We start from the raw sequence: 144,179 nt of genomic DNA on the forward strand, positions 1-144,179 counted from the left end.
TCTCCATACCATCTTCAAATGCTGCCAGTTCTCCTTCTCATCAATTGGCTTGACCTATACTTAGGAGCACTGTTAGTTATGGATTTTTCTGGAAGACTACTCTATCCCTTAAGTTGGCTTGAAACTCAACATTAAGTAAGCTAAGATCATGGCATCTGGTCCTATCTCTTCCTGGCATATAGAAGAGGAAGAAATGGAAGTAGTGAAAGACCACCACAGATGGTCACTGCAGCCGAGGATTAAAAGACACTTGCTCCTTGGGAGGAAAGCTGTGGCAAATCTAGACAGCATACTAAAAAGCAAAGACAACACCCTGCCGACAAAAGTGCATATTGTCAAGGCCATGGTTTTCCCAGTTGCAATGTATGGCTGTGAGAGCTGAACCATAAGGAAGGCTGAGTGCCAAAGAATTGATGCATGCGAACTGTGGTGTTGGAGAAGACTCTTGAAAGTCCCCTGGACTGCAAGGAGATCAAATCAATCGACCCCAAAGGAAATCAACCCTGACTGCTCACTGGAAGGTCAGATGCTGAAGCTAAAGCCACCTAATGAGAAGTGAGGGGACACTGGAGAAGACCCTGATGCTGGGAATGAATGAAGGCAAAAGGAGAATGGCAGAGGATGAGGTGGCTGGATGGACTCACTGGTGTAGTGGACATGGGGTTCGGTAGACTCCAGGAGATACTGGAGGACAGAGGAGCCTGGCATGCTGTGGTCCATGGAGTTGCGAAGAGTCAGGTGCGCCTTTGCAACTGTATCCCCTAACCTTTGACCTATGGGGTGCCTTAAGGTTCCATCTTGTTAAAGAGCATAGGAGACATCTACATAAAACTGGGGCCACAGGTCATCCAGAGGCATTAATAACACACTACAATTACGCTGTCCTATTTTTAATTTTCAGTAACTAATCCTAGGGAAGCTGCGGAAACTGGATTTGGGGCAATTTTGGCATAGATGAAGGCAAAAGGAGCTGACATTTAATCCAAACAAAACCTAGGTGGTGCTTGTTAGCAAGTTTTGATTTTGACAGAAGTATTTGGTGTTTTTCTGGGTGAAATGGTAGTCCACCTGAAGATTTAATTATGGGTGTTCTTCCGGAACTGGAGTTATCGCTAGATGTTCAGGTGGTGTTAGTAGCCAGATGTGCTTTTTCCCAGCTGCAAGGCCCAATTGTTTAGCTAAGAAGGATCCAACAGGAAAAGGGGGAACGAGCATGCGTGGAACTCGCGAGTTAACTGCATTCATGTTGATCTGCAATACGTGCAAGGTGGATCTGACTTTAAAATTACTTGGAATTGGCCCACAATGTGACTTTCAGGAAGAAGTTGGTCTGTTCATGTTATACAGATCCTGTCAATGTTTCCAGGCTGAATCCAAACTGCTGTTATTGACATTTAAAGCACTAAAAACCAGATTATATAAAGGACTGTTTCTATCCACAGTCTTAGTTAAGATCAGGCTGGCAGCCAGCAACAGAGCCTTTTCAGTGGTGGTGATGGGTCTCCCTTTCAGACGAAAGTCAACACACTATCTTCAAATTGCATTAAGAACTATCTTCAAATTGCATTTTGTCCAGTAAATACCTTTGCAAGTAAGTCTTGCTTGTATGCTGACTCCTGCATATTGCTTTAAACATTTTCTACTTGTGTATGCCGTGAAAATTTCAGTTATTCCTTATTATCGCTTTTGTCTGTATTGTGAGTTCACTGGCAGTTTTTTGGACTGGAAGGCAGAGAATACTAATCAGTGAAATAATCTTACACTGTCTCCACAGGAAAAGTTGCCCTTGAGTTATCTGAATCCATGCTGCCATTCTCAACCTTTGGGAAAATGTAGCATCTGTGTGCTCATTAGTTATGCCTTTTAATAATACTTTTAGCAAAATAAAAAGCTAAAGAATCTGATCTGAAAAATGAAGACCTGAAATGTTGAAAACTGAGATTTAACACATTTTTTTTCCTCATGCAATGATCTTTACTTGAAATATTTTGGAGTATAAATGCAGTGTGACTGATGTATCATTTTCATTAAATCTGCAATTAAAACAAATAAAAACAGACTTCAAACATGATTACACCAGTCCTTTTAAAAGTCTTTTGCTCATACGAAAAAGTCCAATACATGGCTTCACAATCAATTCATTTTAACCTAAAACATGTTTAAACATTCTGTATTACAAAACAGAAAATATGATATAGATAATGAAAAAGTCAAAATGCTGGCATCACCTTTGTTTCCACATCAATACATAAAAATGGACAACACATTAAATATTTTGTTATTAACAGTTAGAAATATTAACACTAAAAATCATGTATAAATTAGGAAATAATGTACAAACTATTTCCAAAGCGCTCTTTCAAATACAGTATATATACAACATTCAAGAAATTCTTAATGTAAGACATTTCCAACTGATGTGATGTGGCTGTTTTACTTGTTAAAATGCTTGAGGTCTTAAAAAAAGATTTTCAGCAAGGCTAAAAACCACATGAGAAGCAAAATGTCAAAGCTGGTAAGGAGCAATGCTGGGTCATTTTTTCTGGCTCACTGTAATTCTGACACGGAGGTTGTCATCTTTCTTACACTGCCCCAGTGATGTTTAGGAGGGCAGCTCAGGAAAGTTTTCCCACTGCAATGATGTGCACGTTCCCCTGCGCATCAGTACAAGCAGCCGCAGCCTACAGTTAGTTGTGATGTGACACTCACCATGTTTGCAAGATCACAAGGGGAAATGGCTGCATTTTCCTGCTCTCCATGTGCCAGCTGCATGGTTTGCAGAATTTCCTTTGTGCAACGTGGCTTCCCAGGCTGTCTGAACCCAGAGGGGTGTTTGGTGGGGTGGCTTCAAAACTACCCAAGAAGCTATGGCTTATCATAGGATTTTGAGATGGTTTTGAAGCCACCCACCTCCATCATGCACCTCGCCAAGTTCAGACATGGGAAGTCGCCCGATTACCCTCCGAGTGCATGCATCACATGTGCATGACTGACATACGCAGGGAGGGCAGGGAAAAGAAGCCACCAGTAAACTCAGCCACTGACTGGGTTTGAAGCTTACTGTGGCTTATTTAAACCACGGTGGGTTATGACACATCAGCCACACCTTTGAATATTTAAGCCATAGTAGGCAGATGCAGTGGCTTTTGTGTGAAGCTGTTAAGGGTGGATTGGGCAAGAGTTAACCCTAAAACAGTTCGTGGACTGATGATTATGTGAACCAGTCCAGAGTACATAGAGTACATTTACACAACACAACAATGCACGCTCAAGGCCGAGTGTGGGTGGCCTATGGATTGCCACAGACGTTACTGTGCGGCGTGAATCCAGCTACACATTACAGTAGGTTAACTACAAAGGGTAGAACTGACAATCCAACAAATCATGGGTATCCTTTGTGGCTTATTCAGGGCTAGCAAACCATTGTTAGTTGGCATGTCTGAGTTCACGTAACAAAAATACACATTTCTGTAACAGCCCATGCTCAACCCATATCTGTAATTATAAGTGTGGACTGTCATGTTATGAGTCCAGCCACTCCAGTGACTGTTGGCCAAACCTCAGAGCAACGCGGGCTTCTGTTGCATTGACTCTCACCAGATACAATTTCTCACTATTCTGCATCATGGCTTGGGTGTCCTCCCTCTGCAGGTACAACCAAATAGGTACACTGAAGCAGTCAAGAAACATCAGCCCATATGACACACCAGAGTTGGCAATGGAGCCCTAATGAAACGAGGCTTTTAGAAAATGGAAGACAAAAATAACCAGGGAAATAAATTATTGTTTCACTTAATGAGCACCTAGACAAAAGTCCATTGTCTTTCTCTTGGGGTTGTGTTCATTTCGTGTATGCTGGGTGGTTGTCAATAAAGCTAGAATGATTGGAAGGTTTTTATTGCTGCCTTTTAAATTTGCCACTGTTGAATATTTTTATTGTTCATTGTTACAATTTTTGTAACTACTTTCAATTTCTTTTAAGAAGATTAAGATATAAATCCTGAAATATTTTTGCAGAGAAAAATCTGACACAACACCTCAACATCCCTTATATACTTTGAAATTATATCTAAATTGCCCTGCTATTGGAACTTACATATAAATGGATCTAACACTGTGTATTTCTCTAAACATCTAACACTGAGATTTTAAGGCTAATAATTGTATTTTTCTGGAAGGCCAGAGTTTTTGGAGAATGGAATCTTGGCATGAAATCTAAAGCATTTAGAAATTCAAACAAAAACAACTGAAATATTCCATAAGGGCTACAGTAGACTGCATTCTTACATTCCAACAGAATACAGGTTTGTGGTTGGAAGGTCTCTGCATTTTGCCTGCTATATCGGGTACAAAAAGCTTTTCATACAAGGGGCAGATGTATTTGGCAGAGACTATAACAGCCTCATGTATTAAATCACACTCTCTGCCACAGCATACCCTCATCCTGCAATTCTCCAGACTGTATACAAACTCATCTTAGGTTCTTACTTTTTTAATGCACAGTACAACAAACAAGCAACATCTTTCTGTTACAACAGATACCCAAAACAAAGATGGCTAAGTTGGGTGTAAGAAAAATGCCAAAATGCATACAGGTAACACCTTTATTACATTACCTTCTTTTTGAACCCTCTTACCTGATGACAAAATCTGCAGATTTTGAAAGCTTACACACTGATTTTTTTTACCTTATGTATTTCCAACTTTTGTGCTGGGCTTGGTCAAATGGTGTTTTTTTTTGGGGGGGGGGAGCTGCTGCAGAGAATTATCCTGAACAAACTTCCCCTTCTTTTTTCTTACATCTTTAGGGGCAACACTTTTGAGATGCCAGAAGCCCAACATGACCAAGGCAGGACCAGTTTATCACACTGATGCCTGTTAAATGCCACCACTCCTGCACTCCTTTTCTCAGCCTCTCTAGCTCCAGTCTGATAGATATGAAAGGCTGGCCATTTGATCTGAATATCTGATCAAAAGGAACTTACTGTTTTTGAACCATGGTAGAAAGTACTAGAGCTGAAACCGCCCCCCCTCCCGCCAAAAAAAACCTCTTAAGGAGCAGAAGGAAGTTATTGGATTTTGCTAAAATAAAAATCCAGTATTTCATTTTGCCTAGAGACTTCAGACTGCCATTCTCAGAATTCCTGACCGACAAGGCCCTGCTGACTGGGAATTATGAGAACAGATGTCTAACATATTGGGAAACCACCAGGCCGTGGGGAGGCTGGTTCCTGTCTGTATCTCTGATAGAAAATATAAGCCAGCGAAGGAAACAGAAAATGAGCTGCCAACTCTCTGCCAGCTTTTGAATCCTGCACAGTTGTCAGTGTGTGTGTTACAGGGTTTTGTCTGATTCAGCCTTATCATTTGGGGCTGGATAGGAAGCTATTTTGACTTCTGATAGCTTAAATCTTAATGTTTGTTTTATCCATAGCTTGAATAAGCAGATTCAAAGGTCCCATGCGAGCAGTTTATGGCTCTAAAGGTTAAAAGATGCAGATCCTTTTAGATTTAAGGGACAATCCTACAATGAAAAAAAGGCCCACAAAGCCTAGCATGCTGGGAGTTGTGGCCCTTTTTTCTAAATTTTTTTTCTTGTAAGGCTTGCAGCCCTAAGCACCTTCAGCCATCTGACTGATTTCAAGGATATGCTCAGCACTTTCCCAATGAAGTCAATGTTTCCCCTTGGGTGGATTCCATCTTCCTGCAGGTATTATTAATTCCTCCAGTATGTTTCGTTCCACACTAACTAAACACATTATCAAATTTCCAGTACTAACAAAACTTGAGTGTTCCTCAAGTTCAGCCTAGAACTACTTCCAATATTTCTGCAGTTTAATGTTTCTTTGGTATTGGCTTAGGATGGACTATAAGGGCATCTCATCATAAAGGGTAGATTCCCAAGTTAGTCCAGCAATAATTCCCAGTGGTAACTCACCACTAGTAAGCCACTCCTGGAAAGTGATGTACCTTAAGGTAACCCTAATTACTGCTGAACAAAGAAAGGACTGTTCCATACATTCTAGTATGTATGCTCAGAATACAAACCCTTTAAATGTAAAAATGTGCTTATCCTTAATATGGTCCAATTATGATCTTGGGAGTTCAGAATGAAGTTCATACAAGAAAAGTGTTGTATGTATATTGCATCATATTTGGGATGGTGTTTTCTCATTAGAAACCAACTACCCTGCTTGCCTGACCAGAAAATGAGGACAAGCTCAGCTATACACTGGATTTGTTATAGAATATTATGGCCTTGTTTTGAACGGGGAGAGGGTGGGGTCTGGGCACCTGAACAAGTGATCTCTAAAGCTAGTTGAAAACATCCAGTGGGTGCAAACATGGGAGAAATAAGAACCTCTGCATTGTATCAACATACAATACTTACACAGGACCAAAACATATCAAAGCATTGCCTTGTTACCAGTAATGCACTGCTTCATATCCAGCATGAAATGAACACTGTTTCACATACAGATGCTCCTTTTGTGCTAAGGGAGTAACCAACATATTACGATTAATCAAAAGCTGCCCGTACATCTGAGTTCAAAAGACGGACATAAATATTGAAACAAATTTAACACAGGTGGTTGTCCTTTATTTTATTGCTGATAGTTTCCATACTGGCCCTGTTAAGGATGAGATTGGGAAAGGGAAAAAAATAATGTCATTACAGAGAATCAACAGGATGGTTTTTATAGTACAGTTTTAATTGTCCTACTTTTCTGCAAGGAATCCAGGGAGTTGTAAAATGAAGACAGACATTTCAAGGCTACAATCCTGTGCAAGCATACATGGCAGAAAATTCACTGAACCGAGTGGAGTGACTTCCAAGAATGCCATGTAGGACCATGCTCTCAGTGTGGGAAAAGTGGTTTGAGATGTGCTGCAGGTACGGTGGAAGGAATTTGTTTTCAAGGCACATTCTCGGCCCTGAAAGCAAATATACTGGGATGCAATTAATTTGCTTTCATTTATCAACCTCTTCCACTTTAGAATGTTCCCATCTATTGTCAACCACAATTTAACAAAATGTGGAGAATCCTCTCCAGGACACTTTTCAGCATTCTCGCTGAACTACAATTCCCAGTATTCCATACTGGTTCAAGCCTGTTCGAGTGTACTGTACCATGTGGCCACTGGAGCAGGCTCAGCATCCAGTAAATAAGCAAGGGCACCGAAAATGTGTAGCAGCGGCACGGATCATGTGATCTTCCAGATGTTGCTGGACTGTACCTCCCATCAGCCACAGCAGCATAGCCAATTGTAAGGAATGACGGGCATTTCCACGGAACCATGTTTGGAAGTCCACAGGTTCCCAAACTGATGCATACCTAAAAGGACGGTCTGCAAGGGCTTCAAAACGCAGCAAGGCCCTAAGCCCTTGTGAAACTTTAGATTCTGGGGCAAACTCTCCAGCTCCTACCCGTCCTCTTTTGCTTCCCCAAGCTGACTGTTTCGTCACCATGTAAGAGGAAGAGTCTCCCCATTTGTCTCTCAATGCAGTGCCAAGACTGTCAAACCGAGACATCCAAAACTTCACATTCATTCTAAGGGGACCCTAGGGCTTTACACTTCAGGGTTGCTTTGTTTTCTAAACTCATTTAACTTATTTAAATATACCCATGAATGGAAGCCTGCTGTCACATGAGCAGACAGTCCTGGCCAGTATAGTCCATACTGTCTGAAACCAAAGAAGAGTAGCAGACAGAAGCAGAATTATATATAGTGGTACCTTGGCTCCCAAACTTAATCCGTTCCAGGACTCTGGTCGTGACCCAAACTGGTCGTGAGCCAAGTCAAATTTCCCCATAAGGGTCAATGTAAGGTTAATCTGTTCTACAATTATTATTTTTTTACTCACAAAACTTTGAAGCAAAGTGACAAAGAACAACAAAGATCGCAGCCACCTCCCCCACCCCCAGCGATCATGCATTGGGGGGGGGGGAGACGGGCACGATTGCAGGTGTGCGGAGGGGAGGCGGGTGCAGGCGCGCTCAGGCAGGGAACACGGGCGCAATCGCGGCCACCTCCCCCCCCAGCACGACCATGATCGAGCCCTTGCAGGGAAGGCGACCGACCCGAAGCAGAGTTCGCGACCTGTGGCAAAATCTTTATGAAATTTCTGTCCGCGACCGGATTTGAGGGTGAACTGAGGGGCTCCTGAGCCGAGGTCCCTCTGCACCTCCCCCTTCCTTGTGCTGTGGAAGGAAGCAGGGCGCCCACCTGAGGGGGAGGAGCTCCTCCCCAGTTTACCTGTTCGTAGCCATAAGGCCTCTGTTGCTGTGCCCCTGGCCCTGTCTGCGAAGCTCTGTAACTTCCGTACTGCTGCCCCTGGCCCGGTGGGTAACTGGAATACTGTGACGAGGCTCCTTGGGCTGGCCCTGGGGAGAAGGGAAGAAAGAGCAGAGCGTCTCACAAGGGTCCGAGAGATGGAGGGAGCATATTCTCGGCCGCCTGCCTGGATTATGGCGGATGGGCTTTCCCTCATGAAGAACTAATAGTTCGTGAGGGATTAATGAGAAGGGCTTGATGACCCAGAAACTCTCCCCAGGTGATGAAATGTCACAGGCATCAGGGCTGAGTAGACAGCAAGCCACTGGAGGAGAGGAGAGAAGCAATGTGCATCAGGACTGACCCAGAGAGCATGAAAGGAAGGGCTTTTCATCTCTCCCTCTGTTGCAGGATGATGGAATAGTTGCTGGTATTTGACAGAAGACAGACTTCCACGTATGGTGGAATGGGTTTCGTCTCCTCAGGTTTCAGAGCATCACCCAACACCCTGAAGCAGTTTTAGGTTGTACATGGAGGGCCTTCAAAGTGAGGAGAAGGCGGAGAAGTCCTATATATTTGCTCTCTCATGAGGATCAACCATGTGGACAACCTCATTTAAGAACTATTCTTTATGATCAAAATGGATGCCTTGGAATCCAAAATCAGCTCAAATGATTCAATGAAACAAACCAAAGCCTGCATAAAGCTAAAAGAAGTAAAACCCCAGCACACAAACAAAATCTTTTGAGAATGTGGACTGGAAAAGTTTTCAAAGTCCATTTAAAATATCAGAAAGGAGGGACATACATATATCCTCTGGAATGGAATTCCAAATGTACAGGGCCACCACTCAAAAGACCCTGTCCCTACTTGTTGCCAGCCAAACAGAAATTGAAGCTGGCTTTTCTCCTCCTATATTTTTATTTACTTATTTTATACAGATAATTTTAATTTTATATTTGTAACTCAGTGTATTTTTTGTATTTTTGTATTTAATGGTAATTTATTATGTTCTATTGTATTTCAATGTATTTTATTGTGTTGTAAGCCGCCCCGAGGTTTCGGCAAGGGGCAGCATAGAAATGTAATAATAATAGTAATAGTAATAGTAATAGTAATAGTAATAATAATAATAATAATAATAATAATAATAGAACTCTGAGGCAGATTTTAAGACTGGGGCAAGTTGCTTTAGGTATAAAAGACTTTTTGTAGCCGCTCATCTTCCAAGCTCACTGCTATGCTGTTCTTTCTCCGTGTAACCACCCCGCAGGAGCATTGTGAAGATAAAAGGGGTTGGGCTGACACAGGCGGCCCTCAGAACTCTTTGAAGAAAAAATTAAAAGAATAGGCACTGTTTGGCATAGTCAGGGTTCAAGGACAGCAAAGCATGCCAGCAGATTCTCTTACCATATCCTTGCTGTTGTCCTGGATAACTTTGCTGATTTGGGTATTGCTGCTGTGAATATGTTTGCTGTTGTGCAGCTCCTTGCTGGTATCCTGCCTGCTGCTGGCTATACTGGGAATTCCCTAGAAAGAGAAAAGCAGCTGACAAGGGCTCCAGACTCGCATTAGACCAGCACACGTGCGCCAGATCCTCCCTGCTCCTGGCAGTGCAGTCGCCCTCCTGGACGTCACGGTCTCCATGCGGACTGCATGGCACGGAGCAGCACGTGACGAGTCCCGTTTGGGCAGAGGTCTCACAGCAGAGCTGCTGGGATCAGAGATTAAATAAGCAGCCTATGTAAATGCTGGTCCTTTTTATAATTTTAAAAAAGAAGTTTTCTTGGATTTTGGTGACAACAGTACCAGGACACAATGGCTGACGGCCATGGAGCTCCAGTGACAATATTGATGTAACCATATTCTTTGGATGCAGGAGAGGACCTTTTCTGTTGGCGCTAGTTTAGCCTAAAGGCTGAAAATTGATGGGTTCTGGGTTCTAAACACTTCCCATGTATGAGGTAGAAACTAAAGAGGCATCTGATTGGCCATGCAGGGCTGGAGGAGCAGTGGAGGCCATTTTGGCCTACCCGACCTCCTGCCCTGCAGATCTTGCTAGACATGTGGCAAGGCTACTTTGGAGGGCAGAGAAGAATAACTCATCTCTGGGCCTCTTCCATCTCCTCCTGTTCCCACCTGGGAGAATGCACCCTTCCTGTCTCACCTGCAGATGGCATCTGTATGGTGGTGTCCATCTCCCCAGAGAAACTCGGCAAAATTATCAGCTTACTACGGCAAGCAAGTATAAATCAGAACATGTCTGTGCACATATCCCACACACAGTACCTTCCACAAGGCACATGCCTCTAACCGTCTGCTTACCTCCTTCATAGTAATGCTGGGTGGAATCCTCAAATGATCTATCGTAGCTTTGCTCAGAATAACTTGACTGCTGGTATGCATAATCACCGTGACCTGTACTCAGATAGCAAAACAAAGCAACAGGAAAAAGGTTCATCAGAAAAAGAGATAATTACTCACACATTTGAAAATGCACAACAGGGAATTTAAAACTGAAAGGGTACGTGTGTGCTCCAAACTTACACTGCTTTTTAGAATGGCTTCTCCTAAAGAAGCCTAGAAATTGTAGTATAATGAGAGGCTAAATACACTGTAGGAAATCCATAGCCTCCCCATGCCTTCGCAATTACAATTCCCCCTAGGACAGCCTTCCTCAACTTTTGGTACCTTCCAGCTGTGTTGGACTACAACTCCCATCATTCCCCAGACAGCCTGGAGGGCACCAGATTGGGGAAGGCTGCTACAGGAGGGGAGGGAAAGACCACTCAGGCTGCAATCCTATGCAGACTTACATGGGAGGAAGTCCTATTTAATACAAAAGGGCTCACTCCAGAATAGACAAGTACAGACACTTTCAACAACTCAAAATCTGTCATGTGAACATGACCAGCATGCAGCTCATGCCTAAATTAAACAGGCAGGCAGGCAGGCAAAAAAGATTCTGCAATTAAAGGTGCCAAGGTTCAAATTCTGATTTTACTTTTCTGGATTTTGCAGTGATAAAGTCATCTATTCCCTGTTTCTTTACATATTTTACAGCTGTTGGATGACCCCTAGTCACCTTGTCCAATTCCATCCTCCCAGCACCAATGAAAGCATCTATTGTGCTGATACAACACTGTGGGCTGTGGGGCTATAGCGGAGTTAGGACAATAGATTTTAAGGAAAACTCCTTAAGGAGCTGCTTTCCTGTCCAGCCTACCTGACTGAATACGTGCGGCTGCCACTGAAAACAGTGACACCGCCCTGCCTCTTTCCTCAATTACGTCTAGATGCATAGCAAGATTGCCGAGAGCCGCTTCATGCCGCTGGCTGCCTATTCACTGCCTGGCCGGTTTACAGATTCAGAACCTGGTGCATAAAGGTCCCAAGCAACCTGGGGCCAGTGTCCTTGAAAAAGCGCCTTCTCCCTTACCTGCCTGCTTCATCACTTGAGGTCATCAGAGAACCTCCTCTTGGTGGTTCCGAATGGACCCATGGCCTGACTGGGCCCCCTAGCAGAAGAGCCTCCAATGTGGTGGCCCCATTTCTATGGAACTCCCTGCCTGAAAAGACTAAGCAGGCACCAGTACTGGGTTGTTTCAAGCGCCACCCCCCCCAAAACATCTCGATACCAGAAAGCTTTCCTTGCCTGCCCAGCCATGACTGTTATCAATGCTCTGTTTTTAAACATATTGTTTAATTCATTTCCCCCAATTTTCTTTTTATTGTTCATGCCATTGTTAGTTGCTATGTCATCTATGACCTGGTTTGGCTTCCTGGCAGCATTGATCCTGAGCTTCCAACTCCCTCGAAAAATAGTAAAATCAACAGGTCTGATTGTTTGGAAAGGAACTGAGAGGGGGTGGATCAGCTGCCAATTTTTAAATTCCATCCTTGGATCGTCAGAAGCCTCCTGCAGTTCAAAGCATGAAGAAATGGAGCTATTGAACAGGGAGCAAAATTACCGTCAGGATAATATTGCTGGTTCATGGGCTCCGAGGAACCTTGTCCGTGACTGTATTGTTCACTGTAGTATTCTTCTTGGCCCATGTACTGCTGAGAGGAGCCTATAAAGCAGAGCAAAAAGTCTTACTCACTCCTCTGTGACTGCAAAGAGAGACGAAATAACCTTTTCAAAGGACTGTTTTTGCCCTGACACCCAGTGTATTGGACTGCCCCCTACCAAGAAGGTTCTGGGGTGGCCGAGCGAGTAAGAATGAGTCTTCTTCAAATCTCACTTCTGCTGTGAAATTTCAATATAGGAGCTGGAGTGGTACAGGGGTTACAGCAGCCTCCTGGAGAGCCGAGGAAGCCAAAAGCCCTGTTCCCATTCAGCGAAAGGCAGATTCAAGGGACGACAGGCTCCCAGCTTTTCCCGCAAGAGGCAGGTGGGATTCAATTTCCTTTCTGATGAAAGTTCACTGGAGACAGACTGCCTTAAAGCTGTGCAGAAAAGCAGCCAGCCAGCCAGCCAGATAGATGGTGCTGGACCACAGAGTGGAGGTGGACAGGATGGGGACCTCAGCTTTTCAATTTGTTTTTTTATAAATAAAACTAAATAAAATAAAAATAAATGGCAGCTGGAACTTCTCAAGTATCAGAAGAATCAAAATTAGCTGGCAAACAAGCTAATTTTGACCCTTTGGCCTTTATGGAGCAACTACAACAGATCTTTACATTTCCTTGAATTATTTTCCCTGTTTTCAGAAGCCATGGGAGTGGGATAGAAAGAGAGACTAGCTCACCCATTTTTTTCTTTAGGAAAAACTGTTTCCCAGCAGCTGACAGCCCCTCCCGTGTGATATTTAGGCACTTTGGAGGGACCGTCAGTGGCTGTCCAAACAGGGAGTGTGAAAGCTAGCTGTTAAAGCAGCTTTCATGATCTCCCGGGTTGGACTGAAAAGGACAACAAGCCTACAGTGAACTGGGAATGGCTCAGCATTGGGATGGAGAGGGGGAGACAAGCTGGCCCTGCCATGAAGGTCCATCCCCTAGAAATATCTACAGGAGGACTGAGGGAGGAGGGGGGAGAGGACAACCCATGAAGAGCCCCATCGCCTGTCAGGCACACTATGGGCTGTTTGCAGAATGACCCTCTGTGGCTTATTGCCAGGGTGGGTGGTCATGATGTGGAACAGAGCCGCTGAGTCATCAAGCCAAACAGCTTATGTCCAGACCATCACACTCCTCCTTAGAGCACTTAAGGATTTTACTGCATTCAGTGGCATGAAAGTATTATTGAATAAATAACTTCGGTGGATGGAAAGCAGCGAAGGGACAGCTCATTATGGGCATGGTGCTGTCTTTTATGCCATTGGGAAAGTGCTGGCTTAGACTGACACCTTGCATTAAATTAGCCAATGAACATCAAGGCACAGGGGGGGAGGATGCAACTCAGGTGGAGAGATGTCTTGGAAGGGGGAATGAGGAGTAATATCAAAGTGGGGAGGTGAGACGTGGCAGGACTGTGCCTGGTCCTTGCCGGCCAGAAACCACGTGCATCTATAGGATGCAGGTTGGGGGAGTGGCAAAGCAAGTCTGTTTCCAGCCATCCCATGGAAAGCTAAAACGTCACCTGGGTCAGGATTTAGGGCATTGTGGCACTGCCTTCAGGCCCCTCGGCAACCGGCATGGAAAAGAACATTTTTGCTTGGCTGTGTACAGGGATGAGAAAACAGGATAGCTGGCTAGTGACCTCCCACTCCCTGATCTCTGGAGCCAGAAGGAAAATGACTCAGGACTGAAGCTGCTGGGGCAGGATCACAGGAAAGTTTCATTGCCAGAACTTGAGGAGTTTGGTCATGAGTGCAGCTCACCTCACAAGTTCAGGATCACCATCGCTTACTGGTCTAGCAACCGTCGTGCGGGGAAGGACAAGGATTGCAGCTCTGCACCCAGGTAAGTGGGTGGTGTTTAAGGATGCAGTCCTATACACCCAGGATGGGCAACTTGCAGGCCAAAACATCTGGAGTCCCACCAGTTCTAGCCAGCATAGCCAGTGGTGCGAGATCATGGGTATTGCAGGCCAAAACATCTGCATTGCTCATTTTGGCATTCACGCTTAATAAGGAGAAAGCCCTATGAAACCTTTCTCTTATTTTTTTTTCAAAGCAGTGGCAGCGGATGGAGGCTGGCATGGAATGGAACCCTGCAGTGGGGTGTGGGGTACTTCAATCCACCCCTGTTTTGTTCGTTCTGGATAATTTTTTTAAATTTTTTATTTTATTGTGATTTATATCCTGCCTTTTTCCTACAAAGGGCTCAAGGCAGCTTACATCATCTCTCCTCCTCCATCTTATCCCCACAACAACAACCCTGTGAGGTAGGGTGGGCTGAGAGTCTGTGACTGGCCCAAAGTCACCCACTTGGCTGCATGGCTGAGCGGGGACTTGAACCCAGATCCTCTGAGTCCCTGTCCCATGCTCTTAGCCGCTACACCACACTGGATAATCCATCCTCCTGTTCCCTGAAAGCTGCTATTTGCTCTACAGCTATGAAAATAGCACAGGAGGGGGAAATATTAAATCCATCTCTGTAGCTCCAACTGGAAATAAGTTCCCTTCCACAGTGGCAATCATTAGACTCCCTGCCCCCACAGGACAATCAGCCACTGTCCCTGAGTTTTGCTCAGTTGCACCTTTAAGGGAGCATCCATGTGGCCCTCAAATAGTATTTAAAGGACCGCAGGATTTTCTGTGGTTGGAGACAGTGTCCCCACCACCCCATCAGATTGGAAAGAACTGGGTCAAATGGATCTCCAAGGTCAAAATGCAACCTTGCTGAGCAGGAACAAGGGGTGTTCCGGTGGATGGGCAGGGAGGAGATGGGAGAAGCCAGGATGAGAGCTGTTCTGAAGTCTTCCCGGCTCCCTACTCCCGCAAAGGATGCCATTGAGATGGGCATATAAGCTCAGCTGGAGAAAATACAAGGCAAGAGGATACTGAGGTGGAACTTGCTTCCATTGCTCCTCGCATCCTGCGTAGGATGAACATACGCCTCCGATTGGAAGGCTTCCAGGCCCCGCTGCAGGATCCTACCCAAAAGCTACACGGCCTTGCAGAGGTTCACAGGATTCAGGCTTTACCTTGCTGTGAAGGTCGGTAAGGACCCATCGGCCGCTGGCCCATCATGCTGTTCCCTTGGTTGCTCTGACTCATCATGGCAATGGAAGACTGGCCTTGGTAGTGCTGAGTCCCCGCTTGCGCAGAGTTGTAATGCGACGTCGCTGCTTGCTGGTGCATCATGGAGACTGCAACACACACACGCATGCGCACAATCTCACGCTACGCAGTTCTCTAACCCCTGCCTGGGGAGGCCACATGGGCTGGGGATGCTCCAAGGGTCAAAAAGGGCTGCAAGATTGTTTTTCGACGGTAAGCCTTATGGGGCAGAGACCCGACCTCTCACATGCATACATGGATAAATGAAAACCAAAGTATGCAAGCTTTCGACTTACACAAGAATGCTGCAGCATTCTCTGGATCCAAATTCCACCCCACTTCCCCCAGCCCAACTAGCCCTGGCATCTTCCACAAGGACATCTCTGCCTACCGTCAGCAAAATGGGTAAGCCCAGCCTACCGGGATTAGACTGCATGTTGATATTTGTTCGCGAGACATAGTTGCCTATCGAGCCCTGGCCTTGCATGGGTACATTCTGAGACGCAGGCACCGTGTGGCTGTAGCCAGTTCCAGTTCCGTGGCTACTGACAGTCATGCTGAGGGAAGTTGTGGGCATCGTGCTCTGGCCTGACTGTTGCATAGACACATGACTGGGACCTAGATGAAAAGCAAAGAAGAAAACACGGGGGGGAGAGTGCGGATGAATCCCCCCTTATATTCTGCGATTCGAGATTCCTGTACTTAAAACTGCGCAGCCAGAAAGCCCGCAAATCACAGCCAGGGCAGAACACCGACAGCATTTTTAGCCTTCCTTTATTTATTTTAGACGAAGAATGCAAAGCTGTGGGCTTGGAAGGCTATAGACTATTCCCCACTACTCTAAATAATGTAGAGTTATTGCTGATAACCAGTGAGAAACAGCCAGGGAGCCAGTGATATATAGGACAGAAGAAAACAGTAAATATTTGGGATCGGGAGACCAAAGGAGGAAAGGGAAGACATGCAGCCTGAATAAATAATATGCTCTGGCACTAGATGCACCGCGGGGCCTGCTCTTGCATTCTGCTCCTTTACTTGACTGCTTCCAATGCGCAACATATTCCATGATCATGAGGACTAAAAGTGTGCTCTTCTTTTTAAGAAGGGAAGCTAGAATTAGGATCCTGCAGAAGCCGGGGAAGTAATTCGGCAGCTTCTCTACTCTGCAGCACAAGCTGCTCCCGTATCAACTCCTTGCATGCTGAGGCTGCCCCTTGTCTCTCTCCGTCATAGGATCATAGAGTTGGAAGGGGCTGAGGACCATCGGGTCCAACCCCTGCTCGGTGCAGGGCTCCAAGTCAAGCCATCCCTCTCAGATGGCTGCGCAGCTGCATCCCAAATTCCAGGGTGGGAAAGCCCACAGCCTCCCTAGGTCATGGGTCCCATTGTCGTTCTGCTCTAACAGTCAGGAAGTATTTCTTGATATGCAGCCAGAATCTGGTCTCCTGTAACTTCAGCCCATTATCCCCTGCCCCTGAACTCTGGGATGATCAAGAAGAGACCCGTCCTTCCCTTTTCTGACAGCCTTTCAAGCACTTCTGATGTGCTATCCTGCCTCCCCTCAATCTTCTCTTCTCAAGGCTAAACATGCATGCCCAGTTCTTTCCATCTCTCCTCACAGGGCTTTGTTCCCAGTCCTTGGATCACCCTTGCAGCCCTCCTCTGAACCCTTTGCAGCTTGCCTGCATCTTTCTTCAAGTGTGGAGGACTCCAGATGAGGCCTAACCAGTGCTGAGGGAATGGGAACTAGTACTTCATGGGATCTGGAAGTGCATGCTATTAATGCAGCCTAAAATAGCATCTGCCCTTTTTGTGGCTATGGAGTCTTCCTTCTTGCGCAGGGGGCTGACAGGGCAGGGAGAGATCCCTGTTAACAGAGGCTGGAACTAATACTTGCAGAAAGCTTTTGAAATTACGCCAAAGGACTTAGGGTACACAACCGTGTAAAAGGTAAAAGCCAAGATCTTAAGGACGATGTACATTTTAATACCTCTAGATGAATTGGCTTTGCCTTGACTTCAGAATGGATGGTTAGCATTACCGATTTCATTTCTATACCTCCCAACAGCCAAAGTTCTCTGGGCAGTTCACAACAATCCTTAGCAGTGTAAACCACACATTACAAAATACTACATAAAAATTCAATATGGGAAATTCAAACAGCCAAAACATTGTTTCAATAAGCATCCTAGGCATGCTTAAAAGGCTGTTGACACAAATTGCCCATCAGATCCCAATAAATACCATTACATGCCTGGGAGTAGAGGGCCATCTTGACCTGATGCCGAAGGGACGGCTGAACTGATGCAAGGTGGAGTGATCGTTCCATGAATGAAGGCGCTTGTTTCATATTACAGCCTTTGTTCCGAAAGATCTGGCAGTGATCTCCCATTTACCTTCTTGAACTTTGAGGTATAGTGTTTATTCTAATCTCTTGTGGAAAATGCTTTTTAATGCCTTTTATGCTTTTATTTGTATGTGTATGTTATAACAACAACAAGAAAACCTTTTTACGCATATTTTGGGCACATCATGAGAAGGCAAGATCCATGGGAGAAGACCACCATGCTAGGGAAAGTTGAAGGCAGCGGAAGAAGGGGAAGATCAAGTAAGAGAAGGAAGGACTCCATCAAGGGAGCCACTGCCTGGAATTTACAAGTGCTGAGCAGGGCTGCCAGGGCTTTAAGGTGCAATCCGATGCATGTTTAGGCAGAAAAATGCTTTGCACAACTGGCGGGGAAGTTCTGCAAGTTGTTAGGCTTTTTTCTGTTTGAACCACATGGAATTGCAGCCTTAGGATGCTTAGTTGGAATTAAGACCGAATCTGCACAGCTGCACTTTACTTCCAGGTAAACATGTACAGGATTCGGTTGCCGGAGCCAGTTAAATCAATGGCTCTTTCCGGCTCTCTCAGTCTTTTTTCCCCTCTGCACCACATGCAGCCTCTCATGGAGTTTCTCCACTCTTGAAAATGCTTGAAACCAAATCAGTGCAAGGAATTGGTGTTGTCCTCTGCTGCTTTCATGCAACTCTTCAACCCCGGAGTCAACATCTAAACGCTCGACAATTTAAGCAGCATCAGCCCCAGATTAGACGTATCGATTCCTCCTGTCAAAACCCACTGCTGTGACAGAAAAGCAGCAACGGCACAACGGCAACCGATCTGTGCATATTCAAAGACTACACTCAGTTTCTCCCTACATGCTCGAGAGGCTAGTTAACCAGCCATAAAAGCCCACTTCTGAAGCACGTTCTGCATCCGTGGATGCGGTTGCCAAGCAACCCTGGAAAGCTCACCATTGCTGATCTGACTCTGCATGAGGGAGGACGGAGGAAGGCCTGTCCCGATTGCATCACTGAGGTTGCTCTGTGAATGAAGAGACTGGTTGGATGCGCTCTGATTCATTCCTCCCGGGCCCAGGGTCATGTTTTGCGTCGGCGGCTGCAGATGGCAAGAAGAAGCAGTGAAATTCAGTGTGTGTATGTGTGGGGGGGGGGGGTCATTATGGGGTAGGCCATCCTTTAAAACCAAACCAAAATTCATCCAGCAGAATTCCTGCTATTGTTATTATGCATGAGTTGTAATAAGCCACCTCATGAGTAAGGGTTTCAATCCTGAACCAACCAACACATAGGATTGCCTCTTTCATCTGAGGAGCCCAGAAGAAACCCAAGCTTCCGAGACACTTAAATGTTAGGGGGATAATTAGTTTCTGGACACCCCCCTGCTATTTTGTAATCCATTTTAATTAGTAGTGAATTAGAGAACAGAGAGAGAGAGAGAGAGAGAGAGAGAGAGAGAGAGAGAGGGAGGGAGGGAGGGAGGGAGGGGAGCACTGCTAGAACACCACAAAACTTAGCCAAACTTCTTGACTATTTAGAAATATTCCAGTTTTAATTACATAAAAAGGAAAAGGTATCTCTGATAAATAAAGCTCTAGCTTTGGCTTCCCAGCACAGGGAAAATAGCATCCTGCTCTGTTGTCAGAGGAAGAGAACCAGCGTTTCCACCTTTGCCAGGCGCTGTTTCAAAACATGCATGGATATGTTCTGTAAGGAAGATGGCAGATGGGCTGGAAAGTTCACTCTCCCTCGACAAAGCTAAATTATCACAGTGCTCTTCAATCACCTGCAAAGAATATATTGCTGGCATAGCATTTAATTAGGTCATTCACCAAATATTAAGGAAACTAGGTAGTTTGCCTGCCACAACAATCCACTTTTTAAAAAACTGCTGGTCCTCGTGAACAAGGCATGGTTCTCATCACTCCCACTGCGAGAGGGAATGGCTAAAGGCTAAAGGACACGGGGGTGCCATCCCATGGCTGCCTGGGCTAGATCTCACGGCCAACGGTCAGTCTGAGACTTGGGGTGATCCAGGTTCTAGTTCCAGCCCAGCCACGAAGCTCCCTGGATGACTTTGGGCCAGCCATTCACTCTAAGCCTAACCTACCTCACAGGGTTGTTGTTGCAGGGATAAAATGGAGAGGAGGAAAGGGAGGACCAAAAGGATTTGTTTGAAAGAGGCAGGACGTAAATGCAATCATAAATGAAATTAGACCTCTGGCTTTTCTCTTCCCCAAGAAGTCAGTGAAAGGACAAGTGGTTTATTCTAGGGTAGTTTCCTTGGCTCTTTGGAGGTGTGACAAGCCAGAGATCTGCGTTTGAGCATGAACAAACACTGGGATGGGGCACTGCTGGGTAGTCCACTGCACCACTTGCAGCGGGAAGAGGCTATCTCTGGCTACCGGCCGTGCTGGCGAGGTGCTGTCTTTGTCATCAGAGGCGGCAGGCCTACATACGCGAAGTGCTGAGAAGCTTGGGCGGCTGAAGGTCTGGTACCTATCCTGCTTGAGGGATCCTGGGGGCAGGACGAACAGAGTGCTGGTCTGTTTGGTCTGATCCAGCAGGGCTTTTCTTACGTTCTTATGTGGTAAGAGTAATTGGGCATCCCCTAGTTTACACCAGCACGGTGCACAGCCCGCCTCCCCCTGTTCCAAAAAACCCCCATGGCAGACTGCACTTAAGAAAAGATAAGGAGGATGTACATTTCAGACATTTCATATAAAATAGTCAGACATTTCATATAAAATAGCTAGTATTCCCTATTAATCCTTTCTTTACTTCCATCTAGCCTGAAGTGCCTGGTCCTGCCTAAACCTGGAAGCAAAGCAGGGTCAGGCCTGCTTGATATTTGAGTGGCTGACTTAATGTTGTGAACTGCCCAGAGAGCTTTGGCTATGGGCAGTACCGAAACAATTAGACTAATTTACATTTTTGCTTCACTGCATTCATTTTGACAGTGGCAATATAAACTAAGTCCTGGAAGATACACCCCCAGCTTTACTAGATAGCAAACGCTTCCCAACTGTGCAGGTAGGTATCCTTAGTTAAATGACACATGGATCTATTAATGACTTTTGTGTTCAATAAAGGATGGGATCGCACAACCCATTCATCATCTAGCCTAAGGCTGCCAACCTCTGACTGGACCCCCCAGGCTAGGGGATATTCTGTGGGAGCAATTTCTCCTACCATCCAGGGGATCTTGCTAGCTACTCACACTTCCCTCTCCCCTGGTACAGACCACTGCAAGAGTAGGCAGGAGAGAAGGATGAATATCTTCAGACAGCGGCAGGACTAAGCCAGGTTGTGCTGCATTTCTGAAACATTCCCTTCTCCCCAGAACTCTTAAAAAGAACAGAATCCACCACTTCCTGGCACGGAAATGTCCAGTGTCTTTAATAAGTATTGGATCTCAGGCCTGCCTGGAAGTAGTCTATTTGATTTTTATTTATTTTATTTCTGTACTTCCTAATAGTGGAAGCTCTCTGAGCCATTTACAACAGCCCATAAAATACAAATAAAATGCACTAAGAATGCAAATGATACGAACATCATAAAACATTCATTATAACATTTAAAAGCCAAATTTAAAACTGCAGAAGCTCAGACAAATTTAAAACGAGGCCTGTTAAACAGCTGACATAATGCCTCAATGAACTATCTAGAGCTGATTAAGAACCCTGTCCTAGAACAGTGGTGGCAAACCTCTGGCACACGTGCTGCGGGGGCACCCAGAGCCCTCTCTGTCCGCACGCGAGTCAGCATCGCCCCAGCAGCCAAGCATCAGACAACAGCACACACAGGGGCCATGCGCATGCTCAGAAAGGAGTAGCGGCACCAGGTGGTGACATCACGAGCTGCGACTCATTAGCCGCGACTCGTCCAAGCTTTTGCATGGCTGGTCAGTGCACTGCCAAGGATAGAGATACATATTTGCTTGGACTGGCTGGGAGTTGTTTTTTCGAAACTAAAACCTCAGTATTCAGGTTTTATTGCTGTGTTGGCACTTTATGATACATAAGTGGGTTTTGGGTTGCAGTTTGGGCACGTGGTCTCTAAAGGGTTCGCCACCACTGTCCTAGGGAATAGTCTTAACCTGGTACCAAAAGGACAGCAGATTCGGCACCAGGTGGACCTCAATGGGGAACCTGTTCCATAACCGAGGGGCTGCCACTGAGAAGGCCCTGCTCTTGTTGCCACCAACTGAGCCTCCCTGGGAGGCAGGGCCCTAGTTGGCTTTGGAAGTCATTCCCTTTCCTGTTCCCACAATTTGGGCCAACTTGCAGGGAGCTGTTCTTTTTGTTCTTCTATGCTATGGGAACAATTCAAAAAATTAATCTCCTGCTGACATCCAAAATGGCACAGTCTCCCAGCAGATTCCTAGTTCATCCTGCAGCATTTGCAGGCTGAGCCCCATGTAAGAAAGAATTGTCTGTAATAAATATGCAGCAAAATAATCAGCTTCAGGATAGCCCGTAAGTGGGGCTGGCTTGTTTGTTCTCAGAATTATTTACTTTCCTGTCTAAATTATCCATCATTAATTTCCTACATTTATATCCAACCATTCCTCCAAGGAGCTGAAGGTGACCTACAGTTTCTCCCTTCCCAGTATTATTTTGTCTGCACAACAACCCTGCAAAGCAGGTTAGGCTCACAGATAGTAAACACCTCAAGATCACCCAGCAAGGTTCATGGGAGAGTGGGGATTTGAACCTGAGTCTCCCTGGTCCTAGTCTGACAACCTAATAACTCCACACCGGCTCAACAACTATGACATGGTTTAGCTCACAGTAACAGACTTATTTAAGTTTCCCTGGTCCACATTCCAGGATCTGGATCTGGAATTCATGCAGATACTTACAGCAGGAAGCAGGGATTGCATATTCTGGTTTGAGTCTGCTATTGTTGCCAAATAAACCAGGTTTCTGTGCAAGATTTGTTGATATCTATAGCAAAAGAAAAAGAACTTAGAACTGAGAAAAATAAAACATGTTGAAAAGCAAAATGTAATTCTTTGCAAATTTGGCAAGGTATAGACATTTTGCCTAAGAAGTGGGCTCATCTTCATAAAACATGTTTGAATACTCAATTTTGCCCTGATTATTTTATTTACTAACTTAACATAAAACTTTTACACACTGCTCTTTCGATAAGCTCTCAGATTAGAATCACAAGAGGCAGAGCATAGGCAAGTAGACCTCGTGCTCCGTGGTTGCCCTCTGAGGCTTTGGGTGGTCTAGAACCCTGGACAATCAGGTTTTCAAAACGTGCAGGGGCCAGGACATGAGCAGGACAAGTTCCCATGGAAGGAAGACACACTCCAGCTCAGGGAGGCAATGGGGGGCAAGAGAGAGGATGTGCTCACTCCCCAATTTAATCCTGTGTGGGCCACGTTCCAGCCCCGTCAGCTGGAATCTACAGCATGGTCCCATGAGCACCAAGGCACACATGAGCCATTTCCTTGGCCCCTGCCTGACTCCCTGCCTGGCCTGATTTTTAAAATTATTTTTCAAGCAGGACAGCAGCAAGCTGTAACTCTGCACACAGAATCACCCTCATCTGGGTCGAGAAAGTACTTTCGTGGGTTGGAGCTGGCACTTCACCTCTGCCTGTGTTTACCTAGCCCAGGGGTCAGTAACCCACGGCTCCGGAGCCACATGTGGCTCTTTCATCCCTCTGCTGCAGCTCCCTAACGCTCAAATTATGCATCACAACCGCCAACGTGCGACACCCGCCAGCACGCAATTTACTGAGCTTTTCGACCCCCGGTAGGCCAACCATGGATAAATCCAAATAAAGAAAAGTTTCAGAAGGAAAAAGAACGGTACGTGGGCAGATTCATTTGCTTTCACTGCTGACGAGACTGGTTTACCAGTATGCTTAATATGTGGTGAGAAATTGGCAAACAACAAAAAGTCAAATGTTGCAAGACATTTCCAGAATAAACACACAGCCTTTGCTGAAAAATATCCGGATGGAGATGAGAGAAAAAAAGCCATTTCGGAACTGATGCGGAAGGTTGATCTGAGCAAAAATCATTTCAAGAAGTGGGTTAAGTCTGCAAATTCAACTACATATGCCAGTTTTGTGGCCACTCAGGAAATAGTCAGGCACGGGAAGCCATTCACAGATGGAGATTATATAAAAGAATCATTCATTGATTTCATAAATGCAACACTATAGTTTTTTTATACATAGCATAAAGGTAAAAAACGATATATGCAGTGTTATCTTCATTTTAGATGTCAAAGGGGTTTTGTGGCTCCCGGTGTTTTCTTTTCTGTGGGAAACGGGTCCAAATGGCTCTTTGAGTGTTTAAGGTTGCCGGCCCCTGGCCTAGCCTTAGGGAGATTTTCAATACACAATCATTCAACTGCTGATAACCTGCAAAGAAACAACAAACCATGATGCATGTAGAAATCATACTCACTGAGTACATTCTGCTGTTTTGCCCTTGCTTTGATAGTCCATAATACATTGTATTAGATGGTGATTTTCATCCAACATCTGAATGAAAGGAGAGAAACAGATCAAGAATATGTGGCTGAGTGTCATAACCTGACTTCTCAGAGCTAAGGAAGAACACTCAATAAAACTTTTATTGCAGTAATTCCAATAATTAGCTATAAGGCTTTATGGACCCGATAACGACTCACAGTTAAGAGATTACAACAGAGTTTCTTGACAAGAGTCAGTTTATAAGCATCAGGACAAAAGACCCAACCATCCTTGGGTTCAGCATGCAGAATAGGTCCCAAAGAGTTCACCGTTTCAGAGAAAGCACAAACCCATTTAGGTTACCAATCTGAAATGCTCATTTCAAGGATGGGATGGGTCGCCAAATTCACAGAACAGGATACATCAGCAAAACTAAGTGCCTTTTTCACACAACAAGCATTTCCGCTCATGTCCAAGGATTCCTGTGTGGGATTCCACTAGCACAACAGTAGGAACACAAGAGCAGTCTAGGATATTGTCTCTTTAGTTATCACTGTAATACAAACATAAAATACAGTGGTACCTCGGCTCACGAACGCCTTGGTTCACGACCAAATCAGGTTACGAACAAAAATTTCATGAAAATTTTGACGTGGGCCGCAAACTCTTGGTCGCATTGGGTGGCGACCAAGATTGCAGCCATCTCCCCACCTGAGTGGGGAGATGGCCACGATTGCAGTCGCGTTCGTGCAGGGAAGGCGTGCGTGATCACGGACGCGCTCCTGCAGGAAAGATGGGTGCAATCTCGGCCACCCCCACAACCAGCACAATTGCGGCCATCTCTCCACCCCCCTTCCCAAGTGGGGAGATGGCCGTGATCATGCTGGGGGCGGGGGGGGAGAGATGGCTGAGATCACACTAATTTCTCCCTCCCCCAGCACGCCATTTGCGTCTGTCTCTTCGTCCCCCAGTGCCCCCACAATCACGCCCGTCTCTCCCCCCCACCCCCCAGCGCACCAGGATGACATGCGCGATCTCAGTCGTGCTGGGTGGCGGTGGGGAGATGGCTGCGCTTGTGCTTGGGGTGCGGGGTGGGAGATGGTCGCAATCTTTGTTGTCACTTTGCTTCACATTTTTCTGATTTAAAAAAAGGTTACAGAACGGATTAACCTTATTTACATTGAACCTTATGGGGAAATTTATCTTGGCTCACAACCAATTTGGGTCATGACCAGAGTCCTGGAATGGATTAAGTTCATGAGGCAAGGTACCACTGTACCAATATACAAGGATGCATCCCCAGCAAACTAAAACCAAGGGATGCAATCTTAAAGATTTATACGTTAAAAGGGCCACTGCAGGTATTAAAGAAAGCATGTAAGAAATGTTCTTTAACTTCTTTCAACAACATTGATCCTTCCCAAATGATCTATGTAGAAGCAGTAATTGCTTAACTGGTTTATTTCGTTTCACAAAAATGAAACAAGGCTAACAGAGCGGTCCTATCGTCCCCAAGGCAGAGTCCAGAGGATCCCTGGATCATTTAGATTCCCTGCTCAGAAAACAGCTCCAACCTTGGCCTTGAAGACCCCTTTGGGACTCCGTCTTCTGGTCTGGCAGCTGGAGCAGAAAAAAAAAATCTAACACTGACCCTCAGAGAAGGGGCTTGGGGGCCTCTGAGGAGTGAAAAAGGGAAGAAACCAGCATCCTCATGATACCCGAGCCCTGATGGAGTCGCAGCCTCTATTTCCCCCCCACTGGCCATCTAACTGATAGGCAGGGTGGAAAAAATGCAGGCAACCTGTGCATCTCTGCTTCTTCCACTTGGCTTAGGTTGCCCATAATTCTTTAAGCTTGGAGGGTCACCGGCAGTCTCACTGGAACACACCCTAATTCCTTCATCCACTGAATTCCCCATGAGGGTTCTTCTATTGATACCAAGGTCCGGAAACCAGCGCTCCATTGGCACATTGCTGGTTGGTCTTTCAGAAGAATACAATTATTCCATTCCAGTCCAAGAAGACAATACAGTTTTATCTCTTTTGCCTGATATTTTATTTTATGCTGTGTAGCCATGCTTACTACCTTTATTGTTGACTGGAATCTTATATGATTTGTCATGTTTTAAATTGCAAAACATATACAAGTTTGTTTTATGAGACATCTAATAAATTAAAAGCACAATCTTATGCAAGTTTCAATAGGAAAAAAAGGCCTACAACTCCAGGCATTGCTCTAGAAATAGGGAATCAAATGTTGCTTGTTATTTTGCTATGAGAGTGATTTCTTTCTGTAAAAGGTCTCTTGGAATTAGTCACTACTGTATATTTGACTGCTGCATAAGGCTCCCTGGTTCTTCTCCAAGAAAGAGATGAACTAGTTTTACAAATCTAATGTAGTTTAATGGGGTCAAGTACCACCTGTGAATTATTCCCAATATAGTTACTCTTACTAAAGTGGAGAGAGATTTCAAAGATCTTTTGACTAGGGATGCCTGAAAAATTCAATTCAGAATTTATTTTAACCCAACATGTATCCCTTTCACACTTTCTGTGCATTGCCAAATTTGTGGTGTGAGTTGCATAACAACAATGCACTCCAAATATGGATACTTGTGGAAAATGCACACAAACATGTTTTAGTTAGTGGAAGAAAATGCATACTTTTAAAAATGCACAGAATAGGTTCAAAAACTTGGAGAAACACTGATGAAAGTGTGCACACATTTCCATGCAAAACATTATAGCAATGGTTATGACCCAACTTAAACAAAAAGTAAAATTATCTCTGAGAAGGAATTTAGAGAACCCTGAACTTCAGTTTTGCTGACTTTAACTTCTATTCTTCTGATCCAAGAGCCTTTAGATATCTCCCTTCCTATTCTACCTCTCACCCCCACACACCATTTTTTATGTCCTCTGACAGGTATTAGATTTTTAGGAGAACAGCAGTGGTTACTTCTTACTGAAATGGTAAATCTATGTCTGATCTGTGCCATGCAATTATGGGTAGAGGTTCCTGTATGTCTCCATATAAAATCTTCCCTTGCACACAGAAAGTTAGTACGCTAAAGTCCTCTTCCTCTTGATAACCACTTTTCTAGGTGGAAGAATCTCTCTTATTTTGGGGAAAAGGTCGCAAGGCAAGTGCTCATCTGTCATCCAATGTGATAAAGCCCAAACACAGGCTGACCACCTCAGTGAGAACTAAATCTAGAATGCGATTCTTAGTGCCGCAAGATCTAAGGCAGAATGAGCTTTTAGATAAACCCAAATGTGCGTCTTTAAAATTAGGGACCCACCTGCATGGCCATTTGTGCTCTGCACTGATGAAGCCACTTATTCTGCAAAGGGCCCTGCGTGAGTTTTATTGCGCCTACTCCACAGTAACCTGTCTCATAATGACAGCTTGAACAGCAGGAATGCAAAATTCAGGTTGACCTTTCCTTCACTGGCTAGACTGAAGCATTTTCCTTCCAAGAGGGAGATTTTGTATGGTCATGCACCAACAAAATGGTGCTGAAGAGCAACCCCAAAGCAATAATGGATTGATTGATTGATGCCTTGGGCGAAATTTTCAAATGAACATTCTGTTTTCAGGGAGCACTGGCGGGACGCATGCAAGGGAAACCAAAGGAAACGGTGCAAGAATTTTTTTTAAAAAGTCACGAGAGATGGCTGAAGTCCTGAATAAAGTTCTTGCTGATGGGGAACGGGTTTAACAATGGTTTGGGTATAATAATAGCTATAGAAACCTCATTTTGTGTTCCTTTCCTTGGATTGGGACTTTGACCTATGTGCCAGCCCCAGTCAAAGGAATGGGAACCAGAATGGTGGTAAAGTGTATAGTCGTTTGTTTCGGAAGCTTTTGCAAATGGGGCGGCATACAAATGTTCCAAATAAATAAATAAATAAATAAATAAATACACGTTCCCCAAAATTCCATGGACAAAGAAGATAGCAGCCAATCTGGGATACAACTGCATGCGGGGTCAAGCGCTCTCTTGCCCCGCTCAGCTGCAGAAGAGGGGCAATGTCACCAAATCTGGGAATACATTCGTACCTTTCTCAATGTCCCCCTGACAAAGGTAGCTAGAACCATTTAGCTCATTCAAGTCCAGGGTTGCCATTCATTTTTGTGGGGAGCAGGAGACGGATGCGTCTGGAAATGCCATTGCGCTCCAGGTATTCCATAGCCCTGGTCTCTCAACTTCGGTTCCGACTGGGGTGTGGACAGGATGAATGCACCCCTGCGGTGCCGATTCAAGCACTATCCTGTGTGTACCTGGTCAAGGAATTCCCATTGAGTTCAATGGCACCCATTCCCATGTAACCATATACACGATTGCGGTGACCCTGGTTGTGTACATGGTTGCTCTGGCACACCTTTTATTTTTACTATTACATTTTTAGCTCACTTTTCCCTCGTGAACAAACCCACGCATCTCATCCCCATTTTATCGTTGCAACATCCCTGTGGGGAAGGTTAAGTTGAGAATCTGAGGCTGGTTCCAAGTTGCCCAGAAAGCCAAGTGGGGGCTCGAACCTGGAAATCTAACATCCCAGTTCAATAGTCTACTCATAAAATAACCACTATACCACACTGGCGTTTCAGATTATCAGATTATCCCAGAAAGTTTTTTCTAACAGAAACCTTTAGAACCACACTGAGAGACTCGCTCAGAGACTGGCATTGCTGGAGAAGGAAAAACTGTGCTGCTAAAGCAAAAATAAACAAGGACAAGGATGGGCAGTGGCAGAGAAAGGGAAATAAACAGGGCAGCATTTTTAAAAAGGAGAAAAAACAAGAGGGAGGGGGAGAGAGAGAGAGAGAGAGAGAGAGAGCGAGCGAGCGAGCACTGTAGGCAAGGAAAGAGAATGGGAGAAATGTACCAATGAGTTGGGAAGAGAAACAACATGGCAGGCAAAGAGAAAAGGGGACACAATGTGGCATGTGAACAGGAGTGAAGACAGAAAAAGAAAAGGGGGAGGCATTTTCTGGAAAAAACAGGAATACATTGGAGTACATTCCAATGGAGAATGCTGGTTCTGATTATACTAGGGTAACAAATCTCAAACCCAATTCAGTGACTCTTAAAAATGCAAACAGAAGTGGAAACAGAAGATGAAAAGTGAGGAGAGGGCAGCTTTACCAATCTGGAGTCCTTCCAATGTGTCAGAAGGACTGAAGGGCTCCCGTAATTCCCTAGCCAGCACAGCTGTGATTCAAGGCAGGGTGCAACACCAAAAGCGACCGAGACAAGCCATAGTTCTGGATTTACACATCCCATTATGCCATGGTTTAAACATGCCATATTTCATAAGCCAACAACAAACCATGGCTTCTATTTGTGGCTTGCAGCAGGTTAACAAATTCTGCTTTCAGCAGTGATGATCTAGATATTAACAAACCACACCCACTGCTATACAAAAGATCAGCACTCTGGGATGCTATGGCGACCCAGGGAGAAGGTAATCCTGGGGCCCAAGCTAGTTTGATAGACAAAATTATATAGATGGTGGGTCTGCTAGTGACAGAACATTGGGACTTCCCTATATAGTAACAGTCTACCCATAAAAAAGTCTACCCATTACATGACCTGTCTGGACTTAAACTCACAATTATCCAGTGAATTCCAAATTAAAATTAAATCCCAGCTGCAATCATTTTACCTTCTCTTTCACTTAAATGGATTGCTGAGCAATATGCAATCCAATGACTAAAACTGTTTCCGTGGGTGTTATAAACTGTTTGCAATGCAACCAAAAGGACACACTTTTACATAAGGCACTTCTTTTTGTGGAAGGAAAGCTGGCATTCATACACCCTTCACAGATATCACTAAAATACTAATGGCAAACATGTTTTAGAACTTTACATGCTTCAGGTTTTCCTCAAATTGTGAGATTTGAACCAGCTCTGGGCCAGCCTGCTAAGAAGCAATTTAGGGCCAGCAAAATCCAGCAAGTAACCTGTAAGACAAACACCACAGCTGAGAATTAAGTAAGGCTTGTCCTTCCGAACAGCGCAAAATGCCATGTGCATTGATGGTACTATATTAACACAACCTCCATACAAGTCAACATGACCTTTTTTTACACAGACTTGCCTTCCTGCTAAAGCTATTTACTTCCTAGAGTTTGCACTGGACTTAATTTTGGCCATGTTGCCCACATACATATCTTAACAGGGAAGTAATAACAACAGAAGTGTAAATGCACCCAAATCTAAGCTGGTTTGATTTTTTACAATTTAGACTCCTTGTATATGGCACTGTGGGAGAAAAAGTTGACCAAGTGCCACAGATCTGTGGTTAAAGTTTTAGACTGGAACTAACCCGTGCTCAGCTGTGGAGCTTGCTGGGAGACTCTGGACGAGTGATTTCTAACCTACCTTGCAGGGCCACTTTGATAAAAGGTAGAGGAGGGGCATTATGAAGGCCACTTTGGGCTCTTTGGAGGGAAGGTGGCATATAACTGGAACAAATAAATACATAATTGACAAACGAGCCTTCGGACCTTTTCTCCCAAGACCAACAGACCACTGGGAGCGAATCTAGTGTCCTCTAAATATGTCAACTACAACTCCCACAATCCCTGTCCCCTGATCACATTGGCTGGGGCTGATGGGAGCTGCAGTTCAAAGCAACTGGCAGGCACTAGGTTGCCCTAGACTTAAACTGAGCCCTTAACAATTGCTATGACAAAGCTTGGTGCATGTCACCACCAGGGAAGCGGGAGCCTGATGAGCAGAGGAAGCAACGCGTTACCTGACCAGTTGCTCATTACTAGAATCTCTGCTCCTCTCCATTATTCACAGCTCCTACCTGCGAAAAGGAGGCAGGGGGAGAATTTGGATGGAGCATTCCCTTGTCTCTCCACCCCAAAGATCGCTACCTCCTACCTTCTCCTCTTCAGAAAGCTGGGTTACAAACTTGCCCGCAGAAGAACACCCGCCCTGCTTTCCTTATGAAGGTTATAGAGTCCCATTTTTTAAAAAAATGTCCAATAATACCCTCACCAAGCATCGAGAGATTTCCTTTTGAATCGGCTTTTCTCTTTCTTCTTGTAGAACCTTACAGCACCATCCCATCCCATGCCAAACACTGAACACCCATACATGCATTTGCTTTCATAATAATGATAACCATGCAGAACGCCAGAGACAAGCAGCGACACCACTTTATGTGTGTCCCCTTTAAAAATGCGACAAGCCTTTCTCCCGTTTGCAAAATGAACAGGAGCACACAAAAAGATAAAAGGCGCACAGCCCCTGGCTGAGAGGCTTTCTTTCTCTTCCCAAACACAAATGCGTTGTCAAAAGCATGCAACCTCTCGTTCGCAGTTTGGTTATTTTCTGCAATGCACCCAAGCACTAGAAGCATTTCCTTGCAAGAGGGAATTAACGTGCAAACCTAACGTATACATTTCATTTTTGCACAGCCTGCTTCAGCTGCCTTTGATACCCTCAGTCTTTCTCTTTGCCATCATCTGAACACCTGTGCTTTGTTCCACCTCCTCCTTCTCCTCCTTCTCTTTGCAAATGCACTACTTACCAGGAGTATCTGATAGAATTAAGCATCTTCCCTCCCACCCCCCACCCCAGCGGGAAGGAAGACTGTCTCAGTACAAATACACGCGCATATACACACATGCATAAGCATAAACCGCTTGTCTATATTAAAACATGCGCTTATTTTTCTCTGTTTTTTTCGGTTACCTTCTGGATAGTTTGCTGGGTAACCTCCCCTTTGCCTCTTGGGCGAGCAGAAGCAAAGGCAACCGACATGGTGGGATGGTCTTTTTTTCTTTTTTTAGATCAGATGTGTCACTAAGATAGTGGTTCCCAAGCTGTAATAATATTGTTATTATCTAGCTCCTATTGCTGTGCAAAGGCACAGTATTCGCCGCAGTGCATGAGGAGGGGCGCCTGAGCAGATGGTACAATCTGCGCTTTGCAATGAGCCTGGGGCATTGCACTGAGAACCTTCGTGCACCCCCTTTACCTGGACGCTTCTACTCCTAGTGCAAGGCGGAGAGCCAGCTGCTGAGGTTTGGTGATGGAGGGAGCAGCAAAGCCACCTGAGCTGCTTTGCTTCCCCCCTCCTTCTCCTCCAAATCCTCCTTCCCCTCCTCCCCTTCGCGCGGCACATGGTGCATCCCTGCTGCTGGGTTTCCTGTCGCAAGCGAATAGCATCTCTGCCTTTGCCAGTAACAGCACCTCGGTACGCCAAGTGCGTAGGGAGAGGAAACTGTGGTACGCCAACTGCGTGGGAGCGGCAGGTGGAGCGAGAGAAACGACTACGTCACATGAGTAACGTCAAGTAGCTTTTCGGCCGTTCACCCGGTTACCTCACCTGCGCTATTGGCGTACCAAGAAGCTCAATTCGTTTGAGGTTATAAAGGGCGGATAAGAAAGGCGTGTGTGGGGGGGGAATTCCTCGCGTCCTAAGTGACCAATCCCGTCAGCCGCTGCGGGGCGCCGAGCGCGTGCCGAAGCTGATAGGCCGAGCGGAATGCGGCGGCAAGTGCGTTCTTGACGTACAGAATCGCCTCCTCTCTCTGCGTGCGCTTCAACGTCTAGCTCTATGGACGAGCGCCGGAATCTGCGCAAGGAAGGTGCGTGAATAGCCGCTCGCGCCTGCGCGGGGGTTGCCGGGAAGTGCCTGCGCGCTGAGGGAAGGTGACGGTGCTGTTTCGAGGGGACTGGGCACTGCGGCTGCCGCCTGTCGTCCTTTCATTTTCGGGTCCGGACTCCGCACACGCTCCGCCGGCCGCTGCCATGAGCTACGACCGGGCGATTACCGTCTTCTCTCCTGACGGACACCTTTTCCAAGTCGAGTACGCCCAAGAAGCAGTGAAAAAAGGCTCCACCGCGGTAAGGAAAGAAAGCCTGTGGGGCGGGAGGGAAGCCGGATCGAAAGTGAAGGACTGAAGGTTTCCCACGGCCGTGTGTGTGTGTGTGTGTGTGTGTGTGTGTGTGTTAGACTCCATTTTCTTAGGCAGAGACCGAGGCGAAGCAGGCCTCTTTCTGGACGGGACTCCAGCAATAGCGCTGGAGGGAGGAGCGGCTTTATTTACTTATTTATCTGATTTGTACCTCGCCTTCTTTCTTTTAGAGAACTCAAAAATCTTCTCCTGTCCTCAGTCTTATCCTTGTAACAACAACCCTTTGAGGTAGGTTTGTCTGAGAGTCTGAGGCTACCCGAAAGTCACCCAGTTGGCTCCATGGCTGAGCGGGGACTAGAACCCAGATGCCTCTTAGCCACTACATCACACTGGCCTTTCAAGGTGATTGAAGACCTCTAAAAAGGGTCTAAAAGTGCTTTGTCTTCCTTTTAAAAAATTAGTATGTCAGGGTAGGAAAGACTTGAACCCAGACCTATTGTTGATGTCTTAGGCCTGGTTTGATTAGATAGATATCAGACTTGCTCTGCTGTAGCAAGTCACTTAAATGTCTTCTACATTTGAAAAAAACAAATGCACACTTATAAATTGAAGGTATCAGCTCATAATGGCTTTGTATATCTTTTTCTTAAACTACTTCCTGCTGACCAATTATTAGTAGAAATTTACACACTTTCGTTTGGAAGAATACTCTAGTGCAACATGGGGTGTATATGTTTAAATCACAGCGTTTGTTTATGGGTTGGTTCTGTCCTTTTCTTCCCCTGCAAAATATGTAGGTGTCTTCAGAGTTTCAATATTGTCTCTTCCATCACATTTAGAGATTGCAGTCAAGGAAATGCTTATTTGATGGTTCTGAATGTGTAGGGAATGTAACATGCACATATGTGGTGATGAAGGTTAGGGAAGAATTGGTGTCAGAGTTTATCATGTCTCACCCCAGCTGAATTTGAGATAACATTGTCCTGTCCTGCAGAAATTTGCCTGTCTGTATCATTATTTTCTACCTTTTCTTCAAATACTGTTTGTTTTATTTCTATACCATCCAATAACTAAAGCTTTCTGGATGGCTCACAACAATTCAGTAATCTCAGAGCAGCATATGTACCTCATTTTACCCTCCAAACAATCCTGTGAGGTAGGCAAGTTAGTGAGAGATGGTGACTGACTAAATTAGGATCAGGGTACCTAATGAGCTACAGGTGAAGTTCTTTTATTAACCAATGTGCTTTAAAGATGGTTCTTTTTAAGCTGCCTTTTGTTGTTTTAAATTTATTGTATAAATGAGAACTGAAATCATGATTATTATTTTTTTATGATAAGCCATGCTGGAGTTTTACAGCAGGTTGAAGAGTAGGATAGAAATCTTATAAATTGTTTATTTACTTGAGTCCAAGTGTTCCCAGTAAGAAATGCAGTTGTGGATACTGTGGATGGAGTAGGCTGAATGGGCAGTACAAAGATTGGCAATGTCACTTGATTGAAGGAGACTGAAAAAGAGCTTGCAGAGTCAGAAGATTGCTATTTCATTCACCTGAAGAACAATTATACCTGTGGAGTAGTGGTTGCATGAGGGATTTTCAGGGGTGCAGAACTGGGAGAGTGGGTTTAATATGGAGAATGTGAGGGTGCAACTAGAAAGCTTGGAAACTGAGTGAAAGCCCTCCTAAGAAGAGTTCTATATTTTAAAGTTTCATGAATCTGCATAAATTGGGTGTTTGGAAGAAAAGCTGAATTGAAGGTGAGCTGAAAGGCTGATGGGAATGAAAGAAGTGAAGCCACAGTAGAGGGTGGAGGAAGAGTCATTAGAGTTCAGGACAGAAGTAGCTTAATTGGTGTTGGGGGCAAACATGAAATAGGTTAATAGGTTAATGTTGGAGAAAATGGAATAGGTTTAACCTATGGCAAAAATTAAGCTGGTACAAGGGGGAGTAGATTGATTGTGTTGTGACATAGAAAAGACAGAACTCTGGAGAGGCCTAGAGAATTCCTGTGCACATAGCTTTCCTGAATAGCTTTGGATATATGGAGGAAATGTTAGTGGCTTGTCTTGCTGCTTTGTTAGGATGAAGAATAAGTAGTAAAACTGAGTTTAGCTGTTGAAATACTAGGATAATTCAGAAGAAGAATGTTAAAGGAATGGGCAAGAACAGTGCACTAAATCTTGCATAGTTGCTTTCTGTGCTAAAGTTACACAGAGCATAGCTTTGTAAAACAAGTGTGAAGAAGTTCACAGGCAGGTAACGGGCTTACGTACTCCCTGCTCTGTCTCAGTGGGCAAGTTCTTGCCATGTGTATAAAGAACTTACTGTACATGGTTTTATCCTTGGTAGGTGGTACTAGTCCATATTCCTAATTGAATATATTTGACATTGAAACTTGTTGGTATATGACTTAGAGACAAATGATAGATGCTGTCAAGCAGGATCTTGAAATGTAAGATTGGGAGCAAATGCATCAGGGTAATTAAGTAGGCTTTATATTCATCTTAAAGAGAATCACAATAAATTGATATACTTACTAGAGAAAATACTAATTAAATACTAATTAACAAAATTGTTTCCAATTTTAGAGGCTATAGAATATGGAAAATCTGTGTTTTATAGGAAGACAAGTGAAAGTTTGAGTATAGTGTGGTTTGGAATGTGGGATGAAGCTTTTTGTATCTATTTTAAACCATTTAAGATAGTACATTTTTAGTTTTCTTCAACTTATTGACATATTTACACAAGCCACAAAACATGAGAATTTAATATTCAAATCTACAAATAGTATTGCATGTTAAAATCTCACATTTCTTAGTGCAAACTAAGTGCAACCAACACCCAGGTAAGTTTAGTGGCTGAAGTTTTTTGTTGACTTCTGTGAACTTGAGCTGTGCCCAAATATTTTTTTACTTTTGACAGGTAAGTTTTTTAAGGTTACAGTACTTGATATAGTGACTGCAAAGTTGGTTTCTAATAAATTAATGCAATTTTAAATATAGGTTGGAGTACGAGGAAAAGATATTGTTGTTCTTGGTGTGGAGAAGAAATCTGTGGCAAAACTTCAAGATGAAAGAACTGTTCGAAAGATCTGTGCCCTTGATGACAATGTCTGCATGGCTTTTGCAGGTACTATTTTCCCTTAAATAACAAGAGCATGCCTTGGAATTAACTTGTGCTACATGTTAAAATACTGTTGCAACAAGCAAGCAAGAATTTTTGTTAATTGTTTCCACTTCCCTTGATTAAAACAATATAGTTTTAAAGCAATATTATATTGGTAGCCATCATATTCACTGGGAGGGACAACAGGATCTTTTTATTCCATTTATCCTTCACTAAGAGCCTGAGAAATGATATGGAATTCCAATTATTTTAGCCAAAAAGAGAACATGGCAATCTTGAATGAAGGAAGGGTTGCTGGGGAGGCTACTTAACTCTTTCCTTCCTGTTTTCATCTTGGAATTATATTGGAGAAACTGAATAACCTATGAAGCACCAGTATATTGCAGGCTACACACTGGTTTCTTGCTCTAGAAGTTTTCCATTTCTTGTAAACACAAAGAGAATTAAAGCTGAAGTAACTGAACACGTGCCTTAAAATGCACACATGTGCACACAAATTAACCCCAGCAGTATGTGTCAGTTGCCATTAATACTTGCCCTTTCCCCTTGACTCCTGTAGTAAATTTTTGGAACCAGACTTTTACATGTCTGCTATGTTTAATGAACATTTTGCTGTTTGTTACATTTTCAGGGCTTACGGCAGATGCCAGGATAGTTATAAACAGAGCTCGGGTGGAGTGTCAAAGCCATAGGCTTACAGTGGAGGATCCTGTCACTGTAGAGTATATAACGCGTTATATAGCTAGCCTGAAGCAGGTATGTACAAATATAAGTAACTTTGTCTTGGATGAAGGGAGAGACCAAAAGTATGAAGGAAGCCCTATTTATGTATAGTTTCCAAAAGAGTATGTAACACAAATCCGTTTCAGCAAATGAAAATTTAATTCTCTTGTCCGAACTTTTTTCTGCCACTGAAAGAGTAAATAGTGAGTAAAGATCAGCAATGGTCCTATCATAAGTACAGAAATGAGTGAGTATATGTTCTGTCCCCAAATGTGAAATTTCCAGTAAATTTGGAGCATAGCCATAATTTCATAGGAAGGAAGCCTCTTAGTGCAATCTGATAAGTGCCATAGAATTAAATGAGGCTTAGTGTCACCTCCTCAGTCTTTCACTTAGTAAAAATATCCTGACTTGGTTGACTGTCTGGTTCAAACCTGGAGATCTCTCTTCAATGGCTATAGAAAGTTGCTTTTCAGAGCACTTTCTAATAACTGACACATTTTCTTTAGTAGTGAACAAGTTCAGAAAAACATGTTGTCCAAGTTCCCTTCTATGGAAGTATTCATGAGGAATCCCTACCTCAAGCATACAGTTCTGCTAAACATAATTTTTTTCTCTTCCTCCTCAGCGGTACACCCAAAGCAATGGCCGCAGACCATTTGGTATTTCTGCCCTTATTGTAGGATTTGACTTTGATGGAACTCCAAGGCTCTATCAGACTGATCCTTCTGGCACGTACCATGCTTGGAAGGTGAGTTTGTTTAGTTATTTAACTGAGATAATAGGGATTAGAAGGTCTCTGCTCAACATGTAGATCCTGCCTACAGTTCAGTTACCTTCTCATATCCTATACAAGATCAGGAAGTACCATGCACAGTCTTTCCCTCATCCTTTTTTACTCAACTACCTCTATGCCTTGCCTCCCAGTCTGAATCTCTTCCATTTCCTCTGGGGAAAAAAACCGGTTGTGTATAACATTGTAAAAAAAAAAAAAAAGAACTCACAATCATCTACCTGTTCAATTATATGAAGAAAACATACCAAATTCTGCTCTCATTAATTGGTCACAACCACAGGTTTTCACTGTTTTGACTGAAACACTGCGAAACCTTTGCTAAATGTTTCTTGCTACCACCTTATGCTGCAGTAGACTTTGCTTTAGAATGCTTGAGGGAAAAGAGAAAGACAGCAATTCTATTTCCCAGGATTGGTTCACTTTATTTGAAAAGCATAGTCCCAGCTACCAAACATTTCTCTCTCTGAGCTGAGTGGGAGGGGGAAGAAGTCTTTTCTCCATACCCTTAAAGTGTGAAGGTGCAGCCCTTCCCTCTCACTTCTTTCACTCTTGGTGATTGGAATATGCAATTAGAGTTTAGCCTAAAAGGACTTTTTCACAGTCCTGGAAGAAGGAACTGTTGCTGACTTGGTTGGAATGTTGCATTTTTGATTTTAAAATACTTCTAATCACTTAGAATTGATTTTGTTCTCCTTTTATTTTGGCTACTCCTGTTTTAGATGTTATCTTTTCTGCTAAGAAGATAATATAGACAGGAAATCTAAATGTCCAAATGACATGAGTTATATTTTTACTGGCTCAGAAACACTTTTACGCAAATGTCTTTCTAATCCTAGGCTAATGCAATTGGCAGAGGAGCAAAGTCAGTGCGAGAATTTTTGGAAAAAAACTACACTGATGAAGCCATTGAAACAGATGATTTGACGATTAAGCTTGTTATCAAAGCTCTTCTTGAAGTAAGTTTGTACATCTGAAGTCCCACTCAGACAGACAGACAGACAGACAGACAGACAGACACACACACACACACACACACACACACACACACATTGCAGTACTCAGTATCCCCCAGCTGGCATGGCTGGGCTTGACCTTTTTCCGTCTCTAGATTCATGAGATTGTATGCTAAGTCTCGATGCTTCTGTGAGCTAGCACACTGGGTGGCTTTGATGATTGCTGCAAGTTGGGAGTACTGACTCTAGAATGGCTTTTGTCACACCAGATCTAACGCCTTGATACTTCAGTACTTTTCAGTTTCATTCAGTAAGAGAGGGAATTGAAATCCCTTGGGTTCAATCTAGTGCCATACTAGTGGAAGTCCGCTAGTGTGATGGAACCGTCTGCCTCTCTGACCTGCGTTGCAGCTGTCTGTGCTGGCTGAAAATCCTCCGGAGCGAATTTTAGAGGGGTGCATGTGTGTCTGTGTGTGGCAAGAGAGGAGAGAGAGCCAGCGCTGCTCCTGGCAGTGCTGATAGGACATCTGCTTGTATATGGTTGGATACAAGCCCTTATGCAGTTCTAACAGAGGTTCAAAAAGGTAATGGTGGTGTGCAAGTGCTAGAATGAAGAAGCCTCTTGCACACCCACTTGACATACAGCTCCGTTTGCACTACAGCTTCCTTCATAGGGAAAAGACAGTACTCAGTTTGTGTTAAATCCTCCTCCTAACATGTTTTCCTTCCTGGATTTAAGGTTGTACAGTCGGGTGGGAAGAACATTGAGCTGGCTGTTATGAGGAGAAATCAGCCTCTCAAGGTAAGCTGCCTTCAGTAATTGTGCTTTTTGGGTTATATCTTGTGCAGGCCCGTAGTCTGTAGTTCACTTTCACCATCTGGTGATGAAATTTAATTTCATATTTGTTTATTCCTATATTTGTTTATTCCTAAGATCTGAAGTGCTCTTGGTGGTTCATAACGGCTTATTTAAAAACAATAGAAAGTATAACTATTAAAACATTGTAAGAGTTAACAATACAAAAATTAAAACCAAATAAAGAGTGGCTTTCTAATATCCTAACTAGTATAAATAAACAGCCTGTATATGTGACACTCACAAAGGCAGGTAAGCAGCCAAACTAACTTTGGAAGGGCTTAATTTCTCATAGACCTGCTTACCATTTCATTTCCTTTCCATTAAATCCACAAAAGTAACTCAAGAAGCAGTTTCTCTCCAGCTTGAAGCAACTGCAACTACAGTTAGGGAATAGGGACTTCAATCTTTAGGATGCCCAGAAGATGATGGGCATCAAGTGAGCTTCCTTGGTGAAGAAACTTGGGAAACCCAGATGTGAAAGCCACCTTTTGTTGTCATCTGCTTAGATTTTGATGGTAGTGGCACTCTAAGAAAGCCTCAGAAGACCTTCATGTCTAGGTTGGCCAGTAAAAGTCAAAGCCAGCATCCAGAACTGGGTATAGAAGCAAACCAGGAACCACTGCGGATATCTTAAACTGGTGAGGTAGGATGCCAATGAGCTCTCCTGGTCAAATCCTGGCTGCTGCTTTTCGAACTAACTGCAGCTCCAAAGGTAGCCCCACATACAGCAGGTTACAGTAGTCTATGCAGGTTGTTACCAGTGTGGGCCGCTGTTACTGTCAATGCTAGATCTAAGACCATCTGACTGCTCAGGTGGGTATCTGTTGGGCAACAGGGTGGGTGGTAATCAGCTGAATCCTCGGTTGGTTGCTAAAGTCCAGCGTTTGATACATGTGCTTGATTCTGCATTGTTGCTTGACCGGTGTCCTGATGAAGCAATTCATGTAGACCGCAGCAGCTCCTCTCAGCCCCAGCCCCCAAACCTGTCTTGGTGACATGCTGGCAATGGCAATCCAGGCAGATGTATCTGAGAGAGCCTCACTCTGCAGCCCAGATCTTCATGATGCAAGCAACATCAGTGCTCTCTTTCAGATCGAAGACATGCCATTGAACAACTGTATCCATGGCCTGTTGGCAGGATTACTTGGGTTACCAAGAGAACTGCAGAGGGAGGCAGATCTTGCTACTTCTGCCTTTCCTTTCCTTGCCTTTCCTTTCCTTGCCTTTCCAATCTCCCTCTGCCTGTTACTACTGGAATAAAAATATTCCTCTCAATGATGCTTGGGAATAGTTTCCAGGTGAGCTTCTGCAGGAAGGAGGGGCGTTCTTAGAAGGCTACCCCCTTTGTAATCTTATCACCTGTCTTACAGATCTTGAGCCCTGATGAAATTGAAAAGTATGTTGCTGAAATTGAAAAAGAGAAGGAAGAAAACGAGAAGAAGAAGCAGAAGAAAACAACATGATGAATGAAATTGTCTAGTTTCAGTTTTTAAAATCATGAGTTCTGTATAGACATGTAGGCATTCCATTTTCCTGTTCTTTGCCCCTTTTTAAGAGGCCTACAATAAACCATCTGTTTTATAAGCTTGTTACTATAAGAGGCTCCATTCTTCAATGTATACTGCAATACTATCAGAATACTGCAGCTTCTTTATAATAGATGAAAATCTATTTTCATGACTTAACCTTCACTTTGATATTGAAAATTACTCAGTCCTGTTTATGGCTTGCCTTGATAATTTGTATGTTCTATTGCAGCTCTTCCATATTGCCATAATTATTCATATCAAAGCCCTATATTTGCCATTTTTTCCCCTGAAAGATGGTTCAGAACACAGAGCTGCACTTGGGGTATGAAAGTTAAAATTTAAACTTGTAATCAGTTGGAAGTTTTGATGGATGATTTATATGTAAACTGGCTATATAACAGCATGGTAGAAATAGTTTTTCTAAATTCAATAAAATACTCATTTCACGGTACACTACTCTAAATTCTAGGCTTAGGCTGGGAAAAATGACTTTTTAGTTGTGCCTTTCCCTTTGCTATTTCAGCCTAAAATTTGAAATATGTTTTGTTTTGATTGTTCCTTCCCCCAAAGTTTCTTTTCTACTTCAAATGCAGGCAAAACACCTTGTGGTAGCAAATCAAAGCCTGTCTTCTGTGAACTAGACCTTAAAGGGGAAATTGCAAATTGTATATGAAAAAGATGGATACAAGTAATGTTACACATGGCTGCGGCAGCAGTGAGACAAACCCTGGTTGTAGCAGTGCCTCTCAGGAAGAACAACTGCAGAATACCGTATGTGTTCCTGCCAAAGTTCTCAGTGAGGAAGGTTGAAGTATATTCTAAAATTCACTGTGACAGACGAAAAGTAGGAGGCAGCAATGGGTAATTTTGTATTTACCAGTCTAAGCAATGCTCTGAAGCATCTAGCTATCTGTCAAATGCAGGCCCATACTCTTTAGTCTGCTGAAGCCAGTACAGTAACTTTGGTATATGTATGTTAAAGAAAAGTGTCCATGGATGTTTTTCAACGGAGGCCTAGCAATGAAAGCCTAAACCAGCGAGACATTAAAGCAGTGGTTACTTTGCAATGCACTGTGAATGTTGCATCTGTGGGATTTCGTGACCTGAAGTGCTGTGAAACTCCCAATCCATTGCAGCAGCTGGAACAGAAACCCATCACATTCTGCAGGGTTTGGGCTTTCCTCTGCGGAGGCCTGACACCAAACTGAGAGGGAAATACGCAAATGTACAGAATGTGCATCAGTGCAATACCAACTTAGTTTATAACTTGATTTCTAGAGGGAAAGCCACTTGAAGCACAAGTTCTAACATGCTAGTCAGGTTCTGGGATGAAATAGAGGCTAGCAGGTTAAGCACAGTTTAGAGTGTAGCATCAAGCTTAAATGGTAGAATAAGGGTGGGTCTCAGGGATGGGCATCATGGGACTTCTCTACATGTGGCAATTTAAGAGAGAACTGAAACCATGGCAAGTGATAGTTATATTCTAGGCAATGTCATGGAATATATTTTGCATAGATGAAACAGCTATTTTGCTTAATTGGTCTAACAATGCAAACTATTTTGAAACATGAGTTATTGCAACATTGAAGGTGTTTCTTGCAACATGTGGGCGCTCCTTTAACTAATTCTGAGTTGCAGAGGGAGTGCTGAGAGCTCTACTGGGTAGCACTATGAATGCATCAGCTCTTTAAAAGTGTGCCTGCAAGAAATCCTGGCTCTTGAAAACTCTAAGTTTGCTAAGTTGTGCTTCATTTGCCAAGGTAAGGAAGTCTACTTGTCTCCAAATCACAAAAGGCTAGTACCCATGAACCAAACCACACCTGTGAGAAGCCAGTCTAGATTTGATCATTGCTAAAAATAGTATTTTTCTCTTAAGTCTTTCAGCAAAGCAGGTTCACATGGTCATAAACCTGAGGGTTTTTTCCAGGAAAGCACATCAGACTTCCAATCCAGATGATTTTTGTGGGGAGATTTGCATCCTGATTTTCTGCATGCTTATTCAGAAATAAATTCTGAGCCGGGGAAAGCAGCTTAAACTGCCCACCTGAGTCCATTCCTCTAATACAGCTATCATTTCAGCCCTATCCTATGTATTTTGTCTGTTTCTCATGCAGTCTTTTAGCATTGCCCTCACAGGCATTAACTCTAAGGTAGTTCTCTCCTTACTCAGTCCTGCATAGCATTGGCAACAGATTCTTTTGCTAAGATTTAGCAGCAGCTCTCATGGCAGGAGACAATGGGCGCTATCCAGTTGCACCATTCTGGACCCTGCAAATTACCCAATGGTATTTGTAGATTTGTATTCCTTATGCATTCTACTTTTGCAACCACACACTCATTTGTACAAAGATGATGGGGAAACGCTCAAGAAAAAGCAGAATATCACTAGCTATTTGTTTGCAGACCACTACCACTGTATACCTCAAGTTCAGCTTGCACACACGAGTTGACAAAAACACAAAACATTTCAATGAAGAGTTGTTGGAAAATGAAATAAGACAAAGTGTCTGCCATCCGGTTCTGGTTTTCTTGCAAACAATGTACTCACTGCTTAAGTCTCCATAGGGTGTGTAGTAGAAAAGGCAACTGCTGAGTGTTGAGAAAACATTCATCATATACTCAGAGACAGTCTTTCATTGTTTTTGCTACCAATGGTGAAATGTAGATAAATTCTAGTCTCTCTAAATTTTCATGCATGTTTCTACATGTAAATTTAGATAATGGGCATGTGCCCCAGATAGTCTCTCACAACATCCCTGGCAGGAGTTACTTTTGTTCTAGGGCTAGTTCTAGTTACACATGTTTCTAAAGTATTCCCACTGGAAAACTGGAGAGGGGCTTCTTATTCTACACCACTGAATGGCGAACATTCCACTCCTCCCTGCTCCTTTAACAAGTGTTTACAGAGAGGTGAACAGTCTATTAGATTTGGGAGAATTCAGAGAAATTATCGCAGAAACATTGTTCTAGAACTCTGCATGGTAAGAACACAGGTGAGCTGACTGGCATACTTTTGTACTTCACAGTTCTGTTGTCAAGAGCACCTAATTTTTCCTGCAATTTGCAGTAGTATGTACTGATTTTTTAGGGTACTCAGCTGAATCCATTACTATGCATGATGCCAAGCAGAAAACTTTTCAGTGCTTAATTCTTCCATGGATAATTTTCTATGTCTAAGTTCCTTAGTAACATTGAATGGATGCCAACTGCAGACCTAGTGTTCACCAAACATGAACATTCAAGTTGCATTTAATATTTTTCAGGCCATTATCCCAGAAAATATTGAGATGACACCCCTCCCCACCACCCAAAGGAAGAGCATAAATTCCTCTGTGAAACAGAACTGAAGGGAACTAAACTCAGTTGAAGGCCATTTAGTCAAAACATGTAGATCTGGGTTGCTAAATTTAATTAATGTTCTAATTTTCAATACTTTTTAACTTAAACAATGCAAGGGAAATACATGCAATTGTAATCTTTAAAAAATAGTCCAATAAAAATGTCTACAGAATAAACTACAATAAGTGAACTTTATTTTCCCCTTCAAAGTGCTTTTCAACATCTTTATTAATGATTTAGATGAGGAAGTACAAGGAAAGATAATCAAGTTTGCAGATGATACAAAACTCGGTAGAATAGCAAACACCCGAAAAGACAGAATGAAGATCCAGGGTGCTTTTGATGAATGCTGGACTGAAAGCAACAGAATGAGATTTAATAAGAACAAATGCCAAATCCTCCACCTAGGAAAAAGAAACCAAATCCATCAATACAGGATGGGGAATATGTGGCTCAACAAAACTGAAAAAGATCTCGGAGTAATTGTGGACAATAGGCTAAATATAAGCCAACAATGCGATGCAGCTAACAAAACAGCAAATGCTGTTTTGGGATGCATTAGCAGAAGTGTTATTTCCAATCACAAATAGTAGTACTTCCCTACTACTACTACAATAGTCGAAACCCATCTGGAATACAGTGTCCAGTTCTGGGCACCATGATTTAAGAAAGATGCAGAAAAATTACAGTCCAGAGGAGGGCAACAAAAATGATCCATGGTTTGGAAGCACTGCCCTGTGAGGAGAGACTGAGGGACCAGGGCATGTTCAGCCTTGAGAAGACATGATAGCCCTCTAAGTACCTCAAAGACTGTCACGAAGAGAAAGGTCAAGATCTCAGGAATACCAGAGTGTAGGACATGGAATAATTAAGCCAAGTTGTGACAACACAGATTCAGGCTATGTATCAGGAACAACTTCCTCACTGTCAGAGCAGTACAACAGTGGAACCAGCTGCCTAGAGGCGGTGGACTCTTTCACACTAGAGGCATTCACGAAGACACTGGACAGCCATCTGAGTGGGTTGGGGTAAACTGGTTTCCTGCACCAATAGGGGGTTGGAGCTGATAGCCTTCATGGCCCCTTCCAACTCTACTGTTCTATGATTTCTATGAAATGCTTGTGGGGTATTGGGACAAAACATTTAAGTACTTTTTAGATTTTCCAATTCAATCCCGTAATTCAAGTGTCAATCCCTTAATTTTCCCAAAATTTTCCTGAGGCAAATCATTCTATTTCTGAAATTTTTTCCAATTCAAATTTTTCTACAAAATCCTAACTAATTGAGAGCTATAGCTGTGAGCAAGGGCCTGAATGCTATCCAGGGTCTCATAGGCTTTCAGAAGAGTTCCAGCGACATTTTTCCCTCAAGCACTAAACTTTGGTGCCAGCTATCTGTATGTTTATTATAAAGATATTATAACTCATTATTCCTCAAGGAGGTTAAAAGAGGTTACCATTAAATGGAACTGCATCCAGAATGGAATGATTTTGACAGGTTACAATGAAATACAACAAAATCCTTAAAGGCACAGTCTTATACAAGTTTAGATAGGAAAAAAGGCCTATAGCTGTGTTGCTTGGGTATGCTGTGAGCTGTAGGTCTTTCTTCTGCTTTAACTTGCATAGGATTGCACTCTAAATTGCTCTGACTGTTCTACCTCATATTAGAACAAAGCCAGGCATGAAAATCAACCTATCCTCCAATGCTTAGCAGGTTTTGGCAACATTTTCAGTCACTTTGTTTTCCTTTATTCCAACCTAGCAAGATTACTTGCAGAGAACTGCTGACCAACAGAACAAGTTCAGAGGGTTAAACATTTTCATGTTTATTTATAATTACAATTTACATGACTCCATAAAGCAGCCTCACCACCATGTATAATCCTTTGTGATGAAGGCCTACGAAACAAACTAAAGCTTTTACAACAACTTAAATCAATGGTCGACTTAGGGGAGGAACCCAAACTGCTAGTCATGAAAGGACCAAATGGGCAGGAGAAAAATGACATAGGCTTACAGAGGCCTTTCAACAAAAACATTCCTATAGCTAACAAAAGGGACACATGCCTATTACTAAAGGCTTAACCCACTTCCATGCAAAAATTATAATCACTGCACACCCATTGTTCATCTCCTCCAATCATTTTAAAAACGGGAGGGGGGGAAGACTGAACTATTTATAGAGCTTGGGGAGGTAGGATTAAGAGGAGGACTGAACACGCTGGTGCCCCAAGCTTCATTTGGGCTCTCCTTCCCCATTTTGAGGATTCAGTATCTTACTTCAACTCCGAGAGCAGCACACACTGCTCCTTCTCCACAAAAAGAAGGACCTGAAGCCAGAAACTTAGACTTTCCCCTTTACATGAGAGAAGTAAAACCAGTTTCCCTTAAGAACCACTGAAAAGAGCATCCCATAATCTTTAGTCCTCCCCCTATACAGAAAGCTCTATTGCAGTGCTGGAAAAGGGACTCCTTTCATTAGGAAGCTGGAAGATGGCACATCATTGGCCAGTTTAGATGCATAGTGTTCCTTCAGAGGGGTGACCAGCACTCCAAGTGACTCTGCTGTACAGGTCCCCAGGAAAACAAACAAACTTCTGAAATGGTGAACCCAGAATTACAGATACATGATCAGCAACAATTCCCATCACCACGTCACACACAACTTTTTGCACTAGAACTTCTTCCCTAGACATCAAAACTATCTGCTTGAACCAAAGGTGGGATTGAGAAGACATAACAGGAAGGCAGAACAGAAGGAGACCAGAAGAATCTTGGCTTCTCAGATTAAGAAAGATTGCTGGTTTCAAATGACCTTTGGTTCATTTCAAAGAATTTAGAATTGTGTCATCTCCTTCAGGAAACAGAACCAGTGTTCCATGTGTTCAGCTACAGCAGTCTTTGGAACCTAGAAGCAGCACAAGGTCCTTGCACTACTTTAAATATAAACTAAAAACTCCTTGAAGAGGTGGCTTTCCAGCACATTTCTTTTCAAGTTACTCCAGTGCTCTGATCCTGCTCTGAGACACACGCAAGAGTGCCACTGGAGTTTGCACTTGTGAATATAATGCTCCGTTCACCCAAGTTTAAGTGCAGCAGTTTTGATTGTTCCCTCCTTCCTATGTACATGTATCCATAGCAATGTGCTTGAGAACCTTGACAGGGAGAGAGAAAAAAAGCATGTAAAGTTAATGTCTGTAGGCTAGCCAGTTACTTGGTAAATTACTGAGATATTTAAAATAGATACACTGAAAGCTTTCATGTTCAGATTGTAGAGCAGGGATAGGCAATCTCGGGCAGGGGCGGCAAATCTGACCCTTCCCCCCATTTCCCAGATGGCCACATCTCTTCCCTGACCTCACCCTTCATTCTACGATGCCAAGATGCCAGTAAGAGCTTTCAGGTACAACAAAAGGCTTTCTTTAAAAAAATGGTGCACCTCCTTCCCCACTACTGGAATGTATCCCACCCGCCACAGGTACTCCCAAACTAAATTTTGGCCCTTGGGCTGAAAGATTCCTCATCTCTGCTGTAGACGTTAAGGCCTTGGAGATACACAGGCATGCCCATAAGGACAGTGGCAGACAGGCTAATGATGGGGAAAGGCTTAGCTTCACAGTTGGCTCACCATCAAGGCATGAGCTACACACTGGGGCACATGGAGGTATAACCTGCCAGATACATTTAATTAGCTGAACTGCCCAAGGAACTTAGTAAGCTGGTTTGGAGGATAAACTCATTTTGGAATGGATACTTTGGTTTCCTTAGCATACCCAACACAACTGCTCAAGGACAGGGAAATGACAGTATTTTATTTTGATAGCTTGCCTGCAATGTTCACACTCTGCCAGTGCCCACTCGGGGAGTAGCCTGACTTCTCCTGACAGCTCCAGACCCTCTTCCACCACGAAATCCCCCACGAAAACTACGGCCACGGAGAAATCGGCCAGATACGCCAAAGGTCTCTGTGTTGAGCTTCCGTTCTTCAGCCCACGTTGTACGCCTTGAACTAAGGAACACGTTATGAGTTTTCTTGCTGAAAACAAGTTTAGTTTCAAGTTCACATTGCGAATCACGTTTCTCAGGATACAGCACCATTTTCTTTAAGAGAGTTGCATGAGCAACAGAAAGGGCCCACTGTACAGAAGTGAGGCAGAGCCCACATAGTGCTGGAAGCTATGACTGGTACTGTTTAATTCTTAAAACCCATTGGTGTGCCTCATGGAATTTTCATTTTAAAACTTTTCCCCCAGATACTTATTTTAGCCAATACATTAACCATCAAAATATGCCACTGAATTCAGAAACATGTGCAATGCAACATTATGCCCATGTCTTACCACTGAAACATAACTGAAGCCAGATACTTGTGGAACCTTATGAGCAGAGGTATGAAGGTATACTGCATCTCGAAAAAGGCTGCAATTCAATGGAGGGTGTTGAAAGGGCTATAGGATGTTTCAGATCTCCTTCTCTTCTGGTATGCCTGCACAACCCCCTCTCAGCTGTTGTGGAAAGCTTTGCAGGCAAAAGGGACCAATTCTTTGGATGTGTCAGGAACAGATTGGGAAAAGGCTTCAATCCAGAGAATTCTTAGCCTTCCTATTCCTGGCACTCCCTTGGAGGAAATGTGTGCCTGCCCTGGAACCAACATACATAATTTCCCTCCCGATATAACTGGGAGCAAAATTATAAAGGGAAGAGATCGGAAAAAGAAAAATATCAGTTCTTACAGGGCTTTGTGTATAGCAGTCCCAGGTCCTCCACTTCAAATCCCTCTCCCCTGCTCCCAGCGGGCTTGCTCAACCTCCAGTTTAAGCCACAGACATTAGGGAGAACAAAGCAGTGTGACTGGGCTTCAGAGGTCCACTTTGACAATGTTCACCTACATGTTCTAAAGGGCTACAGCACCTGTCCAGTACAGCTGTAATGAAGGCTTAATGAATTTCGAACAGCAACCACAAGCAGTCTGTCAAGTTAGACTATTGTAATCAGGAAGGGATATAGATAAAACCCAACCCGTGGTGCAGCAGTATTCAGCCATCAGCCGCATACCCCACTGACTGCTCTCTGTTTAAAGACTCACACGACTACAAATTCATCAGCCATGGAAAACTGAGGATATGAGTGTCATGTGTAACTGAGAGAGAACAAGTTTTAGGTTTCACTCAAAAGATGTCAACGATTAAGCCTTCACAAATTCAGAATGTTCAATTCACACACACATCGCCTGGCAACACTTACCGCAAACCCTGTGAAGGAATACCAGGTATCATCCCCATTTGGAATTGGGAAGCTAAGACCACTTGACTTGGTTAAGGCCACCCCACTTTGTGGCTGAGGTTGAACTTGAGGCATCCTATACATTTAGACACAGGCTGCCCCCCCCCCATGCTTTTAGATAAGCACACTCAAGTCTGCTGGACTTGTAGCTCTCTTGGCCACCCCCTGCTCCTAATTACAGGCAATAGAACATAGATGGCTCATCTATTTTCTTATCAATGGAAGCCATTTATCAATACAATTAGCATTTTCACTAGCTCCATATTTACAATGTGTATAAAGTATTTAATTGACAAATAATCACAGCTCCTCACTTTCATTAACAGCATAGGTAAGTACATGTAATATATCTGGAAGCACACACTGGAAGAATTTTGGGAGAAGAGATGATTCAGTGATAGAGCAATTACATCTAAAAAACAGCTAGACTGGGAAAGGCATGTTTAAAGACATTCATGAATCAAACTGGGGATTTCTGTGACAAAGTTGTAAAGCCAACAAAACTGAAAGGATCCTAAGTTACCTGGACTTCAGTTCTGACGAGATGTTGTCGAAGAAGGACTTCGTTTTGTCATAGTAGCAGTTGGGTCCTAGGAGGTCTTCATCTGCATTGCCATCACAGTTCTCAGCAGTCACTGCAGGCTCCCCCTTTTCTTCACCTGTCTCAACCTTATCATCTGGAAAAGGGGGGAAATTTACCCTTTATATCTACATTTGCCCACCCACAAGCCTACCAGCTACTTTATCTTAGTTCTCAACATTTCAGGAGAGACTAGCAACCATGACAGCAAAGTTACGCACCTTTAAAGTTAAGTTTCTTTTTGAATTCTTTATCCAGCTCCTCTCGATTGAACTGTGCATTGGCACTTTCAAAATCAAAATCCCCTTCAAACTTTATTGTATTCTCTTTTACAGCAGTTGGCCGATTTTGCCCTCTGGACCGATTCCGAGTTCTCCTGTTTCCTGAAAAGAGAAAGAGTTGAATTCTTTAACTTGAGTATATAAAACTCTGGACAAGCCAGGAATGAACTCACAAGTTTCTTGCTTATGGCAACAGAGTGATGCCGTTTCTCTCACATCATCAGCTGAATTCCACTGTAAAAGTAATTCCAGCAAGCTTCCAGCTCTGGTAGTTTTTACATTAATGTCTATGAACCTGGTAATGGTGTATTACACCAGAAATCTCTGTATTCAAACTTATATATTCATGAACCCAACATTTGATGAGGGTGCGGTCTTCAATTAAAGTTATAACCCTTAACATTTTTTTTCTGTTTAATCTGCAATATTACAACATGGCCAGCAGCTGTCCCATGTCCTTCACTAGAAGTCTTTATAGTTCTCAAGGGTGCAGTGTTCTGCATGCTAAAAGAAGAAAAAACATCTTACAACTGGCTGGGGAACGTTGAGAGTTACAATTCTTTCTGGAGGACGTGTATTTGTGTCTAAACATCCACAGAACTGCACTCTAATTCACAGTTACTTTAGCTACTTTACCAGGTTTCCATGCGCTTGAACACTACTGAAGGCAGCTCAAGCACTCTTAAGTCATTTCAACTTCAAGTTTTCCCAATGGGCCAACACACCTTCCTAAGATTTGTGTCACTTAAGTTATAAAGACTTCAGGGCCTTATAGATCACACAGATGTGGTTTTTGTTGTCTTGACAGTTTTGTTTCTAAATACATGAAGTTATCAGATGCCATTTTGCTCTAGTCCTCAACTTAATGAGAAACTAATCCACGTCCTCCTGTCCAATCTTATACTATAGAAATAACGCACAGGAAGGTAGTTCAATTAGTTTGGAGAATTTACAGTCAGGTAACATACCTGATCTCCTCCTTTGGGGCCTTCTATTCTCATCATTCACCTGCCCTTGAGTTTGTACAGGTACTGGCTCAACTGTATCTAAGGCAAAATAGGAAAGTCTGTTCACTCAATATAATCAACATGCTAAACGATATAATTGCAGATTCAAGCGGACTTCTGAACTGATATATTTTTATATTATGTATATATATATAGAGAGAGATAGAATTTTGGCATATTTCTAAAGGGAAAGATTTCAATACCACTTGTCTTGTTATTTTGTTGAATCTGACGTGTATTGCGCTGGACCACTGGAGTAGGTTTGATTGGAGGAGTTTTTTTGGGATTCAAGTTGTTGTCAATGGGACCCGTCTGAACAGCTTGTTCTACCATAGGACTTTTCCGTACTGAATGAACGGATGGAAAAGCAGCACCTGAGGAAAAATGAACCAGCTGTCAGTAACCATTCTGTTGGTCCAAAGTCCTTGTGCTCCCCACATTCTGCCCCAAGAGTTAGGAACAGAGGTTCTGAAAAGATCTTAATCTAGAAAATATTTTCTTTGCATTTGAGACAACTGTTTAAAATGAGCAAATCTGTTTTATCTGCAGGTCATAGAATAAAGTTAGACATTTTCAAATCACTATTCAAAGATCTTAGCTGATGCAGTATCAGGTTGAACAAATCAACACACATACAATCTTACACATTTGTTTGCTAAAGCACCTGACAGAAAACGTTGGCATAGGCCACCATTATTGTATTCATGTTAGCACTCTGGTTTAGATTTCACCTGCATCTCTTCACAACTTTGGGAATTGTACTTAGGTACAGTGGCTAAAGGCCATCTGGGAAATCAAAAAGGAGTTCCCAGGATTTAAGTGGGACAACGAACAAGGGGTAAGGTGGTCTGAATTACACATCAATGTACCCATCTATCATAGCTATTAGAAAGAGTGCTTGATATTTGGTGGATTTCGATCCTTCACTTCCAAGCCATGCCACACATAACAACATCACATGCCACACACTCCAAGTTTCCTGGTAGTGGTCCAGTGCTAATATTCATCTGCCTTGTGTCATGATACTGTTGTTAAAAATGAGCTTGATCAGACAATAAACAGATTTATTCCAGAAAATGCAAAAAGCAATAAACCCACAAATGTCATAATTTGGTTTGGGTGCAGAATTTAGCTTTTCAGACCGTAAGACAGACAAACCCTAACTCATTTGACTATTTCAGGAGATCCTTCAGCATTCTACTAGCTTCCTATCTGAGAAATTAGGTCCAATGTCCAACAGTATGACATAATTTGAAAGCCAGCTGACTGATATATGCAAGCCTGGAATCTTTGTAGGTACATGTGTTAAGAAAGGGAACTGCTAATGGATAGTATGCCATTACACAGCCTTGGGTCAACTGAAAGGTTCTAAGCCCTGTGCCCATCTTTTCTTTTTATCACACAAATCAGAATCCAACAGAAAGATATCGGGGACCAACATTCTTGCCAGAAACACAACATTCTTTTATAAATATTCACTCTGGAAGTAGAACTAGGTAAAAAGCACAAGCCTACTGACTTAATAGTTTGTGGGCAGAATTTGCTTTGTTGCACATATACCTGTCATTCTACGGTAGGACTTAAATTATCCCCCTCTTGCCTTCCGGAAGGAAAACACTGTGGCACTGTGTCATGTAACTCTAAGTTATCATGTTTAGCAAACTGCATTACAATGGCATTTTGGGGCTAGTTCAGACTGTAAACAAGTGTAAAGAGCAGACCGTATGTATTGCGCACCATGATAGCAAGATGTAACCCAGGCACTTCATCATGAAGTTCATTCTGTCTCACTGCAACGTTGACTGATTACTATTGAGAATATAGATCTGAACTGGGAACTAAGTTGCTGCAGCTGCACTGTGGACTTGCATACCTAATCATTATCTCTTCCCACAGAGGCTAATACACATACCGTATTTTAAGTCAGGATCTTTAAAATGTAAAGCAGTACTGGAGGAAAGAATCTGCTTGGGCTAACTACAACTTACCTCTTGCATGTGAAAATATTACAGCCAACCTCAGAACTGACTACCCTCCTCTCCAGAAAATATCCTGAAAGATGTTCCAATAGCTTTCTCATGTTAGTCTCAGTCCACCTATACAGCTTCCACAGAGTCCATAATTTATAAGCCTGCATTTGGCTAGATTTGCAGCCTTGACAACATTTACTTGGATCTCTGCACTGGAAAACCAGCTATTCAAAGGGACACGCCAAGGAAATGCAACCCGTCTAGAAAGTATTAACAACATTCTTGAGCTGAAGAGAGACAATACATGACTGCATTTAGACAAAACTGAGAGATAATACTGGCACAAAAAGTAGTATGCTTCACAGCCCACAGAACCAAATGCTAAGCTTCTTAGCAATACTGCACTAAAATTTCTATTTAACTTCTCCCCTCATAGCATGCACTTTCAGCTGTTACTGTGGAAATTTGGCCTCAAATAACAGCTTAGAAGCAGCACACTCTTCAGCTACAGTTTTGATTGCAAAGGTACACAGGAAGCATTGGATTTTATGAGGACACAAAAATACATAACAGGGTATTCCTTAACACTGTGGCTTCATTTCATGCATGTTCTATTTGCTCTTGGTATCACAGTACTACAAGATCAGGAATTGGTCCCTTAAGTTTCATTTCAGTTATAGTTTTTCAACTCATAACTGTGTAGCCAGACTTCTGGAAGCTCCAATTACAAGGCTCTGAACCCGTAACTGCTCGCTTTCCATTTTCCATGCCTTCTAGCTGCCACATTTCTATGTCTGTCCTATTCTGCAACTTCCTTCCCTTTAGCTAGTTTTGCCTCAACACTTTAAGATCACTGTCCGGAATTCAGTCTCCTGTTCATCCACCAATCCAATACCTGGAGCAGAAGCAAATGCACCAAAGTTTTCAGAAACAGACTACTGCAGTAATCCTTGCAGATGTTACTCTGTTCAGGAGCAAGAAGGGGGGTTAAAAGACAAAATGCTTTTGCAAACACCATGCAGTTCTTCCAAATACTTGGAATCCTCAAGCTGCTGTTACCCTTAGAAGACAGCAGATGTGGCTCTGATGACAAGTCAGGCTCTGAAACTGGCTGAGGAGATGAAGAAGTACTAGGGCTGGAAGCAGCTGCAGATGCTGGAGGGCTTACCAGTTTTTCTAGAAAGACAGGAGGGAAGAAGACAAAGGAAAGAGGGACACCAATAAGACACAAGGCAGTAGAGACATCCAAGTGACTTGGGAAAGACAGGTGGTTCAAGATCTGTGTTTTTACAGCTTTGAGACTGGAAAGAAATTGACCAGAAACAAGACAGATCTTGGTCGAGCCATTTGCTACATAAGGTCAGTCAGCACTGGGCATCAACTTTATGCCAATACATGTTAATAGTTAATAATTGAACTTAAAATTACATCATAATGCAGGCATACCTGTCTGGTTGCCTCCCCTCTCCCCATTTTTCTTTTTATGTGCTTTTTCCAAAAAAATCTCTTGAGCATTCTCAATACAAGAAAACAAATCTCTGCACAATTCTCACTTAATCAGATCACACAACTCCTCTCATTTTACAGCTTACAAACCAAGGCTGATAGTAATCACAATTTTATGCCTTAACTGGGATTAGCATCAAGCTTTCAGCTTCGATCCGAGCCCCATCCTTTGCACCACATCTTGAATAGCCTGCCTAAAGGTGGATTACCCATACAAGTTTTAGTTCATAAGGCTTGTTTATATCCAGTCTTCAGCTAAAGCAAAGAGATCAAGTTTAATTCTGTTAAGACATTGGCTGCTGCAATGCCAAGACTTTAACACTCAAGGAACGCCCAAGTTCTATCTATCTTTCGCCTCATTTTCACTGCAAATGGCAAACTTGTCTATGCGGTCTACTTCAGACTCCAGGCAGAGGCTCACATGATGGAATGCTTCCAAACAGGAAAAAAAAGTAACATATTCATAGCCTCTCTTCCCAGTACAAAAAGCTTCCATCCATTCAAAACATCCCCTGTGACCCACTCCTGAAGTCTGAAGTGGTACAGTTCAAACAAAGATTTATCACCTCAAGGTGAACAAAGACTTTGTTACTCACCTAAACCAAGGGAAGCAGCATACTGCTGACCAATTAAAGAGCTGGCGGCAAGCTGACTGTAGGGCGGCATACCTCTGAAGGGACTGTAAGGCACATGAGGCTGAAAGGAAGATGCTGAAGCAGAGCTCAGGGAAGACTGCAAAAGAAAGTATTAAATTTATGCTTTTAAAAGCAAAACTTTTAGTCCATTGTTTGACATTTCCATTGAGAAAGATTAGTATTTTGACTAGTTAACTATTACACTTGTTTCAGCAATAAGGAATAGTGCTTGCTACAAGGAATAACCACACAAAAGTCTATGACCTGACTCACACTTAACAGGGACAAATAACCAACCCAGTACTTCTGGGTTGCATGCTGTTCATGTGTTGCATTCAACAGGCTATCTCTGATCAACCCAACCGTAGATTAATTTGAATTCAGGTAGTGTATGTCATTCTTGAACTGAACAGCCCAAAGAATGATTAATGTAATACTGAATTCTACATTGAAAGCAACCTACAAATCATTTAAAATGTGAACATTTATATGTAAAAATCATTTAAAATATGTGTCTCAATATGTAATGTGACAAGGGGCAAAGAGTTTACAGATAACTCTATTTAATTTGGGGAAAGATAAGGCTCACCCAGCTGTGCATTTAGGATTATCTCTGCACAGTTAGTCATGAAAATTCAGCATTCTAACAAGAGACCACAAATTTATGGCTTGGCTTAATAATCAGTTAACATTTGCTGTGAGCACCAACTCCTACCCATCGGAATGGTTTCGCTCCTTTGTGTTAAGGTTTTGTACAAGGGATTTTCCACCACCTTCTTTAAAGACCCACTGAGAGGTTGGTGCTAGATGTTTAAGACTCTGCTATTTGTTGGATAGGTACTTGTGGTGAGCAACTCAATTTAGAAACCTCTGATTATAACTATGGATATACAGTAGCAACAGCTATTATTTTATTTTGAATAACCAAGTAATAATGAACTTAACTTTGTTCTCATTAGGTTAGAACTAATAAACCCACCTGAATTTTTATCCCTATTAAAAGTCATTTTGATTTTAACTAGAAATTCTCAGAGGCAAACAAAGTGATCAAAGCTTACATTAATGGATAAAACCAACACTGACATTTTAGAGGGAATAACTTACTTGGACAATAGCAGGATCCTGGGGCAGATTATGCTGTGCTTTTGGAGGCTCACATACAGTAATATCTTTAATGTCACTCCCTCGAAAGATGATATATTCGTAGACCTCTTCCCTTGGAGGAGCAGGACGGTCTGTGGGGCGGTCTTCAGTTCCAAAGGAGCGCACTTTCAGTGTTAGAAGAAAAGCTAAATGTTAGTACCTGAACTCAACAGACCATTTTATATTGCCTTACAGAAAGTGGCCTTCCTATCTATTTAATCAACTCCCTCAATTCTCAAAACATAAGGTGTTTTGTTTTTTTTAAAGAAGCTGCGACTTCTAACCTCTTGCCTACTGCCAAGCAAACTACTTTCAGTAAATTCACGAGGCAACTTGCACTTCCTGATGTTGGCTGCTCTGTCTCCTGATTCCCCCTCTACCACATCACACTGTACCCTTGACCTAGAAATGGATCCAGGATACATATAAATGCACCAATTGGCAACATCTAAACTTCAGAAGAGAGTAAGGGAGGGCTAACAGATGTTGGCACTGTGATGGCGACAGACACACACTCTTCTTTCAAAGATCCTTCTCCCAGTATTCAAGCTGAGGCAGGAGGTGGCTAGATGATAGGACATTCTTCATTTGGCGCTATGATGAGAAATTCTTTCCCCAGGTTAGCTTGCCCACCCCTTATGTTAGTACCAAGCAGCTTATTTTTTCCAGGCCCTTAAATGTTGGTGTTTCACAATGCTGGCTGTTACTCTACTGCATTGATTGTTATTTCATTATATAACCCTTGTTAATCTGCACTCCCTGGAAATATGGAGGGTGGTATACAAATATATTAAATATCGATAAACATTTTTTCTAGCATAAGGGCACCATTTGTGCAATTCAATCTGTTTGAGCAATTGTGGAACCTCAGGTTTTGGCCAACCTTCTCAGATAAACAGCAGGTGTACTATTTAGGACTATCAGAGGATTTGTGTCTCCATCAACTCGAGCCTCAGACAGCAGTGAAGCAAAAACAGTTAAGATGAATGCAGTTGAGAGTTAGGGGAAAGTAGAAGTTAGGAGATACAAGCTACAGTGTAGCTGAAGCATGAATTCTGGAACAGGTGCAGAAAATATATCCCTTTTGCTCAAGCTGAGGATATGCAAGAAAATGACCTGGGTAAGAACCTTCCTCTTAGTGGACAGCTACTGCATAGAGGCTGACGTACTGGACAGGAGAGAACTGGATTTGACTCTTTTCAACCATGACGCTCATTGCTTTTTGAATGTAACAGAAGAATTATCTGCACCATTCTGAGCTTGCTGGGGAAAGGGCAAAATATACCACATGTTGATTCAAAGGAATGTAACATGAATTGTCTTAATTGTAAAAAATTAAAATATAACAATTCATGAAAACATGTTTTGTTATATTGGATTTATATTCTGCCTGCTTCCTCTTGAAAGGAACCCAAGGCAGCTTAGAAAATTCTCCTTCTAATTCTGCTCTCACAACAACCTGTGAGGTAGGTTAGGCTGAGAGTCTGAGTGGCCTGAAGTCACCCAGGGAGTTTCATGACAAAGTGGCGACTAGAATCCAGATCTCCTGAGTCCCAGTCCAGCATTCTTAACCACTACACCACAATGGCTCTGGGTTTTGGTATGAAATTGCTCTGCTAGCAATTTATTTAGTTCAGGAAATCTGTACTTGTGGAGGTCTGAGGGGAAATGTATTAGCACACAATTCTATTCATGCACAAATAAAAATAGGTCCTACAAGTCCCAGCATTCCCCAACCAGAATGACTGGTACATGTTGAGAGCTGTCTAAACAGACATAGGATTGCATACTTAAAGGCAATAGGTTAATGGCAATGATTCACAATACTTTTGTCAGCTCTCCACTGGCAAGTACATTCTTTACTCTTAGGAGAACCTGGATCATAAGAGAATCCTCACTCATTTTCCATACCTAGAGAATTGCAAGGGCTCTCCCCTGATGTCTGCTCACTTCAAAGCAGAGGCTCTCCCAGATAATGCACTGAACCTCAATTAGTTGGAAAGCCCTAAGATATCTACCTTTCCCCCAGAGTCTAAAGCTTGGTAACAAGCTCCCATCCCTTTCCTCAGCTATCGAGAACAGACTCTGAAGCTCAGTGTAATGTCCCCTTCTTCCAGAGGAGGGCAGAGTCAAGGTGAGAATACATGTGGGCTGGCAACAAGGACCACGGAGGATTTATTGGTGGTATCTCTAAATTATTCATTATGGAGGAGGCCTTACTAGGAACAAGAGGGATCACCATGAGTCCAACATGAGCATCTTTCCTCAACTTGTTATTCTCCAGATGATTTGGACTAAAACATTTATCATCCCTGACCACTGACCAGATTTGCTTCAGTTGATGGGGATTTTTGTCCAAAGCATCTGAAGGGCACCAGGCTGGATGAATAATGATCTATAGCCAAGGGCTAATTTCATATCCTCCCGGTTCTATAAAAGCAATCTTGTCTTCACAAAAGAGTTTGAGTGTGCCTGCCCAAAGAGCAACATAGGAAAGAGTCAGAGCAAAAAGTCACAGAAAACTTCTAGGAGGTTGCATATTAGTCAGGACAGTATTGTCTACTCAGGCAGTGTGCCTCAGACACTCATCTTCCCTATCAGCTGCTAACTAATCTTATTACTAGAGATGGAACCCAGAACTGTCTGCATGGACAGCAATTATTCTGCTACTAAACTATGGTCCCTTACCTAGGAAACCCCACCCACCCTATAGGAAGCTTTGTGCAGATTAAGGAGACAAATGATGAATAAGCAATGAGACTAAAACGACTCTATTTTTCTTCCAGGACTTCAATCTTTTTCTGAGGACAGTAGACAAACAGAAAACCAAGTTCCTCAGTCACAGCACAATGTTAATTGCAACGGAGGCTTTGACCAAGTTTCATCCTTAATCACGTCAGCTGCTCATTTAACATTTGCCTAGGCTTATGTAGGTGAGTGGAAGGTAAATCCTGATCCTTAAGCCAAAGACTTTATCGATGTTCCTGCTACAAGGGAGAAATTAAAGAGCTCTTTGACAATCTCTCTTCTTGTGCAGAATTACATTCAGGTGCAGCCAACCTGCTGGCCCTTCATTACATATACACCATTCAAAATCTCTCCCTAAAGAGATGAATTGTTGATATGCAGCTATAGAGATCAAGGTTTATCTACAGGCATAATCACTAAAAACTTTTTTTAAAAAAGCAGAGATGTACTATGTATTCTGAACAGCAATTTCAAGCTTATAATTTATTGCTCTTGGACAGCATCTAAACAGAGAATTGAAGATTTATTATTTTAAAAACATGGCTATTTTGGTAACCAAATGAGAGATATTAGGACTCTACTTCAGCTAAATACTAGTAAAGATGGCCATCAGAATCTAAGTTTTTATTTGAAAGTGGGAAAGGAAATGTTAAGCAGCCTGATCCTGAAATTGTAGCTAACAGAGGAAGGCAGCAGATCATATTTCAATGCACTTCAAATCTAAAAAGAAAGCCAGACTCAATCCACAATTATACTTTATTTAAGGAGCCGCCAAGATGCAAGATCAGTGTACAATGACAGGATAGAAAATCTTTAAAGAAAACATACAAGAAAAAGGATTGGGATTGCATTTCAACCACCCATAAGGTAAAGAAAGCGGAAGGAATCTAAACTTGTGGATTCCTTTGGCCAAGGAAGCACCGGCTGACCTGCTACACTCACCATCTCTATTCTGAACCAGGCAGTACAAAATTAGATACCAGGCATTCTGCACCAATTTCTTTTTCCTCCCTCCCCATCGTATGGCTTGGCTGCTGAGCTTCTTGGAGTTATTTTTAAAGGAAATGCAAAGGTTTTAAAATTTTCTTAACCTTTTACAGAAATCATATAACATAACATCTGCTCTACCGTCTTTTTTTTAATTAGGAGGTTTTATTACTGCTAGAAGTTGGTGGAAAAAAGGAAAAAACAGCACACCGCTACATTTCACCTCAACTAGATAGCTAACTAGCAAGAAACACTAACCATTCCAACGCTTCCCAACTAGATTTTGCCCAGTTTCTACTTATAGCACCATAGCTATGTTTTACTGAATTTTTATCCTACTTTAGAAAATTATTGCCCTATGAAGTGACTCTTATCAATTTTTTTTAAACAGAGACACATCTTGCTCTCAGGTTTACCTACTACAATGAAATGACATATAAGAGAAAAGGAGTAGAAGGTATCAGAGCTCCCCAGAGCAGCAAGTCATAGCTGAACACCACACTGCTTTTTCCTATTGCCTGCTTTCTTTTCTAATTTCAAAGACCACAGCAGTTTAAGTTAGGGTGCATATAAACTGCTCCCCAAAGTCAGGGCTGGGCAACTTGTGAGCCAAAACATCTGAAGGACCACAAACTGGCCACCACTTACTGCTGCATTATACTGTTCTGGCACAAGATCATGAAACCTGTGGCCAAGAAAGCACTTGCCCCATTGATTCTTCAAGCCAAAATAACCAGACAAGCCCATCTCCACTGCAGAAGCTGGGGTGGGTTAATGAAAAAATAGGAATGAAACTGCTATGTAAAACACAAGTAATGAGCAGCCAGGGTAAGCCTTTGACCAAAGGGGAGTTTTTCAGAGGCCTTGCTATACAAGGAACAGTCTTCAACTTCTAGGAACACAGACCAACTTTAAGTCCCACCCTGCAGTATGGAATTTAGTCAAGTACAAGCAGCAGGGCTGCCTGTTTATCCCTTTAGAACATGAACTGAATACAAATAAATAAATAGAGTTCTAATGAAACTCCTGAAGCATGACCCAGCAGCTCATAGCCAATGCCACTGAGAGTGCAGAGTAGCTGCAAAACCTACAAAAGATTTTTTTTAAATCTATTGCCTCCAAAAGCTGGGAAAGTTAAGAACAGAACACAGAGCTTTACAGAAGGGAAAAAGTAGCTCCTGAAGTCATACATCAGCTGAAGAAATGTAGACCACTCTTACAGAGATCAAGGTTGAAAGTCTCTAGAAAGGTTAGTCTTCTACACCTATGCCATTTGGCTTCCAAGGGGGATTCAGGAATAAACAGCCCTTATCCCTCTTTTCCATTGCACTGAAGGGAAAAATATGGAGACATTTTCTTGGCTCTCAAAATGGTAAGGTAAAAATTATTTACCACCACAGCACTTTACAGGGTCAGATACAAGATACCTAGGAACTTCCATTACTGTCCTCAGACACAGAAGCATAGAATCAAAGTGAGTCAGAAGGGGCCTCCCAGGTCCTCTCATCTGATACCTGGCCCCAGCTCATGTAATCCCCAACAACTTTGTCGCCCAATCTTTCCTTGAAGACCCTCATTGATCAGACCTCAACCACCTCCCTTGGAAGCCCACTCCATATCCTAGGGGTCCTAACTGTCAGGAAGTACTTCCTGACATTCAACCTGAAGCCTGGTTCCTTGGGCTTTGCCCCATTGGAACATGTCCTGCCCCCCACTGCAAGGAAGAACAGATCACAGCACTCCTCCACATGACATCCCCTCACAAACCTATAAGTCGCTAAAAGATCCCCTCAGAGACCATATGCTGGAGCAAGACTAGAAGGCTGACAAACTGAAAAACTGGGTAAGACAAAGCTGCAAGGGCCATCATGTCCTAAGCTCACCTTCCGACAGAGAAATTTCTGTGGAAAAAGCCTACAGCATCTGGACAGAAGCTAAGAATGGTTGCAGAAGTAGCCTCTATATTAACGTAGCTCCAGAAAGTGTTGAATCTCTTTTCTTAATTCCCTGAAACAAGTGGAATTGGATCTAGCATGTCTGTATTACATACACTTTTGGTTTTAAATACCACCCTGCCCCACCCCCATTTTCAAGTAGCTTGACCATGCAAAAATTTGTATTTTATACTCATCAGTTCTTAGATATAGTGACAGTTTATACAACTTTGAACTGCCCAGAAGATATGGTATTTACACCAACTTGTATCCCTTGTTAATCTTAGCAAGCAATGCATTTTTAGAAATAGAAACTTCCCCCAGTAAAACAGCACTGAAAATTTTTCAATCGCACAACTGCTTTGCATAAAGCAAACAAATACTGCAAAGATTCAGCACACACACACACAAAGCTCAAGATTGGCAATGGCCAGAGATCTGTTCACAGGATGCAACGCAGGGATCTCTCTATAGCTATCTTTCCATTCTAAAGCCTGCAGCCAGTGCAGATTAGAGAAAGAAAGAAGCCAAGTGAATGCAGAAGGCTAACCCATTCTTTTCACTCACAATTGCAAGGGGCTAGCAGGTGGGCTGTAAGAAACTGCAGCATCTCTGCAACATCTTAATAGCTATCTACAAAGGCAATTAAAAATAACTGGAAGCAGCAGGTTGCCTCAGATATATTTCTTCCTAAAGTACCATGAAGAATAGAAATGCTTTCTAGCCACCTATCTGGGCACAGCCTGGGAAAGGCACACATTTTCCTTCCAACAAAGCTGCAACGCCTACTGAAACAAGACTCCCCCCGCCCGTCGCTTCAGACCTCCATCTGTGATGTCTGGTTTTTAATTTATCACCTTCTCTGCAAAAAAAAAAGAAAGAAAGAAAGAAAGAAAGAAAGAAAGAAAGAAAGAAAGAAAGAACCCCTAAGTGACCAGTTTACATTTTTTCCCCTCCTTCAGCACCATGGGGTTTCAAAAAGCACCAGTTCTAAAAGCAATCCCTTTGCAGGAAGGCTGGGGAAGGTAGGTAGGTAGGTAGGTGGGTGGGTGGGTGGGTGGGTGTGTGTGTGTGTAAGTCTGCGTGGGTTAGTGGTGCTGGGGAGGCTGTACCACTGATCGCTCCCCTCTACGTTCACCTCCTGGTCCCTGCCTAGATTATCACCAAACCCCCTACCTCGTTTTAAAGGGGAAGGGGGGGGGGAGAACCATCTATAGAAAGCTGTGTTTTTGGTCGGTTTTCATTCCTGGGTAAAATTGCAGCAGAAATAAATGAGCCCATTCAGTAATCCACGCCCCCCGTAAAAGCCCAGCTGCTCTCTTCCCCTCCCCCACCAACCCCCTCCCCCAAAACTCAACACCATCAAGCTGCACTCACGCCCCTCGACGCCTATTGCTCCCCCAAGGCAAGAAAGCAAACGCAGAGAGAGAAAGGAATTCGAGATGCTGCGACTTCTTCTCTGTGGGCCCACCTCCCGCGCCCCCCCACTAGCCAAAGCTGAGCACCCCCCCCCCCCCGCAACGTTCCTCCCGGCTCACCCACTTACCCGGCCACCCTCTTGTCTGTGTTTCTGGGCGGCGGACAGGGGGAGGCAGGCCGAGGAGAAAGAAGAAAGATGGCCTGACTCGGAGCGAACCCCCCCCGCCCTCTCTTTCTCTCCCGCCACCCCCCGCTTAGGCCGTACCCTTGGCGAGCGCAACGGTGGAGTTGTCGGTGTCGATGGTGTAGAGGATGCCCTCGTAGCGGATCTGCGCCTTGGAGATGAGGCTGATTTTGCTCCCGATATACGGCGTCCCTGAGCTCATGGCGTCGACGGGGGAGGCTGCTGTGAGGACGGAAAGGGCTCGCAGAGCGGCCCCGAGGGAACGCGAGCGACTCTGGGCGGCGGCGGCCCAGTCGAGCCCCCGTCAGGGGTGCTGCTGCCGCCGCGGCAGCCGCCGCTCGCTCGCTCGCCCGCCGAGGGACGGCGGGGCAGGCTGGCCGCTCAAGGCCCGAAGCCCAGAATGGAGTTCGCCTCCGCCTGTGTCGTCGTCGTCGTCCGCAGTTCCCTCCCGAGGCGGCTCCAGCCACTGGGCTCTACTGCAGACTGAGAAAGAAGCCCCCCGCCGGCCGCTCCTTTTATAGGCCCAAGGCAGACGGCGCGGGAGGGGGAGGCGTGGGGAGAGAGCGGGAGGAGGAGAGAGGAACGGAGGGAGAAAAGCGCGGCGGAGGGGCGCGGGGAGGCGGAGCCGCGCAGGCGCGCGGCGCCGGGAGCCGGGCGGGGGAGGTCAGGCGGAGGGGCGGGGCTGGCGGCGGCGGCGGGCGTCCTGGAGCGCCTCGACGCGCCGCTCCGCTGCTATTATTAATTCCCGACGTCGCCGGCCTCCCCTTGGAATAAATGGACCTCAGGAACAGACAGCCGCCCGGTCAGGCGCGGTGTTGCAAAACAAGGCTTCGCAGCGAGGGAGGGGCTCCAGTGAGCCTCACCTCAGAGGAGAGGAAAGGAAAGGGCCCGTCAGGTGAGGGGGCTGCTCAAGGCGCCGTCCTGTTCACGCTCAACGGAGAAAGGCCCGGCCGAATCCAGTTTCCTTGGCGTTTCCCTGTCTGAAAGGCAAGGGCTAGCGCTCGCTGAAGCAGGGATCCCGCCTCTTCCTGGGAGTCTCGCCAAGCGTGCCCGCCCCGCTCTCCGGCTGTCTCATTTTGTCGCAAGACACGCTTTTTTGACACGAAAGGGGCACTCCTAATTAAACGTAGCATGTGGCGTGGGTGAAAAATGGTGCCCCTTGGTGATGTGACAGTCAACGAAAGACTCTCGGAAGGCAGTACTGGCGCAGGGAGAGCCTATCGCCAGAAAATGCTTTTAAAGTTTTATTTTGGGATCTCTGGCACGGCAATAACTCTTGAAGCGCTTTTAAGAGCCGCATTCTTCAGTAGGAGTGCGAGATTGACGCACGTGCTTGTGACATTCTAATTTGAATTTGATTCCCGGTGGTTTATGCTTGCTGAATACGCAGCGGTGTTGAATTTGGCAGTTAATGGCTAGCAATCTAACACGCAAGCGTATTGGCGGTGCATTCGAGTACAAATGCAACTAGGAGTTTTGACACCTTAAGTGTTAACACGCTTATGGCAGCAAACGTTTTCCTGGACTGCAGCCCCTTTCATCAAATGCATGGCTATCCTGAATTCGGGGTGTGTGTGAGAATGTATATACATACAGGTTTGCTAGGTGGAGGGGTGAAGAGAGATAACTCTTAAATTCTGTGGTGGAAAAAAATGAAATGCAGAAAATGCAGTGTAATGACTGTGTATACAGTTGCCATTCACCAAACGGTTTTGTGGAATTAAAACACACATCCCAGCATTGGTTGATCTTAAGCCACAGAGTTGAACTTCTTGATTAACTGTACTGCAGCTGTTTTGCATTGTCCTTCATTCACCAAGGTTAGTGACTGAGTGTCCTGGGAGGTTGTTCTGGAAGCATTTTTTACTAATGCCATTTCTAATGTCCAATCTGGATTCATTTATTTGTTTGTACAGAAATAGACATTTTTGTCCAATGCACAATAAAGTATGGCATGGGTGACAATGGCATATGCCATGTTGGAAGATGATCATTGTATAAACCCCTGATGTTAATCATTATTTCATTTCTTACTGCCCGATAGGCAAAGCTTTCTGGATTGTTTTCAACAATGCATAAAAACAAGACAATAAAATAGAAATATCATAAAAAGCAGCATTAAAATAAATTTATAATAGCTAAAATATACAGAAAAAAATGACATGTCAGAGGAAAATAAATCACCATCACTAATCCCCTCAAACTCCTGGATAGCTGAGTACATCTGAGTATGCTCTGGCATAAGGGCTGTCTTAACTTTATGTTGAAAATTGAAAAAATTGACATCAGGCAGGCTTCAGTGGGAAGGTTGTTGCAAAGATGAGGGGCTACCACAGAGAAAGCCCTCCTTGTAGTTGCCATGCTCCAAGCTTCACTCAGAGGGAGGTTCCAGAGACTGAGTATAGTATTTGAGTAGATTGTGGTAGGGAGAGATGCTTTGACAGGTATTATGGTCCCAAGCCATACTGCTTTATAGGTTAAAAAGCAGCACCTGTTGTGGGTAAAATTATTATTAATAGTGTTGCCAGAGTAGATGTAGGGACTAAATTGGCATCAGGATCTGTCACAGAATTTTGTTCCTTTGTAAATCAGTTATGTGGTCTGTTGCTAGTGACTAGCTGCACTAGGCCGTCTGCAAGTAAGCATCTCACTCAGGCATGTGAGGGGACATGCCATTGTTGGAGATGGGCTGTAGATCACTCATAATACATCTGAGTAGTTTTAGCTAGAAGCTAGGTGATGACCCATGCCAGCTCCAGGTTTTAGAGAGCCCATGGCCAAGACACCTTCAGCAGGCCCCTTTAATCAGTCTAGCCTCTCCATGTCATTGCCATCATCTGATTCTCTTTCTCATCATTGCTACTACCTGCTTGTTGGACAGGTAGAGAGACAGTCAGTGAGCAAGCAGGCAGTGGCATCTACTGCTCCTCTTTATCACCACTACTTTTGTCTGGATTAAAGCTGTTGTTCAGAAACTGCAGCTTATGCAAAATGCAGCAGCCAGACTAATAACAGAGACAGTCTGAGCATATAAATACCAATTCTAGCCTGCTTGCACTGGCTACCTATATGCTTCTGAGCCCAATTCAAGGTGCTGGTTCTAATCTATAAATCCCTGCTCAGCTTGGCACTACAATACCTGACGGAACACCCTTCCTGACCACCATCTCCTCAGTATAATTAAGCTTTGGGGCCTGCCTCTGCCTACAATCTCCAAGGGAGGCTTGGTTAGTGGCAAAAATGGCCTCTTCAATGGTAGCTCCTCAGTTATGGAATGAGCTTCCCACTAAGGCCTGCCTGGTGCCAACCTTGCTATCTTTTCAATGCCAGTTTAAGAATGCCTTCTACCACAGGGGATTTAGTTTACTGGGTCTTTCTTAGAAGTTTAATGAGGTTCCAAGATTTATCTTGTTTAAGTTATTGGAATTTTATGTGTTTCAAATTTGGTTTAAAATTTTTGTATGCCAACGTTTTAAAATTATATTTTATAATGTGGTGCATTTTGGATTGTGTTTTTAATGGATTGTTAGCTGATGGAGCTTGCTGGTCTTTTAAAAAGAGACAATGCCACAAAGTTTTATGTCTGATACAAGTCAGTTGTTACTCATAGTCCAGTTATCTTTCCCTTAGTTCTGCTATCTTAGATTCCATGTAAATCCAAGGAAACCGCAATTATATTGTGGAGGAAGAAGACACTTGCTGCTACCATATCAGCTGACTAAGTAAAATTTCTATTCTGCCATTCATTCTCCAGGTCAACAAGGTCATTTTCAGCTAGTTCTGAAGCAGGTTTGTTTCCAAGAGGAGACAACCAACTTGTTGAACCAAATCAGTGGGAGCGTAGGAAGAAAGGAATCTGAAATCTCAGAAGATAACCGGCCTCAGGCATTTTTGATACCCCCAGTAACAAGAGTACTTGTTCCTTGGTTAATGCCAATGCTCATACTTATTGTGCTGTCATCTGAGAAAGAAATTAGATCAACTTTAAATAGGATTTATGTTGGGGTTTGTTAATGCATTTCTTTGGACATGCAGGGTCTCTGGCAATCTGAAAACAGTGGGTGATTGCTCTTCTCTCAAATAATACATCATTGACACAGGCAGCTAACAATCTTCCATTTGGGAATAAGGCAGTCATTTCATAGTTCAGAGATTCTTAGACAGCATCAATTTCCAACTTGGCAGAAATAGGCACAAGGCAGAAAGTTAGAATGGCATCCCCATGGTCATACAATACTGGATAATAAGCTAAATAACTGACAGTGTATTGGCCCTGAATCATACCCTCAAATTTTCTACCTTAAGTGGGTGGCCTCACCACACCTACTGGTAGGGCTAGCCGAGTTTCATGGATCTGTACTACTCCACTAAAGACATCCTCTGTGGCTATAGCAGATGGTCTACATTTGGAGATGGACAAATAACTATCCTACTGGACTGGTCAGGGTCTTTGATATTTGTGAACATCAACTGTAGGCATGTAACAAGTAAGTGTGACAGATAGGATTTGCAGAAATGGTTGTAGAATTCTGCTTTCCCAAACCAAACCAAACCAAACCAAACCAAACCATAGCCAGAAATGAGAAGAGGTGTCAAAGTGTCACTAAAGAGATGAACACACTTTCTGTTCCCTCCTGTTTGGGATTGCCATCACCGACATATAATGAGTAGAGTGCAATTCAAATTCATCCTATTTATTTGAATTGTTTCCTTCCTTTCTACCAATAAAAATGGAACTTAGGGGGAATTACGGTCATAGATAAAACACAAATAATGATAAAGCAATGCAATAAAAAGTAATAACACAGGAATAACACAGTAATAAAACCAGCAACCAACCCAACAGAACCACTCTTACAGCAAAGGAGCTTCCTACCAGTGGAAGGACAGCACAGAGGGAGCAGACTGCATGGAAGCAGTTCCCTAGAATGTCATGTGATCATTAAATGCACTTTCGAAAACTGCTATTGAGAGAAGTGCCTCTCCCAAACTTTTTAAGACCTGGACATTTGTGTATGAGAGAAGACAGTCTTTCAAGTTCCCAAGCCGTTTTATAACTCGCAACTAGTACTTTGAACTGGTCCTAAAAACCAACAAGTAGCCAGAGAAGCTGTTGTAACAAGGGAGTCAAAGGCTTCCTGTAATTGGCCCCGGTCAACAGTTTGGCTCCAGCATTCTGGACCAGCCAAAGTTTCTGACGAGTTTCCAAAGGCAGGCCCATGTACTGTGCTTCACAGCAGCCTGCATAGGATGCACGTAAATAAGGCATGTGTGACCATGGCCAGACCAGACATTTAGACATTATTATTATACAGTGTTATTACTGCATTGTGATAATATCCTACTCTTTTCCTATTGTGAGAGTCCCAAGGTAGCTTACATAGCTGTGTTTTATCCTCACAACAACAACCCTGTGCAGTAAAAGTTGGGCTGACAGTGAGTGACTGACCCAAACTCACCCAGTGAGCTTCATGACCAAGTGGGGGCTAGAATACAGATGTCCTGGGTCCCCAGTCCAATGCTCTAACTACCACTCCACACTGGCTTTCAGTATCCTTCAGGGTAGGCACAGTTGACATGCTACCATCAAGACCTGGGCATCCCAGTTCAGGGCTAAGTCCAGAGGTACCCCTAAACTGCAAGCCAGAATTTTCAGTGACTCAGCCTAGCACAGGATGAATCCCTGTTCCTGATCCTCATTTTCATTAACCAGGGGCACCTCTGCCTAGACTAAGCATCAGATTGTTTGCCTTCATCTTGTTTTATGTGCTCCTATTCTCTTACATATATTGCCTGCTGTGTTAGTCTTCGTGCAACACACTGGGTTGCATCAGGGGATGTAAGAGGTGTTCACGTTGCTGTGGAGACCTACGTCTGTGTCATTGGATGTTGTTGTTATTTTCCATCCCTGTTCCCGTGGATAGTGATGTGTATGTGCTATATCAACATATATCTGTTGTGAGTGCTGACTCTAATTCAGTCAGGGGAATTTGCAAATTAAATCATACTGATAATGAAGGGAAGAGGGCTCTTTCTAATAGGTGAGATATTTCTTTTCTTCTGCTCTTATTTGAATAGCATGGAAAGGGTATGCTGTGACCTGTGTTATGATGTTCACATTTCACCACTGATGATATAAACTATGAACATTATGATACTTCCAAATAATGTTTTGAAGTCCAGATTTGGCATTACCTTTAAAAATAGCCTTGGATTTTTCAATGCACCTGTCATTGTATTTCCAATCCAACTACTTTCATAAGGATTTTTTCTCTGCTAAGTGAAAGCTGAATTTCCCATATGCTTATTTGACTTATGGGGCTTATGGTATTGTTGTAATAATTGTAATCAAAATATACCTTGTAGCAAACCCTAAGAAGCAGAAAGAGAGACCAAGGTATATTGTGATAAATATTTTGCACAGCAAAGCATATTAGTATGAGACAATTCTTTACTCTTTAAATAGTGCATTTTAAATAAACAAAAACAATTTTTTATTTACAGAGAACTCAGTTCAGCAGTGTTATGCTCTGCATATCTAATCACGGACTTTATAAAAAGGAGATGAGATTCTATATACACAGTTCATTGAAAAACATGTTTGTTCAATCCCACCTTTCCTCCAAGCAGACCAAGGCAGCTTATGTATTCCTCCTCTTCTCTAGTTCATCCTCAAAAAGACACAATGAGGTAAGTTAGGCTGAGAGTCAGTGACTGACCCAAATTCACCCACTGAGCTTCACAGTCTAGTGGTCTTCTAAATCCCAGTACAACACTCTGATCACTGGAGGTGAGCTGATGACATTTCTAGCAAATGTAATTAATTAATAAATTATACTTCTACTACACTAACTTGACAATCAAGCTAAAAATATAATTTTGTCTACTGTGTATCTCTGATATTTTGGCTTGATTACTGAAAGCAAAGGAGAAATAGTTTCTTTTTCTCTGTAGGACACTCTGCACTTTCTAAGCAATTTGCTTTCTTTTAGAGAGAGGGAGAGAGAACACAGGCCGAGGTGCTCTGAAGAATAACCAAGTTAACTGTAAGAACTAAAAGTAAAACCTAGAGTACTCAACATGAATAAAATACTCTTCATAGTAAAGCACCCATAATGCGGAAGCTCAGATCTGGGTCTGCAAAGTAAGTGGCACACCAGCATTCAAGTATGGTACCATTCATGTTAGTGGTCTCTGGGGCCAGCGATTATGGCTCCACTCACCTGACAGTGAGGAAGATCATCAGGGTTTAGGTACAGGTGTAGTGCATCTGGATGACCACGATCATGTCTTGGCCTCCAGGGCCAGGTGCCATGGCTGTCCTGTAAATAATGGGGAAAGCAATGCTGGAAGCTGCAAAGAATTAAAGGAGGGAAAGAAAAATCAGGAAAGACAAAGCTGGCCACCTGTCCTAGAACCAGAAGCTGGGAGAAGACAGAACAGCATCTACACTGGCCCATCATAGATTGCTGAAAAGAGGACAAAAGTGGAGACCATTTTAAAACAACATGTACACCTTTAGAAATAATGCAATTGAAATAGAAATACAATGTATTTCTAGCAGGGTGGAGAGCTTTGATGGGGTGCCCTGTGTGCCAGGTGGCCCCTCAGGACCACCCTCTCCCAATGTCTCAGGGTCCTTTACCTGTGAATCAGACCTGGACCAAATGACTTCAAAAGGTGGTGGTGGAGGGGTGTTGTCTTTTGTAAAATAGGCCATATGGCCACTGTGGTAGAACCTTGTAGGGGGAAGTGAGAAGAGCCACACTCACTCCATCCCACCCTCTCTGTTCTTCTTACCTTGTCTTAAGGGGGAAAGTTTCCTCAGCTGCTGTTGGAACAGAGAACACCGATAAGGAACTTTTGTGCAGTTGTGGTCTCAAGAACAAACCAGGATCAGGTTGCTAACTGCCAGTGGTAGAGGTGGATGGAGAACAGGTTGTGCTACTCGGAATCAAGGCCTCGAGCCTTAGGTCAGCCAGGCAGCTTAGTTGGGTCAGTCCTGTTCCTTCTTCCGGCTGCTGACACTGGAGAAAGAGTTCTCTGTGGATGAATGTTTGTCTTTGTCTGTGGTTCAGAAAGAGATCCTCTGTATGTTTCTACGTACTGTATCCTCAAAAAGGGCTTGTGCTAAAAAATGGCTGCTTTTGACACAAATTTACTGTTTGGGATAGAGCCTTTATGGTCCCCTTTCTTATTCTCCATGGTGTGTAAATGAGTAACTTCTCTACATTCTTAATAAGTAGATCATATGTGTGATTTTTCCTATGGGTCTGTATTGCTTGGCTCACTTCCCATTATCACATCCTTCTCCTCCATTAATAGCTGAAGCACTCTAGACAGTTTGCAACAGTTCATGAAACAGTGCAATAAAATACTTTTTTTTCACAAAATGCAAATATTTAAAAACAAATTAAAAACAGTTAATGCAACATATGATAGAGTAACTAAGTGGGTGACTTTGAGCCGAACACAGATACTCAGCCCAGCTTGGGATTGGTATGAACACCTGGGATGGGTAGTTCCATCAAACCCTTGCATGTCTATAGATGTCTTAAATAATTTTCCATAAAGTACCACCTTAACCTGATGCCAGAAAGATGAGAAGTTGGTGCCAAGCAGGCCTCAGTGGGGAGAACATTTGTAGTTGGCAGGGGAAACACTAAGCATAACCCCCTTGTTTCTTTTTAAAAGCTGTTCTGTAAGCTGGCTTGGACATCTGCTGGATGGAAACTTGAAATATGAATCCTGTAATGACTAAAGAAATGTACTGTATATAAATATACATTATTCAGCATGTGATAAAAAGCTGGTTTTTATCTGGTTTTATTAAACTTTGATGTGTATGAGCTCATTAATTTCAGTTAACTATTCCTTCTGAGATTGCTGCAATCTACTTCATCTAGAAAGATCTATCTGGCATTCCATTCATGGATTCTGGGGTTGTTATTGCCGACTACTTAAAATTAAAATTAACATATTTTGTATGTTAATAATTTTATGTTGTTTAATGTTGTATTGATATATATTTGTAAATCACCCTGAGAGTTTTAGTCTTTTCCAGTGTGGAAGTGCAATGGGGGTGTATGTTCTGAGCAAATACTAGCATGTGTGAATTTCAGTCCAACAGAGAACCAGTTTACATGTTCCAAATGTTGCTTCATCACATTTTTTAGATACCTTTCTCAAATGAGACTCGGGCAACATACAAAATAAACATGCAAAACATTGTAAAAAGCTAAAACCATTATCCACTAAAGTGCAACCACCTCATAAAATAACCCTCCATGATAACCATAAGCAATTGGATTGATGTTTTAAATGGCCCATCACACATCTTCAAATACTTGACATCTCCTGCTTCATGCAGACACTTAAATGTGAATTCAGCATTTTGTGCGGTTCAGTTTCTATTTTACTCCCATGAATATCTGAGAACAGCATGAAGCTGCCACTATGGGGAGACCATTTCAAGTGACTTTCATGTAGCATTAGTGGCATATGACCCTACTCTTATTAAAGATGCCAGCGTGCCGTAAAGTGTTAAGTTTGCATAGGTAAAAAGATGGCACAAACTAGTGAAAAGGTTTAGATGTTCATTTTACCTGTTATCAGTTTATTTCCTAGTGATAAAGAATGAATATGTAAAGGGTCATTTTTCTTGTGGTACCCACTTCTGAAACTTTCCCCAGTGAGTCTTGCCTGATACCTGCATTAATATTTTTGGCACATTGTTTTCCTGAACTTGTATTAACTGTGGTGTTTTATTATCCAGTTTTATCACTTTACTGCTTTTTTAATGTTATTTTTATTCAGGCATTTCTCTGAATGTTGGCCTAGAAATATTTTAAATAGGTAATACTGAAGCATTATTATTTTATTTTACCATTAATGCCCTGGCAATCTTTATATTGAAAGACCTGCACAGAAAATTAATCAATGAATTAAAGAGAGCAAACGCTCCATCAGGGCTCCCTGAAACAAACTCACATTGTATTTTCTTTTATTAGCCAAATCAGACAGGATTGCATGTTGCTTTGATTTAAAGAGATTTTTTAAAATGTGCAAATAGCACCAGTTTGATGTGGGGAGGGGGACTGATAATTATAAACATTTGCAGCTACAAAAGTATAGTTAGCCCTTTCCTCCCTTGCATGGACCTGAAGATATCCCTGCTGTAAAGCTAATATTTGTATTTGGGGGGAAATTGCCTCATGGCACACACTGGTGCAAATATGCCTTTAACTACTCATTTAGTTTGGCACAAATTCCCAGTCTTGCACTCAGGCTGTCCTGCATGAGCAAAGTATTCCTAGAACTAGGACCTCTGCCAGTAAATCCCTCAATTTGGACAGGAATGATATGGTATCTCTTGGCAATTGCCTGATCTCTTCCTTTATTGATGCTTTAAAACCGTGTCTTTACATTTTAAATACATATTAGGGCCTTAGCAGTGGCCAGGAGCAGAAAAATTACAAAACTTGACAGGTTTTCAAGATCTCTTAATTAGGTATGATTAAAAACCAAAAGCCAGGTGTGAGGGCTAGAGGAGAAAAAGACTGACCATGTTGAAGCCAAGTTATTGTCAGAATCTTAAAATGTAATGTGGGATCCTTTGCAGTTGTTCAAATTATGCTTTCTTTGGTAATGTAGGTTTCGGATTCTACCCTTGTATTGCTGGGATGAAGGAACAAATATGGCTTTGAGGTGAATGTTCACAGTACAGCCAGTCTTCTAATCACCTCCCTAATTTCTTTGCCTACTTATTTTTAGCAAAACCTACAGCTGGCTCCCTTACAATCCCAAAATCACCAGGAACTCTCCCCATAGCAACTTTGGGGCACCTCATATCTAATCTGACGTATGTATGAGACACAGGTGTAACTGTGTAGCAGTGTTTTGATGGGCAGGGATAAATATCCAAGCCTGAAATTCCATGGGGAGGAAGCATGTGTGAATGGGAGTTTCAGTGCAAAAATCTGGACTGAATTAACAACGGTGATAAAAAAATACAGTACATTAGATGCAACAACAAAGCTGTTTCTATAGTATCAGAGAAAATTCTCTTTCTGGTCTTACAGAAAGCTATAGTCTATCTGGATTCTATTTCAGAATTTGTAACAAGTATGCATTACTTAGAAAAAGATTAATTTAGCAGGGGAAAGCAAACACGAGTGAAAGTGCGTGATTGGGTTGGAGTGCCTAGGTACATGTGGGGCATTAACCATCCTTTCTTTGTAAGTACACTGGATTGCAATACTGTGCAATTACAATTAGTTTTAAAAGGGCAGATGTGAATGACAGACATTTTAAGCACGAGAGTTACTGTGTCAGGCTTCCCAGTGAAGCAGTGTGTTTGAAGAGCAGCTTCTCAATGTCCAGAGAAACCTGTATCATGGTTTCATCCATGCTAAACACATGCATAGCTGAAGACATTGGAACAGAAAAGAGAATCATTAGCATCGTGGTGACTGTGAAGACGGTGGTGCTTCCTCACTCTGCTGCCGTCATTTGTCTCTGAGCAGCTGTCTGGTGGAGCTTTCTCAGGTGGTAAAAGAGGTTGTTAAAATCAGATCCCGATGGGGATGTCGGGGAGGGAGGTCCAACTTTGTGTACCGTGAAGGCTTCGTGAGGACTTTGACATGAAGTGCTCTTGCTCTGGAGCCAACAGACTCTCTCTAGCAGGCCCCACCTGCTCCTCCTGATGAGTGAGAAGGTGCTCCACTGGAGCAGCTCAGGACAAGCTGGGGTAAGCTCTTGTGAGGCCACCAGCCTGACACACTCTATCTATCTATCTATCTATCTATCTATCTATTTATTTATTAACACATTTTTATGCCGCCCCATTTGCCGAAGCCTCGGGGCGGCTTACATCACTAAGTTAAAATAATTATAATATAAATTAAAAATATAAATATTAAATTAAAAATACAACAATACAGTATAAAATAAGCCGCCCTGGCCAGATACAATCCAATACTATTAACAGTTAAAATGCCACTTGAATAAAAAGGTCTTCGCCTGGCACTGAAAAACAAATAACGACGGCGCCAGGCGGACCTCTCTGGGGAGCGCATTCCATAACTTAGGCGCCACTGCAAAGAAAGCCCTCCTCCGAGTACCCACCCTCCTAATTTCTTCCACGGAGGGTTCCCGGAGAAGGGCCTCCCCCGCCGATCTCAAGGGGCGGCTGGGCATATATGGATGCAAGCGCTCCTTCAGGTAACCAGGACGCAAGCTGTTTAGGGCTTTATAGGTCATCACCAACACCTTGAATTGGGCCCGGACTTCAATGGGAAGCCAGTGAAGCTGACGGAGAACTGAAGTCATGTGAACACAATGCCCAGTCCCCGTCAGCAGCCTGGCAGCTCTGTTTTGAACCAATTGAAGTATCCGGACCATCTTCAAGGGTAGCCCCATGTAGAGCGCATTACAGAAGTCGAGACGGGAAGTCACCAATGCATGTGTCACTGTCGCGAGGCAGTCGTACTCCAGATAGGGGCGCAGCTGGTGGATCAGCCGAAGCTGGAGGAAAGCGCTCCTTGCCACTGCTGTCACCTGAGCTTCTAGTGAAAGCTCCGGGTCGAGGAGCACTCCCAAGCTGCGAGCCTTGTCCCTAAGAGTGCAACCCCATTCAGAACAAGGTTCAGTTCACCATCTCCGAAGCCCGAACCACCAACCAACAGGACCTCCGTCTTGTCTGGATTGAGCTTCAGTTTATTGGCCCTCATCCAGCCCATTACCTTGGCCAGGCACCGGTTCAGTACAGCCACTGCCTCACCTGGATTGGTGGAAAGCGAGAGGTAGAGCTGGGTATCATCAGCGTACTGATGGTTCCGCAGCTCACACCTCCTGATGACCTCTCCCAGTGGTTTCATGTAAATGTTGAACAGCAACGGGGACAAAATGGACCCCTGCGGTACTCCATGGCATAACTGCCATGGCGCAGAGCCATAGTCCCCCAGCACCACCTTCTGGAACCGGCCATTGAGATAGGAGCGGAACCACTGCAAAGCAGTGCCTCCGACCCCCAATCCCACAAGCCTGTCCAGAAGGATACCATGGTCGATGGTATCGAAAGCCGCCGAGAGGTCCAGGAGAAGCAACAGGGACACACTCCCCATGTCCTTCTCCCTGCACAGGTCATCGTACAGGGCGACCAAGGCAGATTCAGTACCGTACCCGGGTCTGAAGCCGGACTGAAATGGGTCCAGATAATCAGTTTCATCCAAGAGTGCTTGGAGTTGTCCCGCCACCACTCGCTCTAACACCTTGCCCAGAAACGGGATGTTGGCCACTGGTCTATAATTAGTGGCCATCTCTGGATCCAGTGACACCTTGTTCAGGACCGGTCGGACTACCGCCTCCTTTAAAGGGGCAGGCACTCTCTTGTTGAGCAGCAGTGGCAGGAGAACTCAGGAGAGAGGTCTCCGTGGCTTTTGATACCCTCAATCACGGTATATGGCTGGAATTGCTCAGTGAAACAGGAGTACAGTCAGGATGCTGGTGTTGCTCTACTGTGCTTCTCTATGTCTGCTACATTAGGTGAGACTCTGCAGGTGCTGGACCAGTGCCTGAAGTTGATAAAGGGCTGGATGATGGACCATGAACAGAAGCTGTCAAGGAGGGGGTGCTCTGGGTAGGTGTTCCTCTGTCTGAGAATTAGGGGTAGAATCTGTTCTTGATGATATTGCGCCTACCTTGAAAGAGCAGGTATGTGGCTTTAGGATATTGCTATCATTTGAAACTCAGGTGGCCTTAGTGGCATGGAGTGCCTTTTATCAGCCTCAACTGGTTCAACAGCTACAATTCCTGGGCAAGGATAGTAGTAGCTTCCCAGTAGGATAGCTGTAACATGTTGCATGTGGGGCTATTCTTGAAGGTGACCCAGAAACTTCAAGTAATGCAGAATATGGCTGCCAGAATTCTAACACCTGTCTTTAAAGAGCTACATTACCCACTATTCACTTTTGAGCCCAGTTTAAGGGTCAGATGCTTACCCTTAAATCCATACAGAGCTTCGGACCCAAAGAAGCACCCTTCCCTATACCACCTTGTAAATTTCCTAACATCTTCAGCAGAAGCTTTTATTCAAATTCCTCTGCTAGTGGAAATGTGTGGGTGGGAACAATGGAGATTATTTTCTCACATGTGATGTCCCTTCTTTGGAATACCCTCCCCCAGGAGCTTGAGCTCACTGCCGTTTCGGCAGCAGGTTAAAAGGTATTTATTTGCCAAAGTATTTTAAAGTTTTAAGACTGGAATATGCTTTAATGTGTTCCTCTAATTTATGCCTCTAATTTGTTTTTGGTTTTTTCTTATAATAATTTTTCTTTTTTATTGAAAAACAGTGCAATACCAGTACCATCCAAAAGCTTTTCTTTTGCAGTGGGCTTTTGGGTGCTATTATTTCATGGCAAAACTTTTATGTTTCATTTTTAAATTGTATTTGCTGCTTGATTGTTATGACCCACCTTGAGATCACATGTGATAAATGAGATATAAATTTTACAAGTATAATAAAAAATAAATAATAATGGCATGTTTTTCATTTTTTTTCTATGCCCCTTTTATATGGGTATCCTTTAGAATGAAGGCTGGCTTAAAATTACTTCAAATAAATGAAATAAACAGTAATGAACCAAATAAATAAAATAAATGAACCTAAATGATTTTCGTTTATTACATTTCAAGCTTTCAAAGAGCCACTTTCAGACTTTCGCCAGACTTGTAGGAGGTGAACTGGGATTGCATCTGCCGTCCCCTGACCCTGAGCTGTGCGCACTCATCCAAAGGTTGCATTGCACTCCATACATATGTGCTTGCGCCAGGATCCCAGTAACTTGGAGAAAGCCTATGGACATGCTGTTTAGACCTTCGGATGACTGCATAGAGCTTGGATCAAGGAAAGCAGACTCAGACCAAATGCTACCACCACGCATTTATTGTCTCAGATTTTAGACCATCTTCCCTGGCCTAGCATTATACTCACTGTCAAAAAAGATGCTCATGTCGCTCATAGGACAATATCCAATGTGATACTACTGATAACATAAATTCTGTGCGGGGTGTACTCTGCCTCTGCAATAGGGTATAGTATGTGCTGCCATAATGTGCGCTCTGCAAAACCTATTGTGCCAGCAAGCAGAACTCATGCTAGCACAACATGATTTATATTATCAGCTCAGCACATTGGATGCTGCCCATAATTATACTCCTCAAATACCTAGAATTTTCTAAGCACTGTGCAGATATTACAGGTTGAACAGTTCTTATTCACATGCTTAGAATATAATAGGCTCATTACGAAAGGGGAAGGGAAATCTGGATTGCTTGGAAATTCTTAGAGAAGCTCTGGATAAGGCAGCACATCAGAACACACGATGAGCCCTGCTGGCTGGATCAGCCAAAAGGTGAATCTAGGGAAGCATTCTGTTTTCAATGTGGCCGGCCAGCTGCCCACAGAATCCACAAGCAGGACATGAGTGCAACAGCATCTTCCCACACGTGTTGCCCTGCGTATATAGGAGTACTCTGAATGAAGTGGTAGAATACAGCAATCGGGACTAGTAGCCATTGCTAGCCTTCTCCTCCGTGAATTTGGCCAATCTCTTTTCAGAGCCCTCCAAATTGGTACTTGCCATGACATCATGTAGAAGTGACTTCCACAGTTTATACGCTGGGTGAAAGACTTAAAGGACTCACAGAATAGCCGGTATGGGAAGGGGCCTATAAGGCCATCAGGTTTAACTCCTTGTGCAACAAAGGACTCCAGTTTAAGGCCTCCCAGACAGATCCTGTTTAAATGCCTCTTGAATGGCTCCAGTGTGGGAGAGCCCATGACCTCCCTAGGCCATTGGTTCCATTGTCACACTGATCTAACAGTCAGGAATTTTCTTCCTGATAGCTGGCTGGAATCTGGCTTCCTGTAATGCGAGTCCATTGTTCCGTTTCCTACCCTCTGGGATGATCAAGAAGAGATCCTGGCCTTCCTTTTTGTGACAACCCTTCAAGCACTTGTAAAGGGCTATCACACCTCCCCTAGTCTTCTCCAGGCTGAACACGCCCAGTTCTTTCAGCCTCTGCTCATGGGGCTTTATTTTCAGACCCCTAATCATTCTTGTCACTCTCCCCTAAACCCCTTTCAGCTTGTCTACATCCCTCTTGAAGCGTGGTGCCCGGAACTGGGTGCAATATGCACGACAGGGCCTAACTAGTGCCGAATAGAGGGAAACCATTACTTTGCGTGACTTGGAAGCTATACTTCTATTAATGCAGCCAAAATTTTGTTTGCTTTTTTGCAGCCACATTGTATTATTGGCTCGTATTCAGCTTGTGATCTTCAACAATTCCAAGAAGCTTCTTGCTTGTAATATTGATGAGCCAAGTATCTCCCATCTTGTAACTGTGCATTTAGTTTCCTTTTGATAGGTGTACAACTTGATCTTCGTTCCTACTGCATTTCATTCTGTCGCTTTCAGCCCAGCACTCCAGCCTGTCAGGATCACTTTGACTTGGATCACTGTCTCTCCCTGAATCTGAATTGCTAACAAAGTTTTGGATGGCTTCAGATTCAGATTTGTTCTCTTCAGAGGAGTCCACTTCAATTTGAACCTTTTCCTAACCTTTCTGAACCAGCCTTGGACTGAAACTGAAGCACAGCTCTTACTCTTGACAGACATCTTTAAAACCTTTGCTCCTCTTTCTTATGCCTTTGTATCCTTAAATCAAACATTAGGACTCTGATAGACGTGCAGAGGATGACTTCAAATCTAAATTCCAGGATGCCTTTAAGCTTAGAATCCTCTCAAACTGAGGACTGCCCTCCAAAAGCCCTTCAAATAGAAGAGACTATTTGGGACACATGGTTGATCAGAGGAAGCTACCCTGAGCTTTTTTACCTGAAGCAATTATTGTGTGCTCAACATTCTGTACTCATGGTTGTTTACGGGGTCTGTAAACAATGCCACAAACCTCCAGTTTTTCTTGTTTTCATCCCTCATGTTGAGTTAACTGGCATCCATCTGGTTTGCATTGTGTTCTGTAATTTACCCATAAATGCACTTACAGTTTATTCCATCTAGGACATTGTCAAAATCTGCCTAGTAAAAAATCCCCCTTAATTTTAGCATCCTGCCTTTTACAGTCCTTATATTTCTATCCCAGCTATTCCAAGTGATAGGGACTCAAGGCAGCTTTTCTGTGTATAAACCAAAACATGCCTGAGGTAACAAAATGTCTTAAAAATTGGATAAGAAGAATGACTTCTTCACTTGTATAATTGCACTATCTTGCTACATCACTGTCCCACCTCAAGTAGAAAAACAGGGAAAGAAATGTTCATGTAGTGCTCTAATTTTGGTTGTGCGACAAGCTGAAAGTAGGTCCTTGTATTTTGTTGTTGTTGTAAGTCGCGAAGTCCTGTCCGACCCATCGCGACCCCATGGACAACATTCCTCCAGACTTTCCTGTCCTCTACCATCCCCCGGAGTCCACTCAAGGTCACACCAACTGCTTCAGTGACTCCATCCAGCCACCTCATTCTCTGCCGTTCCCTTCTGCTTATGCCAAATATTGTTCCCAGCATTAGACTCTTCTCCAGGGAGTCCTTCCTTCTCATTAGGTAGCCAAAGTATTTGAGTTTCATCTTCAGTATCTGGCCTTCTAAAGAGCAGTCAGGGTTGATCTCCTCTAGGACTGACCAGTTTGATCGCCTTGCAGTCCAAGGGACTCGCAGGAGTCTCCTCCAGCACCACAATTCAAAGGCCTCTATCCTTTGGCGCTCAGCCTTTCTTATGGTCCAGCTTTCACAGCCATACATTGCAACTGGAAAAACCATAGCCTTGACAAAACACACTTTTGTTGGCAGGGTGATGTCTCTGCTTTTTAGTATGCTGTCCAGATTTGCCATAGCTTTCCTCCCCAGGAGCAAGCGTCTTTTAATTTCTTGGCTGCAGTCCCCATCTGAGGTGATGTTGGAGCCCAGGAAAATAAAATCTGTCACTACCTCCATTTCTTCCCCATCTATTTGCCAGGAAGTGGGAGGACCGGATGCCATGATCTTAGTTTTCTTAATGTTGAGTTTCAAGCCAACTTTTGCACTCTCCTCCTTCACCCGCATGAAGAAGCTCTTTAGTTCCTCTTCACTTTCTGCCATGAGAGTGGTATCATCTGCATATCTGTGGTTGTTGGTATTTCTCCCAGCAATCTTAATTCCAACTGGTGATTCATCTAGCCCTGCCTTTCTCATGATGAGCTCTGCATGTAAGTTAAATAGGCAGGGTGACAGTATACAGCCTTGCCGAACTCCTTTCTCAATTTTGAACCAATCAGTGGTTCCCTGTCCAGTTCTCACTGTTGCTTCTTGACCCGCATATAAGTTTCTCAAGAGACAAATAAGATGGTCTGGTACTCCCATCTCTTTAAGAACTTGCCACAATTTGTTGTGATCCACACAATCAAAGGCTTTAGCATAGTCAATGAAGCAGAAGTAGATGTTTTTCTGGAACTCCCTAGCTTTCTCCATGATCCAGCGTATGTTGGCAATTTGATCTCTAGGTCCTTGTATAGAAGTACATTAACAGCCTTTGGTAAAAAACCCACTCTTTGAAGTGGCCTGTCCCCAAATGTTGGATTGCTGCTTAAATTCCTGATATTTATGCATAGCATAGCAGCGGACACGGGCTATAAAACAATCCTAGAAATATGCATTTATTTTACTTCCATAAGAAGACCCATTGTAATCTATAAGGAGACTCAAAATGATATTTTAAGAGTCAATGTTTGAAGGATTATGGCTGGGTGGTGTTAGACCCAAACGATTTTTCCAAGGCAGACTTAAGGATCCACAACCAAATTGGTTAAAAAGTGCCTCTCTCACCCAAGTCTTTGTTTACAGACAGTTCTTCAAGGCATGGTGACCAATATAAATGCATTTATTATTGCATTTATATTTTGCCTTTTTTCCTCTTGTGAGAAACCCAAGGCAGTTTACACGGACCTCCTCTACTTCATTTTATGCTCAGATCAACCCTGTGAGGTAGGTTAGGCTGAGAGGGAATGACTGGCCCAAAACTCTCCCAGTGAGCTTCATAGCTGAGTGGGGACTAGTTACTCATTCTTCCACAGTTCTGTAATGATTGTTCTACTTTAGTACCACAAGGGATGGTTTTATAAACTTCATACATGTTCTTTTACATTTTGAATTCCAACTGATTAGATTTCCTGAGAATAAATCTCTTTTTAGCAATCACATGCTAAGCACGTCTCAGTTTGATCCTTTCACTCCTATTGAGGTACTTAAATGCTCCATTGTGTTACTGGTAGACAGATACCAGCTTTAGATTTTCAAAGAAATTGAACAATTTTGAGGAAAACATGACAGAGTAAAAACTGAAGCAAATGAAATGTGATCACTGGTGGATGAGAAGACCACTACACTATACTGAAATTGCTTCCATCATCTTGCGGCCCTGCCTTGCAATAACTCTTCAGGGTACAGGATTGCCAGAAATCTCTGAAAGCTTCTGTCTAGCAAGCAGAAATCCAATAGGATTTTACCCTGTTCATCAGGGGTTTTTTTTCTAAAGTTATTAACACTTCCTCTGATCTATGTTTAGCTTGTTCTCTTTTACTTTTTTAATATAATGAATATTTCTCTCTCTCTGCTGTATTGTGAAAAACTAGAACAGGTACAGGTAACCTTTTGGGGTTCATGGACATGTTTGGCAATGTGAGAACCTGCTCTGAGCACCACCGTGAAATTGATACCATGGGAAGTGTGGTTAGTCACTATGGAGAGGTAACCTGCTTCCAAAACATGAGCATAAGGCAAAGGTGGGATCTAGACATCAACACGTTCAACAACTCCTTTGTATCCATGGTTTAAGCATCAACAGAAACCCGTTTCACAGAAGACATACTCTTTCCCTCTCCTCTTCTCTCCACCTCTGCCAGCTAAATCATTCCCTCCATTTCTTTCTTTCCAATTTTCCTTGAAGCAATTCCAGCTGCCAGTAAGAAATTACGTTAACTGAAGCTGCTTCAGCAAACAGTTTCAATTCTCATGGCCAAAAGCAGCTCTTATCTAAGGAATATATTTGAGAATAATATACTTGAGAGCCAGTGAGGCCTAATGGTTAGAGTGTGGGACTGGGACTCAGATTTGGGTTCTAGTCCCCACTCAGCCAGGGAGTTCAGCCAGGGAATACCCCAAACTCAAACTAACGTTCCTCACAGGGTTGGTGTTGTGAGGATAAGATTGAGATGAAGAGGAGAATGATCTGAGCCACTTTGAGTTGCTTGAAAGGAAAAAGGCAGGATATAAATATAATGAATACATTCAAGGCAGTCATTTCTGGTGAGCTGGCTAACAAGCTGAAGGCCTTGGCTTGGCTTCAAGAAACTATCCTTTTGGACACTGGAAAGGTTCACTACACTGCCTGTTGAACCTTAATAACCTCCTTTCCATTCTTCTGGTGGAACCCATCCAATGCACTGATCCTGTTTCTCCCTCTCCCCTAGTTACAAGTACTGTATTATTGTTAAGCGCCATTAAGTCATCTCTGACTTATGCTGACCCTATTAATGAATAGCTCTTGTGAATTCATGGTGATGGCTTCCTTTATAGAGTTAATCTATCTGTTATTTAGTCTTCCTCCTCCTCCCTCCTCCTCCTCCTTGGACTTTCCTTAGCATTCTTGTGTTCTCCAAAGAGTTCTGCCTTCTCATAATGAGCCCAAGGTATGACAGCTTCCGTTTTGTCATTTTTGCTTCCAAGGCAAGTTCTGGCTTGATTTAATTTAGAACCCACTTGTTTGTCTTTCTGTCCATTCAGGATATTTGCAAAGGTTTCCTGGAGCACCATATTTTGAATGCATCCATTTTCTTCAGTGTCCAGCTTTCAAACAAACACGCACACACACACACACGTGTGTGTGTATGTATATAATATTTGTTGTTGTTAGTTGCGAAGTCGTGTCCGACCCATCGCGACCCCATGGACAACATTCCTCCAGGCCTTCCTGTCCTCCACCATCCCTGGAGTCCACCCAAGCTCACACCCACTGCCCCAGTGACTCCATCCAGCCACCTCATCCTCTGCCGTCCCCTTCTTCTGTTGCCATCTGTTGTTCCCAGCATTAGGCTCTTCTCCAGTGAGTCCTTCCTTCTCATTAGGTGGCCAAAGTATTTGAGTTTCATCTTCAGTATCTGGCCTTCTAAAGAGCAGTCAGGGTTGATCTCCTCTAGGACTGACCAGTTTGATCGCCTTGCTATCCAAGGGACTCACAGGAGTTTTCTCCAGCACCACAATTCAAAGGCCTCAATCCTTCGGTGCTCAGCCTTCCTTATAGTCCAGCTTTCACAGCCATACATTGCAACTGGAAAAACCATAGCCTTGACTATATGCACTTTTGTTGGCAGGGTGATGTCTCTGCTTTTTAGTATGCTGTCTAGATTTGCCATAGCTTTCCTCCCCAGGAGCAAGCGTCTTTTAATTTCTTGGCTGCAGTCCCCATCTGAGGTGATCTTGGAGCCCAGGAAAATAAAATCTGTCACTACCTCCATTTCTTCCCCATCTATTTGCCAGGAAGTGAGAGGACCGGATGCCATGATCTTAGTTTTCTTAATGTTGAGTTTCAAGCCAACTTTTGCACTCTCCTCCTTCACCCTCATGAAGAAGCTCTTTAGTTCCTCTTCACTTTCTGCCATTAGAGTGGTATCATCTGCATATCTGAGGTTGTTGATATTTCTCCCAGCAATCTTAATTCCAACTGGTGATTCATCTAGCCCCACCTTTCTCATGATGAGCTCTGCATATAAGTTGAATAGGCAGGGCGACAGTATACAGCCTTGCCGAACTCCTTTCTCGATTTTGAACCAATCAGTGGTTCCCTGTCCAGTGTTGCTTCTTGACCCGCATATAGGTTTCTCAAGAGACAAATAAGATGGTCTGGTACTCCCATCTCTTTAAGAACTTGCCACAATTTGTTGTGATCCACACAATCAAAGGCTTTAGCATAGTCAGTGAAGCAGAAGTAGATGTTTTTCTGGAAGTCCCTAGCTTTCTCCATGATCCAGCATATGTTGGCAGTTTGATCTCTAGTTCCTCTCCCTCTTCGAAATCCTGCCTGTACTTCTGGTAGTTCTCGGTCCACATACTGCTGGAGCCTATCTTGTAGGATCTTGAGCATAACTTTGCTAGCATGTGAAATGAGGGCAATGATGCAGTAGTTTGAACATTCTTTGGCATTGCCCTTCTTTGGGATCGGAATGTAAACTGACCTTTTCCAGTTCTGTGGCCACTGTTGAGTTTTCCAAATTTGCTGGCATATTGAGTGAAGCACTTTTACTGCTTCGTCTTTTAAGATTTTGAATGGCTCAGCTAGAATACTGTCTCCTCCACTAGCTTTGTTGTTGCTCAGACTTCCTAAAGCCCATTTGACTTCACATTCCAGGATGTCTGGCTTGAGGTCAGTGACCACCCCATCATGGTTATCAGGGACGTTAAGCTCTTTCTTGTATAGTTCTTCTGTGTAATCTTGCCACCTCTTCTTAATCTCTTCTGCCTCTGTTAGGTCCCTGCCATTTTGGTCCTTTATCATGCCCATCTTTGCATGAAACGTTCCCTTCATATCTCCAATTTTCTTGAAGAGTTTTCTGGTCCTCCCTAGTCTATTGTTTTCTTCTATTTCTTTGCACTGTTCATTTAAGAAGGCATTCTTATCTCTGATAGCTATTCGCTGGAATTCTGCATTCACTTGGGTGTATCTTTCCTTTTCTCCCTTGTCTTTCGCTTCCCTTCTTTCCTCAGCTATTTGTAAAGCTTCCTCAGACAGCCATTTTGCTTTCTTGCATTTCTTTTTCTTTGGGATGGTTTTAGTTGCTACCTCTTGTACAATGTTGCGAACCTCCGTCCATAGTTCTTCAGGCACTCTGTCTATCAGATCTAATTCCTTAAATCTATTTGTCACCTCTACTGTATATTCATCAGGGATATGATTTAGGTCATACCTGAGAGGCCTAGTGCTTTTCCCTACATTCTTCAATTTAAGCCTAAATTTTGCAACAAGAAGCTCATGATCTGAGCCACAGTCAGCTCCTGGTCTAGTTTTTACTGACTGGATAGAGCTTCTTCATCTTTGGCTGCAGAGCACATAGTCAATCTGATTTCTGTGTTGACCATCTGGTGATGTCCATGTGTAGAGTCATCTCTTGGGTTGTTGGAAAAGAGTGTTTGCTATGACCATTCTTTTGACAAAATTCTACCAGCCTGTGCCCTGCTTCATTTTGTACTCCAAGGCCAAACTTGCCTGTTATTCCGGTTATCTTTTGGCTTCCTACTTTAGCATTCCAATCCCCCATGATGATAAGGACATCATCTTTTGGAGTTAATTCTAGAAGGTGTTGTAGGCCTAAATAGAACCGGTCAACTTCAGCCTCTTCAGCACCAGTGGTTGAGGCATAGACTTGGACTACTGTGTTTTTAATTGGTGCATCTCGTGCTTTATTATGATGTTGCCTGGGGAGCGCGGGGCTGCCACCATCGGGGTGGTGATGGGCAATGGGCGTTATGGCGTTGGGGGGTCTAACAGGTCAGCATAGAAGAAGGAGGGACAGATGGTTAACACCTGTCCTTCTTTCTGGTTATTCCCCCAGCCGGCGGGTTCCAGGTAGACTTGTCAACTGCCCTCCGAGCCTGTCGGTTGGTCCAAAATAAGGCAACACTCATCCATGATTTGATCATGATTTGATCATGGATGAGAAGGCCGACCTGGCGTGCATCACGGAGACCTGGGCAGGTGAGGGGGGGATGTTTCCCTCTCACAATTGTGCCCGCCCGGATACCTGGTCCAGCACCGACCACGCCTGGAGGGGATGGGAGGGGGGGGTCGCTCTGGTTTATCGAGCTTATATTTCCCTTGTGGGACTTCCTGTCCTCTCGAGGCTGGGGCTGGAGTGCCTCCACTTGGTGTTGGCCAACCGAGACCGATTGAGGATTTTGTTGGTGTACCGTGCACCCTTCTGCCCAACAGACTTCCTGCCTGAGCTGACGGAGATCGTCTTGGACCTGGTGTTGAGGACTCCCAGGATGTTGGTCCTGGGGGACTTCAATCTCCATGCTGAGACGGTTCTAACCGGGGCAGCTCAGGACTTCATGGCCTCCATGGCGGCCATGGGGCTGTCTCAGCACGTCATTGGCCCAACCCATGAACGTGGACACACTCTGGACCTGGTTTTCTTGACGGGGCAGGAAGAGGGTGATCTGAGGGTGAGGAATTTAAGCTTGATGCCCTTGTCATGGTCAGATCACTTCCTCATAAGGTTTGAGCTCGAGAGCGACCTTTCCCTTTGCAAGGGTGGTCCACCCCTGGAGGTGGATGGATCCTGGTGGATTCCTGGAAGCTCTGGGGGATTTTCCAGTTGACAAGGCTGGTTATCCTGTCGATGCCCTGGTTGAACTGTGGAATGAGGAGATGACCAGGGCCATTGACACGATCACTCCCTAGCATCCTCTCCCACCTGGCAGAGCCCGTTCATCTCCTTGGTATACACCTGAATTACGGGCGATGAAGCAGGTTGGGAGACATCTAAAGCGTAGGTGGAGGAGATCATGGGGTGATTCCGAACAAACACACTTAAGAGCCCATTATTGGGCCAATGCTGTGGCAGTGAGGATGGCGAAGAAGAAATTCTTCTCTGTTTCCACTGCCTCCTCACAATGCCGTCTGGCGGAGCTTTTTCGGGTGGTACAGGGGCTGATACATCCGGGCCCGAAGAAAGATCTTGTGCCACCCTCGAAGGCCCTCTGCGATGACTTTGCCAAGCATTTCAGGGAGAAAATTGCTCAGATTCGCCACGAGCTTGACTCTGCTATTGAATCAGATTCTACTGGGGAGACGCCATCGACGCCGTTGAGTCCACAATTAATGGATGAATTTCAGTTGTTGCGGCCTGATGATGTGGACAAGGTGCTTGGACAAGTACGTCCTACCACTTGCTTGCTAGACCCATGCCCATCTTGGCTACTTAAGAAAGCCAAGGATGGGATTCGGACCTGGATCCTGGAGGTGGTCAACGCCTCTTTAAGAGATGGCCAGGTACCTGCCTCTTTAAAGGAGGCGGTAGTCCGGCCAGTCCTAAAGAAGGCATCCCTGGATCCAGAGATGGCCGCCAATTATAGACCGGTGGCCAACATCCCGTTCCTGGGCAAGGTGCTAGAGCGGGTGGTGGCGGGACAACTCCAAGCACTCTTGGATGAAACTGATTATCTAGACCCATTTCAGTCCGGCTTCAGACCCGGGTACGGTACTGAATCTGCCTTGGTCGCTCTGTATGATGACCTGTGCAGGGAGACAGGGGGAGTGCGTCCCTCTTAGTTCTCCTGGACCTCTTAGCAGCTTTCGATACCATCGACCATGGTATCCTTCTGAATAGGCTAGCGGGATTGGGAGTTGGAGGCACCGCGTGGCGGTGGTTCCTCTCCTATCTCAATGGCCGATTTGAGAAGGTGGTGCTGGGGAACTATGGCTCTGCGCCATGGCAGTTATGCCATGGAGTTCCGCAGGGGTCCATTTTGTCCCCTTTGCTATTTAACATCTACATGAAACTGCTGGGCGAGGTCATCAGGAGGTGTGGGCTGCGGAATCATCAGTACGCTGATGATACCCAGCTCTACCTCTCGTTTTCCAGCAATCCAGGTGAGGCAGTGGCTGTGCTGAACCGGTGCCTGACCGAGGTAATGGGCTGGATGAGGGCCAATAAACTGAAGCTCAATCCAGACAAGATGGAGGTCCTGTTGGTGGGTGGCTCAGGCCTCGGGATGGGGGACTTAGGCCTTGTCCTAAATGGGGTTGCACTCCCTCTGAGCGACAGGGTTCGCAGCTTAGGAGTGCTCCTTGACCCTGAGCTGTCTCTAGAAGCTCAGGAGACGGCGATGGCGAGGAGCACCTTCCTTCAGCTTCGGCTGATACATCAGCTGCATCCCTTCCTGGAGAATGACTGCCTGGCGACAGTGACACACATGCTGGTAATTTCCCAATTAGATTTCTGTAACGTGCTCTACGTGGGGCTACCCTTGAAGACGGTCCGGATACTTCAGTTGGTGCAAAATAGAGCTGCCAGGTTGCTGATGGGGACTGGGCATTGTACTCATATAACCCCAGTTCTCTGTCAGCTCCACTGGCTCCCGATTGAAGTCCAGGCCCAATTCAAGGTGTTGGTTATGACCTATAAAGCCCTAAATGGCTTGGGACCTGGATATCTAAAGGAACGCTTGCGCCCATATATGCCCTCCCGCCCCTTGGGATCAGCAACAGATGCCCTTCTCCAGGAACCCTCTGTGAATGATATTAGGAGGGTGAGTACCCGGAGGAGGGCTTTCTCTGCGGTGGCGCCCCATCTATGGAATGCGCTCCCCAGAGAGGTCCGCCTGGCGCCGTCGTTATTTGTTTTTCGGCGCCAGACTAAGACCTTTTTATTTAAAACTTATTTTAATTGCTAAATTATTGTATTAATTAGGATTTTAAAATTTTTAGCCGAGAATGCATTGGGGGTTTTTAAATGTTTTTTTCCTTTTAAATTGTTATATTATTATTATTTATGTATGTTTTTATGTATTCTTTGTGAGCCACCCCGAGGCTTTGTTGCGATGGGGGCAGCATAGAAATGTTTTAAATGAATGAATGAATGAATGAATGAATGTTGAATGGTTTGCCTTGGATTTGAACTGAGGTCATTCTGTCATTCTGGAGATTGTATCCCAGTACTGCTTTTCCTACTCTTTTATTGACTATGAAGGCTACTCCATTTCTTCTGAGGGATTCTTGCCTGCAGTAGTATACCTGATGGTCATCTGAATTAAATTCACCCATTCCTGTCCATTTTAGTTCACTGATTCCTAAGATGTCGATGTTCAGTCTTGTCATCTCTTGTTTGACCACATCCAGCTTGCCTTGATTCATGGATCTTACATTCCAGGTTCCTATGGAGTATAGATCTTTGCAGCATCGGACTCTCCTTTCACCACCAGATACATCTGCAACTGAGTGTCCTTTCGGCTTTGACCGAGTCGCTTCATTCTTTCTGGTGCTACTAGTACTAGCCCTCTGCTCTTCCCCAGTAGCATATTGGACACCTTTTGACCTGAGGGACTCATCTTCTGGCATCATATCTTTTTGACTTTTGGTACTGTCCATGGAGTTTTCATGGCAAAGATACTGGAGTGGGTTGCCATTTCCTTCTCCAGTGGATCACATTTTGTCAGAGCTCTCTGCTATGACCTGTCCATCTTGGGTGGCCCTGCATGGCATAGCTCATAGCTTCATTGAGCTACGCAAGCCCCTTCACCACGACAAGGCAGCAATCCATGAAGGAGATATATATAATATAAAGATATATAGATAGATATATAGAGAGGGAGAGACCAGGAATACGGTAATGTGGATGATCTTCGCCTTGGTCTCCAGTCCTTACATTTGATGATATTTTCTACTTCCTTTATTGGTGCCCTTGCAAGGGCAAGCAATTCTTCAAATGTCTTGGATGCAGTCTCCTTTTGAATTATGATTGAGCCAAAGTATGCAAAATCACTGTATTCAGTGGGGTTGACAGTGGGGTTGCGAAGAACCTCCAAGGAAATGGTCCAATGTGTGGGCTTTCTCTCATGCTTGGCACTATCTTAGCAAGTGAGCCAGGCTGAGAAGTTCACAAATGCTCGTGGTACCCTGGCCAAGCAACCGCCAACCATCTTCTGCATCATGCGCAGCACAAATGAAAGTTGTCATGATGTGCACAGAAGAACTGCTTGGGCAGCAGTCATGTGGGGCTTGTTTCCTGGTGAGTGCTGCATTGATGCTTGGTGCGCTCACCAGCAAGTCAGAGCTGCAGCTGGAGGAAAGCGGGTCAGAGTCCAAGAAGACAAGCCCAGGGAATCTAATGGATTCTTACCCCCAATCAAATTCCTAATGCATAATGAAAATAAAGTTATGAAATTCTTCTGTAGTCGTGATTGTTATTTTCTCAATATTCAGCCACCTAATTGTGCTATTTGTATTAATTAAGGTTTTTTTTATTAGAGGTCTTGAGGTTTTCCACCTTACAAAACTAAACTCTTCTTCTCTTTTCAAAACGAAGGAAGTCCTTTTCACTCAAAGAATCTCATTATCCAAATGTAGAGTAGTGTAAGTGCTCTAAACGTAACTGGACATTTAGCATCTTATCTGTAGATTACTTCCAAATGAGCTGTAGGCCTATAGTATGTGTCAGGGATTAGCCTCCTTACTTTCAACATGGAACCAAGGGAATGGTGGCAGAGCTGGGTTTACTAATATGTGAAATGGCTCTTAAGGAAGACAGGGAAATGTGAAAATTTGACTGCTTTCAGAAACCAAGGCCACTCCTGTGATCAGGATGAACTTCTGTGTTCTGTACAGCTCTCTGGAGTCGACATCTTTTCAGGTCTCCGAGGTTCCTGCAAACCATTTTTCCTTGCATTCAAAACAATGCTATGAAAGCATATTGGGAAATGTAGACACTGGCAAACGTATCTTTTTAAATACTTGACGGAGATTCATTGTGATAATCAAATTGTCTTTCCAATTAGAAGTGCTTACTTCTCATGCCTAAAACATGTACGTCTTCCCTTCAAAGATGAATATCAAACACTGTCACAGCTCATGCTGCAGTTGACACTTGCGGCAAAATCCAAGTTTTAAACATTCACAGACTATAGCACAGCAACTCTAACAACCTGGAATCCATGAGATCATAAAAACATTGGTAGCATAAAATTTATATCAATTCTATACTAATAGGATGGGAATCTCACCTGCAGATAAATACACCAGAGTTATTATAATTATGAGCACAGTGCTTTTACAATGCCTTAAATTAGAATTGTGTCACAGGGCACTCTGTATTTCCACAACAGTTTAGAAATGTAGAAACATAAAAACAGAGTGAGTCAGAAGGGGCCTCCGGGGTCATCTAGTCTAACCCCCTGCTCCAGCCGGCTCCGCTTACTACATGCCTACCATGAGCATGTCCAGCCTATCCTTGAACACCCTCACCGATGGGGCCTCAACAACCTCCCGTGGAAGCCCATTCCACACCCTTGGGGTCCTACTGTCAGGAAGTTGTCATACTAGAAACCAGTTGTTCTAGATACCAGTATATACAACTGCATACCAGAAGCAAGATGAAAATAATCTAATTTCAGTTTTATTTTCTCTATCAGAAGTATATTCCATGTCTTTTTATCCCTACTACCATTGCACAAATCAAATTTGACATGAATGTGAACTCTTACCAAACTTCCAACATGCAATAGCTGCTGTTTGTATTGCAATCCAATACTCTTTTCCCTAACTCTAAGTCAAATTTTGTCACCACACATGTGCACACAAGTACAGTCCTGCACGTAATACTACAAATACAGAAAATGCACTCACAATTCAAAATTCAAATCTGGAGTAAAATTTAGATGACCACATACATATCAGAATAAATTGCCTCAAAACTCCTTTCACAATATCTATTAATGCTTTAAAAATGTCATTTATCCTTGCCCTTACTCAAGTTTTTCCTCCAGAAGTAATCAAATGTAAACTTTTTAATGGCCTTCAAGGACACTAGTTGCAAGTGAAATCACTTAATCCAGAGTAGGCAACCTGGCTCTCTCCAGATGTTTTGGTCTACAACTCCTGTCAGAGCAGTCATCAAGATTACTTATCCCTGACTTAAGTAGTCCAGTATTATTTATTTCCCCTAATGGATCTTTGCTTACCCCAATATAAAGTTTGAATATGTTGTTAAAAAATCTCATTCATTTATTACTTGTGCTTCCTCTGACTAGCTCTGAGCAGTTTACAGATGTGTCCTAGGCAGTTTAGAGAGCCAAACCTGTTTATTCTAAAGCAGGGGTCTCAAACTCAACTGACCTGGGGGCCGCTGGAAGTAGAGTCTGGGTGAGGCTGGGCCACATCAAGGATTCCACCCCCGCAGTGGTGGTGGGCCGCTCATCCCACGGCTGGCCCGGGTGCCGCTGGCGCTTTGAAGGCCGCAGGGCCCCTCCCCCGTGCCCCGTCCGTCCTGGCAATTGGCCCGCGGGCCGTGAGTTTGAGACCCCTGCTCTAAAGGGAGGAAGAAAACTTTAACAACATTTTAAATCAACAGCCTGCTCAAGCTTTTTGGAGGTGGCCATGGTAGCTTATGCTGATAAGTTTTTCTCAACCCAGCCTTCTCCATCCGGTTGCCTTCCAGGTGTGTTGAATAGCAACCCCAAGAATTTGCACCCTGGTTTCAGAGAGCTGCAGTTCAACGCACCTGGTGGGCACCAGGTTGGAAAAGGCTGCCTTAACTAACATTCAATCCAGTCATGTCTAAATGTCATCATATTTTCTGTGGTGTGTTTCTGTGTCTGCAGGATAGGGCTTTCTTCTCTCTCTCTCTTTTTAAAAGATAAAATAACTTTCAGGCAACAGTACGAAAAGTGGGCTGATGATGAAAAATATGCAAGGTAAATTTAACCCAAATAAGATGGTTTAGTGTATCTGACATGGCTTTAATGTAAGCAGTTCAGTTGCAGAACACAGATACTAGTCCTCCAAAGCCAGCTTTTTCAGAGCTGGCTAAATGACACAATGAAGGAACATATACTCATGCTTCTGATTAGTACTGAGCTAACAGAGGAAAGATGACAAGAACATTAATTAAAAAGCAATGGAAAATCTTGTGGCTACCTGAAGACTATCACTGATTATGGCACCAACTTTTGTGGACTGTAGCAGACTTCATCAGATGCATTAAGTCTCATCCTCAAATGGTAGATACCTGACAACTGAGGATAACATTTCAAGCTTTTGTGAAGGCCTCTCCACCCACTAGTCCACAAACGCTTATGTCATGACAATGCTGTTTGTTTTTAAAATGCTACAAATGGTCTCTTTCAACTACTTCAGCAGAATAACATGACTGTAGTGCATTTGATAGGTACATATAACTGCCTCAAGGGGCCATTTTTCTTGTAGAAATGCTGGGTAAAAATCAAATAAATAAGGGAACTTAGTGCTAAGGTGAACCACTTCTGCTGAATAGTGCTATGTTAGCGATATAAGCTCTGTCCAAGTCATTGGATGTGTGATGGCTGTGAATAATCCCATGTGAATAATCACTTAATATTGTAGTCACCAAGTAGTGAAAAATGCATAGAGCAACTCTCCTTTAGGCAAAAGGCATTTATAACCATGCATCATTTAAGCGTGGGACTGCAGGTGGCACAGTGGTTTAAACCGCTGTGTTGCTGGACTGGTTGATTGAAAGGTCGCCAGTTCGAATCTGCACAATGGAGTGAGTTCCCGTTGCTCCGTCCTGCCAACCTTGCAGTTCAAAAGCATGCAAATGCAAGTAGATAAAAAGGTACCACTTCGGTGGGCAGGTAACAGCATTCCGTGCACTTCGGTGTTTAGTCATGCCGGGCATATGACCACAGAGATGGTCTGCGGACAAGCGCTGGCTCCCTCAGCTAGGAAACGGAGATGAGCACCGCCCCCTAGAGTCAGGCATGACTGGACATAATGTCAAGGGGAAACCTTTACCTTTATCATTTAAGCAATTTTAAATCTTATGGTAAAGACAGCTGAATTCTAAGAATAAGAATTGGGAGATGTTATAGACATCAATGAAATGAATTATGGACATGTGAAATCAGACTGCAGTTTCACAGAAGTCCTATTTAGTTCTGATTTATCTATTCTAAGCTGCAGTGGCTCTCCAAGATGTCAGCTGCAGATATTTTGCAGCCCTGCTACATGAGAGCCATTTAGGGAGAGAGATCAGTGACTATACTGAGGATCTTGCACATGCAAAGTGGGTGCCCCACAATGTCCTGATTTGCAAACTAGCCCAAAGAGATCTGGATGGAAAACCTATCAAGTGGATCCACAGTAGGCTACAGGATTGGACTCAAAGAGCGCTTTTCTATGACACCTCCCCAAACTGAGGAGAACTAACAAGTGGGGTACTGCAGGGTTCAGTCCTAGGCATGGTACTCTTTAACATTTTTATTATCCATTTGGATGAGGAGGCACTTATCGGATTTGCAGATGACACAGAACTGGGTGGGATCACAAATCCGCTGGAAGAGAGAACAACAAATTGTAAGTCATCCCAATAGGCTTAAACACCGGGGTAAGAAGAATGGAATTAAATTTTATAGGGACAAATGCAAAGTTCTGCACCTAAGAAAAAGAATCCAAATAAATCATTACAAAACGGGGGATATTTGGCTCAACAACATTGCAACTGAGAAGGATCTGGGAATCGTCGTAGATCACAGGCTGAATATGAGTCAACAATGTGATGCAGCTGCAAGTGCTATTTGATGCTGCAACAACAGAAGTATCACTTCCAAATCATGTGAAGTACTAGTTTCCTTCTACTCAGCACTGGTTAGGCTTCACCTTGAGCACTATCTCCAGTTCTGGGCATCGCAGATTAAGTAAGATACAAATGAACTGGAAAAGGTTCAGAGAAGGGCAACAAAGAAGATCAAGGGACTGGAAACCCAGCCCTATTGGCATGTTTAGGAAGAAAAACTTCTCGACTAGAAGTTAGAGGAATATGACACTGGAACCAATGACCTAGGCAGGTCATGGGCTTTCCAGTACTGGAGGCATTTGGGATGTACCTGGGCAGGCAGCCGTAAGGGATGCTTTAACCTGGAGTCTTGCACTGAGCAGAGGTTGCACCCCATGACCTTATATTTGCCACTTCCAACTCTACTATTCTATGAGTCTATAAATGCTGTTGTTGCTGATCTAATAAGGCATTCTCCGTACTATTTCCTTTATCATTTTTATTGACTGAGACTGCCACAGCCACCCCATTAGGCTTTTGCATCTGGACCCTATTGTCTCTCTTTTATGGTGTTGCCTCTCTCTCAGGCTTCATGTCTGAAAATCCGAAAAGCAGCACCTAACAACCTCATCCAATTCAATCCACCTCATCCTTGGGCAAGGGTCTGGAAAGGTCCGACAAGGGGTTGCTTATCAAATTAAAGACGAAGAACTCAAATCTACCCCCTCGTTTACCATGCAATGTTAAAATTACCTAACCCAGACTGAAGGTTTTCATAAAGAAGAAAGCTCCTGCATGAAAGTGTTTTCTAAGATTTACATATTGGTTTCAGTCATTTTCTTCATGCATGACTGCAAAGTTTCTGTGATAGGTGCATCTTACTGCATCAGCTACGAGCAAAAGATGCCTGAAATTCATGTGCTCCTAAGGAACACATCCCGCTTCTTACGCAAAATGCTCCATTGTAAGATGCCGCCCCAAGCAAACAATGCTTCAGTCCAGCTCAGTTAAGCATGTTTAACTCCATTCATTTTGACAGAAGTGAGCATGCTGAACTCTGTTGGGCTGTGGCCAGCATGGGCCTTTGAAGTTTTCCCAGTTAATATGAGTAAAAACAGATCTGGAGAATGATCTATTTAATTATATGAATGCATGAATTAGGTTCAATCCCACTTTCACTGAGAAGCAGCCATGGGCCTGAAAAAATGATGTCCAGTTTTAATTTTCCTCCTTGAAAAATACTGCTATATTTTTTAATTTTAAAATTTCAACAAAATAAACTAAAAGAGGAAAAAAAAGTTACTACATAGATTTGAAAATATAATTTTCAATATATGCATATGACCTACACACACATGAATAAAATATACCTTTCTAAGAGTTATATATACACTTCAACAAATGTAATCTAAATATACTTATATGTATCCATTTTGTTCAAATGTTACAATCATTGTTAGGTCCTCAATCTATTGCATTATAGGTGGTGAGTGTTTATCCTTCAAATGTGGTAGTTATCAGTATTTTTGCAGAAAATCCATTTGGAGCATTTACTTCCAGGAAGGAGATAGATACGAGGACTTGTACATCAGTAAATGAGAAGCAGTTTTCCAATACAAAGTTTTTCCATATAATAACCTTTTCCTAGAAAGAGGCAATGTTGGGGCATTGCCAAAACATATGATTAAAACAAACATTAGCTTTGTTGCATTGGCAGCAATTAACCAATTTAGAAAACTTTAAAAGACATTGTAGGGTCCAACAGACATGGAGCCAGAGTTTTGCTGAACCCAGTGCAGCATGTGATCCATATGACACTTCAGATACAGATGCTAACATGGTAATCCATTAATTAGGCAAAATGAAACAGTTCTATTCCCTATTCCATCTGTGGTAAGACCCTGCATATCATAAGTATTAACCAGTAATAAGTACTTATAAACATGGACTATTTATCCACAGTTTTTGGCCAGGACTGCTCCCCTGGTTCATCCACTACTCCCAAAGGCTCTATCTAATCCATGGTTGTGAGCCGCCCCGAGGCTTTGGCGAATGGGGCGGCATAGAAGTCCCATAAATAAATAAATAAATAAATAAATAAATAAATAAATAAATAAATAAATAATCAATCAATCAATCAATCAATCACCATCAGTAAGTGTTTGCTTTGTCTGAGTGTCTGAAGGAAAGGAAGGAAACTCTGAAGCTGTAATACTTTATAGGGCCAAACCTATACCTAATGTTGCAGCTCAAAGTACTGTCATTCAGCTGCAGCAGGCAAATAGTATTTGGCAAACCAAGCAAAGAATCACATGCATTCATTATCAGCCGCCATTAATTGATCCAAGGTAAAAACCAAGTTCTCTAAGTTTGCCACTAAAACTACCCCCTCCCTCAGTATTTAAATCTGGATCCCCCATAGAATCAAGTCGGGATAAGAAAATGGATCAACATTTTATAATTGATATGACATTGTACATGAGATGTACATCCCTATACCTGTACTCATTAACTATCCAAAACTACGGAAAAGCATTTTCTCTTACTTGTTTTAAAGTGCTACCCTCAGCACTATTAAAAGGACGATTTAACAAGACTGCAGCCAATGAATGGGTATGATCTTGTGGTGTTGGAACAGTAGAAACTGTGAAACACATTCTCCTATTACAGTTTTTATAGGGAATGCAGAGAGAAATTGATTAAGCCATTAATAACAGATATCTATGGGAATAATTCTTCCACTCTGGTATCTATATGTCTAAGTGATGTATCCTCTTATGTTACTGGAACTGTTGCCATTTTTTTATGACTGCAATGCAGAATGTGGTCACCCACTTGAGTGAAAATATTGTATAAATTGTACTTGTTTTAACTATGTTTTAATTTTTATACTGTTATTTTATCCGTTTATTAGTCTTCTTGGTCTGTGATAATAAAATAAAAACTAACTCACTAGAGTTAAAAATAAACAATCAGATAACAAAATAATGATCAGCATAAAGAATAATTCTAAATTCTAAACAATCACATGCAAAATCATGATTATCTTTTTCGTCTAATTGTACATGCTAGGGATTCCAAACATAAATAAAATATCGGTGGAAAAACTGGATATCCATTCTGGTATGCTCTTACTAAAACCAGAGACTCATCAGTGATAAACAGATTGGTATACTGAATATAAAATTTTGACCCATTTCAAAAATTCTACAGTAAAGCCAAAATTACTCAATGTGGCAAAAATGAATTTCCAAGTAATTTTGTCAAAAGGCCTTCTCAGCATCCAAAGAAAGTGTGGCAGCCTGGGCTTAGGAGTAAGTAGTGAAGAGGCCAAGTTTGCTGATGACACTAAACTATTTAGGGTGATTAAAACCAAAAGGGATTGCGAGGAGGAGCTCTAAAGGGAACTGCTCAAACTGGGAAAATGGTTATATGAATGACTAACACAGTTCAGTGTAAGCAAGTGTAAAGCGATGCATATTGGAGCAAGGATTCCCAGCTTTATGTATACGCTGATGATATCTGACCTAGCAGTGACTGATCAAGAAAGGGATCTTCACCGCTTCACTGGCTTCCCATCGAAGTCTGGGCTCAATTCAAGGTGCTGGTCATCACCTACAAAGCCCTTAACGGCTTGGGACCTGGATACTTGAAGGAACGCCTGCTTCCATATTTGCCCTCCCGCCCCTTGAGATCGGCAGCAGAGACCCTCCTCCGGGAGCCCTCCGGGAGAGACATCAGGAGGAAAGGACCTGGAGGAGGGGTTTCTCTGCGGTGGCACCCCACCTCTGGAATGCGCTCCCCAGAGAGGTCTGCCTGGAGCCATCGTTATTTGTTTTTCGGCGCCAGACTAAGACCTTTTTATTTAAACAATATTTAAACAATGTTTAATATTAACTATAGGTTTTAATTTGCAGCCGGAATGAATCAGGTTATTAATTTGTATAATTTGTATGTTATGTACCATGTTTATTTATGTAAGCCGTCCCGAGGCGTTAAGTGATGGGACGGCATACAAAAACTCTAAATAAATAAATAAATCTTGGCATCGAGGTGGACAGCTCAATAAAAATGTTGTGCCAGTGCACAACTGTGCAAAAATGGAAGACTCCATGTTGGACACAATTAATAAAGGAACTGAATATAGAACGGCCAAGACTGATTTGCCCTTTCACAAATCTGTTGTATGACCACACTAAGGATAGGGTGTGCAGTTCTGTTCATCTTACCGGAACAAGGACATAACTAAGTTAGAGAACATGCAGAAAAGGGCAACTAAAATAAACAAAAGGCTGGAGCAACTGGGGTTGTTTAACTTAGGAAAAAAAGCAAGTAAAGAGAGTCTTGGTAGAGGTGCCTAAAATTATGTATGGAGTGGAGAAAGTGGAGAGGGAGGAATGTTCCTTCCTTTCCTATAATGTTAGAACTTGAGGTCAACCTCTGAAGCAGATTCGTGGGAGATTTATTTATTTATTTGAAATATATGTATGTCACCCAATTGTCCCACAGCACCTCTGGGCGGCTCACAATTACAAGATAAAAGCACAATAAAAACCAATAACACATTAAAAATAAAATAATAAAATAGAAGCAGATAGGACAGATAAAAGGAAGTTCTTCACACAACATAGTTAAAGTATGGCATTCACTTCCACAGGAAGTACTGCTGGCCACTAATCTTGGTGGTTTTAACAGTGGATTGGCCAAACTCATGGAGGAGGAGGCAGCTCTCAATGGCTGCTATCCCTGCTTCTATGCGGTACCTCCATTATCAGAGGCTGCATGTCTGTATATACCAGTGATGAATAGCTCGGACAGGTGGAACTCTTGTACCAAATCCTGCTTGAAGATCCTGTGGGTCGCTGGTTTGCCACAGTTTGATGGAATGCTGGACTGGTTAGACCATTGGTCTGATCCATTATGGCTTTCCTTACATTATTATATCTTTTATCAGTATTTAAAGCTATCAATTCAACAAGTGATCTTAATAGCCCCCCCCCTCCCATTTATGTTTAATACATCCTGACTGACCTACTTAAACCAGGGTGTAATAACTGGTTGCAGAATTGCAGTCAATATTTTAATGACTATGTTAATGAAGAAAATAGGTCAATAGTTAGTGTTAGGCTTAGGAACCACTGTAATACAAGCATCATTTCAGGATGAATGAAGTGTAGCTAAATCAAAAATATGAATATAAAACCTATAATGCTTTGGAACTAACACTTTGGAAAATATTTTATAACACCCAACTTATTTTATATTGGTATTTTTGCATTTTAATTTAATGTTTGTATTTTTTAATTTAACATTATAATTATTTTTTAACTTAACGTTGTAAGCCGCCCCGAGGCTTCGGTGATTGGGGTGGCATAACAATGTTTTAATAAATAAATAAACTAAAAAACCTGTCCAGACTCATATTAATATTTGTAATATGTCAAGGAGGTGTGAGAAGCTGCTCTTGTGAGGAATCTAACATGAGAAAAAAGTGTCCATGTCCAGATTTGAAGTTTCACCACCTGTACCATATAAATAAGACTAAAACTTTCAAATGGTGAGTTTTTACCCTACAGGAAACGTGTGTACAGTGCTTGGCAGACTTTTGACTTTTCCAGACTTGGTTGTGTTACAACTTGAAATTGAAATGGATTTAATTGGCATTGTTACCCCTTGATGTATAGAAGATGCTCAACATTGTGAAAGTGCAAAATACTTTATCTTGCAGTGCAAACGTTAAGTAAAGAAAAGCAAACTGGCGCTTGTTGGTTGCATAACCATTTATCCCCCGTGACGTGCTTAAATAAGCACTGGTGTAACTGCTTTACCTTTGTGCAATTCCAGTGCCACATAATCTCAGTTCAATTACAAATTGGAAACAATATGGCTCTACCGTAGCTACTACCAGAGAAGGTGGTCCACCTGAATTCAGTGACTGGGTAAGAAGGAGGTTGGTCAGAGAAACAACTAAGAGGCCAATGGTAACTTTTAAAAAACTGGAGAGATCCACAGTTGAGATGGGAGAAACTACTGATGGGATGACTATTACCCAAATGCGTCACCAAACCTGGCTTTATGGACGAATAGTGAGAAGAAAGCCATTGCTGAAACAAATCCATATCAACACCAATCTGGAGTTGGCAAAAATGCATGTGAAGACACAGCAAACATGTGGGAAAAAATGAGTTCAAAACTGAACTTTTTGGCCTTGCCAAAAACCATTGTGTGCAAAGCTGAACTTAGCCAAGAAGAGGCACAGCTGCCATTGCAGCCAAAGATGCTTCTACCAAGTATTTTGGGGAGTTAATACTTACGCAACCAACAAGCGCAAATTGTTTTTCTTTACTTACCTTTTGTGCCCCAAGAAAAATATTTTGCAGCTTAACAGTGTTGAGTATCTTTTGTACATCAAGTGGTAGCGATACCAATTAAATGATTAAAGCCATTTCAGTTCTATGTTATAACACTACAAAAGGTGGAAAAGTAAAAAAAGTGTATGTGATTACTTCTGCAAGGTACTTTGTCGTCTCACTCTTATCTGTAAGAGCTGATATTACATTTCAATGTTTTTGCTGTTTAAGATGATGCATCAGAGTCTTACTGCTATGTTCACCACTTTTTCCGTATGCCTGTCATAAACAAGTAAAGGCAAATTCCACCTGCTTTAAAAGAATACTCAACTCATATTTAACATTCTGCAGCTGCTGATGAAGTTGTGCAGTTTGGCATGTGGTAAACTAGGTTATAAGAGATTTCAGTTTTTTATTTAGAGATTTTGTTGTTGTTGCTATATGAACTTAAATCCAAGAGAAGTGAAACAGAACCTGAAAATAGAGATTAGCCAGCTCTTAAGTCTGGACCAGTTTTATTTTCATTTTTTTAATCACCCCCCCCCCCGCGCAGGTGAACTTGGGGCTGTATCATTTCAGGTCAAGTACATTTTCTTCACTATTCCACATAAAATGTTCCTTGAATCTCAGGGAGCGACGTTTAGCTTGCTCCACAATTAGCGACTTGCAGGAGCAACCTTATGTGGGAAAGCATTTGGGGGAAAAAAGCCTATGACACCCCACCCAGAAATATAGAGAGTCTATAATTCTATTGCTTCATTTTACATAGCGTAGCTCTGTATGTGATTTGAAGCGGAATTAAAACAAATTTATTTCATTCTACTTCTATGTTGCCCCACATCCTGAGGGTTCTCTGGGAGGCTTATAAATGCTAAACAAGCATATAAAAATAGTCAATAAAATAGATAACAGCAATACAATTAATAAAATGTTAATGTATCCAACATGATACAAGATAATACAGAATCATATACAAGACATAAAACAGACCAACAGTTAAGTAAATAATCAGCAGCAAGGTACAATTTTAAATTAACCAAATACTTGTTGAAACAAAAAAGTTTTTACCTGCTGCCTGAAAGAAAGCAAGGTCAATGCCAGTTGTATGTCCGTAGAGAGCAAATTCCAAAGTCTGGGCACCACTACAGAGAATGCCCTCCTCCTAGCCCTTTCTCCCTTAATCTCACTGGGGTGGGGGGGTACTCAGAGGAGGACTTCAGAAGATCTGTGGGTGAGTAGGCATATATGGAGAGAGGTGTTCCTTTTGGTATCCTGGTTCTAAGCCATTTAGGGCTTTATATGTCAAAGCCAACACTTTGAATTGGGCCCAGACTGGAAGAGGAAGCCAATGCAGCTGACAGAGACCAGTGTAATATTTTCTCAACAGATGGTCCTCTTAAGCAGCCATGCTGCCCTGTTTTGTATTAGTTGTAGTGTCTGGACTTTCTTTAGAGGTAGCCCATGCAGAGCACATTACAGTAATCCAGGCAAGAGGTTACCAGAGTGTGGATAACTGTGAAAAGTAGGAATGTAGCTGAGAAATCAGCTGAAGCTGAAGAAAGGTGCTCCTGGCCACCAAGCCCACCTGGAATACAGGGGGGGGGGGGGGGGGGGGGGGGGGGGGGGGAGAGGGAGAGGGAGAGAGAGAGAGAGAGAGAGAGAGAGAGAGAGAGAGAGAACTGCTGGGAAAATCTGGATAAATCCTGTCAGAAAAACATGGCTTCTGTGTGCTTTTGCATTGTGGAATCAATCCTGTACTCCTTCTCAAATCGAGCTAAGTCACTGTTTAAAATGGCATTCCTCCCCCGCTCCTTTCTCTCACCTTTAGCTGTACGCTTCAGTAGTCAGGCCATTTAGTCCAAATATACATTATATACCTTCACAGTGATTAAATAATCCTGGTTGGAATTCACACTTTACCAGGAAGTATCTTTTGCTAGCCCAGAGGGCTCCATGTGCCCTGGCCATTCAAAATGGTGCGGATGCATTACTTAGGGTCTGAGTCTAGATGAGCTTATGAGTTCATGAAGTTTCTCAGTAGCTTGGATTTACATGTCTAAGCAGACCTCGAGATGGGTTCAAGTTACTCAACTAAAGTGTCGATACACTGCAATTAGAAATATTGTAATCTCATTGTCACTGTATGATTGGCTGATCTTCCTTTATCTGTTCTTTGTGTGATGACCTCAGAATCTTATTGCAATGTCTGCATTCTGTCATCAATTGCTCTGTACCTGTGTATGTGACCAGGAGGGTATAAAATACCCTGTAGTTGTATTGAAACTTTGCAGCGAGTTTACCTCTGCCTGCTCGGTAATGCATTATTGTGAGTCTACCGTGGGAACCTGGGCCAAACAATGAAGCCACAGATGGTCTGAACGCTTGATCTTTCCCACGAACCCGAGTTTTATTTCCTCCTCATGAATTGAAATTCCGGGATTTTCTGACAGCACACACACACACACACACACACACGGCATTTGAAGGAACTGCCTTCAACTAAGCCGGGGTGGGGATATGCTGTGTGTCTATAGTTGTTTTTCAGACTAGAATCCCACAGTCCAGCAATGTTTTAACTCTAGAAAGCAAGAATGCCCATTCAGAAGTCAATTTCCTCCCAGCCGGGCCATGTGGGAGGACTTGGTCAGCCCAGAGGACAGCTGCTCCTTTCAACTGCAGCAGAGTCCTGTACTCCATTCACCCCCACTGTCATCCTCATTCTCAGGTAACACCAGGTATTTCTCCAGTGTGAGGGCCCTTGGAGGGACACAAGCGAGCTCAGTGGACTGGAGGTTCTGCATTTCTGCAGTAAGTGGTCTATCAGCGTTGGGTTATTGAGCTGCCCGTGGAATGCTCTGCTCTGTGCCCATCTCTAAACTTGAAAGTAAATTGCACTCTTTGACTACATGTGTACAGGCGAAGTAAAGGCCACTGAAATTAGTGGGCGTTCTTTGTAAGACAGTTAGTTTGCTGTTTGTGAAATAGTTTGCATCATGTGAGCAATAGTTTTTGCTTTCAAGAAAGTTTTAAAATCGTATTGCTAACTATACTGCTTGTACATATTATAAAAGTAGCATGACTTTTTCATGGAGATAATTGTGCTCACTAGTAATTTTGCTGCAGGAGAGTAGACAGGACAAAGGTAAAAGGAAGCATATATAAAGAAGCTGAAGTACAACTGCATGGCTTGAACAACTGATAACCAGCAACTATTGTTTCCTGACTACCTGGACTTTGGAAAATAACACACCACCTCTTATCACTATTGTTACATTTCTGCCATCGCTAAACTTCATTCCTTTTATTCAGTGGACTTATTTAGAAGACAGAAAATATTAAGCAAAATGTTTAGTTAGCAAAATCTAAATGGTAACAAAGGATAGGATAGAGTGCAAACTGGCCAGATTTAAAAGGAGTGCTATTTTCTGAAAGTAGTAATAGCTTGGCAGAGAATAGGAAATGTATTGATGTGGGTGTCTTGCATTTAAATCTTCAATATTTTCTGTTTTGGAACAAAAAAAGACGAAACTATGTAGGTTATTACATAGCTACATAGTTATTACATGGCCACTACTTCTTGTAGTTCTCTGACTCAAGCATTTGGTTTTGTTCTGTAAAAGGCAAAGCATGACTCAGGTTGGTGGAGATTTCTTAATAATAGTCTGGGACATGCTTCCCCCAACATACATTAGTATTTGTTTGTCGTATCACTTTAGTCATCATGCTGCACTTTTTGCTATGGAGCGTTTAACAACAGAGAAATTTGAATAACCATTTTCCATTCCCCCATCTTCATTCCTCTGAAAGCTGTAACAGAAAAATCCCTCCTGCTCCCCATGGATTTACAAGGTTCGATTACAGAGCAGGAGGTGTCATTTTGTAGCCTGTTCCTGAATTGAAATACAAGAATACCTCCAAAAAGACAATGCTCAGTGAACTGGATAGTAGCTTTTGGAGGCTTTCCATTTTCCTTACTTTATCAGCCCGTACTTAATTGGAAACTAAACCAGGTTACCTACCACAGGGTGCACAGACCCCCTCCAGTTGCCAAGACAGTCATCTGAAAACCCTGCTGTGCACTGACACTGAGGGCAATGGGAAAACTTAAGTCTTGCAAGCACTTCTTCCTCTCTGGATCCCCTTCTTAGAACTGGGATGAATTTCTGTAGTTCAAGATTGCATTTTCTAAGTGACCCCCCCTCAACTTTGGTTTTTTTTTTTTTAACAGTCAGGTTTAAGCAGATGCTTTCTTCTCCTCTAGTTTTTACCAGTTACGTCTCATTAGAAGTATAAATTATAGAATAAAGCATTGCCACCCATCCTGAGCCCTCAGGATGAGGTGGGCTAAAAGACAGAAATAATTAATAAAGGGCAATGGCAACATAAGGTATCCCTGCAAGGGAGATAGTGACTACTACAGCCTGAAAGTAAAAGTCCCTTAGATTCATGTAAAAAATGCAGGAAGGGTACCAAGAATTCTGAAAGGGCCAATTTACAACTGAGCTTAGATTGCAGAGGGAGCAGCGAATACCTGGTAACAGGTTTTGGAGCTCTGACAACTTTAGGCCAGACTAACTTTGAAGGTGTAAAGAAAGCATCCAGTATCAAGTCCCCAAATCGAGCAGCTTCAAAAATAAAGGCTGTTAGGCAGAGGCACGAATCCCTTCTCCAAGCTTTCAGCACACCCATCCTTTGGCAGTGGAGGAATGCTTATGTTTGTACACATAAAAAGCAAAATGCAGTTCTGACGCCAGTGCCAAAGCAAAGGCAGGACGGCCTGGCTGCGATGGGAATATTGCTATAAAGCAGCGGCAGGCCAAGAGGCAGAGAGAGGGAGGCGTGTGAAGGCTGCCGAAGAGCCTCCTCATGGATGAAGGCAGCCTCAAGTGCAGAAAGTCCGCCGACCTCGTAGGACGGAACGAAGGAAGCGGTTGAACGTTTGAAAAATAAAAAGGCGGGAGACGATGCCCGTTTGTCGCAAAAAGCAAGTTAAGCGGGAGAAGCCCCTTTCAACTTTTATTCGCTTAGCCGATGGGGGTATAAACATGCTTTTTTCGGGGGGTGGGTCACGATGACAAGCGAGCGGACAAGCGGCTTGTGAGGAGCGGGGCGCCGGGAAAGGCGCGCTTCGGGCTTGTCTGACCCTCGCCGCGGCCAAACTCTTCTTCGAGCGAGCGAGCGGGGAAGAGGACGGACGGGTGGGCGCTCGGGCCCTTCTCGTCAAGGGCGAGGCGAGAGCGTGACCTCCTCTCCCCCGCATCCCAGGGCAAAAGCGGCGGAGGAGGGGCGCTTCTCTGGCAGAGCGGCGAGGCCCTCTTGGCAACAGCCGCGCGGCGAGGGGGCGAGCGAACCGGCGCTCCCTCGGCAGCCACCATGGCCGGGTCGAGCCCTCCGCGGCGGCGGCTGGGCTTTGGTAGCCGGCCTGCTGCCCGCCTGCTTGGGTCTCCCCCTTTCTCGGCCACCCCCTTTCTCCCCCTCCCCGGGGAGGGTATCGGTTACAGCAGCTGGCACAGGTGTGGGGCGCTCTTCAAGCTCTCTCCGGCGAGGGAGACCCAAGCGCGCCGGCCAAGCAGCAGCAGCAGGCGCCGCCGCCACTATGCAGCCATTTTGGGCTTCGCCAGACAAAGAACTGCGGCGGCGGCGGCGGCGACTGCCGCCTCTGAGGCGGCGACCGCGGTACACCGTGCCGCCTCCGCCCTTGCGCTCACCTCCTCACAACCCCTTCGCCACTCCTCCCCTCCGTCCCCGACGCCTCCTTCCCGCTTCCCCTCGTCCTCCCCAACCACCTCCGACCAGGCGATAGCCGGGCCCGCCGCCGCCCGTTCCCTCACTAAGCGCTTGCAGCCATTTGCCCGACTTTTTATAGCAAGCCGGCGGGCCAATCAGGAGCCGGCGGAATCCCTCTCCGGCCGCCGGAGTGATACATCGGGCCCCCCCCCCCTGTACCCTCGCTGCTCTGCTCGGCGCGCCGCGCGCATGCTCAGTCGCGAAGGCAGAGGCGGGAGGGGAACGGAGTTTATGTGTAAAATGTGTGAGTGAGGAAGGCGGGCGGAGGGGGAGGAGGAGGGGAGGAGGAGGGCAGAGGGAGGAGTGAAAGGGAGGGGGGGCCGGCGGGCGGGAGGGAGCCGCTCACAGGAACCCTCCAAAAAAAAGATGGCGGCGGGCTCGGATCTGCTAGATGAGGTTTTCCTGAATACTGAGGTGGATGAGAAGGTGGTGAGCGACCTGGTGGGCTCCCTGGAGTCTCAGTTGGCGGCCTCAGGCCACCACCACCAGCACCACAATGCGCAGGAGCCCCTCAGGGCCGCTGGGGGGCTGCTGGGGAACCATGTTGTGAGCAGCAGCAGCAGCAGCAGCAGCCCAAGCCCAAGCCCTGGAGGAGGAGTAGTAGGAGGCAATGCTAATGTCCAAACAGAGAACCCAAGCAGCGGCACCACCGGCAGCAGCAGCACCGCCACTACCGCCGCCGCCGCCGTCAAGATGGGACTCAGTGGCCCAGAGATCACCAAGCCAGGTAACCTGGCGAGACGGGGGGGTGGGGGGGGAAGGGGCTACCTCCTCCTCCTCCTCAGGAGCACGGGCCTCCCCTTTCCCTTTTGCCTCCCCTTTGCTGGAGCCACGACTGCTCGCCTCTCTCCTTGATCTCTCGCTTTCCTCCCCCCCTTTCTCCTCTCGCTTCCCCACCCCCCCCGCAAGCCCTCTCATATGCGTTGTTGTTTTGGTAGGATCTGGAGTGTGCAAGGGGGTGGAATGGGATCGGGGGAAAGACGAGGGAGGCCTTCCTAGAATGCCAGCTCCCCTAACCTTCCCCCCCCCCCCCGCCAAAAACACGCACTATTTTTGGCCGGGACTGCCTCCCCTGCTTCTTCCACTACATTCAGAGTGAAAATGGATTTGGGGGTTGGCGGGGGATCCGTGTGTGGGGGGCAGCTTTTCTTCATAGGAGTCTTCTTCCCACCTCAGTATTTGGCTTTAATGTCATTTTCCAGTATCTCGCTCACTGTACTATTTGGGGTGCCTCTGAGAATCAGGAGGGAAGATCCCGTATCCTTTGACTTTTGTATCTTCTTGCCCCCTTTCTTTATCCCCACTTCTTTAAGGTAGAAATAAGAAATGATCGTGTTTACAGGGAAGATGCCTCCCATGTATAATGCTTTTCTGTAGCTGTCTGATTTCTTTGCTCTCCCCACTCTGTTGCTGAAGTGTAGGGGGGGGGCGTTATTAATCATAACACCAGCTTCCCCTGAGAAGAGGAAGTGATGGGGGGACTTGAGGGTCAGGAACTCATTTTTAAAATGTCTCTTTCCACATACCGGCGTGTTTGGCTGCTTTCTCTTTCTTGTAGTAAGGGTTATATGCCAACCTTTTGCTTTTCTTCTTTCACCTTAAACAACATGCAGGCTCTGGTATGCAGGGAATTGGAACACAACTCCTCTTGTGTGGGGGGGTTCAGAGAGATGACAGTCCATCTGCAAATGTTTTCCCCCTTATAGAGGGACAGTGGACTGTGAGGGGTATCGTAACATTAGATCCTGCCTTTCATTGCTCGGGTAGAGATTTTAAGGGGGTGAAAGTGTGCTTTGCTTCTTCCCTGAAATAATTTGTGCTCTTTCTCTCCCTGTATAATTCTTCCTCCTCGCTTTCATCTTGCTGAAATATTGCGAGGGCACTGTTGCCTGTCATGACACTGGGTTAGTGTAGGGGGATATCAGAGGAAGAACAGTCCCCTGGTCCTGATTTGTCTGACACTACCTTTCTGATTATAGTCTTTCAATTTGTGTTTACTAAATCCAGGGCCTGGAGAGTCAGAGGTGGTGCAAGTCATAAGGCCAGACTTTGCTAGGGATGGTGGATTTTCTGGGTGCAAAAGACGTGCCTTTGTTGTTATTTGTTTTCCTTTGTAGGAGCAGCAATCAAAACAGCAGGATTTAATGTGTGTGTGTTTAAGAGGGAGGATGAAGTCGTCTAACACTGCTTTGTAACCTCTTCCCTGGGTAGCTTGACAGTTCCTACCCAGCCCCACTTTTTCAAGTGATTCCATTAGCCAGGAACATATAGCTACCTGCTTTTGCTATATTAGAAGAGGGAATCAAATGGAAAGGTTAGAGACTTTGGGGCTTCCCCCTTCTACTTTTTTCTGGCTGACTCCCCGCCCCTGCAGCTGTAAAAGCAGGTTTGCAATAGGATGTTATCAAACACAGTGCTGTTGCTTCTAAAGAGGCAAAAGCTCCCTTTATGAGCTTATTTCTTGCTGTCTGTCTGTGACACTTATTTTTAAAAAATGTGGGAGGCTCTGGTTGGTCATTAGGTTTAATACTGCTGGCGGTTGTCAATAGGGGGAACAGTGGGATTAATTTTTCCAGTACAATTTAATATTTTCACCCTTTTCCACATGTTTCTGAATAAAGAAAGGCGATAGTTTGGCACAAGAGAAAAATGGTTTCATCTTGGCTTGCCTGGGCACATACCCCCTTGTCTTCTCCCTTATTTTGTGTGTTCTCACCATTTAATCTTGTTCATTTTATTTGCAGGAACTGGTGGAGTGCAAGGGAGTGTTATCAATCATAATGCCAGGTCCCAGGGTTCTACTTTGGATGGAGGCACCACGACCAGCACCAGCACCACTGCAACAGTCCAAGGTGGATCTGAAGCTGCTGTCACCCCAGGGACCCTCAGCCAGGGCAAATCAGTGGTAATCAGCACCATGGCAACAGCGTTATCTACCAGGAATGGTAAAATTGGGACCACAGCGGTGCAGACTCTGAATGGGAGTAACGTGGTGATGAATTCTCACACTTCTTTCTCAGCCACTCCTGTAACAGCGAACCCCACTGTTGTCCCTGCTGTAACCCCACTTGTTAACAATGGACCTGGAAACGTAGGGAAAGTCAACACGGTTAATGCTGTCTTACCATCTGCTTCAAATACTGTCATCCAGACTTCTTTCCTTGGCACTGGGGTGTCCACCTCTTCGTCCTCACCTACGGTGATCTCGCAACAGCCCCCAAGCATTGGGACTGGAGGGCCGACTGTAGCATTGGTGAGGCCACCTATTCATGCAGCGGGACCCACGGTGGCTGCAGCCACCCAGAACGGGAACAATACTGTGATCAATTCGACCATCAGTGTGGGAAGTTTTCCTAATGCAGCTGTTGCTGCAGCCACTGTGGGGTCTGGTGTTTCCCTTCAGACCTCTCTTGTGAACAGCCAGCCAGGCTCAGGTGTGCCAGCTGCCCCCACCACGCAGGTCATCAAATCGGAGTCTCCTAAAACTATTGTGCAGGCAGTTACCCAGCAGCAAACTCTGGCTGCAGGTGGCCAACCCAGTACTACAGGGGGTAATATGATCATTGGGCAAACTATGCAAGCTGGCCTGCCCAACGTGGCCCCGAATCCTGGTGGGGTACCTCCGGCACCTCCAGGTACCCCTACAGGCCTGGCTAAAGGTGCAACCAATACAGTGGCACAGAGCTTGCCAAGGACTCCAACAGCAACTACAAGTGGAATCAGAGCAACTTTGACTCCCACTGTTTTAGCACCTCGTCTGCCTCAGCCTCCTCAGAATCCAACAAATATTCAGAATTTTCAGTTGCCACCAGGTAAGGAAGGGTTGGTGGGAACTTTTTTGTGGTATCGATGTCTCTTGTTTAACAGGAAGCAAATGGTCTGGATTCTACTATAATGCAAGGTTGGACAGCTTATGCTGCGAGGGCTTCTTTGGAAACTGAGTTACAGCTGTTTGATGTACAATGTTCCAGTTACTTGTAGTTGGGCATCATGCAGGTGGCATGCAGGAACCAGCTAATGGGCATTTTACATTTGTTTCATTGGATTCTTAATCTGAAATTATTTTCTCAAGGATGAAAAGGAAAAGCTGTGAGAAATCAGAATTTAAGAATTTTGAGAAGCAGTGTTTGGTTGAACTTGAAAAATACAGTTTTAAAAATTCATTAGTAGTTTCGTCTTCAGATTTATTTTGGCAAATGTGGGGGCTAGAAAGGTGACTGTGTTAAATATGAGAGAGCTTAGATTCTTGAGATTACAGCAGAGGCTGTATGAAACACAAGTGTAAATCATATTGATGCCAGAATGGCATGTGACATGCCTGGATAATTTATTGTTCCAAGGGACCAAAGTGTGTTCACATAGACCCTGATAAAAACATGAACAGTTTTTTTACTTGAATGTTAAAACAGGCAAAGCAGTAAGCCTTTAGTACAACAAAATGCTATAGTAGTATGTTAAGTGAGATTAACTTGTGCTAGGATGTCCTAACATCTGCCTGTGTCTTCTGTTCCAGCCTGCTACTTTTTTTACCAAAGCTGCAAAAAAGCAAGTGCAATTGGGAGCAAATCTGCTTTCTTTTACTTTTGATGAACTTGACACATAATTGTTGTGCTGTAGTCCTTATCAGTTTAGAACTGGCATGTCTGGAGTAACATTCCAGTCGCATTCTGTTGGGCTGTAATGTTACAGCACATGTGGTAGCTAAGATCGTGTCTGGTGCTGAGAAGCAATGAGTTTCAATAGTTCAAGGCACAATAGGGATGGATTAATTTTATTCTGCTTTCCCCAACTCTGTGATAACAATTGCATACCCTTTGTCAACAAATGTATATCCAGTATCTTAAATTTTATAATCTTTTAACTGAGATATTTAATAGTAAACATTAAGTGTGCAGCTTCCTGAGCAGCAATCTTGCATCTAGAATTGCCAGATGTTGCCAGTTCTTCAGAGTGATACACCTCTGGGTGACATTCTTTATGGTGCAGAAACAGGATGCCTCTAATTCAGACTGCTTGTCTTAGATCCTTACAGTTGGATCTTTATACCTAATATTACCTGGATCCCATGTGCCTAAGAAGATCTGAAGCGGTAACTGACACTTATAGTGGGAAATTATTCTTTCCCCCCAAAGCTTTATTGCAAAGTGGCATTATTGCTGCACAAAAGCACATCTAATTAAATTTTTATTATTACTACCTAATGAAATCAATGGGGTGCGTATGTTCTGTGTGCTTCATTTCAGTGGATCTTTGAGTAGCAAAACCAATATCTTGCTTGAAATGTATCAGGCAAAATGCTTAGATTGATGTGTTTCCTGTATAAGACCAGCAACCTTATTCTGTTGCTATTCTGCACTTTTCTAATGCAGTAGCATCTCACATGCATTAGTTGATCCTCAGTTCCTTGATAGCTGCTTGTCAGATCTTCTGTAAAGACTGGGTTTTTATCTAGTAAACTTTGGGCATTTACTGCATTGGGCAGAAAGATACTGCATAGTAAGCTTAATCATGCTGTGTGTCAAGGCAGTCTTGACTTGCACCAGAAAACTCTCTGCACCATGTAATTTCTACTCTTTGTTGTTTACTTAATTTGAAAAATGGGGACGATATTCACCCTGCCTGCCCCAAATTCTATCTTCATCTTTCACAATATAAATTGTTTTTATGGTGTGTAATATCTAGCTGCAAAAAAGCAGGATTGTTGTTTAGGGTGGCAGGGAGGGTCACTTTAACTATTGCTTGGTGGTGGTGGTGGTGGTTATACTTTAGGCCACACAATTATTCCTTATGAGCCAGCTATATTTCTGGCCCAGATCATATTAAGACAAACTTGGATTTATGTACTAGGAATGCACAATGTATGATGATCAAGTTCATTGTACTAAAACAGTATATGGTAATGGCTTTGAAAAGGAAAAGACAAATTCATGTTGAGTAGGGCAGTACAGGAGAGAGCAGTAAGAGCTAGGTTGCACGTCTTTCTTCAGAGCAAATGTGCCAATGACAAACGGGATGGTTGTTATTTTCATGCCCTATATGAGAGCTCTCCTGGGACATCTTGTTGCCCACCATCAGAAAGAGTGCTGAACAGGAAGATGGACCTTTGACTCAGCAGGGCACTTAAATTATTGTGCATGTTAAAGACACACATTCCTTTACCTGAACAGTGGGTGACTCATTGTGTTCTCATAATTTCTGTAAACATCATGATATACAAAAATGCCCTAACAGATGCCCTTAAAAGATGAATTCAAGGATTCTTGCTGAAGACTTTGCTCCCATATTTGTTGAAATCTCCACCTGGCTACTGGTTGCCTGCTAAAATGCAGAGTGATGGGGATGGTGCACAGAGGAAAAAACTTGCATGTGCCCATCAGTGCCTTTTATTAGCATACATTTTGGTGATTTTGGTGTTAGCTTGGAAAAATGTGTTCCAAATCATGTCGTAACATCTGTGGTTTGCTCTTGAAAACATTTGTACTTGTGGTTACATCCAAGATCCTGAACACCCCCCTCCAATGGTGGAGGAGGAAAATAAGACTGTAGGAATGGGATTTACTTCTGAGTAAATATGCGCAGGATTGGGCTGCACTTCATGCACATACAGTTCTTGTACTGTATTCAAAGTGGCATGATTTCATAATAGGAAGCAAATATATCTTTGCATATCCAGAATGTATAAATAGGTAGTTATTTTCATGACTTAATTATTTACTATATTGAATCAACAGTTTTTCTATAAAAATGCCCAAGGTGACATACAGCTAAAGATATACAACTTAATTATATTTTAAAAAACCACCTAAACATACAGATAAAACTATTAAAGTCACAATAAAACATGATTACTACTATAAGCCAGATCAGTTTAAGGCACCATTGCTTTTTAGTAGTCTGGGAAGCAGGTTAACCCCCGGTTCTGCTTTGTTGAACAAGAGAGCCCCCAAGATTTTGGGAAAGCCCAGATGTCACTGTTAAAACACTTGCTTTTCGTGTGCAAGGCTCCAGGATCAATCCCCTGTATCAGCAGATCTCAACTGAAAGGGCTGGGGATTTAAAAAAATGGATGTCAGAATTAGGATTCCATTTCAGGGGTAATAAAAGGGGGCATCTTGGTGTGTTACCTAAAAGAAACTGTATTTAAAAGAGAGAGAGATTAATGGAAGTTGCAGCATCAAAACCCTGCTGCAAGTTTGCTCCCAGTTGCCGAAATCTTTAGGAAGAGAAGTCATTTCTTGCTCTAATATGGGTGATTATTGTTCCTAAAATGTTGGAGGAAAATGGGGGGACTTTTATATTTGCACATATTACAAGGCTAAGATGCTTATTGTAAAGAGAACATGAATTATTACTGAGCTTCTTAATGTAGGGTACCTGCTCCTTTAGAAGGTGCTGAAATTCTGACTGAGGATAAGGATCGGGCTGAGATTCAGATTGGGGAAATCAGTAGCTATTTCGCCTATTTGGCTAACCAAATGTGGGTTGATTTGTGTATGGTTAGATGCGTTAAATAAGCTTTTTGCAGCTAATTTGAGCTGGATAACTGAGTGAAATGCAGGATAGTGTTTTTTATGCCCCAGATGGGACAGGTTCTTAAAAAGTGCTGAAGAGGCAATTGGCTGTTGAGGGGAGTGTGGGACAACAACACCAAGAACTCTTAGTTCCAAATAGAGTGATTAATGATCGGTTGAAATTTGAGACTGTTAAAAAGGCAGTGATTGGCCTGTACATAGGTCTAAGGAAAAATCCTACTAATTCCCAGTACGTTTAAAATGCAAATCGGAGGCTATTTTTTTAAGCTTCCAGAGGATTTCGAATTTTGGAAGACTATCCATAGAGAACAAATAGTTTCAAATAGTTGGATGTATTTAAGAAGTGGGCACTCTATTCGAGTTAGGAAGGAGAACACGGTCATCTTGCGTGAGGACTTGCTGAAGACTTTGCTTCATATGATATCTAACTGATAATCAGATCACAGCTGTCAGTTACTTTGTGTTTGTTGTACCTTGTTTTATACTAGGGAGCTTAGGTGATTTGCTTATGCCTTTTGTATTTTCCTTTCTCAAAGAGCATGTTATGAAGTGTCGTATTGGTTCTTGCTCTGAGTGGAACATTATGGATGATATGAGTTAATATACTCTTGTTTATTATTCTTTATTCTTGAAAGTTGTCCTAAGGCTGCTGCAATTGGACGGCATATAAATGTTTTAAATAAACAAATAAATATGGTTGAGGGCTAAAATGTCCTATACATGTTGTTTGATGTAATTCTGTCTTTTGTACTGGGTAGAACTTATTATTCTTTGTTGAAGTTTTTCCAGGTGCAAAAGCACAGAATACTTGAGGGTGGCAAGTGATGCTGTAGATCCCAGAACTTTGCACGTCATGCAGATGTGCAGGTTATTTCCCTAAATGTATGCAAAGGAGCAGTAAGGTCTGCTTCCACAAGAAACTGCCCTGAACATCTGGTGCTATGATTGAATATCCTTGCATATCTCCAGTTTCTTTGGAGAGTACAATAAGTTTAGGGACATCTGTTCATTATGAATTCAATTCAATTCAAAGTTTATTGTACTAGCCAAAGGCCAGGACAAATACATCAAATGTATGCGCATAGGCAACAAAAAGAATAATTTTGAACAATATAAAATATAAATACATCTCTGTTCATAGTATATTTTAAATTAACTCTGAATCTTCAATTTAGTTTATAGCAATTTTTTCTAATGCTCTCTTCCTGATCTTTTTTGCTGCCAAAATAAACAAAGCAACTTTATGTGTCACATAACGATTAATATCACTTAAAAGAAAAGTAACTCTTTCTGCAACAACATTCCTGTATCCAAATGGTAGTGAGGGTTTCAAGATTCTCTCTCTGAGGTCATATGTGGAGGACAGATTAACTTGTAGTGAACTATGTTTTCAAATACCACAAATACATCATCTGCTTTCAAAAGGCACCTTGTTATATTGCCCATCCAAAACTGCAGTTGCCATAACTTGAAATCGCAACTCAATAGAAGCATAAAGAGGATGGTCTCAGTCTGGAGGGATAGCTAACCTTATAATGTTCTGTTTCAGATTCTTTCTAGAATCTATCCAAAATAACCAATCCCTTTATCCACAGTAAAGATGGTATTCAAATCAGAAATATAGTAGCTACACGCCAAATTATGGAACTTTGACTTCCAGATATGGTTTTCATTCATCTCCAAATAGCAGAAAGCTGGAAAGTATTCGTTAGGGAGAAGAGCAATTCGTTTAAGGTACTGCAATCGAGCACAGTCTATTCTTGGTTTGATTGATGGCCATCCTGATTCAGTGTGCAAGAAGGCTGCAGGGGTTGTGGGAGGAAGACAATAAAGTTTATGAAAGAAGTTGTTCGGCACTGTTTCCAAAACATTGATGGTACTGCTGTCAGTCCCCCAAATTTCAGTCCCATAAAGCATTTGTGCAATCATTTTACTATAATAAACTTTCAGGGTAGTTATTATGAATTCAACAGCTGGCATTTGTGCACACTTCAAAGGAGGAAACATTTCTTATACTTTCCAAGCAGTGAACAATCCTGAAGAAATGGGCTCTGAAATATTGTGCTATTGTATCAAAGGATAGTGAAGCTAGCAGGATGCTGCTCTATCTAACTGCAAAACGTTTCTTGGTTCATTATTATCAGAAGCTCCCATAGAATTATATTTTCACAACATAGGTCCTATGTTGCTGCATGTTTGTATTGTTATTTCTCAGCATCCCCTTCCTCCTTCTGCCTCTATCACCCTCCAGCCTAATGTGAATGTGATATTAAGCATGTAAGGAAAATGTAACCATGTAGCTGCTTTAAACCTTATCAGGGGTTGCTACATGACATCCAAACCAGGATGCTGTAAGTTTATAGTGGATTAAACAGTCGATAACCTAAAAATCAAACCAGGACAACAGGTATGTTTACATGGAGGCGTGATTCTGCTCAGGGCCATGGATTGCTTATGTGCTAACATTGCATATGTAATAAGGAGACCTGATTTAAATGACATTATCCATTAGGACATTAGGATAGTGTTTTCACCCTAGCTGCCCTCTGTTCTTTGAAGTTGCTCCTGAAACACCTGTGTGATGCCACTTTGTTCTTTTCCTCTAAATGTCTGTCAAACCCCATTATTTTCCATGAAGCCTTTCCATGAAGCCAGTTTGTGGCTCTCTACCCTTACGGCTGACTATGTTGGGTAGGGCTGATGAGAGTTGTAGTCCAACAATATCTGGAAGGACACAAAACACCCCCACCCCCACCTTAGTTTATAATCATCCTCAAGTGAAACCAAACCTAACTACATACAAATAGAGTTACATGTACTTATCTTGGATCTGCTCTGTTCTATTCATTTTTCCTCCATCATCTTTCTTACTTTCAATGCTTCAGTTATAAGCCATTTAGTTTAGATATCTGTCTTTTCTCCTCAAGAATGCAGTTCATAAGAACATACCCTGGGTTGACAAAATAGTTAAACTGTTAGATCTCAGAATGAAACCACTTGGGGATCAAAGCAAAGGATCTTATCTCATTGTGGACTACTTTGAAAGTAAGAAAATTTGGGCATTATGTGCTAGAAAGTAGCACATTTTTCTTTGGAGGACAATGGTTGAAAACTGTTATACAGAAAATAAGTTTCTGGATACTATCTAGAGTCAAGATATCTGAATCCATGACACTTATATTATTTGGTAAAGTGTCATGGATATCTGAATCCATGACACTTATATTATTTGGTAAAGTGTCATGGATTCAGATATCTTGACTCTAGATAGTACCCAGAAACTTATTTTCTGTATAACAGTTTTCAACCATTGTGCAAAAGGTTCCTCATAGAACAGTGTTCATTGTAGAAATATGCAAGAGGACCTGTGACTCAGTGATAGAGCACACGCTTTACACAGAGAAAATAGCTGGTTTGATTCCCAGCATTTCTAGGTAGGGCTGGAAAAACTCCTGCCTGAAACCCTGGAGAGCTGTTGCCAGTCAGTGCAACAGAATAAGGTACCTTCCTATGTTCCTAACATTCAAACTGTTTGCAAGGCTACCTACAATAGGTACCTTTCCCTGGTTTCAGCATCACCTGTTTCCTCCCTTTCTGTGCCATTCCAACTGTCCCTGTCTGAACTGAATTAAAAAACCAAACTTGTAAAATCAACCTGATATTCCCTTGATAAATTAGATGAGTAACATCCTTAGTTATCAGTGTTTACATGTTTTGTCTTTTCTTCAGGAAGGTATGACCTATGTGCCAAAAATGGCAAACCATTCTAAAGGTTACCAATAATGGCTAGGAAGTAATGCTGTAGCTTTATATTTAGATCCAGGGACTGTTCTAACGTGACATGTTACCTCTTGGCTTTCCCTTTCCCTTGTTTATACTTTCATGCTCTTTATTGACCTTGCCATTGTTCCCACATCATTCCTGTGCCATGCTCATCTTCTGGCCCCATGGTTCTTTCCAACAGCTTGTTAAGAACCACAGAGCCAGCATCTTTACACATACTAGGAATAGCAATGGTGATGGCAGTGGCCATTGTGCTATAAGTATGCAGAAAAAGGAGTCTTCACAGCAGAATTCTGTATGCGTCTACTCAGAAGTAAGTTCCAATGAGTTTATTGGGGCTTACTGTCAGGTATGTGGATATATTGCAGATGAAGAGGCCTCACTTGCTTTGCCTTTTGAAAGCAGGAAGCCTACCTCAGATTAGAGGCGGAGGCAAATGAGAACTTTGAGGCCAGCAAAAGTTCACTTCTTGTGTAATGAGAGACAGGAGACAATACCCAAGGTCAAACAAAAGAACCCCAAGTGCTTATCACTTGTGCTTATCACTGATACATTTCTTTAAACTCTGCAGTGTTGCTATGCAAGGTTTTGGAAAAAATTGACTCCAGCGGTACTATCTTTCTAGGCTTGCTTGACACTGCATTGGAGAATTTAATATTACAGTAGCATTTATTGATTTCTGAAATTATGAGGCATGGCAATTTTAAAAGTGTATCATGTTTGGCTTTAAAATCGTATCTGTGATGCATTGTCTTGGATGCAGACGGTGATGAGCTGTCAAGTTGTATAGAACCCTTCTGTTCAGATGCGCAGAATTCCTTGCTGCTCAACTTCTAGAAATCAGTTTCCCTGCCAAGTGATAAGAAAACTATCAGAATCTTTTCTGAACCCTGTTTGCCTTACTTTCATGGCCACTGTGGTTGTCATGTCTATTATGACTGCAGTGTTTGGTTTTGTGACTGGACTGATGGATTAATTAATTATATGTTAATGCTGCCTTTCCTCCAAAGAGCTCAGGGTGGTCCTCTACTTTTTGGCTTCACAGGATGATATAATTTCAGTGACTGACCCTATATCACATTTACCTACGAAAAGGTCCCAGTTAACTCAATGGGACTATATCTGAATATGCCTGTATAAAATTACACCATTAGTGATGTTCATGGCAGAATGGGAATTTGAATCTGCCTTACTGCTCCTAATCCAACAGTCTAATGGCCACACTGGGTCTTGTGTAAGAAAGCACCTTATGCACCGATATGTAGTAGTTAAGAAGAATGTAAGCATATTTGAAATATATGAGACATGCCTCAAGTGTTTAATGTATTATAAAAAATGATAGTTGCCTCTATGTATTACAGACACTTGAAAGTAAAGAGGAGTTATGAAGTCATTTGTTGAGAGTCAGTGTGGCAGGGTTGTTAGAGTTTTGAGCTGTGACTTGGAGGATCTGGGTTCTAGTTCCACTTGGCTATGAAGCTTACCAGGTGACTCGGAGCTGGTCACAGACTCTCAGCCTAACCCATGTCTCCTAAAATGAAGAGATTGTTGTCAGCCACCATGGGTTCCTTGGAAGATAAAGAAAGATGGGGCATAAATGCATCATCACCATCACTACACCACCACCATCACCCATCATCAAGATAAATTTTAAGATATGTGGAGTTAGTTGCATGTTCTACAAATTTATATACAAACACATGGATTCACTTACAGAAGTTTGCAAGTCCTTTGCAAATACTTTTTTGTAATTATTGAAAAGGACACTTAAAGTCTTAAGTTGCTGCTTCTAGAGTTAATGAATTTGCTTAGTAAAATACCTTTTCCTCTTTTTTGTAGTAGTGGATTCTCCCTCTTGAAAGACACTGTATGTTATCCATAAAACTTAAGAAAATCAAGCAAAAAAGTGGTTGGTATAGTGTATGAACTATTCTGCTAAACTGTATGATACATTTAAATTTTGCTTGTAAAGAAATGGGAGTTGAGTTGGGAAAGAATACCACATACAACTTAGAACTAGTTGCTTTCACAGTGGAAATTAGCATCCTTGTCGTAACTTTCCCATTCATGGCTGTATCCCAAAGTGAAAACATTGATTTGGATGCATGACTTGAAAACCTTTTGTGTTGTGCTAACCCATGGGCACCACTTTAAAAAGAAACCATGGGTTTTTGAGGGTTGCCTAATTTTCAAGCAACCCATGCTGCCTGGGTTCTCACAACATAAGAAGCTATGGCAAGCTGGGTGTCTATGGGCACCATGTGAGAGTAATAGCTTTGCCTATCTGACATAATGTGACAGTTCTTTGTGGGTACATTAAACCACTCTGCACTGTCATGTTGTGTATACCAAGTCATGCTCTGCACTTCCCCACCTGGAAGCCGCATCAGTAGTGCCTGTCAACAGATGCAGGGAAAATTTGAGGTTTCACATGTGCTTTCTGAATCAACCTGTCACAATCTTTGCAGTCTTCATGCTGTAACATCTAAAGTAGTGACTTTCACTATTTTTTGAAGTACTAGACACTTTGAGGAAAAAACACCAAACTTACATGTTGGGACTACTAGTCAATTAAACCAACATAGAATAAATATAATTAAGAATCTGTCTTCTGCTGGAATTTTGGAATGCATAATATGATCTGATCCCTGTTTTTTCTTCCTAATTTTCTTTCTGTTTGCCTTTGCTTTATTCATGATTTGATGTACTTCCTTCCTTCTACACACAAATATCTCCAGGGAGTTCCCATTGCTTCTAATGGGCATTCTTGTCATTTGTTTGTATATCCTATAATTAAAATGCAACTGAAGAAGCAACATCATGCTAAGGACATTAGAAGTGCTGGACCAGACTGTACCAGAGGCCTCTGTAGTCTAGTGTTCTATTCTACAGTGGCTAGTCAGATGCATCCACGTGCTCTGGACAGCCTTTAGTAAAGGACCAAAAATTAGCTTTCACTACGTAGCTGCTTTCATCAGTTTATATCTCTTAAAGGAAATTAACTTATAAAACAGAACGTCGCTAAAAATTTGTCCTGACCCATGATTTGCCTAACCAACAGAGGCATAAATGCTCCCCTCCTTAGTTAAAAAAAATCAATGCAAGGAAAAACTCCCTAGCATCCTTTTCGTGTGCCCCAAGAAGGCTAAAAGTTAAGGTAGATCTTATTTTAAAAGACAGTGAAAAACTGTTACGCAAATGGAAGTGCCAGCTGCTTCTCTTAAAACAGAGAAGAGGGGAATGTCAGACTAGCTCCACAGTGATTGAAGTTGGCTCCACAACCCCCACACTTGTACTTCGTTGCCCAAGCAAGCATCCACCTTCTCTCTCCACCCTACCACAAGTAGGGTGGAGAGAGGGGAGGTGATCCAGTGCCTTGTGCCTCTGCTCCGCATCCCCTTTTATTCCAGCCCACTGTCTCATCCTTCAGGAGGATTCCTTCCTCCTCATCTGTTTCCATTGACATTCATTGCTTAGCTGTCCACTGGCCCGCAGCTTCTGCACTGGAAGTTTTCTTGCCTAGCTTGTGTGTCTGTTCACTTAATACGAATGCAGAAGAGCTTCAGCTGTAGTAGAGGTAGGAACGTGGGTAGGTAGGCGTCTGTTTATGTGCACAACCATCAGCAGTGCAGGGGTGATGAAGAACAGAAAGGCAAGGGGAGGGACTGGCAATTTGCAGCCACTGTTTGGGAGATGCCAACAACCTGCAAACCTTGTGGTGAAGATCACTGATCTTCCGGCTCCTACACATTCAGAGGGGTGGTAAGCAAGTTTTTCAGCATCTGGGTGTATCAGAATTGTATCATAAGATGAAAGGGCTGCAATTTGAGTATTTTCCAAATGTTACTGTTCGAATTTCCATACTATTTTAATAGTAATGAATAGCTAGTGTAGTGTAATTAGCATTTTCAGAATGGGACCTAAATGGGAAGGTGGACAAGATGGAAGAGGTTTTCTCTCCTGTGTGGAAAAATAGAATCACATTTCTCCCCCACTTCCAAAAAATGGGTGAGAGATACATATGGAAGGATATAAAGCGGCTCTGTGTGGCAGCTGTTGTATGTGCTATCTTCTAGAGTACTTTCTGCTAGAAATTACAAGGCATTAGAAAGGCTTGTTTGCCTTTCTTGTTTGATGCTTGTCACTTAGCTGAAGTTACTAAATGGTGCAAGACTGGGGATCCTATGTGGTTGCTGTTCCCATGGGAATGCTCTGCTACTACTGAGCATATTTCATAGGGCAGATTTTCCAATATCATCTCAAGCATTCCTTCAAAGCATAATGTCTATCAAAATAAATAAAAATAATGCACAGAAATCCCTCATGAGATGCATGCTCCAGATCCTCCGCCTGTGATGGGCTATTTAGATAGGGAAAGATGAACATCCACCTTCCTATAAAATCTGGAATCCGCAGCTAGAAAAGGAGTTTTTCATTAAATAGTAATATGACCGCATTACTTTTGACAGTTTCTGGTCGTTTATCTCAGGATTTTACAACATATGGCATTAAAATGGGATTCTGTTTAGTGTATTCATTTTGTACTCGAGTGTGTTTCACCTCAGCCCACAGTCCAGGCTAACACCAGGTGCCTTTCCCACTTGACTGCCACCTGTTCCCCCACAGGGCAATATATCAGCCCCCATGCACCCAAACCATTAGATTTTTTTGCGGGGGGGGGTTCCATTCTAGATCAGGTTCCGCAAACCCTTAGATTGCTCACTGTTGCCATCAAGATTTGTGTTTCTACCTTTTCATTTGAAAATCCCTTTTCTGTCTTTCTTAATGTTGTTTTCTTTTTTCTTGCCCCAGTTTTAGATTCACAGACTATTCTGTATTTCAGACATATTCCTACTTCATAACATAGTTATGTATATGTGCTCATTGTACTGCTCATGTGGAGACTGTAAAGACATCTAAAAGACATCTAAAGAACAAACCCTATCTTGCATTATTGATTCGCCTCACCTGTGTTGTATATTCATCCTTTTTGTCACCTCTGTGTTGACCAAACCCCTGCTCAAAAGAGAAACAGGTCTCCATTTGAATCACTGCCTTCTGCTTCCAGGGTTGTGCCTTGCAGCGGGCAGAGTATAAAGGGTGTACAAACCTAAATACATACATCCTCTCAGACAATGGTTTTATTTTATGTGTTCATTCTGGTTCTGGGGGATTCAGTTAGTATCAGGTATTTTGAACTATTATTCTGAACTGGCAACCTGATCCCAGCCTCATGAGTTCTGTTCAGGTAAAACAGACTTTCATATAAAGTTCTGTTTCAGTTCAGAAAAATAATAGGTTTCCTTCAGCTTTGGTTCAGATTCAGTTTGATTTCCTGCCACCAACTGCCCTGTGGCAAGGTTTTTGTGACTTATGTTTTGATTTTTTATTGTGAATTTATTTTCATTGATGTGGCTTGTAAGCTGTCTTCAGAATTTGTATCCTGAAAGGTGGGATATAAATAACTGTAATAAATAAATAAATAAGCTCAGTTCTGTTAGCTCTTCAGTTGAAATATATAAGTCGGCTGATTGGGATAGAAAGTCAAACCCTACTTTGGTGTTATAAAAACATGCTTTGCCTCTCCCGTGGTTGTGCATTCACTATCCATCCTCTTCCAGTGCAACTGTGAAGAAGAGTCTGGAAAGTTTACTTCCATTTTGGATAGATGCAGCTTGCTGTGTTGTCTGAACCTAGGCACTCATCAGGTTTGGACAAAAGTTTTAATCAAGCTGCAGGAAATAGAGTTGAACCTCTTGATGAACTGCATTGCAGCTGTTTTACATTGTAAATTGTCTGTGAAATTCCTTTGTTCTAGAATGACCGCTGGTCAGTGACTGAGTGTCTTGAAAGGTTGAAATGTTCCTGTATCTATTTTTGATATTGCAATTTCTGCTGTCAGAAAGCGTCCATTTATTCTGCTTTACAGGGACTGGTTCTGCAATCTCTAAATTGTCAGAGTAAATATGGGGGCAGAATGTGGAACTGCAACAGAAACTGGGTTTCAGATGACATGCTGCAGCTCACCGTGCATTTATTAACTCACTTTATAGGTTAACTAACCCATAAAGGGTCTTGCATAATCTATACTCACTGGGTTCATGGACAGGATGACTGATGTGTGCTTGCCTATTCGCAGTGGCAGATGCACATGCCCTGCAGAGACTACAACCTCACCAACCCAAAGTGGGCTGCCCTGTTGTACAAATGGCCCCAAACTGTGGTTAATGAAAACAAGCAAAACTGGAGGTCATAAAGCAAGCTAGTGTTCATTTACCTTAGCTAACTTAAGTTTATGGTTCAGATGAAACACTGAATAGTGGCTAATCTAAAACTGAAACAAAAGCATCTGATCTACATGCAAAATATTGGTAATAATTTATTTCTTTAATGTTCTCTCGACCAATAAATTCACACATGAGGGCATGCAGCTTCACAGTAAAGATATGTAGCATTACCTTGCCTTATTTTTTTTCTATAAGTGAGTTTCCTGACATGGCAAACAACAAATTAACTATGCAGTGTAGGTTGTTCATGGAGTAAGCTACAGTGTGCCTGACAGGCTGTTGGGCTCACTGTGGGTTGACCCTCTCCTTCTGCCTCAGCCCTCCCACAAGTATCCCAGAAAACTGTATGGCATAGCCTGTTTTGTCTCATCACCTGCCCAGACATTACAAGCATAATTGGAAGTCCTTCTCCAGGAGCTACCTCTGAAGGATGTAAGGAAGGTAGCCACTAGGAGAAGGGCCTTTTCAGCAATGGCACCCTATTTATAGAATCATCTCTCCAAAGAGGTGTGCCTGATGCCAACCCTTCTTGCTTTTAGGCACCACGCTAAGACTGTTTTATTCTCCAACTGTTGTAATTGTTGAATTTTATTAGGATTTTATATTTTATGAAGGCACTGTGGATTATTTGGGATTATTTGATTTTATTGATTTGATTTGTTATTTATTTTACTTATTTAGTTTTATTGGTTTTTTCTTATTGATATTGTAATTATTTTTGGATTTTCATTATAATGTGTTATTTATTGTTATTATGTTTGCTGTTGTTTTAAAATTGTAAATCTTCCTGTTAGCTGTTAGGCTAAGTTGGTATGGTATAGAAATGTTTTAAATAAATAAATCTCTTTGTTCCAGTAATGGTTCTTTTGGGTTCCTTTTGGACTCTTCTTTTTTTAGAGATTACTTTGTGCAATCTTTGAAGTAACAGCCCTTCCATAGTGCTGAAGTGGCATTAATTTTATTTTTTGCACCAACAATGTGTGCAAATGTTTATATTTTGGTTACTGTGCTACTCCAGCTACCCCAAGAGCAAAGCCTTACTGGGTCAGTATTCTGCTTTCACATGACACATGTCAAATGGCACGCGCAAAGTAAATCTGCAAGAAGATTTTGCTAGTGAAAGGGAGTGGCAACTATATCATACCCTTTGTAGTGAGATCATTTAGACTTTAAGTTCCAACTTGACAATTCTCAGTGTCCTCTACTATTTCTCAAGCCTCTAGATGTTTTTGGAAAGTGGAAAAATGCTGCCTACCATATTTATGGGAGCAGTTGGTTTTGACAGCTGTCAAAAATATTTTTTTTAAACATGGCTCTTGACAGGTCAGACAAGGTTTTTGACAAAGACATGTGCAGATTTCATGCTGGAAAAAAGCTGGCTTGTGGGAAGTGGTCCAGGTTCACGCAGCACAACAGTGCACTGTGGTTTGTTGTTGTTGTTAGTCACAAAGTCGCATCCAACCCATCGCGACCCCATGGACAACATTCCTCCAAGCCTTCCTGTCCTCTACCATCCCCCGGAGTCCACCCAAGTTCACTCTGACTGCTTCAGTGACTCCATCCAGCCACCTCATCCTCTGCCGTCCCCTTCTTCTTTTGCCCTCTATTGTTCCCAGCATCAGGCTCTTCTCTAGGGAGTCCTTCCTTCTCATTAGGTGGCCAAAGTATTGGAGTTTCATCTTCAGTACCTGGCCCTGTGGTTAGTTACCTATAATGAATTGCAAGAACCTAGTCAACATTTTCTGTCATTGTTTTGTTGTACAACTCTTACTGAGTGGCTGCTATGGAGAGTTCTTTTTAAGGGGGAAAGTACTCATTTTTATGGTGTAATAGGGATATACTGGAGAAGGATGGATGAGAAAGAACAATTATTATGACCATGTTCCATTATTATTGTTATTGTTATTATATCACATTACATTTATATTTATTTTTAAAATAACAGTTTTATGCCATCCTTTACTTAATCAGCTCTCAGGATGCTTTGCAACACCTTTATATCCCACCTTTTTTTCTTGTAAGGAACTCAAGGCAGCTTACATAGCCCCATTTTATCTTCAGAACAATGATCCTGCGAGTTAGGTTAGGCTGCGAGTTCATAACTGGCCCAGAGTTGCCCAGTAAGCTTCATGGCTGAGTGGGGGCTAGAATCCAGATGTCCCAACTCCCCAGTCCAGCACTCTCACCACCACAACACCCTGGTTCTGTGCTTACTTCTCCAGTTTAGAATTACCATGTGAAGGTAATAGAAAAGGAGTTAAAACTTGCTAGGGATAATTAAATTGAAATAACTTCTAACAGGTGGCCTTGTTTACATTATCCTTAATTTTACTAGCTAGTTTGGGAAACTAGGATAGAAAGGGCAAAATAAAAGTTAGAGTGTTTGACCTAGTGGTTGTGCATGGTTGAGCTATTCTTTATGCTTTTTGATACAAATCCCCCCACCCACATTCTTCTCTTAACTAGCATTTGAAGCTGTTTAGCAAGTTAAGTTTAGCAAGCTCCTGCTGGTTAAGCGGGAGCTCAGTAATTTATCTATGTTTAATATGAGCAGGAGAAGTTTGCACTAAGTAGAAAGCATGCTATCCCATGGTCTTTTCTCAGTCTCTTAACCACAATTAAGGGATCATCCTCCGTCATGAAACAGATGTGCATTTAAGTGTCATTAAAAGCTGTTTTGGTTGCTACTATGTATATTTTCATAGTTATTGGAAGCAAAAAGGGGTGATGGTTCTCATATATTTCTCTTTTCTGCTCACTTGGTAAAACTATGCTCAAATGCTTGCGCTTTATACAAGTAAGTTAAGTAAGATGCCTCTGTTTATATCAGATTCAGGTCTGGCAGGCTTTGGTCATAACAAGAGAATGGAAAATTTCAGTGTTAGTGAAAGCATTAACATGTAAACAAATTCATGCCTTTAATCTTTGACACACACCTGAGGGGAAAGTACTTTTTTCTCCAAGCTGGGCATCCTAGAAGCTCCTGTTTAAGATAGCAATTAGGTATCTGCTTAAGTATGCTTTTAAGTGAGACTGTTGTGGCCCAGTCACTGTTAAAAATAATACATGAAACTGTGTTATATATTAAAGGTCAGCTGGTATTATTGATGACAGCACAATATGGTATATTAGCAGGATGGTTTTCAACAGACTTTTCCTTGAGATCAAAACATCAAGTGGATGCTAATCAATAAGTATTCCAGGTAATATTTAGAGGAAAATGTGTTAGTCAAGATGCAGCTTTGAGACCTCAAATCTTTCTTCCATCAAGAATGTTAAGGTCCTGTTCATCCAGCAGAACTTTTGGCTTCTCAGTCAGTGAACTCGTCCCTCTCATAATCTTCATTACTGGCTATGTAAATTACAGTGCCTTTGACAAGTTGGTTACATCACTTTTTGCTTGTAAGTTCAATAATACTGTTGGCCTTGTAGTGGCCTATTTGTGCTTGTGTTGTAAGTAGGGCTGTGTGTAGTTTTATGTGCAAACTTTGCTGTTTTACAGTACTTCAACCTTCATATTGAGGAAGTGTGAGGATGGAAGTATATTTCTAACCCTTGTTTAATTATAGACAATTTTGAGAATGTGTGGGAGTATCTGAAAAAGTTCCAGGGCGGGGCAGTGTGTCAAATGTTTACAGGGTGGACATTGGTGGCATACACATCAAGCTTGCACTGTTTAGCCAGTTACTGTCTCCTAGTTATTAGCACTCCATCATCTTTCCAGCCAGACCTCCAGAGATCCTTTTAAAAAGGACAAATGCAGCATCTTCTCCATGTGTGAAAGGTATGCCTTGCCATAGAGTTATGGCCTCTTTCTGGAAGGAATGAAGCGCTTCATGCTTCAGCCTATCCCATGGCCACTGTGGCAATCCTCCTGTATGCTCTCAATGAGCACGTTCCCCAGGTATGAATGCTGTATCAGCACAGCACAACCCAAACATGAGAGGGAGGTGCCAGCAGGCAGGGTTTGCAGAAGTGGAAATCATATTTCAGAAGCAAACCTTAGGGGGCAGTTCTCCCAAAACCAGCCCAATGAGGACCGAGTTCTCTCAGTGGCTGCGGACTGCCAGCTGACAGCAGAGTTTCTACTGAAAGCGTGAGGGGGGTGGGGAGGGATAGAATGCTGTATTCTAAAAGAAGCTATTGGCAGGCTGGCTGGAACACTGAACAGGGAGACTGCACACTGGTATGATGTCCACCCCCCCTCCCATCCCACTTGCAATTTTCCAAGTGCAAAGGTTGAAAAAGCACCTCTCTGATTATGAGTAGTAATGAGTTATTTATTTATTTAGATTTCTAGTTTTCCCCTTCAGCCAAAATGGGTCTCAGGGTGGGTTACAGACGTAATTTAAAACAACATATACATAATAAAATAAATAGTGTGTGTATATATATATATATTTTTTTTTCTATGCTGTCCATTACTAGAAAAGTCTGGATGGCTTACAAGGAACAAATGTAGCAACAATATAGCAGTCACAAATATAGCAGTAACCACAAAAGCACCTGCAGTGATACCTTACAGTAACCTCCCTGTAACTTCAGCTCTTAACCATAAAAACACAATAAAATGTACCATAGCACTAAAATATAAGCAAGTACTATGAAATACCTAAAATCTTTAAAATTACCTTAACAGTTAAGATATTGGGTAAATAAAAAGGTCTTTGCCTGGCCCAGAATAGAGAGAAGGAGCCTGATGAACATTCCCAAGTCAAGGTGCCACTGCCAAGAAGGCCCTTCTCCTTGTAGCCACCTTCCTTATTTCCTTCAGAGGGGGTTCCTTTAAGAAGGACCTCCGAAGATGACCTAGGGGCCTGGGTAGGCAGGAATGGGAAGAGGCCCTCCTTTAAATAACCTGCCCCCAGGCTGTTCAGGGCTTTAAATATTAGTGTCAACACTTTGAATTGGGCCAGGATTTCACTTGGTACCCAGTGAAGATGGTAGAGGACTGGAATTATATGCTTGTACTTATCAGCAGTCTTGCTGCTCTACTCTGGGCCAGTTGAATTTCTGGACTGTCTTTATAGGTAGCCCAACATAGGGAGCATAGCAGTAATCCAGGCATGATGTCACCAGAGCATGAATAACTTTAGCTAGATTCTGCCTGTCCAGATACAGTCGCAGTGGGTAGATCAGCCTCAGCTGATAAAAGGTGCTCCTGGCCACTGAATCTACTTGAAATTCCAGTGACAATTTGGGGTCCAAGAACACGCCCAAGCTCTGAAACTTATCCTTTGTGAGGGGTGACCCCATCAAGGACAGGTGTGATGTCACCCATCTGGGCAGAGGATCCCCCCTACCAACAGTGTATCCATCTTATCTGCATGTTGTTGGTGTTATTGAAGATGATGCCTTAATATCCTGTGAAAACAAGTAATATTCAAACAAGGAAGCAAATCCTAGTCAGAGGTGTATAATTTAATATAAGGAGCTTGGAAAGAACATACACATGTTCCTACTGTTATTTCACATTAGTTGAATGCAACAAAAACCCGAATTTATTCATTAACGTATTATAAAACCTTATTAACACCCTGCCAGTAAAAATCCTAGTTTCTGAGACTCAGGGGGCTCCTGTCCACTCCCTTTCCTAACTTTCTCTTTCCAAAGCTTATTGCTGCCTGCCCTATCTTTTCCCAGCACTACTGCACCATTTCCGTTTGTGTCCCAGACTTTTGGGCTATTTTAGTCCCGCCCATGCTGCTTTGTCACGGAGATTGCAGTGCAGTGATATGATGGTTAAGTCGGCTTCCTCAGCCAACCTGAAAATGCTACTGGGGAATGAGAGCTATCTCAGGAGCCTTTTCAGCCACCTCAGATCTGCTCTGCTGTTTTTCGCAACAAGTAGCATTAATGGGGCTATTCCAACTTCTTTCATCTGCTTTAAGGAATGACATAGTGTAGGGATAGCAGGGGGTGGGGTGGGAAAGAGAAGTGGCTCTCTTGGACCCAGGGGACCCAACTTCAGACCTCCCTTAAAGAATCAGTTTGCAGGTAGGGCTATGCTAAACTTGCCCTGCTGACTGCACTGTATGAGGTTTCTTATTAGCATACACAGTCTGGACTTCCCCACACCCCTTGGCTTAGAATATGCATGTCACTGCTGAAGATAGGCATTTTTAAGTGTTGTTATTGCCATATAGTGGGTGACATTGAAAGATTAGCCATTGACCTAAATATTTATGAATGCAATGTAAAGAATTTGTTTGTCTCTTGAGAAGTAAATGGTATGTTGATTATTAATAGAACACTGAATAGTGAAATGATAATGCATTTCTTATATTCACCAACCTTGCAGTTCATAAGTTTATTCTTGTTAACTGCTTTTGCATAAACCATTGTAACATGCTGCTAATTATGTTCTCTCAATAGTATTTTATTTAAAAGTAGTTTTAAGTCAAGTAACTATAAAAGAAGCTCTTTGTCTTAACTGTACATTTGAAAACTGCACTTCAGACACGAATTCTTCATTATATAATAAGAATATATGGTATCTGAGTACTTTTGGAAACCCTAAAATCATGATACAAAGTAGAAAAGCCATTGTGGGATTTGGGCCCACATAGCATAGTGAATTTGGAAGCTAAGACTTAGACCAGGGAGACTGGCTGTATGTTTTTGCTCAGCCATGAAACGGGTGATCTCGAACTAATCTCTTGCTCTCTATTTGTAATTTACTTGATAGTGGTGGCATTAGGATAAAATGGAATGTTTAAGTGAAGCATCAAAAAGTCCTCCAAGAAAGAATATAAATCTGTGATTTATATCATAGTTGGCAAAGTGATTTTAGGGCTCTCATGGCTGCTTCTTATTAGATAAAATCAGTGGTCTTGCTCCTGTTTGCACTTGCAATACATTCACCAAGGCCTTTTAATTTGCTTTGTGTGCAGCAGGATTCCCCTGCCTCCCCCACCCCAATTATAGGACTTCCTTTTGAAACTTAAAGAAAAAGAAGTAGTTGTATCTTGTGTGAGTCTGACTGGAAGATTGTGTTTATTGTATTTTCTATTTTATTTTTTGTAAGAAAACTTACTATACTCACAAATTGGTATATATTTCTGAATTGGTGCCATCTTAGTTCCATCTTTTAGCATCTTGGATGCTAAAGTAAGCCTTCAGTTCAAAAAGGATTGAACCTCACACTGACTCCATAGCTGCCACTTTATACAGTTCAGTGCCAGGTCAAAACCTTTTAATGCTCCCATTATTTTAACTGCTGATTGAGATGTGTTTTAAATTGGTTTTTATTATAATGATTGGTTGTGGTGGTTTTATATGTTATTATTTATTCTGTGTTACAGTTGTTTAGTCTGTATCCTTGGCTTTTGGTTGTTTGTTTGTTTTTGGTTATTGTTATGCTGTTTTACTGTTTAGCCATCTGCAAATTGTCCGAAGAGCAATGTATGGAGGGAACGATAATAATAATAATAATAATAATAATAATAATAATAGAATAATAGCATGTTGGGGAGACTGTTGTGGGGACTGTGGGTGATTGTTAGATCTAACGCCTGTCATATGTTGGATGTTCTGGCCCTGGCATCACTCTGCATTGGGTGAAGAGTGGGGGAGATAGGATGCACATATGTCTACACATTTCTAGGTTGGGGTATATGTGATCCAAGCACAGTTGTCTGATGCCATCAGCTGTTGCACGGTAAAAGTGCAGAGGATAAAGTAAAGCAAATGTGGTAAGCCAATCCAGCATGTGTTGCTACTGGAGCAGCAGCCTTCATCATCAGATATGCGTATGGGAGCTATGCAGAATTGTTGTGAATGGGTCAGCATTGACCAGAGAGGGGCATGCGGCAGCCTTTTAGAGGCACTTCTGCCAGCATTCACTAGATTTATAATGTTGCAATCGTATATATGCTCACACCTGGCATCTGTGCGTTTAAGGCTTGGATGAAGCAAAGGTATGATTTGTAGTTTGGCAGGAGCAGGCGTTCCTTCTTGCTTAAGCTAAGGAACAAATAGGGAGTTTTGCTTGTTCTGGTCAGTTGGCATAGATGGGCGTTCTTGGTTGGTATTGCTCATCCGTGTTGGCCTATGTAGTAGTTCTCATTCAGAATCTCTGTCTGACATCCCTCAACTCAATACCTGCTTTGAAGCTTGAGTCCAGATGACATCTGACAATTTTCTGTGGCCCTTCATAATGTTTTCTTTGCAAATAGCAGGCATTATAGTAGTTGGGATGGACTTGGAAACCATAGCATGTCATTACAGCTTTAAAAAGTTAAAACTTTTTCCTGCAGGCATTAGTTCTTGAAGTTGAAGCTAAGTCTTACCTGCATGAAAAATGAATGCCAGTTTCACTTAGGTTTAGATTTGATTAACCTGAATCAATTTAGACAGTTACCAAAGTTAGAGGAGAATGAGAATAGGCCACTTAACTACAGTTAAGCATGTACATGAAACTGAAATAGTACAAACATCTTGCCAGTTTCAGGTTTGAATTAATTTGAGCAAAGTGCATGCAAACATACGCACACCACTTCCCTTGTAGAAATAACCCAATAGACAGTACTTTATTAGCACCAACTAAAATGGGACAAAACTGTTAACTTCCTGTGCTGCCATTTATTTTGTTATAAAATCCATGGATTAAATTTATTTCCTTTGGTCATGTAAGAATAAAAAATAATTCCAAGTACACTGGGATGTAGAGCACTAATTTATATAGATCAAGTATCACAACATTTTAACTCTGCAAGCACGCTCAACGGAACATGTTACTGTAGAACAGAACTATTTTTATCTAGTGCTAAAAGGGAACGTATTCCATAAATTGGGTACCTGCTCTGGGGAGGGTATTCTGCTACCACAGAAAAGTCCTATCCTTGCTTGTCACCCACCCAAATTACCGATAAAATATTAGTGATTTTTTTGCAATTTTGAAAGGAAATGGTCAACTAAGGGCAAGACCATGCTTTATAAAACAATAAATGGTGTGGAGAGGATACATAGAAGGGCTTCTCTCCTAATACTTCTCTCCTAGGTGTTACTCTATGAAAGTAATCAGAAATACATAACGGTAGAACCAAGGAACCACAGAGTCACTCCATGGTTAGTTATCATGTGAATTTCACTGACGTAGATTGCAGACTAGACACTTTCCGATCCAAAAAGTTAGACAAATTCATGAGAGAACAGCAGTTGAACCTAATATTGCAGTGGGGTGCGGGGGACACAACTTTTTCGAGTCATGTGGGCACATTTGGCAGTTAGAAGAACTATTCTGCACATTTACACAAAATGGCTGCCAAGAACCTGTGTACAAGTCCGAGGGGGGTTCTGAGCCACAGCACATTAAACAGCTCTTTTGAATCCACCGTTTTCAATACTGATAGAAACCTATTTTACAGCAATCTCAGCTGCCAGTTAGGAATCGTTCATGTTTAAGTAGAAGGGCTTGGGTACCTTGGCAAGCTCAAAAGGTTCCCAGTGGCAGGAAGTGCATTGGTGGCTCTCCGCACTTTATTTATTAATTGTTTTCATTTCATGCTCTGGCTACAGGCTTGCTGGAAATGTCTGGTTGGCTGCTATGAGTAACAAGATGCTGAACTAGATGATCCCTTATCTTAATGCCAAAAGGCTCTTTTTTATTGTAACAAGCCAGGCTTGCTTGCATGGCCGTCTCCCACTTAGTGAAGTTTCCTGCTTCTGGAAAAGGTTTCTTGACCATCAGACCTATGCCTCAGTACCAACTTAATATGTTTATACATATTTTCATAAGTGGCTATTTTCATATCATTTGGCAACATTATGTTAAAATGGTAAGGGGAAAATAGATGTCAATACTGTACTAAGAAATTAAAAGCTACTTGCTTGTGCAAGTATGAAACATAAACTAAATCAGCATGCATCTGTTTAGAGACCTATACTGGGTGGGGAAAGGGCAAAGTACCCTGTTCCATAACCCAACAGAGATGCAGTGGGCTGCATTACACTGCCAGAGAAGAGGCCAAGTGCTCTGCCCCTCACCTGGCGGACTGTTCACTGGCCTGGGTCAATTTCCTATGGTCCTTTCCTGACCATAGGAGTGTTTAAAACAAGACTGATTTAATTGTTTCATCTTCGCAAATCAAAGCAGTGTTTCTTATGTCTTTCAAGAGGAAGGTGAATTTCTGGCATGTCACCCCATCCTTGTTGCTGACCAGGGTCTTAATTCTTGTTTTCTTGCACTTTTGGACCATTAACAGCCATTGGCACCATGCTTAAATAAAAATATTTTAACAAAGGTTGTAAACTTACTCTGGTTTTGTAGCACCTGCTCTCCCAAAAACCATAGAAGAGAAATATAATTGCAGAGCTAAATGGAACAAGATGATATAAAGCCAAAAGCAGTGGCTGCACAGTGACGTGTAATGGATAATTTTTTATTTTCCCTCTTAAATGTCTGTGGTAAATACCATGAAAAAAAACCTTATTTTCAGGTTGAAAATGGAATAGGGAAGGAAAAGAAAGCCTTCATGTAGGCGAATGGAAGTAACAAAGAAGTTTAGAGGCTGAAGGGTCTAAAGAGAGCAAGTCTTATCCATAAATTACACACATCACTGGTATATTTAATTACATTTTTAAAACTATATTGCAGTTGGTGGAAGTTGAGCCTTGATCTTGGCAGGACTTGTCACCCAGCCTTAAATCTTGGATTGAGAACCTGCCCATAGTTACATACTTTGTGGGTCCCTTTGAAATGCATTAAATGGCATGTATATAACCGCCGTGCACCTGGACAGTTCTGCACTAGAATATTCAAACTAAGCGGGCCATAATCACCTAATTGTGTAGCTCTTGTTGCATCAACTATGGCTATTTCTCATTCTGTTATGTTGTGCAGTTCTCTTTGAGTAACTTTACACATTTGTCTGACTCTTTGGTGCTGGGTGCATTGGATTGTGGCTCTGGTCAGTAGGTCTATTAAAGTGAACGGTATCCTATTCAGCCTTAAGAAATATTTGGCAAGATCAGTGCTCAGTTTGACACAGTGGTTAAGAGTGCTGGGCTGAGGACCTGGGAGATCCAGAGCCTAGTTCCTGCTTAACCATGGAGCTCCACTGGGTGACTTCCAGCCTAGCTACCTCACAGGGCTGTTGTTGTGAGGATAACATGGAGAAGAGAACTTTGTAAGCCACCTTGGCTTCCTTGGAAGAGGGAGAAAGGTGGGATATTAATCTAATACTAATGTTGATGTAATAGTCATGAGCTGATTTAAGAACAGAAGACTAACACTACCAGATCAAATCAGAATATTGTTCTGCATTCTTTTCCCCATAGTGTCTAATGAGATTCCTCTGCAAAGCTCAGAAGCAGAATATGTAGGCAATAGTTTGCTGCCCTTCCCCCGGCAACTAGTACTCAATGGCATATGGCTTTTGAACATGTTGATTCCATATGGGCATCATAACTAAAAGCTGTCTAAACTAATAGCCATTATCATTTCTTACTGCAGTGAATTCCCTAAATTAAGAAGCTATGGTGAATCTGCAGCCAATCACCTGTCTTCTGGTTTTATGGAAGAGGGAGAAAGCCCCCCACCCATCTCTTTCTCCATACCATTCACAAAACTTTTACTGTGTTAAGTGTCATTTTGCTAAAGTAAAAAGCCACAGCTAATGTTGCTTTTCACATAGGGAAGGTGCTATATCCTCTCCTCATTTTCACTGCCTTCTTTGTGCACCTCTTCAGCTTCTATAGCATTCTGTCTGCTATGGATTGATTGGATCAATGCATAGTATTTAAAACAACATAGATTTATGTACTGGTTGATATAAAGGCATTGTGGCAGTTTTGTTTTCAGTTTTGTTTCGTTTTCCTAATATGCCCTAGCATGGTGTTTACCTTTTTAACAGGTGACACAGTTAGTATTCATTGAGCTAGGGCATGAATACTAGCTGGGGAATGAATATTCCATTACTCTTTCCTGATTAGTTTCCATTTATGTGGAGTTAGGATTTTCTGCCCAAGTTTACATTGACATTGGGCCTCATTTGTTATTTTTAATGCCCATTCACCCTTTCCTATACAACTCTCTAGAAATGTGAAGGTCAGGAAAAAGTTGGCAAACTTTAACCCCCTCCATACCCAAATTTTTCTGCAGGCAAAAATGTCCCAGGGACCATGGGGGGACACTTTGCTATAAAGTTTTTCCCTGTTTTTATGCATTTTTTCCTTCTGGATCTTAACTCCATATTAATTAACGGTGCAAACATAAATGCTAGGGTATCTGTCCTGCTTAAGGGTTTTTGCAGACAGAGAGGCTAGAAATCAAGAAAGGTTAGTACCAGGAGCAAGGGCCAAAGATGGTTCAAAGACAGTCCAAAGGTCAAAGCACATGGGAACCCACAGAGAGCAAGATTGCGAGGGAATGCAAGTCTGTAGTTGGAGCACAAGCGCCATAGGAACCATTTATGGTCACAGTTCATAAATACTTCCTGCTTGATATTGAATCAGGAATATTGGTCCATATAACCTAATATTATTGACACTGCCCGTGGCTGTCCAGAGATTCGGGCAGAATTCTTTCTTAGCCCTATCTGGTGTTGCTGGGAATTGACCCTGGGACTTTATTGCATGCAAAGCTGTTATCACAGCACCCCTCTGGGCTAAAGGCTTTTAAACTTGAATATTCAGAGTCTTGCTAAGGGACAGCTGCTAGCTGTCAGTCACTCAAAGGAAAATCTGTTTGTTAGAAGACTCTTGCTCAGGAGTAACCCTTAATTGTTGAGCTTATTCCTGAGGTAGAAACACTTTTTTACCTAGTGATGGATTCAGCCTGCACCTTTAGGACTGGGCTGTAGTTGAACTTCTGTCCCTGAATCAGAAAGGGGACTCTCCCTGCTTTGAGAGGATGATTGAAATACGGCTTCTTCTGAGGGCACAGAATCCTCCTGGTATGTGTCACCGTTCCTGGAAATAGGCTGTTCTTCCAAGGTGTTTAGCTCAGGTAGCTCTAGGTTGTCCTTTGAAGAGGATTCCTCCAGAGGGAAGACGAGATCTGTATTGTAGGAAGCTTGCTACCCATGCAGAAGGGTGCATGGGCGTTCAATGTATTCTCGGTATTGGATTGATTTGCTGTTGATGTGGGTAATTTAATTATTTCATTAGCTAATGACACTATCTGAGGGTATACATGCAAAATTTCAAATAAGTGTGATCATTAGTTCCCTAGTAATCCTCAGTGAAAGACAACCATAATGACAGAAGGAACAATGTTGAAGAAAATCGAGCACCGCGCTGTGATTAAGTTCCTTACAAAACAAGGAAAAAATAAAAAAATCATTCACAAAGAGATGGTGGCCGTTTACCAGGACTCTGCACCTTCATTATCTATTGTTCAAAAGTGGTCAAGTGAATTTAAAAGGGGCAGAGAAAGCACTGAAGACGACCCTGGCTTGGGCGGGCCGGTTATTGCCAATACAAAAGAAAATGTGAAAAAAATTGAGCAACTTCTATTGGAAGATGCCCGAATAAAAATCAAAATGTTAGCAGAGATGACAAACCTATCTGTTGGTACCATATTTACTATTTTTCATGACCATCTTAACCTTTCATAGGTCTGTGCAAGATGGGTGCCACAAATGCTTATGGCGCCTCAGAAAGAAGTGCGATTCGAGTGCTGTAGGGAGTTTTTAGAGCTCTGTGGTGAAGATCCATCGAGTATTGTCGACCGGATTGTTACTGGAGATGAAACTTGGGTTCATCACTATGACCCTGAAAGTAAGCAGGAGTCCATGCAGTCGCATAAAAACGGTGCTGACCCTCTGAAGAAATTCAGAGTCACTTCATCGGCCGGAAAAATCATGGTCACAGTGTTTCGGGACTCAAAGGGAATTTTATTGGAGTACATGAAAAAAGGTGAAACCATAAACGCAGCATCTTATGCGACCACTCTGCATAATTTAAGAGAAGCAATTAAAGAAAAAAGGCAGGGAAAACTGACCGCAGGTGTGTTGCTTCTTCACGACAACACGCCTGTTCACATGGTGCATGTTTCGAAGACTGCTGTGCAAGACTGTGGTTTCGAAGAAATAAACCACCCACCCTATAGTCCGGCCCCGGCCCCCAGTGACTACTACCTATTCCCGAATTTAAACAAAGATCTTCGCGGAAAGTGATTTTCCGATAATGAAGAGCTCAAGGCAGCAATTAATGCACATTTTTTAGACAAGGAGGAAGGGTATTTTTTACAGGAAATTGAAAAGTTAATTTCTAGATGTAATAAGTGTATTGAAGTTATGGGGGATTACATTGAAAAATAAAAATTATTTCAATTTATTATTCCTTTTTCTTCATGCTGATACCGAGAATACATTGAACACCCTTTGTAGATCTGCCTCCACTGAACCTAATGAGGGAGGAACATTTTGTCAGGGGCCCCCTCTGCGTTCTGACTTTTTCTTTTTTCCCAAGTTCTTTCATATAAATGTTAAACAGTTTGGAGCTCTTGTCAGGCACTTTAGGGCTGAGATGCTGTCAGTATGCTGATAGCTGGTTCTGGGTCCTCTCTCCAGTGGTATCAAATGATGTATTGCCTTCTTGGAGGCTATGATAGGATGCGTGAGTGGCAAAAAATTGAAATTGAATCTCAGCAAGGCAGAGGTACTGTGGATTGAGTCTGTGGTGCTGGGAATTATGGAGTTGCCTGCTCTCAGGATACTCCTTGATTCTCTCTTGTTCCAGAGTGTGAAGTGACTGCAGTAACACAGAGTTTCTCTTTCCAGCTATGGCTGATTTTCCAGTGCTGCCCATTCCCTAACCCCCCTTTCTCAGGCCTTCTGATTAGATAATTAAGCCTGTATTAATATGAGAGAGATGATGGGCTATATATTATATGGCATTTTTATACTGACCATTTCTTGCACATTTTCTTGGTTGTCTTGGGACCAGCTAGGAAACAATTAGATACCACACCACAATGAAACTAATTCTTTTATTAACTCGGACTGTTCAAATAAAAATCATATATATACAGAAGTGGGAAAGAGGGGAAGACTTTACCTTTCTTTTGGTTATGGCAATTGTTCTTTTCTGGCTTGAAACTTGAGATACATAATTATGTCAGCCAGAATCAAATAAATAGTTCTGTGCATCCAAGGAGACATTGGACTTGGGTTTCTAGAACAGGAAAGTACACTCTTCCTGACTTCCCATGTCACGTAACAGATGACTTTTGGAACTGAGGAAACTTGTGTGACTTGACAGTGGGATCAGGTGTTTTAAGCAAAAATCAACTCCATGGGGCAAACTAAAACCTATGAGTCTGTCTAAACTGGCTCTCCCATTGCTTGGCACTTGATTTCTTTGGCCATAGTTGAAACACCACACACACACACACTCACAGAGCGAGAGAGAGAGAGAGAGAGAGAGAGAGAGAGAGAGAGAGAGAGAGAGACAGAGAGAGAGAGACAGAGAGAGAGAGAGAGAGATGCCCTACATATCTTGTCATTTAATATCAATGTCCATATCAGAGAGAAATTTCACTACAAATCTCCGGGTTGTTTTTCATACTAGAGAATATTGATGGGTGGTTTTTAGTAAGCACTTGTGTCCAGAAGAGAGGGAACTAGAGAGGAAAAGATGCACTGTTATATTTAAGGCATAATCGTATGAATGTGTACACAAAAAATTCTACAATTCCCAGCATTTCCCAGGCAGCCAGACTGGGACTTGTAGTGCTTTTTTTTGTCTAATTGTGCATACAGTGGTATCCTTAATTGATTTCCTGGTAACTTCGGTAAACCATGAGAAACTTTTGGCAAAGTAAAGTGAGGTCCTAGTTTAACTTTCATGTTTGGTATTTTCTTCTTTTTTTCTTCAGTATTTCTTACAATATTAATAGATCATGAAGATGTATCTATGCTTCATGTCAAACTGTGGATAAGGGCAAATAAGGTGGAATATAATCTCCTCACCACCAAAATCCTGCACATGGATTGGACATCATGTTTTTAGGCCAAGGGAATTTTCTATCTGGAGAAACACTGAAATGTTCAAGTGCCAACTTACAATCTCTGGGAAAATGCAGCATGTTAACTAAGTCTTGGATGCAATATGTTTAGATGAATATGATACTAAGAACATTTTGTTCCCTAAATTTAAATCTAGCAAACATTCTGACTAATACATCCTTTTCACAATTAACACGTCATGATCATGTGATACCGTCTGCAGAATACATAGAGCAGTCCATAAGGCTGAATTGGTATTTACAGGTATAGGGTCTGAAGAACTGGCAATACTGATGATAAGAGATAAAGTTGACAAACTGAAAACTAACAAATTATTAGGTCTAGCTGTATCCATTCCAGAGTTCTTAAAGAACTCAGAGTTGAACTTTGTGATCTTTAAGAAAAATATATAATGTGACCTGAAGGAAGGAAGGAAGGAAGGAAGGAAGGAAGGAAGGAAGGAAGGAAGGAAGGAAGTCCAATTATGAGATGGATTTTCTCCATAAAAGAAGCCACAGGCTTGAATTTATAAGAACTGAGCAGGGCTGTCAATGACAGGCCATTTTGGAGGATATTCACTCATAGGGTGTCATAACCTGGAGGTGACTTGATGGTGCATAGCAACAAAATCAGCTTCTGTACCAGAAAACTTGAAAATAGTTGATGTAGTAGCAGGCAGCTTTGCTCAACATTTGTTATGAGTGAATTGGTGCGAAGCGTTGTTAAAGATAAACTTATCAAACATCCAGAAGAAAAAGTCTTACTGTAAAAAATTGAAATGAGGACTGGAATTTAAAATTGAACTGCCAAGATCATACTCCCTTTATACAACTCTTTGGTGCAACTGCACTTAGAATATTGAGTACAGTTCTAGTTTCCTTACTTGACATTACTGAGTTGGAAAAAGTACAGAAGAAGGAAAACCAAAATGATCAAGGAGCTGGAGCAACTGTTCTGTGAGGAGCAGCTGCAACAACTGAGACTGTTTTGTTTGGAAACAAAGGGAGTAAGGGGAGAATGATAGACGTGTTTAAAATTATGCATGGTGTGCAGTAGGTGGAGAGGGAGGCATTTTTCCCCCTCTCCCATAATACACAGGTCGTCCCTTGAAACTGATTGGTAGGAAATTTATTAGAGATAAATGAAAGTATTTCCTCACACAATACAAACTATGGAATTCCCTGGCACAGGAAGTAGTGATGGCCACGAATTTGGATGACTTTAAAATGGGGATCGGGCAAATTCATGGAGGAGGAGTCTTTTAGTGGCTACTTGCTCTGTTGACTATGTGCTACTGCTGTTATCTGAGGTGGCAGGCCTCTGCACTGGCATGCCTCTGTTGCTGAGGAGCTTGGGCAGGCGGAACGCCTCTGTTCATCCTGGTTGAAGGATCTTGTGGACAGCTAGTTTGTCACTGTGTGAATGGAGTGCTGGACTGGATGAACCACTGGTCTGATCCTCATGGCTTTTCTTAGATTTTTATGTTCTTTAGAATTGACACATTTTCTGCAAAAATGAGTTCTGTATTACTAACATTGCAAAGTTATTTGAGGATATGAACAGGGTTATTTAAACTTTTGGTTGCAATGCATGCCTGAGGCCAGTTTGAATATGCAATCCAAATTAGATACTCGCTGGGACTTACTGTGGCATGTCTACTTGGTGAGGGTAGCTTATGTGGAGGTTGAACAGTAACCTGTGGGCTGTTTTAGTGTTCTATGAAGGTTGTTTAACCTTTGTATAAACCACCTGCCCTGATTTGAACCAAAAAAGCCAGGTCTTGCTCCTGATGCAGCTTGGATATGCAGAAGGGTATCTGAGTGTGCTGGAACCTACTTTTGTTTAAATAAGCCATGGTGGCCAGTTGTGATCTTGCAGAATAAGTACAATGTATACTTTCACTTTCAGTGCAGCTTTTGACACAGTCCCTCACTGAATTTAACAGTTGAGGAGTAAGATGAGAGTTCCTCTTACTGATCTCATTAAATAAGAGAAAGCAGAGAGTAAGAAT

The 144,179-nt window shown here is 42.8% G+C and overlaps 4 protein-coding genes across 7 annotated transcripts in view; 2 read left to right on the forward strand and 2 right to left on the reverse strand.

Moving 5' to 3' along the window:
• Window positions 1-5,577: 5,577 nt before the first annotated feature.
• Window positions 5,578-32,256, reverse strand: SS18L1 (SS18L1 subunit of BAF chromatin remodeling complex). Its single transcript, XM_044455248.1, has 11 exons — window positions 31,947-32,256; window positions 24,220-24,296; window positions 22,651-22,735; window positions 18,741-18,885; window positions 15,864-16,061; window positions 15,368-15,532; window positions 12,249-12,350; window positions 10,603-10,695; window positions 9,688-9,807; window positions 8,260-8,387; window positions 5,578-6,632 (listed from the first exon to the last, which is right to left on the reverse strand). The coding sequence occupies exons 1-11, from the start codon at window positions 32,013-32,015 to the stop codon at window positions 6,606-6,608; spliced, it is 1,209 nt and encodes a 402-aa protein (XP_044311183.1). The 5' UTR covers window positions 32,016-32,256; the 3' UTR covers window positions 5,578-6,605.
• A 635-nt stretch (window positions 32,257-32,891) lies between these two features.
• PSMA7 (proteasome 20S subunit alpha 7) lies at window positions 32,892-41,158 on the forward strand. Its single transcript, XM_044455392.1, has 7 exons — window positions 32,892-33,104; window positions 36,120-36,246; window positions 36,875-36,999; window positions 37,595-37,717; window positions 38,599-38,718; window positions 39,455-39,517; window positions 40,945-41,158. Exons 1-7 carry the CDS (start codon window positions 33,009-33,011, stop codon window positions 41,035-41,037), a joined length of 747 nt encoding a protein of 248 aa, XP_044311327.1. The 5' UTR covers window positions 32,892-33,008; the 3' UTR covers window positions 41,038-41,158.
• A 5,087-nt stretch (window positions 41,159-46,245) lies between these two features.
• LSM14B (LSM family member 14B) lies at window positions 46,246-64,698 on the reverse strand. 3 transcript variants are annotated; one of them, XM_044455022.1, is made up of 10 exons: window positions 64,203-64,697; window positions 56,811-56,974; window positions 55,668-55,803; window positions 54,625-54,741; window positions 51,799-51,969; window positions 51,557-51,634; window positions 50,529-50,690; window positions 50,251-50,404; window positions 48,273-48,453; window positions 46,246-47,599 (listed from the first exon to the last, which is right to left on the reverse strand). In XM_044455022.1, the coding sequence occupies exons 1-9, from the start codon at window positions 64,321-64,323 to the stop codon at window positions 48,282-48,284; spliced, it is 1,275 nt and encodes a 424-aa protein (XP_044310957.1). In that variant the 5' UTR covers window positions 64,324-64,697; the 3' UTR covers window positions 46,246-47,599; window positions 48,273-48,281. The 3 variants fall into 3 exon arrangements, with proteins under 3 accessions (XP_044310957.1, XP_044310958.1, XP_044310959.1); XM_044455023.1 differs by lacking the exon at window positions 51,557-51,634 and having other exon boundaries at window positions 64,203-64,698; XM_044455024.1 differs by lacking the exon at window positions 54,625-54,741.
• A 44,267-nt stretch (window positions 64,699-108,965) lies between these two features.
• TAF4 (TATA-box binding protein associated factor 4) overlaps window positions 108,966-144,179 on the forward strand; it is a 90,125-nt gene continuing 54,911 nt past the window's right edge. For both annotated transcript variants that reach the window (XM_044455107.1, XM_044455108.1), the window contains exons 1-2: window positions 108,966-109,340; window positions 111,358-112,425. In XM_044455107.1, the coding sequence (XP_044311042.1) occupies window positions 108,980-109,340; window positions 111,358-112,425 (1,429 nt within the window). In that variant the 5' untranslated portion in view covers window positions 108,966-108,979. The remainder of the gene's footprint in view (window positions 109,341-111,357; window positions 112,426-144,179) is intronic.

Source organism: Varanus komodoensis, unplaced genomic scaffold, assembly GCF_004798865.1.
Source record: "Varanus komodoensis strain SLA01 unplaced genomic scaffold, ASM479886v1 scaffold8, whole genome shotgun sequence".
Classification (NCBI taxonomy): Eukaryota; Metazoa; Chordata; class Lepidosauria; order Squamata; family Varanidae; genus Varanus; species Varanus komodoensis.

What these genes read in the sequence shown, in the direction of transcription:
- SS18L1 (XM_044455248.1), bottom strand. Translation starts at nt 32,015, where the DNA reads ATGTCGGTTGCCTTTGCTTCTGCTCGCCCAAGAGGCAAAGGGGAGGTT. An exon ending in TGCAATCCCTGCTTCCTGCT is followed by an intron (nt 18,886 to 22,650) that starts GTAAGTATCTGC and finishes TGCCATCTGCAG; the next exon opens with CCGCCGACGCAAAACATGAC. An exon ending in CCAGCAATATTATCCTGACG is followed by an intron (nt 10,696 to 12,248) that starts GTAATTTTGCTC and finishes ATCTGAGTACAG; the next exon opens with GTCACGGTGATTATGCATAC.
- PSMA7 (XM_044455392.1), top strand. Translation starts at nt 33,009, where the DNA reads ATGAGCTACGACCGGGCGATTACCGTCTTCTCTCCTGACGGACACCTT. An exon ending in TGAAAAAAGGCTCCACCGCG is followed by an intron (nt 33,105 to 36,119) that starts GTAAGGAAAGAA and finishes TTTTAAATATAG; the next exon opens with GTTGGAGTACGAGGAAAAGA. An exon ending in TGTCTGCATGGCTTTTGCAG is followed by an intron (nt 36,247 to 36,874) that starts GTACTATTTTCC and finishes TTACATTTTCAG; the next exon opens with GGCTTACGGCAGATGCCAGG.
- LSM14B (XM_044455022.1), bottom strand. Translation starts at nt 64,323, where the DNA reads ATGAGCTCAGGGACGCCGTATATCGGGAGCAAAATCAGCCTCATCTCC. An exon ending in GCCCCAAAGGAGGAGATCAG is followed by an intron (nt 50,691 to 51,556) that starts GTATGTTACCTG and finishes TTCTCTTTTCAG; the next exon opens with GAAACAGGAGAACTCGGAAT. An exon ending in TCGTCAGAACTGAAGTCCAG is followed by an intron (nt 48,454 to 50,250) that starts GTAACTTAGGAT and finishes CGTGTTCCTTAG; the next exon opens with TTCAAGGCGTACAACGTGGG.